The following is a 144179-nucleotide window of genomic DNA, read 5'->3' on the forward strand; positions in this document are numbered from 1 at the left end:
CACAGACCCCTGACCCTCTTGGAAGCCCAGAGGTGAGTGTGATCTACTTCAAACAGCGGCCTAACGCTGGGGCTTCTCTGTCCTCTATCCCACCAGAAACCAGTGGGTTCCAAGAACAGTTTTCTAGCCCAGCCTGAACCCTGCCAGTCCAGCGTCAGCAGAGCACCAGTCACAAAGTGAGCACCAGTAAATATTTGCTGCTGGAATCCCCACTCCTCACGCCACTGACGGCTGACAGCCTCCTAGATTCTTGCCCAGGCAGCTGCACCCTCTCCACCCTCCAAACCTTGGCAGAGGCCAGAGCTGCAGCCTCCCCTCCCTTCCTCATGTGGAGCAGCCGCCTCCGTTGGTGTCCTCGTTGTGGGTATACTACCCACAAGCACCTGTTGCCAATTTCTCCCCACCCGGGTCTCAGGGCCCCAGCCTCCTGGGATTCCCACCTTGCTGGCTGGCCCCCACGGTGGCTCCTTGGGAAGTAGAGCTTTCCATCAAGGGTGGAAAGCTGACAGGGGGACCTAACTGGGGGAGAACTTGGAAAAAGGGGCAACGGCATTGTCTGCCCAGGAAAAGAAAGCTGTCTGAAATACAGTTCACTGTGTCTGTCTCTGTGTACATACGTATGCGCATCGAAGTTTATGAGGCATCTTTGCATGAATGTGTGGATGTGTGCTCCCGTATTGGCCAAATGGATTTTTCCTACTGTCCTGTCGACTTTTGTCCATGTCAGCATGTCTCGGGGTTTGGGGTTTGGGAATCTGATCTGGGAAGGGGGGATGAGCAGCCCCGTGATCCCTCAACACCAGAGGCCCTCCCGTGGAGGCAGAGTGACGACGTAGTGTTGTTTAGGGCATTGCAACTTCATTTGAGAAGTGGAGCCAGGTGACCACAGAGGTCCCTTTAATTCCGATGCATCTGATTCCAGACCACTTTGCATAGCAACCCAGACATAATTAAGTGGTTGTTGATGAGTTTTGAAGGTTGTTGTTTGAGGCACATCTCCCAACCTTTCTGTGTCTCAGTTTCCTCACCTGTAAAATGATGGTAACGATAGTACCTATAAAGGGTTGCAGTGAGCGTGGACGGGATAGCACGTAGGAAGCTCTTCGTGGGTGACACGTGGTACGTGTTCAGTCAGTGCTGGCGGTCATGGTGAAGGTCAACCTTCTGGTTCTTGTTGGAGGACCCCATCCAGGACACTTCGGTCCTCAGATGGCCCATCTGGCTCTGTGGGGTCAGTTTCAACTGTCTCCCCAGCTCCCAGCCTTGCTCCTGACCTAAAACTCCCCTGATGGAGGGAAGCGCTCCCACCCTTGAAACTCCATCCCACAGTCGGTTCAGCTGGACACCAGGGCAACCGTGGCCAGACCCCACTCCCACCCTGATAGGTTTGGCCTCACCCAGGGTCCCACCCTGGAAGGGACAGACCTTCCAGTCCCAAACTCTGAGGCACCATTGTTTCCTGCCCGGCCAGGGACACTCTCCTTTATTCCCTAAACTACCTGGGGTCCAGGATATGTCCCCGTGCTCCAAGTCCAGGGAGGGTGAGGATTCTGGCTGGCAGTGGCTCAACCTCTGCTTTCCGGTTGTGCAAATGGCACTTATGCAAACAAAGGGCTCCCACTCCCTTTAAGCGGGCTTCCTTCCTGGAGAAAATGGCGAGGCAATTGTGCTGGTGGTGTGAGTCCCTTGCAAGGTGGGGACTGCCCCACCTTGCAGCTGTGCACCCTGGGGGGCCTGAAAATGAAAATCTGAGAACTTGGAAGGGATCATTAGCTCCAACCCCATCGTTTCAAAGATGGGAAAACCGAAGACGGGAGAGAGGAAGAAAGTTCCACTGTTAAAGAAGGATGGAGGATGTGCTCACCCCGACTCCACCCCAGGAAAAATTACTGCAGCGTGGTCTCAATTGTTCATCAGTTTTGCCTTTTTCTATGAGACTTCCTTTTTGAGAGGCCTGAGAATCTCCATGCAGTGCTCTTTCTGGAAAGGGCATGTTACTTAGAACATTTTACCTTTATTAGGAGGGAAAACTTGGCAGCCCTACGTTGCTGCATCTCTGCTCCCAGACCTGGGAAGATGGGAGCCCTGAGAGCCTTGTCCCTCTCTGGGGAGGGGTCCCTGGGGGAGAGGAGTGTAAGAGGGATGAATGGAGGAGAGAAATGATGGTCCTTTGGCTGCCTTTAAGAGGCCTCATAAGCCTGGAGCCTGGGAGAACCTGAAAGAGGTAAAACCTGAGATGCTGACTCAGTAAGAGGTAAAGGCCCATTTGCGTGACATTTCAAGGGTGATGTGGCTACGTGTGGCTTGATGTAGTAAGAACAGCACTTGTTTCTGACCTATGCCTCCTAGATCGCTCCTTCTGGTACCCCAAAGCTTGTTGAAGCACTTCCTGTTTGTCTAACACATAATAACCCTCTTACTGTGTCCCTCATGCTGAGCACCTGGAGTTCAAATACGGAGCCAGTTGAGGCCCTTGGAAGGTCAAGACCCTGGCTTGCAGGTAGGTGGATGTTTGAAAGGCATCACCCAAAGATGAGCTCATGAGTGCTCCCCCCCACACTAGACCCAAGTTGCTGTGCCTGCTTGCATGACCTATTTTCTAGCTACAAACAGCTAGCACTCCTTGTTCTAAACATCTGGCATTGCCTGCCTGCTTAGTTCCCTTGCCTCTGGCTTCAAACAGCTGTTGGGCTTACCCACTCTCCACCTCCTTCCACCTGGAAGGATCTGGAGGCACCAGATCCACAAGTTCTGATATCTTTAAAAGGATCAGCCTGGGCAACAAGGCTCATTTGGGAGCTGTGATATTCACGTTGACTTTAGTGAAAGTCCAACAGCCAATCCCCTTTTGGCCTCCAACTGGACACCATGAAGGCCTGTGTTCCCCTGATAGTGGCCGTGCTCTGCGGCCTGGCCTGGGCTGGTAAGTCACTACTGGTGGGGATGACAGGAGTCCTGCCAAGAGTTGGGGTACTTGGGAGAGTGTGAGGGTAGTGAGAAGAGAGAGAGCCAGCTCTGTCCTAAAGCCACGGACACCTTAGACCAAGCCTGGTCTGAGGCAGGAGTTGCCTCTGAAGTGGATTGGGTTGTGTGAAGGGAGCTGCAGAGCTGGTGGGCCGATGTCACGGAAGCTCCTTCTTGACGACTTGGAAGATGAGCCCCAAGCATCCCTTAGTCCAACCTGACTTTTGATCTCACCAAGGTTTTGTTTTCTGGGGCCACCATAGGGTAAAGCTGGGCTGTGGCCGACTGGCTTTGAGTGGCCTGGTCGCCCTTGGTCACTTCCTCTGCTACCTGGGGGTAGGTGAGTTGTCTGCGTGGGACCTTTCCCTGGGTAAAGGCTTAGGAGGAGGGCGGGGTCCGGGGAAACTGGAAGAGCCCCTGACCAGGAGGCAGGTCATGTGGTCAGAGGAATCAGTCTTGTCCCGTGTTAGAGGACCTACAGCAGAGAAGGGTCCTGGCCCCCAGGTACTGGCGATGCAGGGATGGGACCCGTGGCTAAGGATGGGAACACTTCCCTGTTCAGTAGCTGCAGAGCGGACGCTGATGTGTTCATTAGTGGTTACTGGGTGAGTAGGGAGAGTGCCAAGGGAGGGGGCTGGGCTGAGGGATGTGGGGGGATCCTCTGTCCAAGGAGAAAGGATCCCACTCAGGTTTTTCCTACATAGGACTGTCGTAAGGGTGAAATAAGACAAGGTACAAGAAGCCCCCTACGTGGAGTGAGATCTCAGTAAATTGGGTCTTTGATTATGATTATAAAGATAAATACATATAAAATCATTTATAATATTTATAAGTATATTTAGAACATATTAATTCTAGTAATATAACAAGTATTTATTTATATAAAATAATTTATATAAACATAAAATTTACTCTTGGAATCATTTCCAGTCAGGTTGTGGATAAGGACACCCCTAACAGGATTCCTAAATGGAAAACGTTTGGAGGGGAAAGCCATTCCCAGGCCTCCCACGCTGGATGGGATCGTGTACCCCCTCTCCAGCACACATGGCAGAGAGCTGGGCCCGGGGTGGTGCAGAGCTCTCGGTAGGGAGTGAGGGAGGGTGCGAGAGCCTCTAGCTTACTGTGAAGGAGTGGTGTGGGGTTGAGGCATTCCAGTCTCAGGAGAGGAGAGCAACTGGAGACATTTGATCCTTGGGGGCCATCCCTGAGGGCAGAGGCCAAGGTGGCTTCAGAAGGGCAGATGGAGCCCTTGCCCCTGGGGCTGGTGGTCTGATCCTGCTGTGGGACTGATGGGGAAGAGAGGGTCCAGTGGGTGATGCCTCCTTCTTTCCTAAAGTGGGAGGAAGAGGCTCGGTTCTTGTCTGTCCTATGCCAACATCTCAGAACTTAGATGCAAGAGTATGAATAGCATGGGAGCCAATCTTAGGTCCCTGGTTGTTTCAAGTGAATTGAAGCGGGAGTCTGGTCCTGGAAGTGTCTACTTGGTTGGCTAGGTGTCCACGGAAACAGCCTCTGAGACCCCCAGAGAAGCACAGATGTAGGAGTCCCCAACCATCAGAGGGGCTGAGGGCTGGCATATAGGGACACCCAGGTTTGGGACCAAGTTTCTTGGTGGGCAGTGTGGTTAGGGACTGGGTGTTGAGGCATACTGAAGTGTTGGAGTGAGCGGAGACATTTAGCATTTCGTGTAGGGATGGGGGCTGGTGACAAGCTCTTCCCGGGGAATGGAGAGCGTACCTCTGTCCAGGAGAAGAAAGGCCAAAATGGAGTAAGGCAGAAAGAGAGTCAGAGAGATGGGGTAGAGGATTACTGGAGCGGTGATTCAGGCGCCTGGCGAGTGAGCGAGGCGCACACAGAGTGTTTGTATGAACAGGAGGTACCGGGTGGGATCGCTGGAGTGAGTAGTCAGGGTGACACTCTGACACTCACCTGAGGGTCCCCAGAGCAGCCCGGGGAGGTACCTATGAGGAGAAGTCCCTCCCACTCCTAACCTCCCCCCTCAAGTCCCAAGGTCCTCTTGAAGCACATGGTGAGGTGTACAGGGAAGTGTGAAGGATCCCTGGCCTGGGGCTCCTACTGGGGACAAAGTTCTTGAACAGGGATGAAAAAGTCCACTCAGCCAGGGCCAGTGGGGCGGTGTCCTCTTGAGCTCTACAGAGCTGACTATTGACTTGCAGCCCTTCTCGATTAGTGCCAGCTGCTGGAATGGGGTGAATTCCTTCCTTGGACTCTGCTGATCTGGCCCATTAAAAGCATTGCCCTGATTTGTCTGAATTCTCTCCCTTTGGATTCTGGGTGTACTGCCAGGCTGACTGAGCAGGCAGCTGACACAGCCTTCCTCCTGGGCTGAAAACTTCGCCTTAAGGTCTTTGCATTTGGGTTGCACCAAGGGAGCATCATTTAAGATTCAGGGGGAGTTCCCCTAGGCTTGGAGGGACAAGTGGACTTGGGCCTGGTCTACTTTAGGGACAATCCACTGGATCTGCCTTTCTGGCCACGTTGGAAGCCCTTTACACAGTGTGAAGTTGCCTCAGGACCTGGGTTCATCGTGACGCCTCTTTGATGTAAAGAACACAGACTCACAGCGGAAATGTCAGCTAGAAACTGTCAGCAACATAAATGCGCTGACACCCCAGCCCGAGCAATGGCCCAGTTGAAACCCAGGGAGGGAGTCAGCTAGATTGAGTAGGTAGACAGGGAAGACTGCCCCAGCCAGTCTGGACACTTGCCACCTGGAAGATGGGCATGAAATACTGACTGTTTGTTTATCTAACATCTAAGTGGTGCTACTATGTGTCATGCGGTGTCCTAAGTGCTTTACAAAAATGAGCTCATTTAATTCTTATGAATAGACTATGAGATGGGCTCCATTATTATCACACTTTTACAGAGAAGGAAACTGAGGCAAAGAAGGTCAAATGACTTGCCCAAGATCACATAGCTAGAAAGCAGAAGAACCAGAATCCTGGCCTCGAGCAGTTTGGTGCCAGAGTCCGGGTTCTTTGTCTCTCTGCTATGCCACCCTCATTAGCACAGTATAAACCCTAATCCCAGAATGCAAACCAGTGACTAAACCCATATCTCTCTTCTCCACCTCCACCCCAATCCAGGCTAAATTTCGATGCTACACCTGTGTGGAATCACAACCAGGACCAAACCCCAAATCTAAGCTAAGGCAAAATTGGGATTATTTCTCCTCTCCTAGTCTTGACATGTTCCTCAACCCTGCAGTTTTAAACCTATTCCCTTTCCTTACCCGAACAGCAACACAAAATTGTTATTTTACCAATAATTAACTCAAGCCCAAATCCTAACTTTAGCTCTTAATCTAAACCTAACCCACCCCAACCTGGGCCCCAGTTAGGTTTCAGTTTCTTCATTCCTACAAATTCCAGTGTTAACTGTGACTCGGACTCTGATCTTGACATTCTCCATAACCCACAGCCTGACCCTAAACCCAGTACCCACTAAATCCAAACCTCAGGAACCTCAAATGGAAACAATGGCTCTGTTATCACCCTTAAAGCCCAGAGTGAAAGGAAAGAGCGCCCAGCCAGCTACCCCCTCCACTGTCTTTGCTGTGGCGGGCTTGTTTTTTTAGGAGTGCTTGGTGGGTTTGTACCATTTCTTTCAAAATTTCTTGTCTTATGCCCCTTGTGACCAAAAGCTGGCTTCTGCAAGCCATTTGGCTGGAGTAAGGGATGTGGTCTGTGGTTACATAACAGATCTTATTCCAAAGTCCAATTCTCACCCAAACCCACCTCATTCCCCACCCTGAGCTAAACTAATCCAAACTAGAAGAGACAGAAAGACGTGACACCGGCGGGGAAGAGGGTGCAGAGGAGACCAAACGAAGGGGAGGGAAGAACAGAGAAGCAGAAGACGTCAAAGGGACAGGATGAGAGGCAGAGGTCAGAGGGGAGAAGGCAGGTGGGATCACTGGAGCGAAGGTGACTCACCAGCCTCTATGTGACAGGTGAATGGTGGCCTCTGGGCCGTGCCCAGCCCACAGACCTCTTTCTTCGGTCTGTCTGAATTTTTTAAAGTTGGAAAAGTTCACATAGAAATGAAGCCTTCTTTTGAAAAACTGGAGGCTCTGGCAACACTGAGCCTGCATCTCAACATGGCAACAATTGGCTGGAGCTGCTAGTGGCTGCCAGTTTCAGGCAGGGCATTGTTCCCAAGTTTGTCACCGTCCCCACCTCTTTTTACTGCCTTCCTGCTTCTTGACTCATTTGTGTTACAGGTCTAGCCCCGATTGGCACCTGACTCTGTGATCCTGGTCTCTATTATTAGTCAGTGGGTGGCAGGTGGTGGGTGGTGGGGACGAGGCTTATGTTGTGTATGGGAGGCTGTGCGTGTACCTCTCCCCGGCAGCTAGCAATGACCTTCCCTGCAAGGTGGGGCTCCTGCCCCTGTCTGTGAACCCTTCTGCAGAGGGTGCCTTGATGAGGAGAGTAGGATCCCCATAGAGCTAAGTTCGTGACCTTTACTGCCCGTAGGCCAAAAGGAGTCATGCGCGTCTCGCTGTAATGAGAAATTTGACCGGGATGCTGCTTGCCAGTGTGACCGCCGGTGTCCCCGGCACGGGGATTGCTGTGAAGACTATGAGCGCCTGTGTACAGGTGAGGTTTCTTGTGGGATGAAGGGTCTAGGAGGCATGGCAGGCCAGGCCATGACCATATCTAGCCTGCCTGAAGGGCTGCTGGCTGGGGCATCTAGCAGTCCAGAGCAGGGTTCCAGACTGATGACTGGGGGCTCAAAGGGCCCAAACCAGAGCAGAGCGGGGGTCAGGGCTTTGGCCACCACTTGTCCTGGGTATTCTAGGATGTCTCCAACATAAAACCCCAACTTAAAATAAAGTAGATGTCGTTTACCTGGAATATCTGTCTGAACTACCAGGATTAATAATATCTGGAAAATTTAAGTAATTCCCAAAAAAAGCAAAAGAATGAAAATATCATTTTAGCATGTATTACATTACCAATTATCATTTTCAAAAGTAAAAAAGTGGTAGTGAACTTTCTTTCCCAACTTGCATGCCACCAGGAAGACCGCATGGCGTCAGTAACTGACAATTCATACCACTCTTCCTATCGCGAGTGGACTGAGTGGTTGCACATCTCTGACCTGTCATTCCCAGGCCAGAGGTTAAATGGGACATGCATCGCCCTCAAAAGCCAGTTGTTCTTCTGCTACCCCAACTACACAGTTTAAAATTTGAAAAACTCACTTTGAATAATTCCCTTGTTTGGATGCTTCCAATATTTTAGACTCCCAGATAAATGGTCTTCTGCTTTGTGACATGAAGCCTTGCTAAGTTCACCGTCAAACCCTGTGTCCCATGGTAGGTAATGGCCAGCAAGACCACTGCGTGTGGTTGTGCAGGTTGTGCACTGCACAAGGGCCCCTGGTTGAGAAGGTGAGTTGGACCAAAGTTGAATTTGTATCCTTCTCGCTAAGCCATGTGTCTTGGTGAAGAGCTGTGTCTGCTGAGAAAGGCGTACCTTTTCCTAATTTGCGCAAGAGTGGTTTCTGCTGGCCCAGCGATGTGCCCCCAGAGCTACTTCCACCCAAGAGAATGCTGAGTCAATTTACACAAAAAAACACCACACATACTAGCAGCTCTGCTCATCAGACCCAGGCAGGGAAACCCAGGCCCAGAGCTCACTCAGTGCCAGAATCAGAGCCAACCCCCCTTCTTTTTTTTTTTTAATTATTTTTTATTGGAGTATAGTTGATTTACAATGTTGTGTTGGTTTCTGCTGTACAGTAAAGTGAATCAGTTATACATATACATACATCCACTCTTTTTTAGATTCTATTCCCCTATAGGTCATTACAGAGTATTGAGTAGAGTTCCCTGTGCTATACAGGAGGTTCTTATTATTGATAGTTATCTATTTTATATATAGTGGTTGTATATGTCAATCCCAATCTCCCAATTTATCCCTTCTCCCCTTCCCCCTTGGTAACCATAAGTTTCTTTTCTACGAGCCGACCCCTTTCTGCTGCCCTGTGCCCCATGTAGCAGACACAGGGAGGCCTGTGCACCTTGGACAATCAGGCTGGCATTTCAAGATAGAGACGATACTCAGCCTAGCAGCCATTTCATCACTGTCTCTGATGTGCGACTCAGAATCCTTTTCCCACAGAAAAAATATTATCAATGGTGGTTGAGACTCTAGGTCAGCTCACAAAGGTCTATTTAGCATAAACGGTGGCTGAGTTAAGAACCCTGTGGATTGTCAGCACTTAAAACACAGCCTGAAAAAACAAACAAACAAACAAAAAACAGCCTGGCAGAAAGCAAGTGATCAGGAGAAGTTTTTTGACTGAATGAATAACCTGCCCCAAGGTTCTGATGGTAAGAACAAGATACTATCTGACGAGCGCGCTGACAGATTCTGAAGCACTTTGTAATAGTGTTGGGTTTTGGGGGGAGTGGTGTAGGGGTAGAATTTATTCCCCTCCGTGATGAGAGAGAAGCTCAGAGTCCCCAGCAGCATTCATTCCCTCGTCTTCCTCCCCAGGCCCGCTCCACCCTGCTCTGCCCAGAGCCACGGTTGCAGTTACTCAGCTTGCAGGCAAGGGAATGGGCCAGCAATAGGCATGTGCTTTTCTGAATGCGCCTAATTCCCAAATGCAGCCTTTGTGGCCATTGCCAAGTGTAATTGCGAAGGAAGAAGGGCATCTGGTATCTCAGGAAACAGTTCTTATTCCATGAGGCCTGGGAGGAGTTCACCCTTGACTCTGGGAGTTATTACAGGTAAGCAATGTTTCCTAAGTGAGGGTCTTGTCATTTGGAGAGTTCAAGCCTATCCACCTATCAATTTACATTAAATAAAAGTCATCCCAACCTCAGAGTTTTCAGCCCAGAAGAGACCACCTCCTGCCCACCACCTCGCCTTTCTACAGACGAGCACACTGGGTACCAGAAGGGTGAATGGTGAGGAGGGTTGTCGCCTGGGGATGTTCCTTCACTTCTGTGAACAGTTTTCAATCCCCCTGTCTTACATTTTCAGATTTTCTGCTCCTTCACCTGGTACTTGTTCAAAGTACCCTCGCCCCTGTTTTGTATTTTCTTCCACTGCACATGCTTGTTCCCGAAGCTGGGAGGACTGAGAATCAGTGATAAAGAGGAGGGGCCCCTCGGGGATGTTTGGTGACTTTACTTCTCTGACCTACAGCTGATGAGGACCTCAAGGAGCCAGAGCCATTCCTGGAGCTGGAAGAAGAGATGGAGGGGGCCCCGGCTAGCGGTGAGTCTGCCTCCCCAGAGGGGGGCCTTCGGGGTAAAGATGAGGGACGTGAGAGGATGACGAGGAGGGGGCAGCCACAGGCCCAGGCCAAAGCCAGATGGGACCCCAAATCCAGCACCTAGAGGTGGTGAGAGCAGCTCGCTGGACTCTTGGGGTCTGGGAGGGAGGAAGCCCCAGGGCCTCAGTGACCTGGGGGGTAGGCAGGAAAGAGTCCGAGGCCTGCTGAGAGGGACAGGGAAGGGGAAGAGATTTTATTTTTAGAGAGGGAAGATTATAAAAACAACAGGCCAGAAAGTAGAGTTTGGCACCAGAAAGGACTTCCTGACTGTGAAGGGTGTGCACCAATTAGGCTTGTTTGTTTTCCTTCCCTGGAGTTCTTTAATAGGAAGCATCAGGAAAGCAAGGCTGGGGGGGGCGGGGGTGGGTGGGGTTCATGCAGTGGGCACGGCCTGGCCGCTGCGGGGAGCGACCCCTAGAGGTCAGCCCAGGACACACCTCCCCTCTGTCCTCTCAGACTTGTACTTGGCACCCAACTCCTGCCGGGGCCGCTGCCTGGAAGCCTTTGACAAGCACCACCTATGCCACTGCAACGCCCGCTGCCCAAAGTTCAGAAACTGCTGCGAGGATTTCGAGAGCCTGTGTGGCCATGGTCAGTCTCCTGCTCCCTTTAGCATAGCCCCAGAGGCAGAGGAACTCTCTAGAGCAATAGCTCTCCCAGTGTGGTCCCTGGACCAGTACCATGAGCATCATCTGGGAATTTATTAGAGATGGAAACTCTAGGGCTCACCCCGGACCCATTGAATCAGAAACTCTGGAGGAGGGGCCCACCAATCTGTTTCCACAAGCCCTCCAGACAATTCTGATGCGTGCCAAAGTATGAGAAATTTCCTAGGGGCAGGGGGCAGTGTGGATATTTCATGGACATTCTGTGGGCAAGGCCGTGTGCTGAACTTAAGGATCCTTTAGGCCGCTAGCCCCCTGCCCTACAATCACTAGGGCGCCTGATTGCAGCCCCTCTCCCCCGCTGCTGGCTTCTGGAAGGTGCCCAGGAGGGGGGATGCACACAGACAGCTGCTTGCCCCCTGGCCTCCCTCAGGCTCTGAAATACCCCTCCCCCAATTCCTCCCAGAGGGCTTCTCCCACATCAGCGATGCCATAACCAAGGGGGAACCGCAGAGCATCTCTGAGAAGATCTATAGGGCAGATACCAACAAAGCCCAGAAGGAAGACATTGTTCTCAATAGCCAAAAGTGCATCTCGCCCTCGGAGGCCAGAGACCAAGTAGACCGCTGCCCAGAGCCGTGAGTTCCCTTCAAGCCTCTTCCTGCAGTCTCTCCCCCAGCCTTGCTCGCTTTGGTGCCTCAGCTCTTTTCTCCTCAAGGCAGGCAGGACCAAAGGGAGAGGGAAAAAATGGGTCTCCAGAGACAGATAAAGCCATTTGAGGACCTGTGGGGATCCATTTGGGAGGGTTTCTGGGATTGGCTGGGCTGAGAATAGAACTGACCTTCCAAGAGATGAAGTGGAAGAAAAGAGGGACCTCATGCACTGTCCCCAAGAGTGTGTGAAGTCCCCACTCTGCCTCTGAACCCAACCCTCTCATGCCTGCCCCTACACCTGGAAGTTCTGGAGGGGTTTCTGCTCTGCGTGCAGGCCTCTCACTGGGCCTCCCTCTACCTGCCCCAGGCTCTTCACGTATGTCAATGAGAAGCTCTTCTCCAAGCCGACCTACGCCGCCTTCATCAACCTCCTCGACAACTACCAGCGGGCCGCGGGCCGCGGGGAGCACTTCACAGCCCAGCAGCTGGCTGAGCAGGACACCTTCCTCAGCGAGGTTATGAAGACGGCCGTCATGAAGGAACTCTACGGCTTCCTCCACCAGCAGAGTGAGTGAGGCCGTGAGGCCTCCCCCAGGCCCCGAGAGAGAGGGAGGCCCTGCTGAGGTCGCGGTGTGCCCACAGCGGGCCAGGCACCCCTGGGGGCTCCACGGCGGGCAGGTTAAGAGAGCAGGTGGGGACTAGGTGGAGGCCAGTGTACCTCTGGGAGGGGACAGACAGGGGCCTAGAAGAGACCACAGACCCACGCAGGAGCTGAAAAATCCTCTGTCCGGCTTCAAAGTCAACCCATCTTTTGACCTAATCTTAGCAGCCTGGTTTGCCCCCCACTTGCTGCTTCAGCCTCAGGGTTCTCCGCAGGCCGTGAGTCCCCCAGCTCCCCGTCAGCCCCCAGGGTATTCCTCTGCCACCTGAGCTGATCCCGGACTCAGCACCACTTTGCAGGCACGTAGGGTCCCTGCCCCTGCTCCCTCACTGGGCACTACGTCCAGGAAGGAGGCCGGCCCATTCCACATTTTTGCTGGGGACACAGCAACAGAAAATCAACAAAGGTTCAGAGGGGGACGTTATACTGGGAAGGGTTCTGGTTGGAGAGACTCCAGATACAGATACATGTGAATCAGACCAAAAAAGGTTTGGGCCGCAGGACTTCTTGGCACGCGGTGTGTTTGTTAGTGTCCTCCAGATTCCTTTCCTGAACTCCGGGCAGCTGGGCCTTGCCTGGGGGTGGCTCCGTCCTGGTCATCCCTTGCTGGCCGTGGGATCGCCTCCGCTCGGAGCCGTTGCATTCCATCCTCCGGTGGCCCCATTAAGAGTTAGTAACACTGTTTTTAGGTAAAGCCGGTGACACACAAGCAAGCCCTGTGAAGAGGGCGCGATCCTGCACTGCCCCCTGGTGTTCTCCTTGTAGTAAACACAGGAGAGGATCTTGGAGGTCAAGACTGAGCCCTAGTCCAGGCTGTTCCACGACCCACCCGGTCTTCGCCTCTCTCCCTGTCCAAATCCCACTTATCCTTAAAGTTCTAGCTCACATTCCACCTCATTTATGAAGCTGCAGCTCACGGCTGGCTTTCAGAGTCTCTTCAGAGGTCAAGGGTTTGGAGTGTGTCCTAAAATAGCCTTGGGCCAGAGGGACTTGGTTTCACTTGCTAATGACGCAAGTGATCCTGGGCCGTTTGACCCTCAGGCCCCAACTGAGCCTTGTCTGTGCAATGCGGTCTTGGGGGATTCATGCATATAAAACACTCAGTGGAAAGCCTGGCACCCGGTAAGCTATAGCCATTCAGATTGTGAAGGCGTTCTCTGTTATATCGTGTGTTCTTAGTCTTGTTTTCCAACTGTGTGGTTTTAAAAAAATGTTTATTTGTTGTATTTTATTTTTATTTTCGGCTGCGTGGGGTCTTAGTTGTGGCACGTGGGCTCTTCGTTGAGGTGCGCGGGCTTCTCTCTAGTTGTGGTGTGTGGGCTCAGTCGTTGCGGTGCGTGGGCTCTCTAGTTGTGGCACGCAGGCTCAGTAGTTGCCCCTCGGCATGTGGGATCTTAGTTCCCTGACCGGGGATCGAACCCCCATCCCCTGCACTGGAAGACGGATTCTTAACCACTGGACCACCCAACTGTGTTCTAAGTCCTTGAAAGGAGGGAATATGCCTGGTATCTCTTTAGTGTCCTCTACACACAATTCTGGGCAGTGAACCGTTGACAGTTGATAGCTCCCTAATTCAGATCCCCAGCCCTGACATTTCCCTGCCTGTCTAACTGGCATCTACTCAGAACTTAGTGTAAAGAGAACTCACGGTTCCCACCTCTTCCTCCAGACCTGCTCCTTCCTCATCTTCCCCATCTCATAAATGACCCCATACTTTATCCAGTTGCTCAGGCCCAAAGCCCAGGGGTTATATTTGATTCTTCTCTTTACCTCCCCACTCCCCACCTCCATTTCCTCCACCAGGAACGCCTGGTAACAACCTGACATGAAGAATCAACGTGAGGATTGAAAGCACTCAAACAGTGCCAGGTACACAGAACAAACTCAGTGAATCTAAACTATTTTTCTTATTATTAAGGTTTGACTGAGCTCCAACCTTCTTTGCACGGGCTGGCAGCTGCCTGCCTCTCAGACCTCCTCTCCTACCACTCTCCCCTCCTGCTGGCTCTGCTCTAGCTACATGGGCCCTCAGCTCTCTAAAACGCCAAGGTGTCCTGGAGCCTTTGCACTTGCTGTTCCTTCTACGTGGAAGGCTCTTTCCCCCAGGTCTTTGCATGGCTGACTCCTTACCCTTCAGGTCTCTGATCAGTGCTACCTTCTCAGAGAGGCCTTTCTAGAAAAGCTCCCACCCGAACCCCACCTCCAGGCATCATGGGATAATCTGCTTTATTTTCTTCATAGCACTTATCTGAAATCATACCGTTTATTGTTTGTTTATTATCTGTCTCCTCCACTGGAATATAAACTATAAAGACAGGAATCTTGTCCTTGTGATTCCCTGATGAATCCTCAGCCTTTAGATCTGGGCCTGGCACAAAACAGGCACCCCATAGAATCTATGGCATAGATAACTGCTGAGCGAACAACTGACTATGTAGGCTGAACCCACCCGTCTCTTGTCACGCTGGAGCAGGTGGCCCTTCCTTGCTTTCCAGGAAGGCCCTGCCTTCCCCTCTCCTCAGTCCTCTGCGTTCCTCTCCCCAGACCGCTACAGCGCAGAACAGGAGTTCGTCAACGACTTGAAAAACATGTGGTTTGGGCTGTATTCAAGAGGCAAAGAAGAGGGGCACTCAGGTGGCTTTGAACATGTCTTCTCAGGTGGGATTACTCTGCTTGGGAAGAAAGAGTTGGAGGGATGAAGAGAGATGCTTCCCTCAGGCACAGGGCAGCATCAGCACCGATGAATCAGTAGTCGAGCCAGCTTGCAGGGCAGGGCACGTCTGCTCCCTGGCCAAGAGGGAGGGGACTGAGAGGCCATGTTTGAGGGCCAGTTTCTTCTGGAGTATCAGAGGGAGAAAGAAGCCCGGACACCGGGGCTCCCAAGGTGCACACATAAGAAGAGAGACGTGTTTGAGGCCCTGGCTGTCTACCTCTCAATGGTCCTCTGCTTCCAGGGCTTGGTCAGCTGTTTCCTAAGGAGGCCCCATTGCCCCAGCGTAAGGCTCCCACCAAGTCTGGTTTGCTCCTAGGGAAATGGCTAGAGGAGTATCTCAGAATGGCCCAGGGTCAGTGGGGAGAAGGAACTCTCCCAAGGGCTTCAGCTGAAATGGGAGGTGTGTGTGTGTGTGTGTGTGTGTGTGTGTGTGTGTGTGTGTGTGTGTGTAGCGTTCTGAGGTGAGAGTTAGGGGCGTGAAGGACTCCGGGAAGTTGGGGTGGACATTCTAGGAATAAGAGACTGGAGAAGGGGTACAGCCTTGGCACGGGAGTGGGGAAAGAGGTCGGAGGGGAGGCCCAGATCACCCACCTTATCTGTTTATTACAGGTGAAGTCAAAAAAGGCAAGGTCACTGGCTTCCATAACTGGATCCACTTCTACATGCAGGAGAAGAAGGGCCTGGTTGACTATTACAGTCACATCTGTGACGGGCCTGTGAGTACTGAGTGCTGACCCCATGGGCTGGAAAAGCGCCGTCAGTACCCAGACGTCCTGTCCTCATTCTGAATTCCAAACAGGCAGACTTGTCTCTCACCCTGACCCTCTTGGCAGCCTAACGGGGATCGTGAATAGGACTTCCCTATTTGCTGGAAAGAGGGTTTAGCCAGCCAGGACGCTTCCAAAGTGTCAGCTGAAGTTTCAGTCTGGCTAGTCTGAGTTAAATTTCTTATAGTTTTATAAAAAAAAGAACCCTTTGCTGGCCTGAGCCTGGAAATAATTTGGGGGCAAAAAGCTGTCCTTCTCCTCCGCACATGAGGGCCACAGTTACGTCCCTGCTCCCCTGGCACCGGGCACATGGATGCTGACTGTGGGCCTTTCTGGGAGATGCGAGCTGGCGGCTCCAGGGAGAGGGTGTGCACAGGACTCAGATACCCTAGCAGGGCAGACTGCATCTTCTGTCGATTTAAAGAATCCAGTCTCCCCAGGAAGCTCACACAGACCCCCACGGGCCCTCGACAAATCCTAGCCAACCCTCTGTGCGACTCTGCACTGTGGTACTCACCAGACCCCTTTACCGCCCTTCTCTCCGCAGGGGGATTCTTACCCCAGGGTGCTGGCCTTGCAGTTCAGCTGGGATGGCTGCTACAAGGAAATGGGTTCAACTTTCATAGGCAGCAGCCCCGAGTTTGAATTTGCCCTTTACTCCCTGTGCTTCATCGCCAGGCCAGGCAAAGTGTAAGTCCTGGTGGCTCAGGAGGGCTTGGACAAATCACTGTTCTGGGCCTCGGTTTTCTGTCTTGGAACGTGAAGCTGTTGATCAGATCAGTCGTGTAGCTGCCAACCTTCATCCCAGCAGCAGAACCACATCCCCTCCCTCCTCCAAGTGCAATCGTATGCAGGAGCTTAATATACAAAACAGTTAGAAATGGAGTTGCCCTGGGGCTGCAAGCCTCTCTTTTTGGCCCCTGAGGCTGTTTGGGGGAACGCTGGAGCCCCAGAGAGTACAGTTAGAAACCACTGGCCCTCATCTTCTCTAACATTTGAGGACTCTGGGCCCAACCACTTCTGAAACCCTAAGCGGACATTTCATTTCTGGGGGTTGCAGCTCTAGAGTTGGATTTGAGAATATTCCTGTAGGACAGATGAGAAGCAGTATTCTCTATGAAGACGGAAAAGAAGACAGAGTTTGAGAGGGCCCTCTGCACGTGGGGAGCCAGAGGCAGAGGCTGAAGCAAGCTGTGGCAGCTCCCTTAGAGGCTAAGACAGGGTGGAGCCCTTCCGCGCGGCTGAACTTCATCCTTCCAGCCTGGGGACGGACGTGGAGTGAAGCAGGTCCCTATGATTTGCTGATCTTTCGCCACAGGTGCCAGTTAAGCCTGGGTGGACATCCCTTGGCCATCCAGACCTATGCCTGGGACAAGTCAACCTACGGAAATGGCAAGAAGTACATCACCACAGCCTACGTGGTGTCTCCTACCCAATAGAGCTTCGGGCTAGAAAGGGGCATGAGGGCAGTAAGAGCTCTTGTCGGACTGAGACGCTATTTGCTCTGCGCTGGAGGGGCAGGGAATGGAGGAGACGGCGAGGGACTCCCCAATCCAGAAATGCCCATATGAAAAAGAGAGAAAAGATACAAATTAGAGAAACAGTCACACCTTTGTCCTCCAACATTTTGGAAACAGAAGGTGGGGACCCTCAATAGCTCTTTGCCCTGCTGGGTGGTGGAACCCTGAATAAGTCCTTGAGGTCTCCAGGCCTCATGTTTCCTTTTAATGCAAAGGGAAGGGGTTTGCCCCATTTCCTCTTTTGGGGGTTGGTGAGAAGGCAAACCTGATGACATTCTTACTGTGAAGATGTTTTCAATTGTTCTTAGGAAGAGTGGCCGAGAGAAATTCAAGGTTACCCTAATGGCTGTTATGGTACACAGCTCTGCAAACTGTAATCACCCCCATACTGGGGCCTCAAATAAATCAGGCTATGGAGATCAAGGGTGGGTATTTGGTCTTTTCTAGGGTGAGATCCTCTCAGAACAGGGTCCGCGAGAGGGTAACGGCTGATGCAGTGAGTAGGCTGGAGAGGCAGTGGACTCCTCCAGGCCTGATTTTTTGTAGTCAGCTAGGTAACTGCAACAAGAAGCTTCCTAACTGTGGACACTTCGTGCAGTTACAGAGCTGTATTTTGATTCCAAATAGTTTGTAAAAGAGTTCCCCTCACAGGCGGGAGATTTTGCATGAGAAGAATAAAGGAACCTAGAGCTTGGTGTCACTAACATAATTATTTTAAGTCTAATTCAGCAGCCATAATGTGCATAAGCTCTTAGAATGGAAGACAGGGAGACTGGGGTTCCCTATTTCACTCAGTTATGCATTTCTCCCCTAATCACATTGGGAACCAGATGCTGTCCCACAGGGCAAGGCTTGAACGATGCTGTAGAGTCTTGAGTCTCAAGTCATTTCAGAAAACTTGAAATGTGTCTCTTCTTTGCACATGGCCCCCCCTCAACTGTCTGTCTCCCAGCCTTTTCTGTGGAGCAGGGTTGGGAGTGATGCTTCTGGCTTTAGTGGCTCTTTGGGATGACCTGGAGGATGTGGTATCTCGGTAAAGTTCCTGACTCACCTAAGTCTCTCTAGCTAAGACGGGTGGAGAATTCACCTGGTGGACTTGTAATGTGAAGGGCGGAAGGAGAGCCCTTCCCGCTTCTGGTTCCACATATAAGGAGCCTGGAAGTCACCATTCCATCCTAACAACAAGTAAAAACTGAACAGAGTGAAAAACCAACGATTCTTCTTGGATCTGTAAGACAGGGGAGAACACAGGCAAACTGCTCCCCTCGGACTGGAAAGACAGGTGAATGTAGGAAGACACAGAAACCGGGGCTGTGGTTCAAAAACCTGAACTGTAATCGATAACTGCTGGAGGTTCAGTGCAGTTGGCTCTGAGCGTTAAAGACGCCAGGGGACCCAGTCACAGGGCGCCTGCGCAATGCTGTGAAATGTACCTCCAGGAGCTCCCGTAATAAACGTGTGAGAAAAATCCCCTCAGCCTTCCCGCACAGGTGTGAGAAAAGAAACCATTTTGAAATACTCCAGAGCATTCTGTCCTTCTTAACAAAGTCTGCCCTGAGGGGAAGCTAGTACGCCAGAGCCTAAGCTGCCAGGGTATTGTCAGAGCCTAACTGACAGGAAGCGAGAGGCCCAACTCTAGCCTTCCAAGTGGGAGAAGAGAAATTACCCAACTCCAGCCCCCTTCCGTCCATCCTCTCCGCACAAGCGGGGAGAAACACTTGTGTACAGCGGCATAGGCTGACTGAAGGACAGACCTACAGAGGACTACAGAATGCCTTTCCTCCCCTCACACTTCACCACCACATTACTAAAGGCCTATTTACAGCACTTTCTTTAACTGGTACGTTGTGTCTGGCTATCAAGAAAAAACTGTTGGGCTTCCCTGGTGGCGCAGTGGTTGAGAGTCCGCCTGCCGATGCAGGGGACACGGGTTCGTGCCCCGGTCCGGGAAGATCCCACATGCTGCGGAGCGGCTGGGCCCGTGAGCCATGGCCGTTGAGCCTGCGCGTCCGGAGCCTGTGCTCCGCAACGGGAGAGGCCACAACAGTGAGAGGCCCGCGTACCGCAAAAAAAAAAAAAAAAGAAAAAGAAAAAACTGTTACCCAAAAACGGGGCTCCCCTTTTGGTGGGTGTCGAGCCAAAAGACAACCAGGCCAAAGATAGGGAGGAAGAAGGATTTCTCACTTGCAGCCGCAGTAAGGAGAACACTGGGGATCTTTCCCAAAGCAGTGTCACCCCAAACAGCAAAACTGGGGAAGTGTTAAATTAAGGGCCCATGCATGTTCATGGAGGGGCTCGGGCTGTCTGACAGAGTCCAAGCTTTAGTTGAGGGTCAGAAAAGGTCAACGACATCACCCCTCAGTTTCCAGCTGATGTGGTGGTTGCGCTCTTCAGGCTAATCTTTCTATTTTTTGTGTGCATTACGCGGGCCTCTCACTGCTGTGGCCTCTCCCGTTGCGGAGCACAGGCTCCGGACGCGCAGGCTCAGCGGTCATGGCTCACGGCCCAGCCGCTCCGCGGCATGTGGGATCTTCCCGGACCGGGGCACGAACCCGCGTCCCCTGCATCGGCAGGCGGACTCTCAACCACTGCGCCACCAGGGAAGCCCCCAGGCTAATCTTTACTACTGAAACAGAACGGGGAGTTTTTACCACTGATCTTTGCTATCTTTTTTTTTTTTCTGATCTTTGCTATTGTTACTTCTCTTGCCTGGTAACAGTCCTTTGTTTCTGCATTCTTTTGTTCCCTTAAGATCATTAAATACTCAGACCTGTTCAAGGGCAAGCACTGTGGCCAGGCTTAGATTACAGAATGACTTAGGCCCCAAATGGCTTCTCTTCTGTCAAGAAAGCCATGCCTGGTTCTCTTTCTCTGGGGACTCCCTACCCTATCTGCTTGCATAACGAAAGGCAAAAAACACAATTTGAAGAGATAGAGCAAATAATCAGAACCAGACACAGGCAAGAATGTTGTAATTATCATACCAGGGATTTAAAACAACTATGATTCATATGCTAAGGGCTTTAAGGGATAAAGTAGATAGCATGCAAGAATAGATGGGCAATATAAGCAAAGAGATGGACGTTCTAAGAAACAATTACGGGCTGCACCCCGCAGGCCTGCAAGCCCCGTACTTGCCCAGCCTGCAGGCTGAGGAAAGAGCCCAGGATCGAGGACAGAGACATCAATGGCTTAGTGGATAGGGGGGTCTTACATGCCTGAAGCAAGGTCCTGGAGCAACACCCTGCTCTGTGCAGCAGGTGGCAGGCAGCAGTATTCACTACCATGGGGGTGGGTGGGTAGAGGAGAGCGAGGTTACCTGCGATAGAGGGAATTGACCTCAGCACGCCCCTCACTGCCCCTCTATGGTGGCAACACTAGTATGATGGTGAAACTATCATAGTGGAGACATTGTGATCTAAAGGTCAGAACAATCACTTGCTGGAACCTGGGGCAAGTAGCAGACATTTACTGATTAGGCTCTATGATTAAGAGGGAAGGTCAGTCATGTGAGTAGGGTGTAGGTAAGGCAGGGACTGGTTGAACAGGGATGTACAGAGAGCAAGAGAACAGCCATCTTGGGTGGCCTGATCATACAACAATCAAAAAGAAATGCTAGAGATAATAAACACTGTAATAGAAATGAAGAATACCTTTGATGGGCTTATTAGTAGACTGGACTGCTGAGGAAAGAATCTCTGTACCTGAGGATAGTTCGATAGAATCCTGAAAAACCAAAAGGCAAAGAGAACAAAGACTAAGAAAAACAGAACATTCCAAGTACTGTGGGACAACAACAAAAAGTGTAACATATACATAATGGGAATACCGGGAGAAGAAGGAGCAAAAGGAACAGAAGAGATATATATTTTTTATTTTTATTTTTTTAGAAGGACATTTATTTATTTATTTATGGCTGCATTGGATCTTCGTTGCTGCGCGTGGGCTTTTTCTAGCTGCGGCGAGCGGGGGCTACTCTTTGTTGTGGTGCACCGGCTTCTTACCGTGGTGGCTTCTCTTGTTATGGAGCACGGGCTTTAGGCACGTGGGCTTCAGCACTTGCAGCACATGGGCTCAGTAGTTGTGGCACGTGGGCCCTAGAGCACAGGGGCTTCTGCAGTTGCAGTGCGTGGGCTCAGTAGTTGTGGCTCACAGGCTCTAGAGTGCAGGCTCAGCAGTTGTGGCACACAGGCTTAGTTGCTCCGTGACCTGTGGGATCTTCCCAGACCAGGGATCAAACCTGTGTCCCCTGCATTGGCAGGTGGATTCTTAACCACTGTGTCACCAGGGAAGTCCCTGGTAATGCTTTTTTAGGTACAACATCAAAGGCAAAATCTGTGAAAGAAAAAATTGATAACCTATACTTCATTAACACTAAAAACTTCTGCTAGAATAAAAACCATATGATCATCTCAGTAGATGCAGAAAAAGCTTTTGATAAAATTCAATATCCATTTATGATCAAAACTCTCCAGAAAGTGGGCATAGAGGGAACGTATCTCAACATAATAAAGGCCATCTATGACAAACCCACAGCTAACATTATACTCAGTGGTGAAAAACTAAAAGCATTCCCTCTAAGATCAGGAAAAAGTCAAGGATGCCCACTTTCGCCACTTTTATTTAACATAGTTTTGGAAGCCCTAGCCACAGCAGTCAGAGAAGAAAAATAAATAAAAGGAATGCAAATTGGAAAGGAAGAAGTAAATCTGTCACTGTTTGCAGATGACATGATACTATATTTAGAAAATCCTAAAGATGTCACCCGAAAACTACTAGAGCTCATCAATGAATTTGGTAAAGTTGCAGGTTATAAAATTATAACACAGAAATCTCTTGCATTTCTATACACTAACACAACTATCAGAAAGAGAAATTAAGGAAACAACTCCATTTACAATCACATCAAAAAGAATAAAATACCTAGGAATAAACCAACCTAAGGAGGCAAAAGACTTGTACGCTGAAAACTACAGGACGCTGATGTAAGAAACTGAAGATGACACAAACAGATGGAAAGATATGCCGTGTTCTTGGATTGGAAGAATCACTGCTGTGAAAATGGCCATACTACCCAAGGCAATCTACAGATACAGTGAAATCCCTATCAAATTATCAACGGCGATTTTCACAGAACTGGAACAAACAATTTTAAAATCTGAATGGAAACACAGAAGATCCCAAATAGCCAAAACAATCTGGAGAAAGAAGAATTGAGCTAGAGGAAACATGCTTCCTGACTTCATACTATACTACAAGGTATAGTAATCAAAACAGTATGGTACTCAGGACTTCCCTGGCAGTCCAGAGGTTAAGACTCCGTGCTTCCATTGCAAGGGGCCTGGGTTTGATCCCTGGTCAGGAAACTAAGATCCTGCATGCTGTGTGGTGCAGCCAAAAAAAAAAACACACAAAATAACCCAGTATGGTACTGGTACAAAAACAGACACATAGATCAATGGCAAAGGACAGAAAGCCCAGAAATAAATGCATGCACTTATGGTCAATTAATCTATGCCAAAGGAGGCAAGAATATACAGTGGAGAAAGGACAGTCTCTTCGATAAGTGGTGCTGGGAAAACTGGACAGCTACGTGTAAAAGAATGAAATTAGAACATCCTCTAACACCACATACAAAAATAAACTCAAAATGGATTAAAGACCTAAATGTAAGACCAGATACTATAAAACTCCTAGAGGGGGCTTCCCTGGTGGCGCAGTGGTTGGGAGTCCGCCTGCCGATGCAGGGGACACGGGTTCGTGCCCCGGTCCGGGAGGATTCCACATGCCGTGGAGCGGCTAGGCCCGTGAGCCATGGCCGCTGAGCCTGCGTGTCCGGAGCCTGTGCTCTGCAACGGGAGAGCCCACAGCAGTGAGAGGCCCGTGTACCGCAAAACAAAACAAAAAAACCCCCAAAAAATTCCTAGAGGAAAACATAGGCAGAACACTCTTTGACATGAGAGGCCCGCGTACCGCAAAACAAAACAAAAACACCCCAAAAAAACTCCTAGAGGAAAACATAGGCAGAACACTCTTTGACATAAATTGCAGGAATAGTTTTTTGAATCCGTCTCCTAGAGTAATGGAAACAAAAGCAAAAATAAACAAATGGGACCTAATTAAACTTAAAAGCTTTTGCACAGCAAAGGAAACCATAATCAAAACAAAAAGACAACACACAGAATGGGAGAAATATTTGCAAATGATGCAACCAACGAGGGATTAATTTCCAAAATATACAAACAGCTTATACAGCTCAATATAAAACAAACAAACAACAGAATCAGAAAATGTGTAGAAGACCTAAACAGACAGTAGGGAACCCTCCTACACTGTTGGTGGGAATGCAAATTGGTGTAGCCACTATGGAAAACAGTACAGAGGTTCCTTAAATAACTAAAAACAGAGTTACCATATGATCCAGCAATCCTACTCCTGGGCATATATCCGGAAAAGACAAAGACTCTAATTTGAAAAGATGCACCCCAGTGTTCACAGCAGCTCTATTTACAATAGCCAAGCCATGGAAGCAACCTAAATGTGCATCAACAGATGAATGGGTAAAGAAGATGTGATACACACACACACACAATGGAATATCACTTAGCCATAAAAAGGAACGAAATAATGTCATTTGCAACATGGATGGACCTAGAGATTATCATACTAAGTGAAGTAAGTCAGACAGAGAAAGACAAATATCATATGATACCACTTAAATGTGAAATCTAAAAAAATGATACAAATGAACGTACTTACAAAACAGAAATAGACTCACAGACATAGAAAACAACTTATGGTTACCAAAGGGCGAAGAGTGGGGAGGGATAAATTAGGAGTTTGGGTTTAACAGATACGAACCACTATATATAAAACAGATAAACAAGAACCTATTGTATAGCACAGGGAACTACTGGGTTGGCCAGAGTCTGTTTGATTTTTTTCTGTACGATGGCTCTAGTCGTGCTTGTCTTTAACTTCATTCGAAACAATTTTGTTAGATTGTATTGTGACAGCATATCAGCATGCATTAAAAAAAAACTTATCAAAATTGGTGAATTTTTGTGTAGCCATTTAAATACTGAAGTTGGAAGAAAAACAGCAACATTTTCAGCATATTACGCTTTATTATTTCAAGAAAGGTAAAAACGCAACTGAAATGCAAAAAAGATTTGTGCAGTATATGGAGAAGGTGCTGTGACTGATTGAATGTGTTGAAAGTGGTTTGCAAAGTTTCATGCTGGAGATTTCTCGCTGTATGGTGCTCCACTGTCGGGTAGACCAGTTGACGTTGATAGCGATCAAATTGAGACATTAATTGAGAACAATCAATGTGGCTATACCACATGGGAGATACTCGACATACTCAAAATACCCAAATCAAGCGTTGAAAATCATTTGCACCAGCTTGGTTATGTGAATCGCTTTGATGTTTGGGTTCCACGTAAGTTAAGCGAAAAAAATCTTCTTGACCGTATTTCCGCATGCGATTCTCTACTTAAACATAACGAAAACGTTCCAGTTTTAAAACAAATTGTGATGGGTGATGAAAAGTGGATACTGTACAATAATGTGTAACGGAAGAGATCGTGGGGCAAGTGAAATGAACCATCACCAACCACACCAAAGGCCAATCTTCATCCAAAGAAGGTGATGCTGTGTATATGGTGGAATTGGAAGGGAGTCCTCTATTATGAGCTCCTTCCAGAAAAACCAAACCATTAATTCCAACAAGTACTGCTCCCAATTATATATATAACTGAATCAGTTTGCCGTACACCTGAAACATTGTAAATTAACTATACTTCAAGTAAAAAAAAACATTCTGCTCTGGGAAAGACAATATCAAGGGAATTAGCAGACAAGCCACAAATGGGGAGAAAATATTTGCAAAAATATTTGATAAAGACCGTTATCCAAAATATAAAAAGGATGCTTGAAACTACAAAAAGTAAACAACCAATTAAAGAATGGGACCTTAACAGACATCAACCATCAATAGACCAAAGAAGATGTACAGATGGCAAATAAGCATATGAAAAGATGCTCCACCTCATATGTCATCAGGGAAGTGCAAATTAAAACAAGACACCATTACACACTTGTTAGAATGGCCAAAATCTGGAACACTGACAACACCAAATGCTGGTAAGGATATGGAGCAATAGAATCTCTCAGACATCGAGGGTGGAAAAGCAAACCGGTATAGCCACTCTGGAAGACAGTTTGATTTTGTAACAAAACTAAGCATATTCTTACCGTATAATCCAGCAATTGCACTCCTTCATAATTACACTCCTTCATAATTACACCCCCAAAGGAACTGTAAACTTCTGTCCACACAAAACTCTACAAATGGATGTTTTTAGCAGTTTCATTCATCATGGCTCAAACTTGGAAGCAACCAAGGTGTCCTTCGGCAGGTGCATGGATAAACTGTGGTACATCGAACAATGGAATATAATTCACAGCTAAAAAGAAATGGGCTATCAAGCCATGTAAAGACATGGAGGAATCTGAAGCTCATACTACGAAGTGAAAAAAGCCAAACTGAGAAGGCTCCATACTGTATAATTTCAACTATTTGACATTGCGGAAAGGGCAAATCTATGGAGACAGTAAAAATAATCAATGGCTGCTGGGGGTGAGCGTGGAGGGGGAGAGATGAATATGCAGAGCACAGAGGATTTTTAGGGCAGTGGAAATACTCTGTACGGTATTATAATGATAGATATATAGCCATTAGTCATTTGTCCAAACCCACTGTACAACACCAAGAGTGAACCCTTAGTTAAATTATGGATTCTGGGTGACTATGATGTGTCAATGTAGGTTCATACCTGGTAAAAAATGTACCACTCTGGCAAGTGATGTTGATAAAGGGGGAAGGCTATGTATATCTTGGGGTAGGGGGGTGTATGGGAAATCTCTGTACCCTTATCTTAATTTTATTGTAAACCCAAACTGCTCTCAGAAAATAAAGTCTTTAAAAAAAAAAAAAAGAACGGAAGGAGCATTGCACATAGACTCTGAGGGGATACATGGAGACTGGTGGTCCCTAGCCTTGGTAACCAGCCCCCTTGACCACGTACACAGGGAACATAAGGACACCTCTGGATGCAGTTTCTGTGGTTACAGAGGTTGACCAACCTGAGGCAGGAGGAGTGCCAGAGAGATACAAGGAGACTTCTCACCTGTAAACAGATTATTTAGGCCACAGATGCTAGGAAAATGACAGGTACGGAGTAGTGCCTCAGGTAAGTTACAGAGTGCAGATTTAAGAAATAGGGCCACTCTTACCCTTCCTCAAGGGAGGTCACAGTCAAATGAGCCAGACAGGGGGTAGTAGAACAGGCAGTCACAGGTGCCAGCTCTGAAGACAGACTGCCCAGGTACCTCACCAGGCTCTGTCATTTGCTGGCTGTACGGGCAAATTTCGTAATTATTCAGGTCAGCGTCCTTATCAGTAAAATGGGGATAATATTACCATTGCTGTGAGATGAGGAATGTAAAATAACATGCTTATTTCTTATTACAATTTTTACTTGTCTTCCTTATTATACAGATTTCATTTTGCATTAGGAGAGGCAGTTTACCTTCCCTGCTATCAACCTCAACCTTTATCTCCTGGTGCCCAGTACTTGTGCTTCTTAGAGACGTCTTCAGAGGTCTTCCAGATAGTCAAGTGGGAGACAGGGAGAGATGTAGGAGAGAGTTATTAAATCCCCGGGTCTGGACCTTAGCTTTACAGGAGGGAGAGACAGGAAATAACATTTGTTGAGCTCCTACAATGTCCCAAGCTGTGCTAAGTAGGCCATCTACATACGTTTTCTTACTCCAGTAGGTATTTTTATCTTCTCCATTTTAATTTTAATTTACATTAAGCCTCAGTGTACAGATTACATTCAGATTACATTTTCAGTAAGTGGAAGAATCAGCATTGCAGAATTCAACCTTCTTCCTCAGGTTATAGTGAGCCTGGATTTCTAGCAGTATCAACCCATTCATTCACTATTCTTTTGACAAACAATTAAGGCCTTGATAGAGGTTACTGGTTGCCCCTCAGTATCTGCTCCCTTCCTCTCCTTCCTTATTTACTGAATTCTTGTTTTTAGATGAGCACATGACTGCCAATAATAAAAAACCCTCAACCTCCTTTGCAGAGGGAAGGCTGACATTACAGGCATAGTTTTTTGTAGGACAGTGGGAGCCTCAGTTAGGTGATGGTGGCCATCAAGACCATCTGACTAACTCCTCTCACTTTGATTTTGTACTCACCAAGCAACAACTGATTATTATGTGAAAAGAGAGAGAGAGAGAGAGAGAGAGAGAGAGAGAAAGATGTGAGAGGGTCTATGAGGTTTTACTAGAACAGCCAGCTGGCCCCCTTCTCTCTCATCTCAGTTGACTCTGCCAGAATTAATTTTTAAAGATAGAGTTGCTTTGGGACTTCCCTGGTGGTCCAGTGGTTAAGACTCTGCACTTCCACTGCAGGGGGCACAGGTTCCACCCCCAGTCGGGGAACTAAGATCCAGCAGGCCCTGCGGTGTGGTAAAAAACAAACAAACAAACAAAAAAACCCCATAAAAACCCCAACAGAGTTGCTTTTGTTAAGAACATCTATAAATCAATATCTGTTTTAAAATTATTTATTATTAGATTAATTTTAAAACACACACAAAAAAACCCTTAAAAGTCAGTTTTCTGTCCGCCAACACAAAAAACAAAAGAATCATTCCCTTAGTAAATATTTTGGTGACAGTTAATGATTTGACTACTGTGAGTTTAAAATACAAAGATGCCAAATAATTATACAGTGGGAAAGATGTGCTGATGACTTTGTAAGGAAGGTCCCCAGGGTGGTTTTTCACTGATCCTTACCTGGATTAGTGGGTCCCAGCCTCAACTGCATGGCTATATCTTGTGCTTTTAAAAAAATCAGGATGCCCAGGCTGTGCTAATTAAATCACAATCTCTGGGGAGAGGTCCTAGAAATCAGTATTTCTTTTCCCCACACTCCCAAGGTGATTCCAAAGTTCAGCCAAGCTTGAGAGCCACTAATCTGAATTTTTGGTCTAATGTTTAAGATCATAGAGCTATTTCAAATGGAAAGGTTTGTTTGTTTCTGTTTGTTTTTGTGGGCTTTTAAAATTACTTTTGTTTTACAGTTTTAGAGTTGCTATGAAAAATGAGAGAAAGTTCACTCATACAGGAAGCAGAAGCACAAAATATTAAAAGCTTCATATTCTTTTTTCTTTGTGGCCAGGGAAATCTAAAGACAGACCTTAATACCGACACGCATCCAAGAAAGACTCAGAGATAGATACATTTAGAAAAGGAAAGAGTTTACTTGCAAAGGTGCAAGGTAGGCAGACTGAGAAACTGGTTTGCCGAATACAAGAACTTAAAGAAAAAAAAAACTACTACAAAAATTGCTAGTTACTAGTTTACATAGCCTGTTTATGGTAGACAAACAGTAACTTTCTCACATGATTATCATACAAAGGTTGTTAAATACCATTACACACAGCAAGGCAAATATTAAAACTAAGGGGAGGGCTTCCCTGGTGGCGCAGTGGTTGAGAGTCCGCCTGCCGATGCAGGGGACACGGGTTCGTGCCCCGGTCTGGGAAGATCCCCCATGCCGCGGAGCGGCTGGGCCCGTGAGCCATGGCCGCTGAGCTGCGCCTGCGCTCCGCAACGGGAGAGGCCGCAGCAGTGAGAGGCCTGCGTACCGCAAAAAAAAAAAAAAAAAAAAAAAACTGAGGGGAATCCAAGGAATTATTCAAGGCGTTATTATTTGGGGAATCAGAACAAGTCAGGATGATCCTGCAGTTTTTGGATTACCTAGTGCGAAGTTTGGTCATATCGGAAGCAGGCAAAGCAGCAGATTTTGCTTTAACACACCTGTCAACGCTCTAAGCTGGTTCTACCCCGAAGAGGGAACAGTGTATCTGACCTTCTGCGCAAGCTCCGACACGGCTCCAGGGGGCGGGGCGAGAGCACGCAGGGACTTGTGGGAAAGCCCAGGAAGGCGGGGCCCGGCGTGAGTCACTGCGGGGCGGCAGTGGGGACGGTAACAGCACGTTAAGGTGAGCCGGCTTTGCGGTTATCACCGGCTGCAGCAGCGAGGAGGCTTTTGGGGTCGCCCTGCGGGAGGAGGGGTGCAGCCGTGGGTCCCGGGTGAGGCCGAGAGGGCAAGGGCGGGCGGCAGGGCCCGGCGTTGGGGCGGCGCGTTGGTGTCTAGGGTAGAGGCGCACCAGGGAGCTCGTTCCGGGAGGGGCTCGCCCCGAGCAGCCCGGGCCTGGACGGACAGCCTTGCTGTCGGTCTCTCCACCCCGGCTGCCCGGATTATTGAGCGATTTGCGGTGGTCAGGACCGCAGATCCACCCTCCCCAGGGGACCTCGGTGGGGCCTGCCCCCTTCTGGCGTGGGTGTGCAATGCTCGCCCGGATATTGGGTATGAAAGTGATACCCCAGGCGCTGGAAGTTACTGGTTGCCTGCCTGGACGTAGGTTCCGTGGGAGCAGAGGTGATAGGTGAAATGGAAGAGGTTTCTTTCCCCGCCCTCCCCCCCCCCCCCCCCCCCCCACGTATCTCAGTGGCTTGCTGCGATTTTATTCACATTTTTTTTTTTTTTTTTTTGCAATACGCGGGCCTCTCACTATTGTGGCCTCTCCCGTTGCGGAGCACAGGCTCCGGACGCGCAGGCCCAGCGGCCATGGCTCACGGGACCAGCCGCTCCGCGGCATGTGGGATCTTCCCGGACCGGGGCACGAACCCGCGTCCCCTGCATCGGCGGGTGGACCCTCAACCACTGCGCCACCAAGGAAGCCCTTATTCACATTTTTGAGTCCTTCGGCAAAACATTGTACTAGCTTTGTTTTTTAATGAGATATACGTATGTGATCAAACATGGGCACTGCCTGAAAGAAGCTTAAGTTTAGTTTACTTTCTGACGCAAAGCTGGGGGGTCAGAAGACCTATATGCGGTTGCAAACATCTGTTCCTCCTCCTAAACGAATCCCTTTTCTAATCTCTTCTGTCTCTCCCATCCTAACCAACCCTCACCCCCCTGTCTACCCGATACACACTTAAGCTTTGAATTCCCTCCCACCTTTTTGGGGACCTTGCCGCATCACGCATCCCCTTTCCTATATTTTCTTTTACCTTGTTCCTCAATTCCCCCCCATACTCGTGGGCAATTTTAGGTTATGAAAGGCAAGATTATGCTAATCCCCATATAATCTCATTTACTCAGCTCATTTCATTTCTGTCCTTAAAAAAAATCCCATTAAAACTAAATAACCTTTATATGACTAAATATAATGCACTTTATTTCCTCCATGTGACTTCTGTGGCCTTTGACACTGCTAACTTTCCGTCTTTTTGAACTAAAACTTCTCTTCTGTGACAGTACTCCAGGTTTTCCTCCCAGCTCTCTAGATGCCACTGCCTGATTTTTACTGTGTTGGCATTTCTTCCTTGGTTTGTTCCCTAGATATGTGTTCTTCAGGCTTCCCCCAGCGCCCCCCCCCATTGTCACAGTAATTAAACATATCCAGATCTCATGATTGTAGTTTCTACCTTTATGCTAGTGACACCCAAATTTATATTTCTAGCCCTCTGTAAGTACATACTGGCTATGTCCTGATGTCCCGTAAGAACTCGGTTACCTTATCCCAAACTGAAAAACATCTGTCTTTACACATGTTCTGCAATCCTGAAACCTCTTTTCCTTTTAAAATTGTGATTCCTGACTCAAAGTGGTACCACTAATCTTACCAGGCTCCCAAACCAGAAATCTAAGACTTTGAGTCCTTCTCTGCTCACCAACTCCTCAATCTAATGAGTCATCATGTCCCTTTTATTTTACCACCTTAATGTTTCCCATAGCTTTCAGACTGTAGGTCAGATCTCATGGCCTGGCATTTCCTGATCTGTCCCATATTTGCCTTCTCTTCCGTTATTCTCCCTCCCAGTCCCTCATTCTCCTGGCCCACTCCTCCACATTAATCACTTGGCTGACCCCTTTTGAAACATGGCTAAATTTCAGCACCTCTGGGGACTCTTTCCTTGAACCTGCCACCCTACTGTCTGATTTATACCTGTCCTTTGTGGTCAGCCCCATAGCATCTGCATGTACCGCTAGCACAGTGGTTCTCAACCAGGGGATATTTGAAAATGTCCGGAGACATTTTTGGTTGTTACAGTCCAGAGGGAAGGGAGTAATACTGGCAACTAGTTAGTAGAGGCCGGGGATGCTGCCAACCATCCTACAATGCACAGGACAGCCAACCCACAACAAAGAATTATCTGGCCCAAAATGTCAGTAGTCCCAAGGTTGAGAAACCCTGCCTAGCATAATATTTCGTTACTCAGTACTTCGATTATTTTCTTTTCTCCTCCACTAGAGAAGGGACCTTGTCTTATTTTTGCATCCCTAAATCTTGATACAGGGCCTTTCACATAGCCAAAGTTCAATAAATGTTGAAAAAAAAAAAAGAGTAAAGGAGGTAATTAGGCTAAACTTATAAACTCTAGAGATGAGCAGCCAATCTGCTCCCATAGGCTGCTTGCTAATTTTCAGTGATTTCCTCCCTGTTGCCTTTCATGCACATTGCATGGATGCCCAACCTATCTGTTTATTTTGCATTTGTTTATTCAGGAAACATTGATTGACTCATTTTAAGCATAATATACTGATATTTTCTTTCTTCTGCATCACTTTAGGTTCCTTTCCTTATATGTATCTTGGCCATTTATGAAGAGGTAAAAAATCATTAAATAGCTGGGTTTCAAAAGAAATAAACCAAATAATTCTATTTAATTCTTATCAGAGGTTGGTTGATAGAAACTGTGCAGGCCACAATGACTTCAGCAAGTAAAGCAATTGAATTACAACTACAAGTGAAACAAAATGCAGAAGAGTTACAAGACTTTATGAGGGATTTAGAAAACTGGGAAAAAGATATTAAACAAAAGGATATGGAACTTAGAAGACAGAGTGGTGTTCCTGAAGAGGTAAGTTGCTTAACTAAATTCCTACTTTAGCATCCAGCAAAACTATCTTAAAGTAAAGCACCACCTTTAAAATGTTTTGTGGAAATACTGATTGAAGTGATTTGCTTTCTGCCAACATTTTGAAAAATTCTGCTTTTTAGAGTCTTTGTAATAATTGTATTAACTATATTAAGACATTTTAAGGCTTAGTGAATAGTTCCTGAAAGGAAGACCATGTGATAATTTTAAGGTAAATGAACAGAATCATAAAATATGTGGGTTTGTATATAATTCTGTATATCATATATAATTATATATTTAGTGATATATTAACATACAGTATTGCCGTAAAAACTTAGGTAGTACCTAGGCTCAACCAAATGGTTTTCTTTTCTTTCTATATTAACATACAGTATTGCTGTAAAAACTTAGGTAGTACCTAGGCTCAACCAAATGGTTTTCTTAAGACAGTGCATTCAAATACAGATAGCGTTTTCATACTGTTTGTAATGACGTGGAGCCAGTTCAGTGTGCCATTGTACTGCTGCTAAATCATTGTACCAAGGCTGAAGATCAGGCAGTTTTTGAATTTAGGATTGCAAATCCTAAAATGCAAAGTGTATAATTAAAATTTCTAGGTAATGTCAATACTTTTCTTATGACTGAACAATGTTCAATATTTGTCAAAGGATGAATTAAACTTTTCAGGCATAAGTTATCATTATAAATGAGTGAGTTGTTATTTCTAACCACTTGAAAATTAAAGTAAAAATTACTTTTACTTGAAAATATACTTTAGTGAGAATTTTAAACATCGCTAGTTATACAGAAAAGAAAAGAGCAGTCTTAAAACGTTGTGTTGTTTTCCCTTCCTAGAATTTACCTCCTATTCGAAATGGGAATCTTAGGAAAAAGAAGAAAGGCAAAGTTAAAGAGTCATCTAAAAAAACCAAAGATGAAAACATAAAAAACAGGATAAAATCTTATGATTATGAGGCATGGGCAAAACTTGATGTGGTAAGTTAATCTGGTTATATTCTTCTTAGTATTTGAGTAAAATTTTCTTGGAGTTAGTTAAGCGTCATGGATTAAATGAAAAATAATGTAGAGTTCTTAGGACCTGTGTCTTTCTCTTATAGACTATTTTGTGTGGAATAAAAACTTAAATACCTAGCTGTTCCGTTAACTAGATTATTTTTTCTCTTACAGTCCTCTTTCAGTGAATAGTGGCTAAAACAGCTGGATTCTTTTCTTTTTTCCTATTTTTTCTTTTTTTCTCCTTTTGCACAAATAGTACATAAGAGATCCAGTGTACTCTTCACCCAATCTCCCCTAATGGTTACATCTTATTTATAGTACAGTATCAAAACCAGGAAATTGATATCGGTGCAATGTATGTATAGTTCTTTGCCATTTTATGACCTGTAGATTTGGGTAACCACCATTGCAATTAAGGTACGGAAATATTGCATCACCACAAAGACCTCTCCACCTATAGTTGCGCCTACCTCCTTCCTCTTCATCATCTCTAACCCTTAAACAGCCAGAATTCTAAGATAGTAATAATATGAGAAAAGAAGCCTTTGGGTTTAGTCTTAGGGCTAGGGCTGCGTGACAATAGAATTAGGGCTATCTTGATTTCAGGAAGGGCCCTTCTAGGCTGGTGTGGTGCATGCCTCCCATCTCCCACACATGAGACACAGTGTAGCTGGAGAATTAATTACTCTGCCACATAACCCTCTACGCAGTATTCCAGGCAGCCACTGTCAGGCCAACCTGTGAACGGGAACCTGTTGGCCAGCCTTATTCCAGACTCTGACCCACCCTAAGGGTTGATTTTGTTAGGTTGATTTGGAATACACACTCGCTTTTAGTCTTTTTTAAAAGTGTTCATTATGTAATATTTGATTCATACAAAATAGTTTGTAGAGATACGTGTTCTAAAGCATGATAATAAAATGAATACATAAACCCACCACCTAACATAAAGAGAATTTTTTCAATCCCATTGAAGCTGCCAGTGTGCTCCTTCCCTGTCCCATCTTCTTTTCTCCTCTCTACCTTCAGAGGTAACTACTATTCTGATTTTTGTGTGTATTATTTTCTTTGCACTGTTTTGCTTAACATTTTTATTGAGGTATAACATTCATACAGTAAAGTCCCAAAATCTTAAATGTACAACTTCCTGAATTTTCACTCATGTACAAAACTGAGAAACTACCATGCAGATCAAGATATAGAACATTTCTCGTATCCCAGAAACCTCCCTTTTCCGTTGATTACCTCCCAGAGGTGGCCACTGTTGTGATCTCTAATATTGTAGATAGGTTTTGCCAGTTTTGGAATTTCTTACAGTTGCATCGTACAGTATGCACGGTTCTCTGTTTGGCTTCTTTTGCTATTATTGTCTGAGATTGATCTGTAGTGTCAGTAGCAGTAGTTTGTTCTTTTTCATTGCTGATCAGAATTCTATTGTGTGGATATATCACAATTTGTGTATCCATTCTCCTATTGATATACACTGAGTTGTTTTCAGCTTGGGGCCGTTATGAATAAACCTGCTATGAACATTCTTGTACATGTCTTTTGATGGATATAGCACCTGGGATGGTATTTGCTTGGTCATAGTTTGTATATGCATTTAGCATTAGAAGATACTGCCAAATGGTTTTTCAAATTAGTTTTATTTCTCTTTTTATAAAACATTTATTTTAATTAATTTTTAAATTGAAGTATAGTTGATTTACAGTTTAGTTTCAGGTGTACAGCAAAGTGATTCAGTTTTATATGTATATATACACACACACTTATCTGTACTTATTCAGATTCTTTTCCATTACAGGTTATTACAAGATATTGAATATAGTTCCCTGTGCTATATAGTCGGTCCTTATTGTTTATGTTTTATATATAGTAGTGTATATCTGTTAAACCCAAACTCCTAATTTATCCCTCCCCCACTTCCCCCTTTGGTAACCATAAACTGTTTTCTATGTCTGAGAGTCTGTTTCTGTTTTGTAAGTGAGTTCGTTTGTATCACTTTTTTCTTTTTTTTAATTTTTATTTTATATTGGAGCATAGTCGATTAACAATGTTGTGTTAGTTTCAGGTGTACAGCAAAGTGATTCAGTTATACATATACATGTATCTATTCTTTTTCAAACTCTTTTCCCGTTTAGGTTATTACAGAATATTGAGCAGAGTTCTCTGTGCTGTACAGTAGGTCCTTGTTGGTTATCTATTTTAAATACAGTAGTGTGTATATGTCAATCCCAAACTCCCAATCTATCCCTGCCCCCCGACCCTTCCCCCCAGTAACCGTAAGTTTGTTCTCTAAGTCTGTGACTCTGTTTCTGTTTTATAAATAAATTCATTTGTATCTTTTTTTTTATTTTTTAGATTCTGCATATAAGCAATATCATATGATATTTGTCTCTCTCTGTCTGACTTACTTCACTTAGTATGATAATCTCCATATCCATCCATGTTGCTGCAAATGGCATTATTTTATTCTTTTTTGTGGCTGAGTAATATTCCATTGTATATATGTACCACATTTTCTTTATCCCTTCCTCTGTCGATGGACATTTAGGTTGCTTCCATATCTTGGCTATTGTAAATAGTGCTGCTAGGAGCATTGGGCTGCATGTATCTTTTCAAATTAGAGTTTTTGTCTTTTCCAGTTACATGCCCAGGAGTGGGATTGCTGGATCATATGGTAGCTCTATTTTTAGTTTTGTAAGGAACCTCTATACTGTTCTCCATAGTGGCTGAACCAATTTACATTCCCACCAGCAGAGTGGGAGGGTTCCTTTTTCTCCACGCCCTCTCCAGCATTTATTATTTGTAGACTTTTTGATGATGGCTGCTCTGACTGGTGTGAAGTGATACCTCATTGTAGTTTTGATTTGCATTTCTCTGATAATTAGTGATGTTGAGCATCTTTTCATGTGCCTATTGTCCATCTGTATGTCTTCTTTGGAGAAATGTCTATTTAGGTCTTCTGCCCTGGTTTTATTTTTCTTAATGAAACCAAGGCTAATTGAGTCCAGAGAGAGCACACATTATTATTTAAATAGTATGTCATCTGCTTTAGTAATGTCTCGATGCAAGAGAAGTATGATTTTGGGTCTTGAATTTATTACTGTTGGAAGTGATACTTTCTGAACATGATTTATTCTCTGCTAAGTATTATTTAGTCTGCTTTAATTTTTTGTAACTTTACCCCCTTCTATGTAGCCTTTTCCTTTTCATAAATTGGAATCTTCTTATAATGCCCTTTCCTAAAAGGCATCATGTCAGATGATTTCTTAGAGAGTTGCTTTCTACAGTCATTTATTCATTCAACAGATATTGATTGAACTCCTGGTTTGTGTGGCCAGTGCAGTCATGATTGTTCCATTCTAGTTCAGATCTGAGCAGCGGCTTTGGTGTTCTGCTGCTGTTAGTTTTCTACACATGTCTGTGTAACAGGGTTGGACAGTCTTGGCTTTAATCTTGGTAGGCTGATGGAATTTCTAGAATCTTCATGCTGATACACATAGCTAAATTTCAGTCCATCTTTGAATGTTCATTCAATGAAACTAAGTATAGGTCTTATTTTGTTTTTTAATTTATCAACAACTTTTTCCTACATAAATTATTTAAAATAGTATATTGTTAAATACAGAAAGGATTTTGTTTATATAATAAGTTTTTGTTTACATGAGTTTTCTTTTTAATAAATTTTTAAATTTTATTTTACTTATTTTTGGCTGCATTGGGTCTTCGTTGTTGCATGTGGGCTTTCTCTAGTTGCATCAAGAGGGTGTGCTACTCTTTGTTGCGTGTGCGGGCTTCTCATTGCGGTGGCTTCTGTTGTGCCGAGCATGGGCTCTAGAGCGCAGGCCCAGTAGTTGTGGCTCACGGGCTTAGTCGCTCTGCAGCACGTGGGATCTTTCCAGACCAGGGCTTGAACCCGTGTCCTCTGCATTGGCAGGCAGGGTCTTAACCACTGCGCCACCAGGGAAGCCCGTTTACATGAGTTTTAATGAACTCTTTTATGGTTACTGGTTTAAAATCTCTTACTAGGGAGTTCCCTGGTGGCCTAGTGATTACGATTCTGGGCTTTCACTGCCGTGGCCTGGGTTCAGTCCCTGGCTGGGGAACTGAGATCCCGTGAGCCAAGTGGTGTGGGAAAAAAAAGAAAAATCTCTTACTAAAAATCATTCTTTTATTATATGTGCTAAAAAAAGTGATTAAAAAAATACTGATGGGGTCCATGAAATGATTCATTACCGTGAAAGGAATGTGTGAGTCAGAAGAGATTGGGAACTGCTGGACTAGCATGTTATGTATTTTCTTTGGTAGAGTCAGCTATATTTTGGAATACACTGAGAAACAGTATACTATAGTCATTGAGAACCCTCTGGAGGAGGCAGACTGCCTGGGTTCAGATCCTCATTTGGCCACTTACTAGCTGAGTGACCCTGAGTGAGTTAACTAACTTCTATTTGTCATTTCCTTCAAGTGAAACACATGGGTAATTATGTCTACCTCATAGGTTGCTGTGAGAATCAGGAGTTAATTGTGCTCTACAAGCAGTTTTTCTTTTAAAAATAAGAGAAAAAAAAGGTTTTTAGATAAAACCTTTCTCTGCTGTTGGATGCAATTATATAGATTTGGGGTTATTTGCAAACTTCTCTTATGTAAAGGAATAATACTTCACTGCTAATAGTTTGTGATTTAGGGGTGATTTTTAGACTCTATTGACTTAGCTCACTTTATGAATTCAAAGTCAGATTCTCTAAGTGGTTTGGATCTTGGTTTTCTAAGCAAGAATACCCTTTTGTCTGGGTTTAGTCTTAAGAATGAGAGGTTACTTGAGTTGCTTTTGTAGGCCTTTAGGTCCTTAGATTGTAACAACTTAATGTTTTGTTGAATGTTCTTTTGGGGGGGGCGGAGTTTATCTTCTGTTTTTAATGGTCATGTAATTATGAACACTGTTTCCCTACTTTTGATTTCAGGACAGTATCCTTGATGAGCTTGACAAAGAAGAGAGTACCCATGATTCTTTGTCTCAAGAATCGGAGTCAGAAGAAGATGGGATTCATGTAGATTCACAAAAGGCTCTTGCTCTAAAAGAAAAGGTACTCTTTAGGTTAGCCGTTCGTTCCTTCAAGTAAGCAGGATATGTAGAAAATCATGTCCATCCCAAGATTTCTACAGCATAATTTAGGGGGTGTTCAAACTTTAAGCTGTTATTGGCTCTATCGCTATCGGGAGGCAGTATAGCGTAGTGGTTAGGAGTATGTGCTCTAAAACCAGATTATCTAGGTTCACATCCTGTGTCAAGTTCTTTAAATTGCCTGTGTGTACTCAGTTTTCTCAGCTGTAAAATAAGATTAATATTATTACTAAACCTCAGTGGGTGGTTGTGTTATTAAATGAATTATTATATGTAAAGTGCTTGGAGCATACAGAGAGTTATTCCAGGGCTTTAAGTAGTAGACTGAAGTACTAATCAAATCAGCGCGTGATTCTTGACACGGACATTATATCCCACTCCTCCATATCACAGACCATCTTTGGTTGCTTTTTGGAACGTTCAGCATCTCCCTGAGGAATGCCTCATTATTGTAAAACTGGCTATATTGCTTTTCAAAGAGGTGGCACTCTTTCAGATTAAAATTTATCTTTATGCCTTTCTTTTGTTACATTTCTGTGGGTTCTTATTGTCAACAAAAAGTATATAATGCTAGGTATTTTACTCATTTTTCTGCCAGGGCTCTTGGATTGTGACCAAACTATGACTATGTAGTGAATTTTAGCGCTTGTAAAAAGACCACTTTGCTTAATTCCCTTGCCTTTCTTGTGAGCCTTGATCACATGGCTAATGAGATAGGAAGAGATGGATAATAATGAAAGAAAATGGCTCTGGAATTCTGTGCCAGTATATATCTGACTTGTATGCTTTTTCAGGGTAATAAATACTTCAAACAAGGAAAATATGATGAAGCGATTGAATGCTACACCAAAGGCATGGGTGCTGACCCATATAATCCTGTGTTACCAACAAACAGAGCATCAGCATACTTCAGACTGAAAAAGTAAGGAATTTCCATAATGTGTGTGAATATTTTATGTGTATATGGAGACTTTAAAAAAAAAACCTTTCGTGATAAAATGTGTGGGAATGCTTGAAAAAGTTTTACATTTCTTTTCAACTATAAATTTTTATAACTCACTCCCTTTTATTTGGTTCTTTTACTTAAGCCGTTTTAAACATTCAGGTGCTCAAACCCTGCTCCTGTAGCTCACTTTACTGAGGTGTTCCTCCTCTAAATGTTGAGTAATGATGCTCTTTACCTAATTCACAGACGCAAAAAAAGTTAGCTGGGTAAAAATTTTTTATAAATTAATTTTGCTTCATTATTTTGAAAAATTATTTATCCACTATTTAACACAGAGAACTTTTATTATGGTAAACTTAAAATATGTTTCAACATTTGTTTAAGTCATACCCTTTAAATAAATACTTAATGTTGAAGAACATAAATGTGTATGGTCTTAATCCCAGGCAGGGAACTGACCTATCATAAGAAATTTTAAAAAGACAAATACCATCAAGGAGGACATTCTTACTGTTTTAATTATTTGGAAATATGAACTATATTGGTGTCTGAGTTTTTACTGTTTTAAATAGAATATTTTTAGATCTTTGAAACTCGTGCTATTCATATCCTGACAAATTAGGGGAATATTTACATTTTATAATATTTGATATCTACACTATGTAAGTGATGAAGAAAAATTTTAAGTAAACCTGCATGAGCCTGCCACCCAGCTTAAGAACCAGAACATTACTTTTGAAGCTACCTTTGATATTCTTTTCCATATCCTGACCCTTGTCCCTCCCAGTAAACCACTATCTTGAGTTGTATATCATTCTTTTGATTAAAAAAAAAAGTTCATTTTATATGTATGTATCTTTAAATAATATATTGTATAACATTGCTTATTTTTGAGCTTTAAAAGTATTTCAGGGGCTTCCCTGGTGGCGCAGTGGTTGAGAGTCCGCCTGCCGATGCAGGGGACACGGGTTCGTGCCCCGGTCCGGGAGGATCCCACATGCCGCGGAGCGGCTGGGCCCGTGAGCCATGGCCGCTGAGCCTGCGCGTCCGGAGCCTGTGCTCCGCAACGGGAGAGGCCACAACAGTGAGAGGCCCGCGTACCGCAAAAAAAAAAAAAAAAAAAAAAAAAAAAGTATTTCATACTGGATGTAGTCTTCTGTGGCTTGTCTATTTCTTTGAATAGTATCTTTCTAAGATTTGTTTGTATTTTGCATATAGCTGTAGATCTCTCATTTTCACTGTTATATGCAGTTCCTTTTTAGTAATATACCATTATGTATCCATTCTCCGGTTGCTGGATTGTTGGTTTCTTCCTTTCTTCCTCTCTTTCCTTTTCTTCTCCCTGCTTTCTTTCCCTGCCTTCCACCCTCCTTCCCTTTCTTATTTAACAACAGTGATACTGTGAACACTCTTGTACCTGTTTCTTGGTGCTGGGTCATAGGATGTTCACAGGTTCAACTTTAAATGGTGGTAACCAGTTGCTACAAGGGGAGTTGTAACATTCCTGTTAGCAGTGTATAAGAGTGAATGTTCCGTATCTTTACCAACACGGGTATAATTGGGCTTCTGAATTGTTTTCAGTGTAGGGAGTGTAAAATGGTAATTCATTGTGGCCTTAACTTGCATTTCCCCAATTTCTAATGAGGTTGAGCATCTTCTTATATGTTTATTCACCACTTATTTATTTTTTTTCTGTGAAATGTCTGTTTTATCTTTTGACCATTTTTCTGTTAGGCTGTTTTGCTGTTGATTTTTAAGAGTTCTTTACTCTAGACACTAATTCTTTAGTGTTTATTTATAATAATTATCTTGTCTCAATTTGTAGTTGGTCTTCCTTTTTTTTATGGAGTCTTGGTGAGCAGAAAATTTTAATTTAATATAATTTTTTATTTTTATTATTATTATTATTATTTATTTATTTATTTTTTTTTTTTTTGCAGTACACGGGCCTCTCACTGCTGTGGCCTCTCCCAGTGCGGAGCACAGGCCCCGCGGCATGTGGGATCTTCCCAGACCGGGGCACGAACCAGTGTCCCCTGCATCGGCAGGCGGACTCTCAACCACTGCGCCACCTAATTTTATTTTTTAAAAATATATTATTATTATTATTTTTTCAACCCTACCATGTGGCATGTGGGATCTTAGTTCCCCAACCAGGGATTGAACCTGTGCCCCCTGCATTGGGAGCTCAGAGTCTCAACCACGGACTGCCAGGGAAGTCCCAGAAAATTTTAATTTTAATGTGTTTCTTTTATTGATTTTTGTAAAATGTTGGCACTTTGAAAAATATGATTTGTTAAAGTAGCTGAGTTCGTAACAGTCTCTTATATTTACTCCTAAAAGTTTTACTTTTCACGCTTAAGTCTTTTTATATATGCTGAAGGTAGAATTCCAATTTCATATCTTTTCACATGAATATCCCAGTTGTTTCAGACCTATTTGTTGAATATCATGCTTTCCCCATGAATCTGCAATTCCACTGTTGTCATATGTCAAGTTTGCACGGATCTCTTTTTCATCTCTCTATTCTTTACATTGATCTGTTGCCCGTTACTATAACCATTCCACACTGTCTTTAATTATTGTAGCATTATAATTATAATGTCTTGGTATTTGGTATAGGGCATTCTCCTACCTTATTATTCTTTAGGAATGTTGGGTATTTTTGAACTTTTACTTATCAGTATAAATTTTAGAATCATCTTGTCAAATTCCTTGAAAACTTTTGATTACAATTGCATTGGATTTGTAGGTCAGTTTGGAGAGAATTATATTGTTGTGTTTTTGTGTCTTATTATAGATGAATGTGAAATTGCTCTACTTCTTTGATGTCTTTGAAGACAGTCTTGTAATTTTCTGCATATGGATCTTGTACATCTTTTGTTAGATTTATCAGTTTTTTGTTGCTGATCTCTAGTAGGGTAGCCACCTTGCTAAACTTTCATTATTTCTAACAATGTCTCCAGATTGTTTTTGAGTTTTCTTGGTAGACCATCATATCATCTAAGAATGTCAGTTTTGTTCCTTCCTTTACAGTTCTTTTGGCTGTTTTTTTCTTTCTTACGGAACTACATTGGCCAGGACCTCTAGCACAGTACTGAGAAAAAGCAGTGATAGTGGGCATTTTTGTTCTTTGCTTTAAAGGGAGTAGTACTCAAGTCTCACCATCAGGAATTATTGATTTTAGTGGGCTTCACTAAAAGGAGATGGGAAACATGCCTTCAATTGGGAAGTAAATTCCCTTTTCAGAGATTTCAGAAACAAATTTTTTGAAGTTTTGGTGTAACAGATGATTTTTTTTTTTTTTTTAAATTGTAGATTTGCTGTTGCTGAGTCTGATTGTAATTTAGCAATTGCCTTGAATAGAAGTTATACAAAGGCTTATGCAAGACGAGGTGCTGCTCGATTTGCTTTGCAAAAATTAGAGGATGCCAAAAAAGGTATTAATATTTTCCAAGTCATCCTTATCTAAAAAATTATTTAAATTTTTAATTTAACTGATGCTATACGAAGAATAATAGAGAATGACAGTTACTACCTTCAGAGATCTGTCTATTATTGAATAAAACTCATTTTTGTAATTTAAAGTGTGTCTTGATATTTTGGGAAAAGAGCATGTTATTTGCCACCAATTAGACTTTGGTTCAAATTCTCATTTGACCATGAGCTGTGTGACCAGGAGAAGGTTATGTATCTTCTCTGGTTTTCAATTTCTCATCTGTGAAATAGGGATTAAAACATCTAGTTGGCTATTATGAGGCTAGAGGTAATGCATGTAAAGCCTTAACACATTTTTATTTATTTGTAAATTCTAAGCCTTCCATTATTCCATAAAATAGGTTTGCATAGTACAGATCACAAAATCTGAATGACGCTGATGTCTGAAAGATTGTGCTCCTTCTTGGTTTTATGAAGTATAACTTATGATAGCAAGTATTCTCCCCGGGGCTGGTAGAAGAAGGTGATCTGTCACAAGGATTCTGTCAGGGTTTTGTCTGTCCTGGGGGAATGGAGGAAGTCCAGTGGCATAATGTTAGTGTTTCTTAGTTCCTCTTAATTTTGCTACAGGATAGTTACCTATTTGTCACATGTAAGCAAATGATTGTTGTTCTATACCGGTTTTTTAATCTCATATGTCTTTCAAATATTCTTTATCTTCTGTTTTACTCAGATTATGAAAAAGTATTAGAACTGGAACCCAATAACTTTGAAGCTACAAATGAACTCAGGAAAATTAATCAGGTACACTGGCTGTTTAAATTAAGTACATTACTTATTACTTTTATTTGATAAAGTAAAGGTTTTTGCATAGACTTTGTACTATGTAACACAGACATTTTTCTACTTTTAATTCTTTGTACTATAGAGTTTTTTACTAAACAAATTTGTAAGCTAGAGGTGGTATAATGGTATTTAAAGATTCTTAATTAGTTATTATCTTAAAAAGTTGTCTGAGATATTTAGAACTACTGCTGCTTCACTTTTTCCTAGATGTCAGAATCATTTTTTTTTATCTCACTGATTTTTCTTATTTGGCTTGTGCTTTGATTTTTGTACTTTTGCATATTTCTTTGATTTTGTATAGTTTTAAAGTTGCTCCATCTTTATGGTCTATATAGCAAAAATAATACTAATTTTTTAACAGTAAGAAAATAGGTACTTAAATGTAAAATTTGCTGTCAAATGATACTGAACAGTTACATATTCCTTTTACTTTGCTGTTGAATCAGTTATAATTATTTTGCCATCTGTTGAAACTTTGATAAAAAAGTGACAATGATTGGGGAAAGTCTGCCTTTAAATATTGCCATTACTTATTGCACATAAAATCTGTTGGTAGATATATCAACTTGATTATAATTGTGAACTGTATTGTATATTTTCGTGTTTTGTCCTAGGTCAAATAATGACTATGAATATTAAATTTGAGAAATTTGGTGATGTGGTCTCAATTACCTTCTTTGTTTTTGAAAATCGTTCCTAGAACAGTGTAGAAATTCGATAAATATTTGTTGAATAAATGAACAACTGTCTTTAGTGAATATTACTTATTTTAATTGGAATAAGATGCACATTAAATTTCTTTGCTTTTTATTTTAGTAAGTAGAAAGATTTTGAATTGGCCTAAATATTATTTTAATTATTTGAAATGTGGCAGGAATTCTAATATATTTGAATAATTTATTGTTTTAAAGTCAGATATGTATGCGTCTTCCATTACTTGTTTTATTTTAGCTGACTGCTGTGTCTCCTAGGCTTTAACTTCCAAAGAAAACTCATATCCAGAGGAAGCTGATACAATGATTAAGTCAGCTGAAGGAGAGAAAAAACAAGCTGAAGAGCAACAGAATAAACAGCAGGCCATTTCAGAGAAAGATCGGGTAATCCAGGATTCCAACAAATATATGTTTCTCTGAGCTTACTCTTAGCTTTTTGTGTATCAGTTAAGTTTCTGTCTTTCCTAATATTATATTAAAATTCTTCTTCAGTAGAAACTGAAACTTAAATATACTAAAACTTCTGGGGCCTACTAATTAAAACTTTGAGTAATTGATGACTTAATACATAATATTAAAAAAGTATTTAAGTTTAGGAAACAAATTACTTTTGAGCATTTTAACATATATTTACATATTGTGGTTATAAGTTTAACATACAAATAAATTACAATTCATTCTTACTTATTTTTCATTAACTCCCACTGAACTATTTCTGATAAAAATTTCTTTAGAAATCCTGAGTTGAGATTTAATTTAACATATTATAGCCTTTCATGGACCCAGAACAAATACTTATGGAATGATTATTGATTGTGATATATCTGATTCTGATTAGAAATAAATGTTAGTGAACTCTAGTATACACATTCCAGTACAGTTTAATTTATCCTATGTTTAGACACATTGATGTTACTGAAGAGTGAGCTGTACAGTCTGATACTCTGTTCTTTCACAAAAATTATTTGAGTTTTGAAATTCTTCTGTAGAGATTCTATTTTTTTTGGCTGTGCCTTGTGGCTTGTGGGATCTTAGTTCCCTGACCAGGGTTTGAACCAAGGCCCTCAGCAGTGAGAGTGTGGAGTCCTAACCACTGGACCGCCAGGGAATTCCCTGTACAGATTGTAATATTACTAAAGAGTATAATGTTCGGGCCTATATTTATTTATAAAATCCTATTTACTTATTTATTTTTTGGCTATGTTGGTCTTCGTTGCTGCGCGCGGGCTTTCTCTAGTTGCCGTGAGCGGCAGCTACTCTGCGTTGCGGTGCCCAGGCTTCTCATTGTGGTGGCTTCTCTTGTTGCAGAGCACGGGCTCTAGGCACACGGGCTTCAGTAGTTCTGGCGCACGGGCTTCAGTAGTTGTGGCTCACGGGCTCTAGAGTGCAGGCTCAGTAGTTGTGGCACCTGGGCTTAGTTGCTCCACGGCATGTGGGATCTTCCCAGACTAGGGCTTGAACCCATGTCCCCTGCATCGGCAGGTGGATTCTTAACCACTGTGCCACCAGGGAAGCCCCTGGGCCTATATTTATTTTTTATTTATTTTTTAATTTTTTTTGCGGTACGCGGGCCTCTCACTGTTGTGGCCTCTCTCGTTGCGGAGCACAGGCTCCGGACGTGCAGGCTCAGCGGCCATGGCTCACGGGCCCAGCCGCTCCACGGCATGTGGGATCTTCCCAGACCGGGGCACGAACCCGTGTCCCCTGCATTGGCAAGCGGACTCTCAACCACTGCGCCACCAGGGAAGCCCCTGGGCCTATATTTATTAAAATGTGTTTTTAATTTAAGCTTTGTCCAATCTTAATTAATAAAATAATGGTTAATGCCGCAAGGTAATATAGTAGCATACTTTTTTTTTAGTACTCAAAAGAGATTAACACCATTATAAAAGCAATCCAAACTAACAGATTCTAAAACATGTATCATGGATTTTTAGCAATTAAAATATAGTTTAATTATTGATATAATAATGATGGGTATACTTGCAGTGTTGCTAAAGATTTGAATTCAACTAACCTTTTTTTTTTGCATTTTCTTTTTTATTCTTCTCCATACTTCTTCCAAAACGACAGGGGAATGCATTTTTCAAAGAGGGGAAATATGAAAGAGCAATCGAATGCTATACTCGAGGGATAGCAGCAGATGGCGCTAATGCCCTTCTTCCAGCTAACAGAGCAATGGCCTATCTGAAGATTCAGAAGTAAGTATTGGTTACTTTTAATTCTTTACAAGATGAAAAATGAAATTTACCATAAATTGGCATATTAGCTAAATAATAAATTTAAATTTAATTCATTTACTTCTAAGCATTAAAGTTAGAGAGAGAGAGTGTGTATGTGTGTCATAGTACATATTCAGTAAAAGCTCTAAAATATTTTTCCTGTTTTAATGCTCTGGCATTACACAATTTAACACTTCTTTAATTTCTTTATGTTATTCTGAATTAGTGATTTGAAAGTTATTTTTAACCTCAGAACCCTTTGGGCAGAATCTTATCTGGAAGTGTATACATATATAACAAAAGGGAATTGCTGTCATTGAAACTGCTGATTGATTACATATACAACTAAAACTTGGTCCTGTGATACTAACCACATATTTCTGGATGCACTCAAGGGCTCCATGTTGGACAGTCAGCAGGATAATATCTGATGACAGAAACTATGTCTTTGAATCTGTTGTAATAATACTTTACACACTAGTTACAGAATTAAAAATTCCTATAAATATCATAAGTAAGGATTCTAAACTATTTTGGTGCCGTAGACCACTTTGGCTGCATGTTGCACCTTTCTCAAGATAATATTTTTAACTGCATAATGATACATTTAGGATTACAAAGGAAATCAACGATGTTGAAATAGAGTTTTAAAAATATTAAAATTTGTGATACATTGGTATACATACTTTTAAAAATTAACAGTACAAAATGAGAAACTATGTTTAAAATACAGGCAAGTTAAAAATAAATAAAAATACAGGCAAGTTAAAGTTAAAAAATTTTTTAAAGACATATTATTGTGAAAGTTTGAATAAAGCCACTAGAATTTGGGGGTTCTTTGACACATCTTCCACATATTGATCAACCAGTATATCTAGGTAATGCCCAGAAAGCAGCACAGATGATTACATTATACCAGTGTGATAACATATGGCTTCATGCTTTGGCATCCGAGTGACTGCTACGGACAGAGTTGCCTGGTAGCTGGCCAGCTGTGTCATAGGAGCATTTATAAACAGGGGTACTATGATCACATGCAAACAAACAGCAGGTTAAACTACCACTGTATTCCTGAAGTAGTTGTGGTATCTTAAAGATGTCTGTAACAAATGTAATGTGATATGAAAATAACTGATTTTTATTGGTGACAAAGTCATAGGTACTGTTTTTACTACTGTGGTTTGTTATCTACACTTGTAATTGAAAGGAAAGCTGCATTTCATTTAAAAGTTAATGAAAATAAGGGTACAGTATTTTTCCCATCCAAGTTTTCAGATCTCTCACAGGATCTCAGGATAGGAACCTCTATCTTATAAGAAAATTTTGATTGTATATTTAATCTCATTGAAATAAATAGACACATTAGAAGTGTATTATTTTGATTAGTCAGAGTAAAGATCATTGCATATCTTACTAACTTAGGAAAATTTTGAATTTTGCTATTCCAGAATTGCACATGATTTAAAAATTGTAAGGCCTACATTTTTAGGTTTGACTAGTGCCAAGAATAATACCTTCTAATAGGTGATTATATTTACATTTATGAGAGTTCTAATTTATTGTGTTTTATTGCTTTAGTTGATAACCACATAAGTATATTATGACAAGTTAAAAGTATTTTTTTAATTTGAAAGAACTATTATGTGACTTTTTTAACACCTTTAGTGGAGTATAATTGCTTTACAATGGTGCATTAGTTTCTGCCTTATAACAAAATGAATCAGCTATACATATACATATGTCCCCATATCTCCTCCCTCTTGAGTCTCCCTCCCATCCTCCCTATCCCACCCCTGTAGGTGGTCACAAAGCACTGAGCTGATCACCCTGTGCTATGCAGCTGCTTCCCACTAGCTATCTGTTTTACATTTGGTAGTGTATATATGTCCATGCCACTCTCACTTCATCCCAGCTTACCTTTCCCCCTCCCAGTGTCCTCAAGTCCATTGTCTACATCTGCGTCTTTATTCCTGTCCTAACCCTATGTTCTTCATAACCATTTTGTTTTTTTTAGATTCCATGTATATGTATTAGCATACGATATGTGTTTTTCTCTTTCTGACTTACTTCACTCCGTATGACAGACTCTAGGTCCATTCACCTGACTACAAATAACTCAATTTCGTTTCTTTTTATGGCTGAGTAGTACTCCATTGTATATATGTGCCACATCTTCTTTATCCATTCATCTGTCGATGGACACTTAGGTTGCTTCCATGTCCTGGCTATTGTAAATAGAGCTGCAGTGAACATTTTGGTACATGACTTTTTGAATTACGGTTTTCTCAGGGTATATGCCCAGTAGTGGGATTGCTGGGTCATATGGTAGTTCTATTTTTAGTTTTTTAAGGAACCTCCATACTGTTCTCCATAGTGGCTGTATCAATTTACATTCCCACCAACAGTGCAAGAGGGTTCCCTTTTCTCCACACGCTCTCCAGCATGCATTGTTTGTAGATTTTTTTGATGATGGCCATTCTGACTGGTGTGAGGTGATACCTCATTGTAGTTTTGATTTACATTTCTCTAACGATTAGTGACGTTGAGCATCCTTTCATGTGTTTGTTGGCAATCTGTATATTTTTGGAGAAATGTCTATTTAGGTCTTCTGCCCATTTGCGGATTGGGTTGTTTGTTTTTTTGATATTGAGCTGTATGAGCTGCTTGTATATTTTGGAAATTAATCCTTTGTCAGTTGCTTCATTTGCAAATATTTTCTCCCATTCTGAGGGTTGTCTTTTGGTCTTGTTTATGGTTTCCTTTGCTGTGCAAAAGCTTTGAAGTTTCATTAGGTCCCATTTGTTTATTTTTGTTTTTATTTCCATTTCTCTAGGAGGTGGGTCAAAAAGGATCTTGCTGTGATTTATGTCATAGGGTGTTCTGCCGATGTTTTCCTCTAAGAGTTTTATAGTGTCTGGCCTTACATTTAGGTCTTTAATCCATTTTGAGTTTATTTTTGTGTATGGTGTTAGGGAGTGTTCTGATTTCATTCTTTTACATGTATCTGTCCAGTTTTCCCAGCACCACTTATTGAAGAGGCTGTCTTTTCTCCATTGTATATCCTTGCCCCCTTTATCAAAAATAAGGTGACCATATGTGTGTGGGTTTATCTCTGGGCTTTCTATCCTGTTCCATTGATCTATATTTCAGTTTTTGTGGTCAGTACCATACTGTCTTGGTACTGTAGCTTTGTAGTATAGTCTGAAGTCAGGGAGCCTGATTCCTCCAGCTCTGTTTTTCTTTCTCAAGATTGGTTATTCGGGGTCTTTTGTGTTTGCATACAAATTGTGAAATTTTCTGTTCTAGTTCTGTGAAAAATGCTATTGGTAGTTTGATAGGGATTGCATTGAATCTGTAGATTGCTTTGGGTAGTATAGTCATTTTCACAGTGTTGATTATTCCAATCCAGGAACATGGTATATCTCTCCATCTGTTTGTATCTTTATTTTCTTTCATCAGTGTCTTATAGTTTTCTGCATACAGGTCTTTTGTCTCTGTAGGTAGGTGTATTCCTAGGTATTTTATTCTTTTGTGGCAGTGGTCAATGGGAGTGTTTCCTTAATTTCTCTTTCTGACTTTTCATCATTAGTTTATAGGAATGCAAGAGATTTCTGTGCATTAATTTTGTATCCTGCTACTTTACCAAATTCATTGATTAGCTCTCGTAGTTTTCTGGTAGCATCTTTAGGATTCTCTATGTATAGTATCATGTCATCTGCAGACAGTGACAGCTTTACTTCTTCTTTTCTGATTTGGATTCCTTTTATTTCTTTTTTCTCTGACTGCTGTGGCTAAAACTTCCACAACTATGTTGAATAATAGTGGTGAGAACGGGCATCCTTGCCTTGTTACTGATCTTAGTGGAAATGGTTTCAGTTTTTCACCATTGAGAACAATGTTGGCTGTCGGTTTGTCATATATGGCCTTTATTATGTTGAGATAAGTTCCCTCTATGCCTACTTTCTGGAGGGTTTTTATCATAAGTGGGTGTTGAATTGTGTTGAAAGCTTTTTCTGCATCTAATGAGATGATCTTATGGTTTTTATTCTTCAGTTTGTTAATATGGTTTATCACATTGATTGATTTGCATACATTGAAGAATCCTTGCATTCCTAGGATAAACCCCACTTGATCATGGTGTATGATCCTTTTAATGTGCTGTTGGATTCCGTTTGCTAGTATTCTGTTGAGGATTTTTGCATCTATGTTCATCATTGCTGTTGGCCTGTAGTTTTCTTCTTTGAGACATCTTTGTCTGGTTTTGTCTGGAAGTGTTTGAGAAGGATAGGTGTTAGCTCTTCTCTAAATGTTTGATAGAATTTGCCTGTGAAGTCATCTGCCTGGGGTTTTATTTGCTGGAAGATTTTAAATCACAGTCTCAATTTCAGTGCTTGTTTTTGGTCTGTTTATATATTCTATTTCTTCCTGGTTCAGTCTTGGAAGGTTGTGCCTTTCTAAGAATTTGTTCATTTCTTCCAGGTTGTCCATTTTATTCGCATATAGTTGCTTGTAGTAGTCTCTCATGATCCTTTGTATTTCTGCAGTGTCAGTTGTTACTTCTCCTTTTTCATTTCTAATTCTGTCGATTTGAGTCTTCTCCCTTTTTTTCTTGATGAATCTGGCTAATGGGTTATCAATTTTATTTATCTTCTCAAAGAACCAGGTTTTAGTTTTATTGATCTTTGCTATTGTTTCCTTCATTTCTGTTTCACTTATTTCTGATCTGATCTTTATGATTTCTTCCCTCTTGTTAACTTTGGTGTTTTTTTGTTCTTTTTTCTTTAATTGCTTTAGGTGTAAAATTAGGTTGTTGATTTGAGATGTTTCTTGTTTCTTTAGGTAGGATTGTATTGCTATAAACTTCCCTCTTAGAACTGCTTTTGCTGCATCCCATTGGTTTTGGGTCGTCATGTTTTCATTGTCAATTGTTGCTAGGTATTTTTTGATTTCCTCTTTGATTTCTTCAGTGATCTCTTGCTTATTAAGTAGCGCATTGTTTAGCCTCCATGAGCTTGTATTTTTTACAGATTTTTTTCCTGTCATTGATATCTAGTCTCATAGCATTGTGGTTGGAAAACAGACTTGATGCAATTTCAATTTTCTTAAATTTATCAAGAGTTGATTTGTGGGCTTCTCTGGTGGCGCAGGGGTTGAGAGTCTGCCTGCTGATGTAGGGGACACGGGTTCGTGCCCCGGTCAGGGAAGATCCCACATGCCGCGGAGCGGGCTCGCTGAGCCTATGCTCTGCAATGGGAGAGGCCACAACAGTGAGAGGCCCACGTACTGCAAAAAAAAAAAAAAAAAGAGTTGATTTGTGACCCAGGATATGATCTGTCCTGGAGAATGTCCCATGAGCACTTGAGAAGAAAGTGTATTCTGTTGTTTTTGGATGAAATGTCCTATAAATATCAATTAAGCCCATCTTGTTTATTGTATCATTTAAAGCTTGTGTTTCCTTGTTTATTTTCATTTTGGATGATCTGTCCATTGGGGAAAGTGGGTGTTAAAGTTCCCTACTATGAATGTGTTACTGTCGATTTCCCCCTTTATGGCTGTTAGCATTTGCCTTATGTATTGAGGTGCTCCTATGTTGGGTGCATAAATACTTACAATTGTTATATCTTCTTCTTGGATTGAGCCCTTGATCATTATGTAGTGTCCTTCTTTGTCTCTTGTAATAGTCTTTATTTTAAAGTTTATTTTGTCTGATATGAGAATTGCTACTCCAGCTTTCTTTTGATTTCCATTTGCATGGAATATCTTTTTTCCTTCCCCTCACTTTCACTCTGTATGTGTCCCTAGTTCTGAAGTGGGTCTCTTGCAAACAGTATATATATGGGTCTTGTTTTTGTATCCATTTAGACAGTCTGTGTCTTTTGGTTGGAGCATTTAATTCATTTACATTCAAGGTGGTTATCGATATGTATGTCCCTATTACCATTTTCTTAATTGTTTTGGTTTTGTTATTGTAGGTCTTTTCTTTCTCTTGTGTTTCTTGCCTAGAGAAGTTCCTTCAGCCTTTGTTGTAAAGCTGGTTTGGTGGTGCTGAATTCTCTTAGGTTTTGCTTGTCTGTAAAGCTTTTGATTTCTCCATCGAATCTGAATGAGATCCTTGCTGGGTAGAGTAATCTTGGTTGTAGGTTTTTCCCTTTTATCACTTTAAATATGTCCTGCCACTCCATTCTGGCCTGCAGAGTTTCTGCTGAAAGATCAGCTGTTAACCTTATGGGGATTCTCTTATATGTTATTTGTTGTGTTTCCCTTGCTGCTTTTAATATTTTTTCTTTGTATTTAAGTTTTGATACTGTGATTAATATGTGTCTTGGCGTGTTTCTCCTTGGATTTATCCTGTATGGGACTCACTGAGCTTCGTGGCGTTGATTGACTATTTTCTTTCCCATATTAGAGAAGTTTTCAACTATAATCTCTTCAAATATTTTCTCAGTCCCTTTCTTTTTCTCTTCTTCTTCTGGGACCCCTATAATTTGAATGTTGGTGCATTTAATGTTGTTCCAGAGGTCTCTGAGACTGTCATCCATTCTTTTCATTCTTTTTTCTTTATTCTGCTCTGCAGTAGTTTTTTCCACTATTTTATCTTCCAGGTCACTTATCTGTTCTTCTGCGTCAGTTTTTCTGCTATTGATTCCTTTTAGAGAATTTTTAATTTCATTTATTGTGTTGTTCATCATTGTTTGTTTACTCTTTATTTCTTCTAGGTCCTTGTTAAACGTTTCTTGTATTTTCTCCATTCTATTTCCAAGATTTTGGATCATCTTTACTATCATTACTCTGAATTCTTTTTCAGGTAGACTGCCTATTTCCTCTTCATTTGTTAGGTCTGGTGGGTTTTTATCTTGCTCCTTCATCTGCTGTGTGTTTTTCTGTCTTCTCATTTTGCTTAACTTACTGTGTTTGGGATCTCCTTTTTGCAGACTGCAGGTTTGTAGTTCCTGTTGTTTTTGGTGTCTTCCCGAAGTGGCTAACGTTGTTTCAGTGGCTTGTGTAGGCTTCCTGGTGGAGGGGACTAGTGCCTGTGTTCTGGTGGATGAGGCTGGATCTTGTCTTTCTCATGGGCAGGTCCGTGTCCGGTGGTGTGTTTTGGGGTGTTTGTGACCTTATTATGATTTTAGGCAGCCTCTCTGCTAATGGGTGGGGTTGTGTTCCTATCTTGCTAGTTGTTTGGCATAGAGTGTCCAGCACTGTAGCTTGCTGGCCGTTGAGTGGAGCTGGGTCTTAACGTTGAGATGGAGATCCCTGGGAGAGCTTTCGCCGTTTGATATTACGTGGATCTGAGAGGTCTCTGGTGGACCAATGTCCTGAACTTGGCTCTCCCACCTCAGAGGCACAGGCCTGACACCTGGCTGGAGCAGCAAGACCCTGTTAGGCACATGGCTCAGAAGAAAAGGGAGAAAAAAAGAGAGAGGAAAAAAAAGAAATAAAATAAAGTTATTAAAATAAAAAAATTAAAAAGTAATAAGAAAAGAAAAAGAAGAGAGCAACCAAACCAAAAAACAAATCCACCAATGATAACAAATACTAAAAACTATACAAAAAAACCCCCCAAATTAACGGACAGACAGAACCCTAGGACAAATGGTAAAAGCAAAGCTGTGCAGACAAAATCACACACAGAAGCATACTCATACACACTCACAAAAAGAGAAAAAGGAAAAAAATATATCGTTGCTCCCAAAGTGTACCTCCTGAATTTGGGATGATTCGTTGTCTCTTCAGGTATTCCACAGATGCAGGGTACATCAAGTTGATTGTGGAGATTTAATCCGCTGCTCCTGAGGCTGCTGGGAGAGATTTCCCTTTCTCTTCTTTGTTTGCACAGCAACCGGTGTTCAGCTTTGGATTTGGCCCCGCCTCTGTGTGTAGGTCACCTGAGGACATCTGTTCTTAGCTTAGACAGGATGGGGTTAAAGGAGCAGCTGATTAGGGGACTCTGGCTCACTCAGGCCGGGGGGAGGGAGGGGTATGGATGCGGGATGAGCCTGCGGCGGCAGAGGCCTGCGTGACGTTGCAACAGCCTGAGGTGCGCCGTGTGCGTTCTCCTGGGAAAGTTGTCCCTGGATCACGGGACCCTGGCAGTGGTGGCTGCACAGGTTCCTGGGAGGGGCGGTGTGGATAGTGACCTGTGCTTGCACACAGGCTTCTTGGTGGCTGCAGTAGCAGCCTCAGCATCCCATGCCCGTCTCTGGGGTCCACGCTGATAGCCATGGCTCGTGCCTGTCTCTGGAGCTCGTTTAGGCAGTGCTCTGAATCCCCTCTCCTCGCGCATCCTGAAAGCATAGTCTCTTGCCTCTTAGGCAGGTCCAGACTTTTTCCCGGATTCCCTCCCGTCTAGCTGTGGCACACTGACCCCTCAGGCTGTGTTCACGCCGCCAGCCCCAGTCCTCGCCCTGCGCTCCGACCGAAGCCTGAGCCTCAGCTCCCAGCCTCGCCCGCCCCGGCAGGTGAGCAGACAAGCCTCTCGGGCTGGTGAGTGCTGGTCGGCACCGATCCTCTGTGCGGGAATCTCTTTGCTTTGCCCTCCGCACCCCTGTGGCTGCGCTCTCCTCCGTGGCTCCGATGCTTCCCCCCGCCATGCCCCATCTCCACCAGTGAAAGGGCTTCCTAGTGTGTGGAAACTTTTCCTCCTTCATAGCTCCCTCCCAGAGGTGCAGGTCCCGTCCCTATTCTTTTGTCTCTGTTTTTTCTTTCACCCTACCCAGGTACGTGGGGAGTTTCTTGCCTTTTGGGTGGTCTGAGGTCTTCTGCCAGCATTCAGTAGGTGTTCTGTAGGGGTTGTTCCACATGTAGATGTATTTCTGATGTATTTGTGGGGAGGAAGGTGATCTCCACGTCTTACTCTTCCGCCATCTTGAAGGTCTCCCTATGTGACTCTTATTTGTATCTTTTTCTAGTGTGTCTTTTAGATTCAGTTAATATCAGAAGTTTTCTCTGCTACATAGTGACTGCTGTCAGATATTACAGACTAGATGAGGAACAAGGAAAAGAGCAACTCTTTCAAACAGGAGTTTGACCTGAACCGAGATCTAAAGGGATAGTATGATTAGTGAGGTGAAAAAACAGGTCGAGTGTCCTCGTGCAGGTTCACAGGCACAGGAGTGGGAAATTCCATGGTACCTCTGGAAGGGACAAGAGGTCCATATGATGGCTGGTATGCAGGGGCAGTGGCAGAGATAAGGCTGGAGCGTCATGCAAGCCCCCGACTTCGTGCTCTGCAGACTTTATTGTAAAAAATGTGGGGACCATGCAGTATCTTGAATGGGAGAATGATATAATCAGTCAAGTAGAAAATATACTGGTTGGGGCGTGGACACGAACACACACAAACATGTTCTTTCTCTTGCTGAAAAGTGAATTAAAGAATTCAGAGGTGTTTAATCTTTTTCACCCTAGGTATTGTTTTGAAGGTAGAATGGCATTCACTTAGGCCTTGGGAAGAATGTGATCACAGAAGATTCTTTTTTAAAAAAATATTTGTTATTATGAAACTTTTCGTAATAAACTCTATGTACCAAGTCATCTAGTGTTCACTAGCCATACCTTTTTTGTCATATCTGTTTCAGCTGTTTTCCCCCCGAATTATTGTAAAGCAAATCAGAGACATTATGAGATTTCATCCCTAAAGGATGTTTCATACATAACCACAATACCATTATTATGCCCAATAAATTCACAATAATTCATTAATGTCATTTTAATATATATGAGGGTCTCAAGTTTTTTCTATTGTTTGGTTTTTTTTTTAGCTTTTCTTAGCTTTTTGTTGTCATAAAGCAGTATTCAGACTGAATTAATTGCTGGTTGCATGACTGAGTAGAATTTATGAAAAGTAGTAGATGGTGTGCTTTCACGTATATAATGGACCCTGAGTTCTGGTGTGCTGTTTTCCTTAGGTGATGTGTACTGTGGGTAAATATTAATGAAGTTTGGAGATTTAATGCCAGTTATAATTTTTATTATAGTACCTGTACATACTGAGAGTTGGAGGGGAGGTACACTGCTAGCAGTGGTGTTCTTTTGTCTGCTCTACTCATATTTTATCATCATTAATTTCATCCTTCCAGCAGACTCATTCCTGACTTTCCCTTAATCTGATACCTTCTCTCTCCTCACCAGATGATTCCAAAATTTGGTGAGAATAAAAAATTTAAAAATTAGTCTTTTCCCTCAAACACAGATTTGGGAGCTGGTAATTGAAATTATGTGTATATTTTTGTATTAGAAACTCAGTTTATATGAAGTTTGCTGTAAGCTACATTTTTCCACTTGGTCGTTTTATCATGTTTAATAGGTATGAAGAGGCTGAAAAAGACTGCACACAAGCTATTTTATTAGATGGCTCATATTCTAAAGCCTTTGCCAGAAGGGGAACTGCAAGAACATTTTTGGGAAAGCTTAATGAGGCCAAACAAGGTAAGACTATTTTTATAACACCCGGCCCTCACTCTTCCTGTTGACTCTCCTGTTGTAGAAGCAGAGATTTGCATAGCCTTCCCATGTTTCAAGGATACAGAACCTAGAAAAGTACATTTTCTTTCACAGTTTAGATCATGAATACGTTTGTAGATTTGAAGGAATTCAGCTTCCATAGTGGACCTGGTTATCTTTTAATAGCATACAGTACAATCTGACCAAAATTAATGAAAAATTCGAATTATAGGTGAGAAGGAAAAAAGCAAGAAAAAGGCAAGAATGAAAAGGGAGTCAGCAACCAGGAGGTAGAGGATAATATGAGACTGTAGTGATGCCCCTGCTTTTTTTCTTGATACTAGTTATTCTTATTTTTTCATGATCTTTTATGTATTTATTCTGTTAGTTATTTTGAAGAACCAACTTACTTCTCTTGTCTGTTTTCTGTTTTACATATTTCTGCTTTTTATTTCCTTCCTTCATCTGTCTTTTGGCTTAATTTGCTGGTTTTCTAACTTCTTGATACATCAATACTTACATAATTGGTTTTCAGCCTTTGTGTTTTGAATGTTCATTTAAATCTGGCAGTTTAAGTCTGGCTTCAGCTGTAGCCCATGCATTTTTTTATTATGGTAAAATAGACATAACATAAAATTGGCTGTTTTCACCATTTTTAAGTGTACGGTTCGGTGGCGTTGAGTACACTCACGTTGTTGTTCAGCCATCAGCATTACACATCGCCAGAACTTTTCCATCATTCCATTCTGAGCATTCTACCCTTCTGACAATAACTCTCCATTCCCCCTTCCTCCAGCCCCTGGTAATCAACATTCTACTTTCTGTCTCTGAATTTGACTATTCTAGTACCTCATGTGAATAGAATCATACAGCAGTTGTCCTTTCGTGTCTGGCTTGTTTCCCTTAGCACGTCTCTAAGGCTCATCCATGTTGTAGCATATATCAGACTTTGATTCCTTTTTAAGGCTTAATAATATTCCATTATCTGGGATTCTCTTAGATTCTGTCTTATGTTTGGTGACTACCCTGTCGTTTGTTAACAGTGTGAGTTTTGGTAAGTTAGATGACCTCTAGATCAAGGCCTCAGTTGTTTCACTGTAAAGTGGAGTTGTAGTCATGGTTACATGAGGATTCATATAAAGCAACTAGAATAGCAGTTGGTAAATGTTAGTTCTTATTACTGCTCACCAGTTTCCTAGCATCCTGAGTAAAACTTCTTGAGATAAATATGGGGTTACTAACTAAATAGATAATTTCTCGAACTCCATAAAGTATTTTCACTAATTTATTATATTTCTTAAAAATTCATTTTAGATTTTGAAACTGTTTTACTTCTGGAACCTGGAAATAAGCAGGCAGTGACTGAACTTTCCAAAATTAAAAAGGTATGCATTCTTTCCACCAAAATATGGTCTTATTTTCTGAAGCATAAACACGTTTATTTGTTGCGTGATTAACTTGAGCATATTTTGATAGTCATGATTACAAATTTATTTTCAAGGAATTAATTGAGAAAGGACACTGGGATGATGTCTTTCTTGATTCTACTCAAAGGCAAAACGTGATAAAACCCATTGATAATCCACCTCATCTTGGATCAACTGTAAGTAAAGCCCTTTAATTTTTTCCCTTGCTATTTAAATATCAGCGTTCTATTAATAAGAGCTGAAAACAAATGTTGAGTTAGTAGACTCTGAAAAGAAATGTTGAAATCTCTTCCAAGAGCCATTTTTAGAATCTTTAAAAAATACTTCTTAGGAATATTGGCATAATCAAATTGGGGAAAATTGAGCTGTTTAAAGTCCTGGGGTAACTTTTTAAAGCGACTTTTAATTTAACACTAAATATTTCTACATATTTTCTGGCTGTAAAGGAATTTGGAGCTGTTTTACATTTGGTAATTAAATATTTCTAATACTATTATTTGAGGTTGGGATTTTATTACAGTAGTCTTGCATCTTCTGTGGGGTTTGATCTAAAGTTAGCACTTTGGCAAAAATCTAGTACAGGCATACCTTGTTCTATTGCACTTTGCAGATACTGCGTTTTTTACAGATTGAAGGTTCGTGGCAACCCTGTGCTGAGCAAGTCTATCAGCGCCATTTTTCCAATAGCATTTTCTTACTTCATGTCTTTGTGTCACATTTTGGTAATTTTTGCAATATTTCAAACTTTTTCATTACTATCATATTTGTTATGGTGATCTGTGATCAGTGATCTTTGTTACTATTGCAAAAAGACTTGCTGAAGGCTCAGATGATGGTTAGTATTTTTTTGCAATAAAGTATTTTTTATTAAGGTATGTATGTTTTTTTAAGACATAATGCTATTACACACTTAAAACAGTACAGTATAGTGTAAACATAACTTTTATATGCATTGAGAAACCAAAAGATTTATGTGACTTGGTTTTTTGCAATATTCACTTTATTGTGGTGGTCTGTGACTGAACCTGCAATATCTCCAAGGTATTGCCTGTACAGGCAGAGTTATTCTTCTTTTTTTTTTTTTTTTTTTTTTTTTTTGCGGTTCGCAGGCCTCTCACTGCTGTGGTCTCTCCAGACGCACAGGCTCAGTGGCCATGGCTCACGGGCCCAGCCGCTCCGCGGCATGTGGGATCTTCCCGGACCAGGGCACAAACCCACGTCCCCTGCATTAGCAGGCCGACTCTCAATCACTGCGCCACCAGGGAAGCCCCAGAGTTATTCTTAAGAATATACACTGCACATTGTTTTTGGTATGCAATACTGTTTTTCATTAAATCCAACAAAGCCAGTTTTTTCCTGCAATATTGGAACAGAAAGAGTAGCTGGTAAAATTCAGTGGTTTGTTTTGTTTATATATATATATATATCTATATAGTGTGTGACTCTATGGTAATTTCTAACATTTACATGGTATTATATATAGAAATTATGAAAGATAAAATGCATATAGAAAAGTATACAGAACAAATTAAGATTTAAAAAATAAATTGAACATCTGTGAAACCACCAACCAGGTCAAAAAATTGAAAGGTATCAGCGCCTCCAAAAATCTCCCTGTGTGCCCCTCACTGATCATGATCTCCCTACACCCTAGAAGTAACTGTTATGCATGGATGATGCTTTGAGAGAGATAATAACTTTACAAGAAAGTCGGAGCAGATATTTTTATCCTCCTTTTACAAAGGAAGAAGGTGAGGCAAAGAAAGTTCTGTGTTTTGCCAAGCTCATAGTTCAAGTTAGTAAGAGATAGAGGAATTCTTTGTTTAATATTTTTCTTGGGTTCTTATTTTGACTTTATTCTTGAATTTTCTGAGATAATAATTGTTTCATGTGCCAGGCATAAATCTTAGTTGCTTTCATACATTTTCATATATCATGTTCATTTTTATACATCATATTCACTTGCTATTATTCTATACTTAACAATAAAGGTGATTAAATGTTTAATCCCATGTGATTTAAACTTTTATCTCTTTGTAAAACTTTGTCACAGAAGTTAATTCAAAAGTTAAAAACAAAGCCTTTGTCAGACTTTTGCTGTCCATAATTATAAAGACATTACCATGTGGTAAATCAGATATCTGTGTATGGAAGAATGTCCCATGGCCAGTATACCCTAAACAGCTTTTATAAATCTGTTGGGTTCTCTTCTCCCTCAGTTTAAAAATCAGTTTATGTTAATAGCTGTGAAAATGCAACATAAATTTGAATCTTTTGCGGCTGGATCTCAAAACAGAACACCTTCATGAATTGAGAGATCTGGGGTAAACCATTTTGTAACTGATCCAACAGAAACAAAATCAGTATCCTAGTGGGAAGGGGAAAAAAATTGCTATTTATTTTTGTAATAGGTCTCCATTTAAAAAGTGGACATTATTTTAAAAATAGTGGGTGCAGTTTGGTATGATGCTTTTGAGTTGATTTGAGCCCCATTTCATAAGCTTTAAAATTTTAGGCGAGTGTGAACCCTGTGTGATTCTTACTTTTTCTCCTTAAGTTGAGAATAACTCACAGGTTATTTGAGATCAAAGGAAATAATGTCCAATAATGCTAAGGCAGTTTCACATAAAACAAATGTTAATTTCCTTTTCAGTCATATATGTGTGAGGCCACCTGGACACTGAGGAAAGTGGTAAGGAAAGAAAGGAAGGCCCAGGAGGTGGAGAAAAAAGAGTCCTGGGGTTACTTTATTCAAGCGAGAGGCTCGGTTGGGGTGTCCTGTGCTTGAGGGTTTGCAGCGGGGAGTACTGTTAATATATCTTCTATAGAGAGACTGTAGGAGAGCAGTAATGTAGGTCAGCTGGGCCTGGGGTTCCTAGGTAGGATGGTAGTAAATGAGAGTTTGTCCTGATCTCTTGGTCTCCACTAAAATATTTTATTTTTTTCGTTTTCCTGTTTCTCCATATCAGAAATTCACCTTTCTGCTTGGTCTCCTTTGTCTCTTTCTCCTTTTCTGTTTATTCTTTTTTTTAAAAAATAATTTTATTTATTTATTTTTGGCTGTGCTGGGTCTTTGTTGCTGCACGCAGGCTTTCTCTAGTTGCGGCAAGTGGGGGCTACTCTTCGTTGCGGTGCGCGGGCGCCTCATTGCTGTGGCTTCTCTTGTTGTGGAGCACCGGCTCTAGGTGCGTGGGTTTCGGTAGTTGCCGCTCGTGGGCTCATTAGTTGTGGCTCACGGGCTCTAGAGTGCAGGCTCAGTAGTTGTGGCGCATGGGCTTAGTTGCTCCGCGGCATGTGGAATCTTCCCGGACCAGGGCTCAAACCCATGTCCCCCGCATTGGCAGGTGGATTCTTAACCACTGTGCCACCAGGGAAGCCCTCTGTTTATTCTTATTTCTCTTTTCTTTTTCTTGAAATGGTATAATATAGAGTTAAATAAAATGTATGCTTCTAAATCTTAATTTAAAAAGAGATGAATTGATCCTTTCATGTTTTCTTACATCTTTCAACTGTAGTGGTATCTTTTGTGTTTCACTCCTGTTACCAGCATACTGTCATCCCCTCATCCCTCCCAGCCATCAGTAGCATTTAGCAGCTCTCAGTAGCCACTGGTCTACCCTGAAAGAGATCATCTGTTAGGAAATTCATTAACTAGGATCATGTTTACACCTCTGTTGTCAATGAAAGGATTTGGTTTTAAATGGAACTGCATTGATACAATTCAGTAGTTATAGTCTATTTTTTATAGTCTGTTCTTTAACACTATTTTTTAACACTAACACATATCCATTCTTGGTCAATATCTTGATAGAAAACTATTGGTGTTGATAGTTATCAGCAAAGCAAAGGCCTTAGATTAACACGATTATCCTTAAAGATAGAACCGCTAACGGGATTCTGTTAACAGACTTTAATAGCTTTTTTATTTATGTACATTCATCTAGTAACACTCAGTTGTTACCATTAGGTCTTTTCTTAGTTATGCTAATGGAATGCCTGGTTTTAACACTGAGTTTAGTATATATGTCAAAAGTTTTTATATTTACAGCTTTCTGATTTAAAATTCAACTGTACAGTTGGAATGAAAACTTAGAGTATACTGAAGAACGTCTTTTATTAAAAAGCAAAGAGTATTATGTGTAAACTTAGGAAGAAATTGAAAATATTTGCCACCTGTTATGATTGAAATAAATAGTGAATGCTATTTATTTTAATAAATTAAAAACCATTATTGTGGTCAGGTACTTACCAACTTTGTGTAAATTATTTGGCAAATCTTTAATTCTAGGCTGGTTTTATCCAGCAGTTAGAGGATGCAGTTAGGTTTTTGTTTTTTAAAAATATTCATTTACTTATTTGGCTGCATCAGATCTTAGTTGCAGGATCTTCGTTGTGGCATGCAGGATCTTTTCTTTCACACAGAATGCAGGTTATTGCCTGGCCTTGTTCTACTTGCCTTCAGCCCACAATACTGATGTCACTTGGTCATATTTTTTTTCTTGGCTTTGTTGCCTCTAGGATAAACTTCGAACTCCTTGATACAGCACACAAGTCCCTTTATAAGCTGCCTTTAAGCAGCCTTTCAGGCTCTGTCTCCACCTCTCCTCCCCTTGCACCAGCTCTACTGGACTTCTTACCTTTCCACTGACCATGCCATACTCTTCAACACTGCCATTCCTGGGTACTTTTTCTGTGAAGCCCCCCGATGTCAATTTTTATCTTCCTTCCTCTGTTCTTTTAGCACTTTGTACCTGTACCTTTTATAATGCATATTCCATTGCCTTGTAATTATTTATATATGCATCTTCTTTCCCCCATTTAGACCTACATATGGTAGTAGTCCGGCAGTATGACTCCAAATTGAATTTACTTACAACTGGGATATTGGCTGTAAAAACACTGTAACCTTTTAATCTGTGTCCCTAAAATAGGAAACCTTTGTATGTTGATGCAAATAATTGATTTTAATTGTTTTAGAAACCACTCAAGAAGCTTATCATTGAAGAAACTGGTAATTTGATACAGACTGTTGATGTGCCAGATAGCACCACTACTGCTGCTGCTCCAGAGCGTAATCCTATTAATCCAGCAAAGGTAACAGCTACCGCTGGCACAAGTAAGAAGAACTCAAGCCAAGATGACCTTTTGCCCACAAGTGATATCCCCAAAGCAAAAGTATTGAAAATAGAAGAAATCAGTGATACTTCAGCTCTGCAGTGAGTAGAAATACTTTTATCTGATAGTCATCTAGAATGGCAGTAATCCCACTAGAAAATAGATATTGCTCATGAGACTTCTGGTTTGTACTCATCCACATAGTTTTTTGAACTATCCAACTTTACATTGTAGTTTTTCTTTTAACTGTAAGAGAGGTTTTGCTGAAGGAATGATCACTATTCCTTTACCACACTGAGGACTTTAGAAATAAGAGAAAGTATCTTTTTAAAAAAATATATTTTAATTTTATTGGAGTATAGTTGATTTACAATGTTGTGTTAGTTTCAGGTATATAGCAAAGTGATTCAGTTACACATATACATATATTCATTCTTTTTTAGATTCTTTCTCAATATAGATTATCACAGAATATTGAGTAGAGTTCCCTGTGCTATACAGTAGGTCCTTGTTGCTTATTTATCTTATATATAGTAGTTTTTGTATGTTCATCTCAAGCTCCTGATTTATCCCTCCCCTCCACATTTCCCCTCTGGTAACGATAAGTTTGTTTTCAATATCTGTAAGTCTGTTTCTGTTTTATAAATAAGTTCATTTATATCTTTTTTAAAAAAATTAGATTCCACGTATGAGTGATATCATATGATATTTGTCTTTGACTTAATTCACTTAGTATGATAATCTCTAGGTCCATCCATGTTGCTGTAAATGGCATTGTTTCATTCTTTTTTATGGCTGAGTAATATTCCATTATGTGTATGTACCACATCTTACTTATCCATTCCTCTTTCGATGGAAATTTAGGTTGCTTCCATGTCTTGGCTGTTGTAAATAGTGCTGCAGTGAACATTGGGGTGCATGTATCCTTTCAGATTATCGTTTTCTCCAGATATATGCCCAGGAATGGGATTGCTGGATCATATGGTAGTTCTGTTTTAAGTTTTTTAAGGAACCTCCATACTGTTCTCCATAGCAGTTGTACCAATTTACATTCCCATCACCAGTGTAGGAGGGTTCCCTTTTCTCCACACCCTCTCCAGTATTTATTGTTTGTAGATTTTTTGTTGATGGCCATTCTGACTGGTGTGAGGTGATATCTCACTGTAGTTTTGATTTGCATTTCTCTGATAATTAGTGATGTTGACCATCTTTTCATGTGCATTTTGGCCATCTGTATGTCATCTTTGGAGAAATGTCTGTTTAGATCTTCTGCCCATTTTTTGATTGGGTTGTTTGTTTTTTAGACATAGAGCTGCATGAGCTGTTTGTATATTTTAGAGATTAATCCCTTGTCATTTGCTTCGGTTGCAAATATTTTCTCCCATTCTGTGGTTTCTTTTCGTTTTGTTGATGGTTTCCTTTGCTGTGCAGAAACTTTTAAGTTTAATTAGGTCCCATTTGTTTATTTTTGTTTTTATTTTCATTATACTAGGAGGTGGATCAGAAAAGATATTACTGCAGTTTATGTCAAAGAGTGTTCTGCCTGTGTTTTCCTCTAAGAGTTTTATAGTATACAGGCTTACATTTAGTTCTTTGATCCATTTTGAGTTTATTTTTGTGTATGGTATTAGAGAATGTTCTAATTTTATTCTCCTACATGTAGCTGTCCAGTTTTCCCAGTACCATTTATTGAAGAGACTGTCTTTTCTCCATTGTATAGCCTTGCCTCCTTTGTCGTAGATAGTTGACCATAGGTGTGTGAATTTATTTCTGGGCTTTCTAGCCTATTTTATTGATCTGTATTTCTGTTTTTGTGCCAGTACTGTACTGTTTTGATTACTCTAGCTTTGTAGTATAGTCTGAAGTCAGGGAGTCTGATTCCTCCAGCTCTGTTTCTCTTTCTCAAGATTGCTTTGGCTATTCAGGGTCTTTTGTGTTTCCATATAAATTAAAAATTTTTTGCTCTAGTTCTGTGAAAAATGCCATTGGTAATTTGATAGGGATTGCATTGAATCTGTAGATTGCCTTGGGTAGTATAGTCATTTTGACAGTATTGATTTTTCCAATCCAAGAACATGGTATATCCTTCCATCTGTGTCATCTCTGATTTCTTTCATCAGCATCTTATAGTTTTCACAGTAGAGGTCTTTTGTCTCCTTAGGTAGGTTTATTCCTAGGTATTTTATTCTTTTTGATGCAGTGGTAAATGGGAGTGTTTCCTTAATTTCACTGTCAGATCTTTCGTTGTTAGTATATAGGAATGCAGGAGATTTCTGTGTATTAATTTTGTATCCTGCAACTTTACTGAATTAATTGATGAGCTCTAGTAGATTTCTGACAGCATTTTTAGGATTTTCTATGTATAGTATCATGTCATCTGCAAACAGTGATGAAAGTATATTGAACAAATTGATTTTGTGCATTTTCTTTTCTAGAAGTTCAGTAAATATGTTTCACTTTGTCATTCAGGATTTTTAATTTTTTATAGGGAAGCTTCATAAACAATGTAGAATTTAAGCATTATCATTATTCTAGCCATTAATATTTAAGATATTCATGGGCTCTTTAAATTTTGTTTGGAATTTTTCAAAAAGTCATGCATTTTCTTAATGGTGAGAATATAAAAGACATAGTTTAGTAGTTTACTTTGGGGTGTTGAAATTTTATTCATATATTTTTGCATTGCTACTCAACAGTCCTATTAAAAGGTTTTTTTTTAAACTTTGAACTTTAGTAGTTGTTTACAGTGACATAGATTGTGGGAAAACTTTAGGCAGTTTTTTTTTTTTAAAGGAGGAAGCATTTCTTCCTTCTTGGAATCTTTCTTGAAACTGTGGTAATTCACATAATTCAGAGTGAAATGTTGACTTGTGAGTATATGTGATATAATAATGCAGTGTATAGAAATGTTTTGTCAAAAGGTGGCCAGGCTATTAGCCCAGCTAATGAGAATAGTCATTACGTAACCAGCATCTGAAAATTTGCACAAGTATAATCTGTCTTGCCAAAAGTATACATATATTATCAGCTGAAAGAATTTACTACTGGCAGAATATAAATAGATAATACAGTATTAATAAAGTCAGAAATTTAAAAATCTCTGTTGATGTTTCCTTATATAAGCTTTGACTATTTGTGGTTCTTCTCTTTGTTTTTCTTTTTTATTATTATTATTTATTGATTTTTGGCTGCCTTTGGTCTTAATTGCTGCTTGCGGGCTTTCTCTACTCTTTGTTGCAGTGCACAGGCTTCTCATTGAGGTGGCTTCTCTTGTTACAGAGCACGGGCTCTAGGCACGTGGGCTCCAGTAGTTGTGGCATGTGGGCTCAGTATTTGTGGCTCACGGGCTCTAGAGCACAGGCTCAGTAGTTGTGGCGCACGGGCTTAGTTGCTCCGCGGCATGTAGGATCTTCCCAGGCCAGGGATCAAACCTGTGTCCCCTGCATTGGCAGGCAGATTCTTAACTACTGCGCCACCAGAGAAGCCCTGTGGTTCTTTTCTAATTGTTTGATGCTTCTGAAATATTTCAGACCTGAAGTCAATTTGAAAAAGGATGTATGTCAGACTTTCAGTGAGAAGATTTCTATAGAGGTAGAAAAAACACCTGCTCAGTTTATCAGGACTGCTCTTCCTCCAGTTCCTACAAACTCATTTCAGCTTGAATCTGATTTCAGACAACTGAAAAATTCTCCAGATATGTTGTATCAATATTTGAAGGTAAGAGGGAGGAAGCTGGTAGTTCTCCTGTAAGTTAGAGGTCAAAGAACTTCTTTGGTCACTATATAATAATAGTACTATATTTGCTTATAATATGATTGTAGAAAATGCTCTTATCCCTTGCCTGATACGTATATCAGCCTGGTCAGACCATTTTAAATATTTGCAACCAGTGAACCTCTGAAAAAGGTTCTGTGTTAAATTTTGTTTTCTAAAATAACTTAATCTAATTTCATACATCATGACTTAAACTTAATTCTTCATCCTTCAAGATGAGGAAAGAAGCTAAAATACATTGAGTGCCTTCTGTGTGCCAAGCAATGCTTGCAATAGTTAGGCTGTCAGTTTCCTGAAAATGAGCTTTTATTTGCTCAAGAAAAAGAATTAACTCATATGAAATTTACCAAATAATGGATTTTTAGCATTGTCTTTTTCAAGTAGTTCTATTTTTTAAACTCTCTAATTCTTTTTATTGGTCCTTGAGAGCTCTCTTTCATTTCCTGTTTCTGTTGGGTAGTACACATCTCCCCATGAGATTTTTCTCTGTCTTGAACAGAGTGATTATTTTATAGTGCCTCTAACTTTCATTCTTCTATCATAGTTACATTTCAGTGTGACTCCATTATTATTCATTGAATACTAATGCATAATAGTTATTTTTTACTATGTTGAACTAAGCAATTATTATATAAATAATTTGTGATTGGGAATGTTGCCATAATTGAATTTTCTAACACCTTATATTTTTCCCAAGCAAATTGAACCATCCTTGTACCCCAAGCTGTTTCAGAAAAATCTAGATCCAGATGTATTCAACCATATCATTAAAATTCTGCATGACTTTTACATTGAGTAAGTAAGTTTAGTTATGCTTTCATGTTGTAATGCTCAGCTGTTTCTAGTGATTTGGGAAATTCGTTCTTTTTCATGTCCTATTACCTTTCGTATAGCAAAATTAGCTCTCTTGTAAATTTAGCTGTTGCATAAGTTGTAAAGAGATGACAAGTACAAACAATGAAAAAGGAAGTGATTAGGAGGAAAAATGACTTAAAACTTTTTTAGAATATGGAAGTGGCAAATATTATAGCAGATTAATAACATCTGTGCTGTGCCACACATTTAAGAATATTACAATTTTTTCAGTTGACTTGATAAAATTCTTCATTCGGGCACTTAAAATATAGACAGTATGCAGGGGAAAATGATACATGAAGACCTTATTTATATATATTAGAAATATTATTTTAGTAAGCAGACTGAATGAGCTGCTTTTAATTGATCGTTTGTTTTTTTATTTGGATTATTTCAGGAAAGAAAAGCCATCACTCATCTTTGAAATCTTACAAAGACTTTCTGAGCTAAGAAGGTTTGATATGGCAGTGATGTTTATGTCAGAACCTGAGAAGAAAAGTGAGTTCTGTGAAGAAAGCTTTTTCATATCTCTTTATTCTTGTGTGTTCCTTTATTCAGCAAATGATAGCAAATATTTATTGAATGTACAATTAAATTAATTACAATTAAGCTAATTAAATTGAATTACTATTAGATTTAAGTAAAGTTAAATTTTTTGATCCTGACAACAACTTTGTGAGGTGTAGGTATGATTATCATTTTGGTTTTACAAAGGAGGAAACTGAAGCATACACAGGTAAGGAACTTGACCAAGGTTCCATAGCTAGGAAGCCAGACCCAGGAGTTAAACCGAGGTGTTCTGGGCTCTTCTACTTGAAAACGCAGTGATAGCATAATGGTTGAGCTCCTGGCATGATGGAACTCGTGCAGGGTTCCTGCCACAGGAGCTTGCAACCGGGCGTGGGTGCATCGGAGGTCTCACCCATTTTTTTGAGCTAATTTCCTTGAGTTTCTTTGATTTAAGCTGAATTCTCAAGAAAGTGCAGGAGTCAGATGAAGGAGGTGGGAATGTGCAGAGGTTTTGAGGCAGAAGAGAGCAAATTGAGCTCAGAAAATTAAAAGGAGTGCAGTGTGGCTGGATTGTAGAGTTAGAGGGTAGAAAGAGGCAGGTGATGAGCCTGAAGAGTTAGATCCCTTGTTTATTTCTACATCTCAGTCTTTGGCATAAAATGTCAGTTTTGGGGAACCCTAATTTAAGTAAAATCAAACTATGGAGAAACTTCAATTACAATTGACCCTTGAGCAACATGGGAGTTAGGGGCGCCAACCCTCCACACAGTTGAAAATCCACGTACAGTTTTATAGTCGGTCCACAGGATGTGAGGTTCCTCATTCACAGATTCAGCCAACCGTGGATCATGTAGTACTGTAGTGTTTACTATTGAAAAATATCTGCCTTTGAGTGGATCTGTGCAGTTGAAACCTGTGTTTTTCAAGGGTCAGTTGTACTTGGAGTTTTAAGGCTATACTGTAGTTTTAGGAAAAAGAGAAAAATCATTAGAATGCAGGAGTACCAGTTTTTTAGTTTTAAAAATAGCAAAAACTATGATTTTCAGATACTTTGTGGACTAAACATACTTTGGGCTCCTTTTCTGTTTCTTCTTTATGTATGTAGCAGCGACATTGAATCTGAATCACTAAGAAAAATACTCTGTATGTTGAACTTAGGGAAGTGGACATGTAATTTAGAGAGATTCCTAATAGGGGTAAACCAAAAGAAGTTTCTGCTTAATCTTTAATCAGAAACAGTCCCTGAAAGTATTATCTGCATTCAGTTGAATGCAGACCTCATTTTTTATCACTTTTTTTAGTCATTCTGCCCCACCTCACTGACTTTGTGTCTTTTTAATATACCAAATTACCAAACTTCTTATAGCCTCAGGGTCTTTGTGTTTGACTTACCCCTCAGCCTAGACTATCCTCCCCTGCCTCTTCCTCACTTCATGCAGTTTCCACCTAATAGTCACCTCCTCAGAGACACCTTTCCTCACAGGCCTACTCACAATACTGCCTGCCTCCCTTTCCTTATCACCCTCTGTCGTCTTACCTCGCTTTATTTTTCTTCATAATACAGAACGAGCTGACAGTATTTTAAGTATTTGTTTATTATTTCTCTCTCCCTAATAGAATGGAAGCTCCATGACAGCAGGAACTTGGTCTACCTTGTTCTCTAGGCCTCAGCGTGTAGAACGGTGCTTAGTACATAATAACCTCTTAGTATAAGTGCATGAGTGAATGGATTTCTTGCCACTATGATGGGATAACTTGAAGTGTGCTCAAAGAATGTGAGTTGGTCCTTCAGACTGGCCTACCAACAGTGCTGTCTTGGTGGGGTCACCACTGTCCACTAAGTTAAACATGGGAAACACTTACAGTGGTTCCTGGCATGTAACTTAATATTCAATAAATAGTAGCTGTTGTTGTCTTTTATTATTGTCATTATTATTAAAAACTGTTAGCTAGTTTTAATGTTGAGGAATGTGTGAACTATAATAGCGTTTTCCATAGTGTTGAGTGTAGACCAGCCATTTCAGTGGTGTGAAAGATATTAAATGACTCATAAGCAAATCTTTTTTTAACTTTTAATTGTTATTATAAAAATGTACAGCTTGCCCATCAAACATGACTTTTGTGAATGTTATTGCTAATTTTTCATTTATAGTAGTGATATAAATTTTTCTTTTAAAATAAAATGATTTAAGTTTTGAAAGAGTTAATTGGAATATTAAATAAGTAAAAGTATACTTGTTACACAGGTCAAAAATCTTTAGGGTAGTACAGAATGAATTATGTTTCATCTGCAAAGTTAATGTCATTGAGGATGTAGGGGAAATTTTTTACTGCCAAAGCAAAATATTCTGCTAAGAAACATCATTGGACTGCTGTATAGTTTTCTGTTCTCAGGTTGGCTTTTTAAATATCTGAATTAGAATTTATAAGTAATCCTAATGATTGCTTTATAATGTAAAAAATATTTAACAGATTTGATTACTCCCTTTAATTTTTGCTTTACTTTTTAAAAATGGAGATTAAAATGAATTTGTTTTTCTTTTCCAGTTGCACGTGTATTATTCAATCACATAGACAAATCAGGATTGAATGCTAATTCTGTTGAAGAACTCAAGAAAAGATACGGTGGTTGATTTCCATTTTTACTGAAATTATTGCCTTTGGATTTCATATGTAAATTTTTTTCTACTGAAAATAAAATGTTTTGCTTTTTAAGAAAATGATATACAGGAAAAGTACCGTTTCTGGATGTAAGCTAATTAAATATAAAGTGAATTGTGATTTAACTAGTGAGAAATATACTTAAGTGAACTATTTATAAGTTTTTTTCTGAAAATAAAAATATAAATAATGAGGTATACGTGTAAAGATCGGTGTTTTACGTCATTTTATTTTATTATTTTTATTAACAAATTTTTACCTTTGGCTGCGTTGGGTCTTTGTAGCTGTGTTTGGGCTTTCTCTAGTTGTGGTGAGCGGGGGCTACTCTTTGTTGCGGTGCACGGGCTTCTCGTTACGGTGGCTTCTCTTGTTGCAGAGCATGGGCTCTAGGTGCACAGGCTTCAGTAGTTGGGGCATGCAGGCTCAGTAGTTGTGGCTCACGGGCTCTAGAGCGTGGGCTCAGTAGTTGTGGCGCACGGGCTTAGTCGCTCCGTGTGGCATGTGGGATCTTCCCGGGCCAGGGCTCGAACCCGTGTACCCTGCATTGGCAGGCGGATTCTTAACCCCTGTGCCGCCAGGGAAGTCCTATAAGTCATTTTAAATGTTAAGTTTAGATACATTCTTCAGTGCCCCATAAGTGTTACATTTTTAAAAATATTTTCATGAGTTTTTGTAACCACATGACAAGGTTGCTTCCTTAGCATATGAATAAAGTTGTATAGAGGGAGTTAAGTAGATATCAGATTGTTTCATTATAAAATGTTTTCGTACCATTGTGCCAGTTCACGATCATAAAATTGCTTAGTTGCAGGATGTGTATTTTTAGTATTTACGTTGAAAGGAGACTTTCAGTTAGACTTTTTAAATAGGTTACTTGGAGAGTCACAGCATACTTAAATTTCAATGCTACAGCTTTTTTTCCTCAAGATATCCATGTCCATGTTATATGTCAACTGAATGCAGATAATCTAAAGCAAGGTGTAGAAGTTTAAAAACTAGGAATGTTCAAGGTAGTAATTAGTGTATAGCTTGTGTGTACGTGGTTCATGTGAGCGTGGTATCTGTGAGCTTCTGAAATCCAGGCTAGTGTTCTACTTGTCCTTGTTCTGCACGGTCCCTGGCCCAGTCCTTTACACATAGTTAGGTGCCCGCTTGGTAAATTTAATTAAATATAAAATTTAATTGAATTGATGGTAGGAATCAGTTTTAGTAAATGTTCAAAGTAGCAACTTAGCAAATTTTGGGCATCCTGTAAATATTGCTAAAATCAATTTAATTTTAGAGGCCGTCATGTTAAAAAAATACTAGGTCACCATCCTATAGCTGTTAGCATCAATAAGACAGTCAAATTTAAGACTTTATTTTTGTCGCAGCATACATATTATTATGCCTACAATTACTTGAGGAATAATCAATCTGTTTAAAAAGATAATTTCCCCAGCTCATGGTATATGATCTTATTAAGATCATAATTTGTATAGCTCAGTGTTTTACAACATGCTTGGAGTTTATTAATGTTATATGTTGCTAAATGTATAGTCTTATGATATATAAACAGGCAATGAAATTTAGTCATAAAGTATAGCTTATACATAATAATAATGCATTCTGAACGACTTGAGTTTTTCTTAAGTCATTAATAAGAAGGTGACAGGCAGGAGGATGCTTGTGGGGGCTTGGCTGTGGGGAGGTGGCTGAGAGGCTGGGAGCCAGGGCATGAAGGGCCTTCCATGCTGTGACAGAGAAGCTGGTTTTCTGAAAGTGATGGGGAACCGCTCAAGGTTTTAAGGAAGAGAGTGACATGTGGTTTGAGTCTTAAGATCATTCTGGTAGCAGTGATGAGCGGTGGATTGGTGATGGTGTGGCTAGAAACAGGGAGACCAATTGAAGAATACAAGAATGCAGGAGATAAATAACATTTGAACTAATAATAATGGGTAACATGAAGTACTGCCTATTTGCCTGACATTAGGGGCTTTATGTCTTTTTTCATTTAAATCCTCAACAGACCTAGGAGGTAGGTTCTGTTATCTCCACTTTACAGATAAGGAAATTGAGGCATATATAGGTTATGTAACTTGCCTATGGTCACCTGGTAACAGGTAGTCTGTATCCAAAGGCTACTTGCCCAACCACCGTTCTAACTATGCTGACTGGTGCAAAGGGATGGAAGACAGGTTGAGTTTAAGATATCTTAAGGAGGGAGAATCCACAGGGCGTGGTGGTTTTCATTCACGTCTATTCAAACATTTCTTGAGTGTCTGTAATGTGCTGGTAGGTGACTAAGCACTGGGGAAAACACAGGCCCAGTTTCTGCCCTCCAGTAGCTCGCAGTGTAGCTGGGGAGTCAGATAAACCAGCAGTTGCAGTACAGTGTCATGAGTGCCTTGATAGCTTGGAGAGGGCACTGGGGGAGCACAGAGGGTGCAGCTCTGAGTCAGACTGGGTGGCACAGGGAAGGAGGAGGCAGTGTTTGATATGAGACTTGAGATATGAGAGCGATGGTCCAGGTGCACGATGGGAGGGAAAGGGTCCTGGCAGAGGGATCAGCATAGGTGGAGGTCATGTAACATGTCATGAGCCCCTTGACTTGCCCTGGGGGTTGTAGGCAATTCCATGCACTATCAAGGCTGTTGTATGGGATAGAGTTTGAATTTGATTGGCTACAGTCTCCTTTCATTTGTTTTATTGTTTTTTTTTTTATTTTATTTTTTTATTTATCTTTGGCTGTGTTGGGTCTTCGTTGCTGTGCACGGGCTTTCTCTAGTTGCGGCGAGTGGGGGCTACTCTTCGTTGCGGTGCGCAGGCTTCTCATTGTAATGGCTTCTCTTGTTGCGGAGCACGGGCTATAGGTGCGTGGGCTTCAGTAGTTGTGGCACGCGGGCTCAGTAGTTGTGGCTCGTGGGCTCTAGAGCGCAGGCTCAGTAGTTGTGGGTCACAGGCTTAATTGCTCCACGGCATGTGGGATCTTCCTGGACCAGGGATTGAACCCGTGTCCCCTCCATTGGCAGGCGGATTCCTAACCACTGTGCCACCAGGGAAGTCCCTCCTTTCATTTGTTTTTATTTGTTAATTTTTCATGTGCGCGCCTCCTGACTCCATACTAGATTTTAAGCTCCTTGATGGTCGTGACACTGTCATGTGTGTTCTTAGTGCTAACATTGGCCTTGTCCATGACAGAGGCTCCGTTAGCGTTTATTGATGGATCAGTTGTACCACCTTTCTTCTTAGATTAGGTTAGAGTTAGTGCATTTCTTCTCTCACTGTGGTTATTTAATGTAGGACCCTCATTAATCCTGGCTCTAGGAAAACAGTTTCTCCTTAGTGAGATTCAGTGATGTTGAAACCAACTCACAAAGAAGCTATCAATTTAGTTTACCACATACCAAATCCTTCCTTTTTTGGGGGCTGCTACTGATTGGCTTTGATTGCAGACATTTTGCTACAGCTAATCTTCACAGATGTGGTTAAAGAAACCTTGTTTTCATGCTTTTAAAAATCTGAAAAGGTAGAAAGTAGACTTTCAGGCACATTTGCTTTTGAAAAAGAGGTGAGAGATTCACCTGTCTTCATGAAGTGAGTTATAAAGCAGGTGGCATTACAAAATAAAGCAGAATGTCTAATTCACTGGAGAATGACGCTATTCACAACTTTTTCACAGAAATCACTTGGAAAATAGAAGAAAAATGAAACTATACATCGTACGGGTTATCCCCATATCAGTAGGATTAAAATCAATAATAATTTGGGGCAACAAAAGGACTTGATTAAAAATCCTTTTTAACATGATTGTTTTATTGAGCTTGTATAGGTATAAAAACTCAACTATTTCTCCTTGAAGCATGAGGATGGATAGCTTCACTTTAACTCAGCCCTAACACCAGCTCATCTAGCCGTAGGACATTTAACAAGATAAGAGATGTCTTTTACTTCTATACAGCAGTCCACGTGGCCTTCTAATCCCAACCTGGCAGTGGTGAGGAGGCAGAATTCCTTACATCTGAAAAGGGCTGCTCCTACTTGAGAACCTCAGTATGTGGAAACCTTCATTAACTGATGCTTACTGTGGAGTTTAAAAGTAAGCAAAAAAGGCCTCTGGGTGATTTACTTCATAAATGTTCATCTGCTGTGTAGGCCCCACTAGATGCAACTCTTGTGGCGACTGTGGTTACTAGTGCAGAGGGCCTACGGAGGGCTTGGTGTCTCAGCTCTCCTAGGCTCTTCCTGTCCCAGGATCCAGGGCCCTGGGCAGCTTATCTAAGAAGACAGCACTCCTTCACTTTGTGTTGACTTCTCTGATGGCAACCAGCCAAGCACATGGGAGATGGGAGATAGTAGATTCCCGCGTAGCTTATGGAATCAGTATGGTGCTTTGGCAGTGACTGGTGCTGTGTCGACAGCTGCAAAGCCAGCAGGACTGAGGGTGATGAAAGGCTCAGTGGAGGTACGGTTCTGGAGCTGGAGATGTGGGGAACAGACAGGGAAGGTTGCGGGGAGAAGGTGGGGTCTGAGCGGGCCTCAGAGGACAGGTGGGATCTGGTTAGGTGGGGGAGGGGTGACGACATTCTAACTGTCCTGAGTTGCAGAAGGGTAGTGAAGTGGAAATTGCTGTGACAGCAGTTCCCTAACAGCACAGCAAAACCCAGTGCTGTTCACGCAGGAGAGGTCGCAGGGAGAAGAGCAGTAGTGGACTTGTCATTTGGTGTGTTTCCTGGAGGATCTTACATTTTACATAATGACCCTGCAGCATTTAAACTTCACGTTTTGAAATAATCAGCTTGAGGGGTCAGAGAATAAAAGGGAACAGGCCGTCACGTAGCTGACTTGGGTAAAACTCACTTTAGGCCTCATTAGAATCCTTCTTTTGTTTATTATCTCTGGGGAATAGTGTAAATGAGGAAGATACGCCTGAGTTCCAGTGGTCTGGCTTAATCTACTTAAACTAATCTGCTTGCTTTACTGACCGACATTTAAAACCATCAAATTGAACATATTGATGATGACCCTGAGGCTGACGATGGGGGCAAATGTAGTTTCATGAAACCAAGGACATCCCTTGGGTGGTGTGGGGCCGATGAAATCAGGATAAAATATGCAACTTAATAAAGGTTGAGTATAGAAATAAGAAATATTGAAAAGTGTGTGAAAATGTCGTCAGTAATAAGAGATTCTCAGCTGCTAATACGCTACTGAAATACATCAAATGCTCTTCCAAGCCCTGTCCGATTGTCCTCCACTGATGAGCTTCCTGAGTTGCTTCCGGTCTGGGGTGGAGGCCTATTGTATTTGCATAGAGCAGAGCACAGCTGGGCGCAGGATAAACGCTCACTGAATGGAAGGGAGTGGAGCTGGAGACAGTTGTTGCTGTGTATTGTCCACAAACACCAGGCAAAAGTGACGCTGAATTAATTCAGTTTTACAAAAGGAGGGTTAAAAAAAAAACAGCCATTCTATAGCCAGAGTGGTGAAAACACACAAGGGTAGGTGACTCAATCGTTCCATTAATCATGTAGCAGAATGGAATTTGCAGCACCGTGTAGAATACGTCTGGAATTTTGTCCCGAAGAATCAGGACTATAGAGAACATACAGTTTTTATCACAGCAGTGTGCTCTGTGCTGTATAGTTTTCTTGACACTTAGTTGGTCCTCTTTGACCTTTGAAACTTGAGAGATTTAGGGCAGCACTTAGGTTAAATTATTTGCTCAAAGTCATGTGAATAGTGATGTAACTCAGAACTCTGTGCTGGTTCCAGAAACCCCTATCAGGTGTCCTCACGTGGAATCCAGTAATGATACGGACTTTACTGAGTCAAGTTTTACACCACAAACCATTGAGTGTGGACTCAATGGGAACTAGAACTAGTCTGCGTATCAGTGGGATATAAACATGCAATGTGTTTTCAAGAGGTGGTTTCCATAGCACATTACTTGGCTCATCATAGGAAGTTAATAAATATTTGCTGAATAAATGAATGAATGGATTCAAGTACTATAGAATGGGCTGAAGAATCCAGATGAAGAGCCTTTTAAGTTTGGCTCAAAGCACTTGCCTGAACGTCAAAGACCTTTTCATCGTCAATGGGGATTATTTCAGTTCTCTTTTACAGGACTGTGTTCAGAGAGCTCCTACCCGCAAACATTTTTTGAATACTAAATTAGTGTGGGAAGGGAATAGGAATTTTGTGGAACTCTCTTATTGGTCCTAACAGTTCAAACAGACTAGTGATACTGTTAGCTACCATTTGTATGCACTCTGTTGTGTGCTGGGCACTGTACCGGGGCTTTGCATATATCATCTCACTTAATGCTCACGATATGCTCAGAGAGATAGGCTGTCCTGTGAAGCTGGGAGTCCAACAGAGGTCAGACTGACTTAGACACTCTTACTTCTACGCTGCAGTCACAGCTGAACAATCTTCGTGATAACACAAGAGCAGGACCGGGGGAGAGGCAGGCTGGCAGCTGGGATTTCTTTACTACTGCCACTCCCTGGATCGTCAGAAAATAGCATGTACGTGGCCGAAAGCATAGGAGTCAAAATGAAAGTGAATTTATTGTTTATTGAGGTAACATTGGTTTATATATAACATTTTGTAAGTTTCATGTGTATAACATGTTTCTACTTCCATATACACTATAGTGTGTGCTCACCACCAAAATTCCATCTGTCACCATTCGGTTGACCCCTTTTACGCATTTTTCACACCCCAAAGCCAGTGCCCCATACTGACCATGTCAGAAGCCCCACCTTCCTACACCAAGCAGAGTCCCCTTTTCCAGTTTCGCAAGGTCTTTCTAGGGACCCGTAGGATGTGGAAGGGTATTCTTCCTTCAGTACTTTAGTGCATGGGACCTGTATCTAAAATAAATATCAGACCGGGCTTTGAAGAGGAAGAGACGTCCCAAAAATGCAGTCAGAACGCAGTGTGCAGGAATGTCTGTCTTTCCCTGGGCCAGAGAGAGGGAAGTTACATGTTTGTGTGTGTATGCACGCCCGCGTGTGCGGTGGGAAATGGCTGTGTCTGTATATGATAGTCGTGTGTTTTCACTACCAGCATACAGGGATACCTGTTTCTCTTCTATTTTCCCTGCCTCTCAGTTTCTACCATCAATAAATTGTTTTGCTATTTACTTTATAGAGTCCATTTACGTAATAAAATATAGTGATTTTGCTTTTTAGTCTCACTGGAATCATGGAATATGTATGTTCTGTGACATCAGAGCAAAAATTCATCAAGGCAGATCCTGAATTTTGGGAAAGGAGTGCATTTGCAGTGGCAAAAGGCCAAGTTGAGACCAAGAAATTGTCACTGTTTTGTGGTCATTGGCTTGATATCCCAAAGATTATATCATGTTCCATCCTCTCTTTCCTACTCTTTGTATGAAGCCTTTTGTGAGTGCTAAACATCCTGGAATTCTCTGTGATTAGTTACTTGCTCATTGGTCAGGTGGTAGTTTACTAGGATGGCAAGAGGACCAAAGGAAAGCACTCATGTATTTATTAGCCAGCAATAGATAGAGACCACTGATGTGCCAATCTGTTTCTCTAGCTACTGATCTTGTTTTAGCACCAGGAGACTACAATTCAAGACCCAAGCAGTGTTATCCAGAGAGTCTGGCAAGGGTGGAAGCTCTGCTTGGTTGTAGACTTGATCGTGTTCTCGGCTCTAGCCCTGGATTAGACAGTCACTGAGCAGTGCCAGAGGGCCCCTTGCCAGATACATCTCCCCACTGGCTTGCTGCAGTGCCTGGAAAACCTATTCTACACCTCTTGGAAACACAAACAGTTTTACTCGGCCCAGGCCTTATAATAGTTTGAATTTGAGTGAATCGGCCCATTAGCAGAGATAATTTTATCTGATAAAACCCACACCATCCTCATGCTTTGGAGATGAGGATTCTGCAAAACTCCAAAGGCAGGCCTTGGGACATCAAAGCCAAGGTGGAGTTTAGGGTAATCCGGAAGTGAAAAGGGTGATCTAACTGGGGAAATGGAGAAGCGTAAGGTAGGGAGCCTGCCGCCTCCCACAGGTTCAGAGCTTTGCCTGAGTGGGGCCTGGAGAAGCCGAGGTCCCGGGCTCACAACTTGACTTTGAGTATCCCTGAGTCTCCAGGGTGAGCGTTCTCCTGAGTCAGTTTAGTGCTACGCACTCCTAACTTACAGCTCTAGTTATTGTTACCTCAGTAACAGCTGGGCTGAGGTTAGTAGAGGGTGAGGATGCTGTAAGATGGCCCCCATCTGCCTTCAGTTCTACTGCAGACCAAACAGTAAGGCCATGTGAAGCCCCCAAGATGCAGAATCCAGAGAGGGTACCAGACTTAAATAGACTTAGGTATCATCACTAGGGCTCCAGCTCTAGGGGATCATTCATCATTTTGATGCCCCCAAACAACCTGAGCTGCCTCCTTGTGTCACTGGAAGACACCAGGCTTTAATGGGTCCCAGCGACAACCCAGCCCAGGGAGTGCTTACCCACGCACAAGTCCATCCTGACTGTTCCTTGTCAGCTCTTTTCTGGATGGCTGCTGTAGGCTTCCCTCACAGCCTCCAGGCTTCGCTCCTCCCCAGGCCGGTTTAATCCCATGTGTGGGTACAGGCCTCTCCGTTAGCTTCCCAAACTCAGCTGATACCGGAAGGCAGAGTTTAACAAAACGTTACCGAATACTTGAGGATGCCATTAGAGCATTAGGGGACAGAAAAGAGAACAGGCATCCCTGCTCCCGGAGCCCACTGCTTCTTTGCACTGGTGCCCCTTCTCCACTACGAGCTGCCTAAGTCAGGTGAAACAAGCCCAGTTCCAAACCTCACAGTTTATGAGCAAACCTCATAGTCTCTGCAGAGTTTCACTACTCTCTGTGAAGATGGGCCTTACATTTGAAGGCTCAGCGTCTCAGCCTGCAACCTCTGCACTTGGCACTTGTGTTATTCCTGCTTTCAGGACTTCCCTTGACCAAACCCCGAATTGTGTTTCCCAGAACAATGGGAGAATCTTCCCAAAGGAAAAAGAAAAGCCGGGAAACACACAAGAATGCAGAAATGCTTGTGAGTCCCCAAATGTTGGCTTCATTTTGATTTTGATTTTGTCTGTTACATTGGGTACCTGGGATTGGACTTTGCCCTTTTGACTCACCCTATCACCTTCTTTCCCATCCAAGAAAGCCTGATTTGGATAATCAGAGTCAGTCAAAATGTGGATTTCTAGTCTGTGGTAAAAACTCCAGCCTGCAGTCTGAAATGCTGCAGTCAGGTTGCACTGCCTATTTGCCATCTCATTTTTCATTTCATTTAATTGTCATTGCTTTTGATAGAGCAAACCAGAACAAAGTTTTCTCTAATATCGACCACATGAGAGCTTTGAGTCCAGGCTGGGTGGACATTCAGAGAAAGAGAAAATCATGTAAGGGAATGCGGCTCCTTAGATGAACTTGGAAGACAGTTTTAACAGGTCACCTTAACTAGCTGTAAATGACCTGAATTCTGGACTAAGATTTTCACTACCATAGTGATCAATATTGATTTTAATCATATTATCCTTAACATTTGTTAGAAGGAAAGCAAAGAGTCTCATTTTCACCTATAATTACTTTTCATAGATGTGCTTTTTACTCGGAGCTGTATTCATGTCATTTTTCAAGGGCTGCATTATTAGCTTTGATCCAGGAGATGGCAGTGTGCTTTTCATTTGGGGACTTGGACGTGAACTCTTACACCTTCTCCCATAAGCTGTCATGTATAATAGGACTGGTGCATTGTGAAATCCATGATGTAATATGTTCATTGGTCCACCACATTAAAACATTAATAAAAAATTAAATTGGAATATAGGAATGGGGTCATATTATAAATTCATAAAATTAATCTACTTATTTTTAGCAATCAAATAGTGAACACTTAATACTGGATATACCCACTGGATATTCAGTGGGTAAATAGAAATATAAAAAGCCATTATTACTTTAAAAAGCTTAAAACCTGAATGTGGACTCACAAGGCTAATAAAAATGAAACAGAAGACAGTTATATGTTAAATGAATTAGGAGTTAAGAGATTTCCATGGTCTAACATCACCAAGAGGACTTTTCAGAGGGAGTGGTAATTAAAAGAATGAGTAGGGACTTCTGGATAAAGAGGGTGGATTAAGCACCATCACTTTCCCCCCTCTCCTCAGATCCTACTAAAATAATAGTAAAGGATTACAAATAGGTAAATCACAAACAGCAAAAAGAAAGGCAACAGGGCATTAGGAAATAAGATATCAACAAATTTTGGAAAGATGAAGGTGGAAAGACTTATAAAAAGGATTTCCATGAAGGAACATAAGGAAAGTTTTTATCAAGTTGAAGAAAGTGCGTTTGATTTCTATTTTTCTCAAAGTTTTTTTTTTTTTTTTCAAATCAAAAATGGGTGTTAAATTTTTTTTCAAGTGCTTTTTTGGCACTACTGATCATGTGATTTTTTTTTTTCCATTAGCCTTTTAATATGGTGGAGCATATTGGTTGATTTTCAAATATTGAACTAGCCTTGCATCCCTGGGATAAATCCCTTTGGGTCATGGTATATAATTCTCTTTATATAATTCTGAGTTCTATTTGCTATTATTTTGTTAAGAATTTTTTTTTTACATCTATATTCATGAGGGATATTGGCCTGTGTTGTTCTTTCTCTCCCTTTCTTCCTTTCTCCTTTCCTTTCCTTTCATTTCCTTTCCTTTCCTCTTTCTTCCTTCTTTCCCTTTCTTCCTTTCTTCCTTTTCTTTCTTCCTTCCTTCCTTGCCTCCTTGCTTGTCTGGTTTTGGTACCAAGGTAATACTAACTTCACAAAATGAATTGGAAAATGTTCTTTCCTCTTTTATTTTCTACAAAAGATGGTGTACAAGTGGTGCTAATTCTTCTTCAAATGTTGGATCAAATTCTCTAGTGAAACTATCTAGGCCTGGAGATTTATTTTTTGGGAGTTTAAAATTACAAATTAAATTTCCTTAATATTATAGGGCTATTCAAATAATCTATTTAATATTGAGTGATATATGCTAATTTGTGGTTTTTGAGGTATCGATTGATCTCTTCATTGTTAATTTGTATGTATAAAGTTGTTTGTAGTATTCCCTTATTATCCTTATTATTTTAAAATTTGTTGAGGTTTGTTTTATAACCCAGGATATGGTAAATGATTTGTGGGAACTTGAGATAAAACTATGGATTCTGCTGTTGTTAAGTGTATATTTTATAAATTCCTACCTGTTGGTTGATGGTATTGAGTTTTTCCATGTCTTTGCTGGTTTTTTGCCTAGATATTTTATCAATTTTTGAGAGGAGTTTTGAAGTCTCTATAATTGGGAATCTGTCAATTTCTCATTTCAGTTCTATCAGTTTTTGCTTCATATATTTTGTAGCTCTGCTCTTGGTACATGTACGTTTAGGATTGCTGTGTCTTCTTGGTGGTTTGATTACTTTGTCATTATGTAATGTCTCTTCTTGTTTCTAATAATTTTCTTTGTTCTAAAATTTACTTTGCTTGATATTAATATAGCCATTCCTGCACTCCTTTGATTTATGTTAGCATAATATGCCTTTTTCCATCCTTTCAACCTTCTTATATCATTATACTTGAAGTGAGTTTCTTGTAGACAGCATATAGTTAGGTCATGGTTTATAATCCAACCAGCTAATCTCTTTTTAATTCATATATTTAGACCATTTATATTTAATGTAATTATCAATATGTTAGGACATAAGTGGCATTTTATTTTTTTGTTTTCTGTTTGTTCTATTTTTTTTCATTTCTTTTTTGCCCCTTGCCTTCCTGTATGCTTCTGGAATCTATTTTAAAATTCCATTTTGATTTATCTTTTTAAAAAGTATATCTTTTAATATAGCTCTTTTATTGGTTCTCTAAATATTACATTATATATATGTATATATACGTATATATGTATATATACACATATATATGTGTGTGTGTGTAAATAAAACATTGCAGTCTACTGGTGGTGTCATTTTACCAGTTCAAGTGAAGTATAGAAACCTTACCTCTCTTCATATCCCTTTACCCTTCCCTATTTATAATATAACAATCTTAAATATTTCCTCTACATACATTTAGAACCATACCAGACAATGCTATAAATTCTGCTTCAACCTTCAAACATAATTTAGAAAACTCAAGTGGAGGAAAGCCTGTTATATTTACTTAGTTCCTTAATATTCCGAGGTTCCTCCTTGTATAGAGAAATTTCTTTAGCTATTCTTTTTGGGTAGGTTTCCTGGTAAGACTTTAGCTTTCCTTTATCTTAGAAATTTTTTATATCCATGTCATTGCTGAAGGATATTTTCACTGGATGTAGGATTCTTGGTTGACACTTCTTTTCTTTTGGCACTGAAAAATATAATACCACTCCTTTAGCCTCCATGATTTATGACGAGAAATCTGCTGTCATTGTTATTTTCCTATATGTGAGTTGTCATTTTTCTCTGGCTGCTTTCAAGATTTTTTCTTTGTTTTTAGTTTTCAGAAGTTTAATTATGATGTGTCTTGGTATGGATTTCTTCAGGTTTATCCTGTTTGGCATTTGCTTAGCTTCTTGAATCTGTAGGTCTTTTTCTCCTGGGAAATTTGGGAAGTTTTCAGCTATTATTTCCTTTTTTTTTTTTTTTTTTTTTTTTTTTTTGTGGTACGCGGGCCTCTCACTGTTGTGGCCTCTCCCATTGCGGAGCACAGGCTCTGGACGCGCAGGCTCAGTGGCCATGGCTCACGGGCCCAGCCACTCCGTGGCATGTGGGATCTTCCTGGACCGGGGCACGAACCCGCGTCCCCCGCATCGGCAGGCAGACTCTCAACCACTGCGCCACCAGGGAAGCCCTTCAGCCATTATTTCTTAGAGTCCTTTTTCAGTCCTGCCATTTTTCTCCTTGCCTTGAGACTCAAATTACATAAATGTTAGATCTTTTTTTAAAAAAATAATCCCACAGATCTTTGAGACTATTTTTGTCTCTCTTCTCCATTTTTCAGGTTAATTTCTAATGTATTGTCTTTCAGTTCACTGTTTCTCTCCTGTTTTCTCCTTTTGCTGTTAAGCGCATCCACTGAGATTTTTATTTCAGTCAATTGTATTTTTCAGTTCCAAAATTTCCATTTGGTTTTTCTTTATATCTTTTATTTCCTATTTTTATTTGTTTGAAGCATATTTGTAGTTGCTTGTTGAAGCATTTTTATTGTGGCTGCTTTAAAATCAGGTCATATTAATAACTCTGAAATCTCTGTGTGGGCATCTATTGTCTTTTTCATTCAGTTTGAATACTTTCTATTTCTTTGTATAATGAATTATTTTATTGAAACCTGGACATTTTCATATTACATATGAGGTTCTGGACCTTATTTAATCCTTATTTTAAAAACTGATTTAATCTGACACTTCTCTGGCAGCAGGGGTGGGGTGGGGTAGGAGAGTGGGGAGGAACACCGCCACCCTGTTACTGTCAGATGGAGGTAGAAATCTGTGTTCTCCATTCAGCCTCCTAAGTGGTGGGGGTGAGAGTGAGGATTCCTCCTTACTGGTGTGTGGAGATGGGAGTGTTGTTTCCCACTGCGGTCTCCACTGACACTGTGGTAAGGGCAGTCTTTTTATTGCTGAGTGGTGTTGAAAGTCCTGATTCTCCATCAGGCCTCCTCCTCTTCTGACCCCATCCCAGTGGGGAGGGAGAATGGGTACCTCATTATTGCTGGGTGGGGGTAGAAGTCCATTTGCCCCCTGTGGTCTCCATGAATACCATGAGGGTTGGGGTGTTTGTTACTGGCCAGTGGGGGTAAAATTCCTGGCTTCCTACTTGGCCTTTTCTTATACCAGCCCCTTGGGTATCAGAGCTCCTCATTAGAGCCTTACAAGGGTGGGAGATTAGGCTTCCTACTTGGTTTTGATGGTGTGGATGAGAGTGGGGCCACAGATTTTTCTGCAGTGTTTGCCTGGAGTAGAATAGGTATTATCTAAAAGTTTCTGTCTTGGGACTTCCCTGGTGGCCCAGTGGGTAAGACTCCGTGCTCCCGATACAGGGGGCCCGGGGTTCAATCCCTGGTCAGGGAACTAGATCCCGCATGCATGCCGCAACTAAGAGTCCACATGCCACAACTAAAAGATCCCACCTACCTCAGTGAAGACTAAGACCTGGTGCAGCCAAAATAAATAAATAAATATTTTTAAAAAATTAAAAGTTTCTGTCTTGCTTGGCTGTTCCTTTCCTAGTCTTTTGGTTAGAGAGAGCACGCTTTTGGGGAAATTTTTTTGGTCTGTGCACCCTGGTGTTTCTGGATTGCTATCCTCATTAGCCCCGCATTTGGGATATACGAGGCAAATGGAAAGCCCAGGGTATTCACCACTGTGTTCTTTGGGTCCCAGAGTCCCTAGCTGATCTGCCTCCTCTCTACTTTTTAGAGTCTTCTTATATTTGATTTATAAATAATGTCCAGGATTTTTAATTGTACTTAGCAGGAGAAATAGGGGAAAGTACACCTACTGCTAGTTGTTTGAAAATATTTTCTGTACTTTCAAACTTAATCTCACCCAGAAGCAAGTCAAAATCTCCACATCAAGCTTGGTTCCTTACTTTCCTTCATTTTCCACAGTCGGTCCTCTTGGCTCTATCTCTGAAACGTATTCAGATCCTCTCCTCTCCATCTTCGCTTCTGTCAGCCAAGGTCCAGTCATCATCTCCTTCCTAGATTACTACAGTCAGGAGCAAGCACTTGTTAGAGTGAACTTTTAAAAATATAAATCACTTCACGTCACTACCCTGATTAAGAAACTCTTAAAACCAGTTGGTTTTTCATTGTACCTTGAATAAAATATGAATTCCTTATCCTAGTCTATTAAGTCCCCAAATAATCTACCCCATACCTACCTCTCCAACCTCATCTCCTCCACTCCTCTCTTAAGTAAAAATGCTCTCATCATACTTACCTCATTTTCCTCTCATATAGACTTCTAACTTGTACCTGCCTCAGGGTATGAACTTGCCATTGGAGTGCTCTTTTTCCAAATCTTCACAGGTTTTTTTGGTCACGTGGATTCCCACTTAAACGTCGCCTCTGAGAAGCCTCTCCCACCACCTCCCTTGCCCAAGTAACTTTCTGTATCAACACCCTGTTGAATTTTCTGCAAAGCATTTTATCACTAGCAATTTTTGTTATATTTATTTGTGTACTAGCCATCAGCTGTCTTCTCCCTCTGAGATATAAACTCTGTGACATCAGGGTCATTGCTTATCGTGTCTACTGAGATTCGCTGGGGACATAGTATCTAAATAATTTTTATTGAATGGATGAATTTAATCAATTCCTAGTAAGCTAATGACGTACAAGGGTTTATGTTGGGTGCAAGGTAATATTTTACATCTGACATATCATTGAACCTGAATGTTGATGTTTTGTTGTAGACATCTTTGTCACCTATAAAGGAGGAGATGGAAGCTTGAAGAGATCCAGTCCTTCCCCCAAAGTTAATGAGTTTGATTCCACCAACATTTACAGGGGGCACACTTTCATGCCAGGCACAGTGCATGATACCAGGGATACAAATGTGAATAAAGCAGGGCTCTTGCCATCTAATTGCGCACAGTCTGGTGTGGAGACAGAGCACGGACCACTAACTGTACTGTAACGTGCTGGGTGAATAGACTGTGGTCAGCCTTATGCCAAAAGTAGGAACAAAACATTAGGAGATAAAGAATTGTGTGACTAATTTTGCTGGATGGTTGGATGAAGATTTTGAAAAGCTTTACAGAATAGATGGCATTTGAGCTAGGCCTGCAAAGATGAACGGGCTTTTGCCAGGTGCAGAAAGGGTGATAAGAGCTTTCCAGACAGAGAGAAGAGGAGATGTGAAGGCAGAGGGGCTTGAAAGAGGACACATCCTGGCTAGTTAGCTGTTTGAGAGCAGGCTGGACTTTCACAGCACTTATGAAAGCATTAAAGTGAATCAGGCTGCACGACTGAATGAATAGACTTTCATTCTTTTCTGAGTTAATGAAGTTTTGATCTACCTCCAAGGGTCAGTAAAAGTTTGCTTTGTCTAAAATTGTATTTCCAAAGCTTTATGTAGTTTTTCTTCCGTCAGCCTCTTCTATCTGAGTGAACTATGGTAGCACCATGAAGAAGGGGAGCTAGGGCATGGTAAACTCACCAACAGCCCTGGTTTGCCTGTTCTGCAGGCTTGGTATAGGGTGATGTGCTGTAGTTAGGAGAAGGCTCTCTTACCTTCTGCCCACATGACCACGTAGCATGGAATCTCAGAACTAGAAATTCTTTGCCATGGATTCAGCTTTGGTGGCTGGAACACAAATATCCCTGGGAAGAGAAACACATAAAACTGTTAACGGGTATTAGCACCTTCATGAGAATGAATGTGTGAGCATCTTCCTCTGTGCTAGCCAGTGTCCTTAGGGAACCAAGGGAATGCGCGTTTGGTTGTAGGGGAAGGACGAGAAGGTTGAGTACTGAATTGTGCCAGATATGGAGCCTGGCGCTTTTTGCATTTTAATTTTCTCAGCACTGTTCTCTTAATTTTGGAGACTGGCCCAGTGAGGCACGTAGAGGTTAGGTAGCTTGCCTGAGGCCACACTGCTAGCGGTAGTAAAGCTGGAATTCAAAACCAGTTCTGCTTCTAAAGCTGTGCCGCCTCTCTGCATCTGCCTCTCTCAGTATCGCGTGACGTCACGTGGGGGTGGGGCAGTGGTGAGCACGGTAGGAAAAAATGATAAAGATGTAGAATGCGGAGGTCAAAGTTCACTCCGGTCACAGGCACACTATGGGCTGAACCTGAGAAGAGTACTGCCTCTCTAGGCCAGGTGTTGTCTCTTTGACCATATCTATGTGCTATCTGTCTACAGCACTTGGAAGTGTAGAAGCATTGTCTGGATAGGCTGATAAAATTCTCAGCCAAATAAGAATATGCCAAACGACTATTTAAAGGGGCCTGCATGCTTGCTTTACAGTGAGTCCGTGGCTTGGAGATAATCAGAAAACCGTTTTCATCAGATGGCATATCACAGACGAGAAAAGCAGTGTGAAGGAAGAGAGTCGGGCAAACGGTGTCAGCTACAGACTGGCTGAAGCCCTTCGTCCCCCATCCTTGGGAAGGCTGGTGTGATTCTTCACCAAGTTCCCTTCCTGCTTATGCTCAGGGCGCCTTGGAAGCAGCAAGCATGGCTCTGCAGAATCTGTCACCCCAGAACGAGAACTGCACTCCACAGGGAAATGGCGTCCTCCCATACGTTACACGTTTTGTCCTCCGGAGATGGAAGAGGATGGTGCGTGTAGCCAAACAAGGAAGCTGTTACGCAGATCGTGAATAGGGGAACCGCACACACGCACCCAGCAATGACACATTCATCTCCTACGCCTTATACAGGTGTTCCACAAAAGGCAAAAAGCCTTTGATTTGTGGTTCTCCATTTCTGCTGTGTCTCTGGAGTTTCTAGCCACCAGTCAGGCTCGCAGGGGAGAGCAGAGGTGGGAGGAAGAACACTCTGTATCCTGGGTCGATACAGGATCCACCATTCTGTACCTCCTTCCTTAGAGCCGGAAGCTGGGTATTGTTCTTTCAGTGACTATTACATGTACCTTGAACACATCGCTAAGTGCTGTAGAATTGGTGGTAAAGGAGAAGTTGGCTGTGTATTACATGGTAAATAGAACCTCACTTCCATAAAGACACAGACCTACTAGAGAATGGACTTGAGGACACGGGGAGGGGGAAGGGTAAGCTGGGACGAGGTGAGAGAGTGGCATGGACATATATACAGTACCAAACATAAAATAGATAGCTAGTGGGAAGCAGCCGCATAGCACAGGGAGATCAGCTCGGTGCTTTGTGACCACCTAGAGGGGTGGGATAGGGAGGGTGGAAGGGAGGGAGACGCAAGAGGGAAGAGATATGGGAACATATGTATATGTATAACTGATTCACTTTGTTATAAAGCAGAAACTGACACACCATTGTAAAGTAATTATACTCCAATAAAGATGTTAAAAAACAAAACAAAACCAAAAAACCTCACTTCCAGCATCAGGTAGAATCTCCTTGTTCCCTTCCCCTTAGCCACATGAGCTTCCTTTCTATTTCTTGAACACACCTTAAGCCGTTGCCTGGCCTTCTCTTCCCTCCTCATCCTGCAGGTCCCAGCCCAAAGGTTACCTCTTCATTGAGGTCTTCCCCACACAGACTGAAGTCACTCTTTCCCTCCCGGCCACACAACTGCTTTAGTCATTCTCTAGCATATTCGCTTCATCTATTGCAACCTTAGCCTTTATCAGTTTTTGGATTATCTTTTTCATTTATCAGTTACTGTTTCTTGTCTGTTTTCTAACCTCTAGAATGTTAGTTTCTTGCAAATGGGACCCTTGCCTGTTTTATTCCTAGCATATAGCTTAGAATAATCTATAGTAGTTCAATAAATATTTGTGGATGAATGAACAACACTGTTGCTGCTTTTGGGCTTAGACTCAAGATTCAGACAGCCAGGAGTTTGAATTCTGGCTCTGGCGCTCATGACCCAGAGTTTCAGAACTTCAGATTTTTCATCTTTCAAAAGGAGTTAATAATAGCACTTACTTCAGAGTTGAAGTGAGGATTAAGTGAGATAATTTGTCTGAAGTGCTTGGCATTGGTTTTGCAACATAGTCAGGGACAATAAAGGTGTTTTCTTATTATGGGGAGCAAACCTGTAAATGTAAAGAATGCGGTAAAATGTAATAAATGGGGTGAGAGGGGAGGTGAAGGGTAGGTTGCCTCAATGACATTAAGGTGAGACCTGTTTCAGACAGATTTCACTGAGGAGCCGTATCCATCTAGTTACACCCATGACCGAGATCAGCAAACCCCTCTGAAGGAGAGACGTTAGTGACGAGAGTCCTCACTGGCACCACAGTACCAGAAGGATCATACCTGAGCTCTCGTCCACTTACCTACAGCCCGAGAATCAGGCTCTTTGTTACAGGGGAGGCAGCAGCCCCAAAGCAGTGAGCACACTTTGATTAGGGATGCTGATGAATGACTTTGATAATGTGATGTCGTTGAGATGGCTTTCTCTCATTTGGAGCCTGGGTCACGTATTGGAAGAAGCATACTAACCCTTTATCTGCTGTCGGTTCAGATCTCAGGCTTCCTTCTGCATGCTCTATCTAAATTAGATCTCCAGTCCACTGGGGAGCCCTCTGGCTTTTACCTATTTTTGGAACAGTAGTCAAGACTTGGATCTCCCTTAAAGGAGGCCCCAGGCTCCTGCTGTGGCCGGGGCTCCCCCAGGCTCCGCCTGCTCGGCACATTCAGCCAGACCAAGGTGCCTCTGAGAGTTTGTTTCTTTTTTTTCTGCCGCCGGGTAATTGTTCAGCAAGTGCCACCAGTGGTGTCTCAAAGCCAAGCCCTTGTCCATCAGCATTTCCAGGACCTCCCCCACAGGCTCTGAAGCCAGAGGTCCAAGGACAGCAGAGGAGGTCCTGCCTTTCATGCTTGTGTGACTCTTTTTTGGATGAGTAAATAGACTCCCACAAAGAACGACACGTAACAGCAAGCTAGAGGTGTAGTAATGGCTATGGAAGCTCAGATTTATGTGCTGGATTGAGAATGTTGTCAAAGGTCAGCTGTGAACAGTCCTGGACCCTGTTGCTATTTTCAGTAACACATGGGTAGAGCTGGGGTGGGGGGTAACTGATGGTGCTTTTTGACTGGCTATAGTTACTAGTTAATGAAAGTTGCCAATGTATTTTACAATTTCTGGGTTCACTGGGCTGCTCACATCATACCTTTAGTTTGACTTTTCTTTTTGCTGGAGAACACCCTTTAGTAGTTTCTATATAGAGAGCGTGTGGGTGGTGAAAAAAATCTTTTCGTTTTCGTATATTTAAAATGTGTTTATTTTACCCTTTAATGATCATTTAGCAGGATACATAGTTTTTGTTACACTTTCTTTTAGTACTTTGGAGACACTGTTCTGTTGTCTTCTGGCATCCATTGCTGCCACGGAAAAGACTGAGCATGGATTATATTCTGGAGACAAAGGAGAGCCTTTAGAGGGATTTGAGTTCAGATGTAATTTGATGAGTCGGCTTTTAGAAAATTGGTCTGGGTGCAAATATGCGAGATTATATTAATTTTAATTGCAGAGTTGTAGACAGCAGTGTATTGAGTGAAAAATGTTACATAAACATTTTATTTACAAAAGCATAACTCTTACATTATGTTGTGGCAGAAGACTATTTTAAGATACCAACAGAGTTTTCTTTTCTCCCTGAATTTCCTTCTGTCTCTTTTGCATGTAAGCAATTAGTTGGTCCTGTGCTCCTTGTCAGAGGGAAGCGGATGGGGTAGAGGTATATAAGTGTGGGAATCCTTTTTTTTAGTTTATAAAGCAATTTACTTTTACATATATATGTATATTTGTTAAGGTCATAATCATTATTTATGAGAGTTTGAATATTGGCCTTTACTATGTTATATAAAGTAATGTGTAGTGAAGTATGGATAAGAACACTTGCTTTTCGTGTTCAAGTTTGGTTTTCTTGGAATGTTACAAGATTATATTGTGAAATGTAATTTGGGTAATAATAGGCAAAAACCTGCTTAGTTGTGGGCTACATAGAGCCAGAAAAAAGTAAAAACAATAAAGCTTCATGGTTAAAATGAGGATTCTGGCTTCAAAATCCAGGGGTGGGAATTTTCTTGACTTTTTTTTTTCAAAAGACTAAACTCCGAGGAACAGGGAAGCGATTCTGAAGAATAGATAGAAGTTCCCGGTCAGACACTGAAGGGAGGTGTGATCTCTCAAGGACTAGAAAAGAAAAATCTCCATCTTGTCCCCAGGGTGGGCAGAGGGGGGTGAGAGGTGGTGAGAGCAGGGAGAACCTGCACCCTGCTCCCAATCAGAGCCCACAGTCAGGGCCTGCAGAGGCAGCCAGGCTCCCGGGCTCGGCACAAGGAGGATGTGGCCTCCGGCAGCTCCCCAAAGGCCTGGGACTTCGTGTCCCTGCAGCATCAGCGCTTGGGATTTCAGCAGCGCCTAATGTGAGCAGACAGCAGGGTCACGAGAGGGAACACTGACCCCACAGCAACCTGACGCTGGCTCGCATTCCAGGATTGTGGCTGAGTAGGAAGCCTACACTTCCCTGTGTGTCTCCTTTGCTCTCACGCTATGACCTCAGTCACAACACTGCTGACACCAGGTATGGGTTTGTTTTTTCCCATACCACGCAATTCTCTGATACCAGCCGGGTGACCTACAAGTTAACTGACACCATCTATGCGGAGATAGCGTCAGATCCTGCAGGTTAAGGTTTCAGTCCCACGAGACTGCCTTCCATCCACTTCGGCTGCCCATCACAAGTGGGTGGTCCCCAGGTTATCCGCAACTTCCATCCAACTTGGCTACAGATCAGGGGTTCCCATGATCTCCTCCCCCTTGGATTTGAATGTTTGCTAGAGTGGCTCGTAGAACTCCGGGAAACACTTACTTTAGGATAAGATAAAGGATACAGATGAACAGCCAGATGAAGAGATCCAAAGGGTGAGGTCTGGGAGGGTCCGGGAGCACAGGAACTTCCTTCCCTGTGGAGTTGGAGTTGGGGTGCGTCACCCCTCCAGTACGTGGTATGGATGTGTTCACCAGTCTGGAAGCTCTCTGAACACCATGCTTTGGGACACAGGTGTGGTCAATTCTTAACTCCATGTCCAGCCCCTCTCTCCTCTCTGGAGAATGAAGGGGCGGGGCTGAAAATTCCAAGCTTCTAATGGTGGCTCGGTCTTTCCGGTGACCAGCCCCCATCCAGGAGCCCACCCAGAGTTGCCTCGTTAGAACAAAAGACGCTACTATCACTTAGGAAATTCCAAGGGATTTAGACACTCCGTGTCAGAGACCAGAGTCAAAGGCCAACTATGAGAGCAAAAGATGCTCCTAGGCTTTTATCGCTCAGGAAATTACAAGGGTTTTAGGAGCTGTGTGCCAGGAACTGGGACAGAGACCAATGTTTATTTTTTGATCACTTCACTATGGCGGCACATCCCAGGGAGAGGGTTGAGAAGTAGTGCTTCCACTGTTCTGGGAGGAGGGGGATTTAAAATAGAAACTAAGTTGAGTTATAAAAAGAAAGGTATAATTTTTGACCCCAGGGTATATGGCTTGAGATTCATAGTGGCTACAAGGTTAATTTAGCTATAGTGACAAATATTAGTTTACTTGACTATGAGTATCTGCTAGAGGCAGCTTTTTTTTTATCATTACACAGGCGTCTCACTGCTGTGGCCTCTCCCGTTGTGGAGCACAGGCTCCGGACGCGCAGGCTCAGCGGCCATGGCTCACGGGCCCCGCCGCTCCGCGGCATGTGGGATCTTCGCGGACCGGGGCACGAACCCGTGTCCCCTGCATCGGCAGGCGGACTCTCAACCACTGCGCCACCAGGGAAGCCCTTTTTGTGAGCATTTTTGAAGAGTAAAGAATTTTCCTGAATCTCGGCCCATTCTATAAACTCAGAAGAAATTAACGGCTGATGCCTACATTTTACCCCAGGCAAAAACATCCTTCATATACAAACTATGGATTCACTGCAGCCCTAGATGTATTACTAGCCCGAGGGTAAAACTCTTCCTGTTTGAAAGAAACAGACCCTATCTGGGTCACAGCATTAGTGAAGGGTGAGCTGGCCTCGCCCAATTTCTTCAGATCCCCGAACAGAGGGAGAAAAAAAAGAATTAATCAAACAGAGCTTGTCAGGTGAGTTTCGGGAGGGGCTCTGTTATCTTTTAGTATAGGAAAACATCAAGATGTAACTACACAGAAAGGTAGAAATAAAAGCTAGATTTTAGTGACAGCAGCATCGGTTTTAAACAAGTTTTTGAGCTTGTTTAAGAAATATGAATATTCGTTTCGCTGTATCTCGTGTACTGTCGGCGATGACTTTTCAGGGACCTCAGAGATTTAACGGAAAAGTGAAGTGATAAGCACATGATTAAGCCGTCAGACCCTGCAGCCATCAGCTAAATGGAAAACCCAGCTTTCCCCTCAGCCCCGTCTCTATGGCCCCTGAGCCCACCTCGACTTGAGGTACAGATTTCTTTACAATGCTCTTTCTCTCTTTCCTCTCTTTCAGTCTTTCTCTCTGGTGTCTTCTTTACTGAGTTTTTCTATCCTGAAGCTCTCCCAGTCCAATCTCTATGGTGCTCCCTTGCAACGTCATTTTTAACATTCGGTAGGTTTAATTGCTGGAATAATTATGCCCTTCCCTTAACGGATGTGCTGGGGTGTGGAGTGGAATGAACAAGTGAATATCTGTTTATGGCACTTGAAGAGTGTTAAACAGATTTACATCAAGCAAAAGCCGCATAGTCTGAACTGACATGTAAGATGCGCCTGGGGAGTGACTGATTTTTGCTTTTTAATTTTTTTCATTTGAAGTACCTGTCGTTTCTTTTCATTTCGTATTTCTTCAGAGGCAATCAAGACACGTTAGTGAATATAAAATGCACAAGTCAAACATTTCTTTAAAAAGCAACTGCTTTGAAACAAGGCAGCCTGTAGAAGTCGGATATATTTTCTAACCTTATGAGAAACACTTGCTATTGTGAAAGCCGTATTATGTAAGCCCATGTGCATATGCAATGGTAAATAATTCCTTGATGCCATCGGTTGGTTATGAAATAGTCTTACAGGTTGAAAAATAAATTATACCTTCTGTTAAAAGTATATATTTCTCTCCTTTCTCACTTATGGTTCCTGTAGCTCAAAATCCATGATGGTCTGTGAAGTCTCCTGCATATGTTAGTTTGGTTTTTCCGGTGAACCTCTGTTAGATTACCTTGTGATTCTTAAGCCTCTTTCAGTTCGTTCTTGTCTCATTTTCTCTTTCTCTCTCCCAGAAAAATCATTTGGAAAATTGATCGCTAGTCAACATGTGTTGACTGTTTCCCATTATAGGCTCTTTGTGGTTTGGAATGTGGGGAGATATGAATTAAGCAGTGGGAGAGGCAGCCTGTGGAATGGACCAGGCTGACCTGGTTGAGCACGTTGTTGTAACCAGATCCATCATCTTACCACCCTCTCTCTCCGCTTCCCCCCGTCTGCCTGCCTCCTCCCACTGTCCCCAGTACTTCAGACAAAGGCAGTAGAAAGGGCATGAGCATTGGCATCAGACAGACCTGTCTTTGAATCCTGCCAACTCCTAAGCTGTGTGACTGGTCAGGCACTTGGTCCTGTAGGTCAGGGTTTTGTTAGCTGGAACATGAGCTGGGTTACCATATGCCCCGCCTTGCCTGGCCAATCTTGGCTTATGCTTTGTGTCCTGGAATCCTTATTAATAACATCTCCTGGACTTTCCTGGTGGCGCAGTGGTTAAGAATCCGCCTGCCAATGCAGGAGACACAGGTTCGATCTGGTCCGGGAAGATCCCACATGCCGCAGAGGAATTAAGCCAGTGTGCCACAACTACTGAGCCCGCGAGCCGTAACTACTGAAGCCCACCTGCCCTAGAGCCCGAGCTCTGCAACAAGAGAAGCCACTGCAATGAGTAGCCCGAGCACCTCAACGAAGAGTAGCCCCCGCTCACCACAGCTAGAGAAAGCCTGTGTGTAGCAATGAAGACCCAACGCAGCCAAAAAATAAATTTTTTTTTAAAAAAAGTCTCCTTTCACTGCCTCAAGTGCCCTGAGTAGATTATATGGTGACCCTAAAAATGAGGATAACTGTTCTCTTCTGTTTTTGTGGTGAGGATGGCATTACAACCGTCTACTGTAGTGTCTGGCACATAGATCCTCGAGATGGTACCTTTCATTATTAGTAGTAATTATTTGAAAGGCTGCTCCATCTGATCTAAGTGGTTTACTTCATGTGGTGAGTCTGGACACGAGCCTAGAACTGAACATTTCATTTTCGTTTTCTACTATAGACTTCATTTAGGTTTTATGCTTTGTTTTAGAAATAGAATTAACTCCCACCTAGGTTTTCTAGGCTCTCAATTAAATGTAGGGCTCACCAAATAAATTTACCAATGTCAGAAGCAGTAATGATGACTTTAGGTTGGAAAAGAGAAGAGAAGTTAGGCACAATTTATTTCATTTTTAACAGGAAAACAGTGCTGTTTAAAACAAAAAATAAAGCATTCCAGGGAAGGGGAGAATTAATCATAGGCACAGATTGCTTTCTCAAAAGTACTTCTCTTGAATGAGCTCTTTGGGTAGAGGTTGAGAGTTGAATAGCCTGGTAACAAAATTCAGAGGGCAGAAGTCCTTGGAAAGATGGGTGGGGTGTCTCGGTAGGGGTCCAAGTGATGCACAACGTAAAAACCATATATACGAGAAGTTCTCTATTGGAAATGGCAGAGGGATTTATGGGGAAAAGATTGTTAGGAAGAAAACCAAGGGTTGGCCCTGTGTGTGTCTTTTCTGGAGTCACGAACCAGCTGCCAGACATATTAACTGCACACACTGTTATGTTCCAGACCCTGAACGAGGCCGTGGTAAGGTGGGGATGTGACACACGGTCCCTGCCTTGAGGAGCACAGACTACAGAGAAGGAGAGATGCATGAACAGCAGCAGTCCTCTGTACTGTGGTAAAGATGTGCTTGGTGGCTAGACTGGTTAACTGCTGCAACAAACAGCCCCAAAGCCCTCAGCGACTCACCACACAGACATTGTTTCCCTCTTCTGTTAGAGTAATGAGGTGTTGGGAAGGCAGTCCTCACACGGCTCCAGTGATCTCCATGGCCTTCGAGCTCTCTTCCAGATCCTCTGCATCCAGTCCTCAGATGGAGGAAAGAGGACACTGAAGTGTTGCACAGGAAGACTTTCTGGGCCAGGTTTGGAAGTGGTGCACACAGCCATTTGTCATCGCTTAGTCACATTGGCCCATGTAATGCCGTGGCCAGGCAGCCACTTTCTGGCAACAATTCTACACTATGGAAAAGGAACTTTAGTCTTTGATGAACAGCCCACTGTTTCTGGGACTTATGCACGGAGACGGAGTGTAGTGGGAGCTTAGAAGCAAGAGAAACCCAAGTGTGTGCAGGGGGTCAGGGGGAGGGAAGGGAAATGATAGCAAAAACCTCTCAGGAGATTAACATTTAAACAGTTTTGGAAGAGAAATAGGATTTAGGTCATAAAGAATAGTGGGGGAAGGACAGTTTAAATAGAAGAAACAGCATGTGCAAAAGCACTGGGGCACCCGTTCATTCATTCATCTAACGAATCTTTATGAAAGCGCCTTTGAGGTGCAGGAATCATTCCAAATGCTGGGATGGCGCTATGTAAAAGACAGACAAGTTTCCCACTCTCATGACCCTATATTCTAGCGAAGGGAGACAAACCATAAATAAACAAGCCAGTAAGTACACAACTCAGAACATCAAAGAGCGTGTTGTGTGGGGGAACCGCATTTCTTCAAGTCGGGTTGGGGCAAATGGCACATGGTGAAGGTGGAGGTGAAGGCAGAGAGAAGTGATGAGACTAGAGAAGACAGACAAAGCAGCCAGGAAAGGGCCTTTCATGCATTAAGGGGCATCAGGCAGAGGAGACAGGCTCACCTTTGACTCGTGGCAAGGTCTGGGGCGGGCTTGTGGCTGCAGGGAGGCCAATTACAAGGCTGTTGGAATAAATGCGGTATGAAATAACGACGCGTTGGTGGAAACGAGAGCTACGAAGGCGGTACAGTATGTAGCAGGGGTCCCCAACTCCCGGGCCACAGACTGCTATCGGTCCGTGGGCTATGAGGAACCCCACCGCACAGCAGGAGGTGAGTGGCGGGCAAGTGAGCGAAGCTTCATCTGCGTTTACAGCCGCTCCCCATTGCTCACGTTACCGCCTGAGCTCCGCCTCCTGTCAGCATTATGGTGCGTTGTAGAGGTATTTCATTATATATTGCAATGCAATAATAATAGAAATAAAGAGCTCAGTAAATGTAATGCGCTTGAATCATCCCCAAACCATCGCCCCCTCCCACCCAGTCCGTGGAAAAAGTGTCTTCCACGAAGCCGGCCCCTCGTGCCAAAAAGGTCGGGGGCTGAAGGTATATAGAGTAGGCAGTGGCGTCACAAGGACTAAAGAAACAGAGAGTCCAAGAATGACCCCTTGTCCCCTCCTCCCAGGTTTCAGGCAGAAAACAGGCTGCATGTGTTTCATTGACTTCAGTCCAGTCATTCTAGTTTGTGAACACTTTTTTTCATATTTATTTATTTATTTTTTGGTTAGTTTCTGCTTTATAACAAAGTGAATCAGTTATGCATATGCATATGTTCCCATATCTCTTCCCTCTTGCGTCTCCCTCCCTCCCACCCTCCCTATCCCACCCCTCTAGGCGGTCACAAAGCACCGAGCTGATCTCCCTGTGCTATGCGGCTGCTCCCACTAGCTATCTATTTTATGTTTGGTAGTGTATATATGTCCATGCCACTCTATCACTTTGTCACAGCTTACCCTTCCCCTCCCCATATCCTCAAGTCCATTCTCTAGCAGGTCTGTGTCTTTATTCCTGTCTTACCCCTAGGTTCTTCATGACATTTTTTTTCCTTAGATTCCATATATATGTGTTAGCATACGGTATTTGTCTTTCTCTTTCTGACTTACTTCACTCTGTATGACAGACTCTAGGTCCATCCACCTCACTACAAATAACTCAATTTCATTTCTTTTTATGGCTGAGTAATATTCCATTGTATATATGTGCCACATCTTCTTTATCCATTCATCTGATGATGGACACTTAGGTTGTTTCCATCTCCTGGCTATTGCAAAGAGAGCTGCAATGAACATTTTGGTACATGACTCTTTTTGAATTATGGTTTTCTCAGGGTATATGCCCAGTAGTGGGATTGCTGGGTTGGTCATACGGTAGCTCTATTTGTAGTTTTTTAAGGAACGTCCATACTGTTCTCCATAGTGGCTGTACCAATTCACATTCCCACCAGCAGTGCAAGAGTGTTCCCTTTTCTCCACACCCTCTCCAGCATTTATTGTTTCTAGATTTTTTGATGATGGCCATTCTGACCGGTATAAGATGATATCTCATTGTAGTTTTGATTTGCATTTCTCTAATGATTAATGATGTTGAGCATTCTTTCATGTGTTTGTTGGCAGTCTGTATATCTTCTTTGGAGAAATATCTATTTAGGTCTTCTGCCCATTTGCAGATTGGGTTGTTTGTTTTTTAGATATTGAGCTGCATGAGCTGCTTGTAAGTTTTGGAGACTAATCCTTTGTCAGTGCTTCATTTGCAAATATTTTCTCCCATTCTGAGGGTTGTCTTTTGGTCTTGTTTATGGTTTCCTTTGCTGTGCAAAAGCTTTGAAGTTTCATTAGGTCCCATTTGTTTATTTTTGTTTTTATTTCCATTTCTCTAGGAGGTGGGTCAAAAAGGATCTTGCTGTGATTTATGTCAGTGGGGTTTATTCCAGGAATGCAAGGATTCTTCAATATATGCAAATCAATCAATGTGATACACCATATTAACAAATTGAAGGAGAAAAACCATATGGTCATCTCAATAGATGCAGAGAAAGCTTTCAACAAAATTCAACACCCATTTATGATAAAAACCCTGCAGAAAGTAGGCATAGAGGGAACTTTCCTCAACATAATAAAGGCCATATATGACAAACCCACAGCCAACATCATCCTCAATGGTGAAAAGCTGAAAGCATTTCCACTAAGATCAGGAACAAGACAAGGTTGCCCACTCTCACCACTCCTATTCAACATAGTTTTGGAAGTTTTAGCCACAGCAGTCAGAGAAGAAAAGGAAATGAAAGGAATCCAAATCAGAAAAGAAGTAAAGCTGTCACTGTTTGCCGATGACATGATACTATACATAGAGAATCCTAAAGATGCTACCAGAAAACTACTAGAGCTGATCAATGAATTTGGTAAAGTAGCAGGATACAAAATTAATGCACAGAAATCTCTGGCATTCCTATTCACTAATGATGAAAAATCTGAAAGTGAAATCAAGAAAACACTCCCATTGACCATTGCAACAAAAAGAATAAAATATCTAGGAATAAACCTACCTACGGAGACAAAAGACCTGTATGCAGAAAATTATAAGACATTGATGAAAGAAATTAAAGATGATAGAAATAGATGGAGAGATATACCATGTTCTTGGATTGGAAGAATCAACATTGTGAAAATGACTCTACTACCCAAAGCAATCTACAGATTCAATGCAATCCCTATCAAGCTACCACTGGCATTTTTCACAGAACTAGAACAAAAAATTTCGCAATTTGTATGGAAACACAAAAGACCCCGAATAGCCAAAGCAATCTTGAGAACGAAAAATGGAGCTGGAGAAATCAGGCTCCCTGACTTCAGACTATACTACAAAGCTACAGTAATCAAGACAGTATGGTACTGGCACAAAAACAGAAATATAGATCAATGGAACAGGATAGAAAGCCCAGAGATAAACCCACGCACATATGGTCACCTTATCTTTGATAAAGGAGGCAGGAACGTACAGTGGAGAAAGGACAGCCTCTTCAATAAATGGTGCTGGGAAAACTGGACAGCTACATGTAAAAGTATGAGGTTAGAACACTCCCTAACACCATACACAAAAATAAGCTCAAAATGGATTAAAGACCTAAATGTAAGGCCAGAAACTATCAAACTCTTAGAGGAAAACATAGGCAGAACACTCTATGACATAAATCACAGCAAGATCCTTTTTGACCCACTTCCTAGTGAACACTTTTTAAAAATATATTTGTACAATGTCACAGAAAAGTTGAAAAATTTGACTCTGTTCTTTTATTAGACAGTGGTGGCTACAAATTATTCACTTAACACTATTTGTTTTATACATGTTGGCTTAACTGTTTCCATTTCTGGTCCAGGTATTACCTATTGTGAGGAGTATGTCTCCAGGGAAGGATAGGCTTAATGGCATTGTTGTGAGATGGGGTGTCCACAGGATCTGTTCCCAGTAGGGTGGGCCTCCCACTGGGGGGCATCATTGGACTGTGTCTGCCCAGCATGACAGTTGAAAGGGGGAAAACACATTTGAATATATGCTGATGTAAATATAAACAGTCCACTAGATTATAGAATTCTGTAGTCACGTGTTGTATATGAGGGTTTTTGGAGCTTGGTAGAGGTCAGCTGTGCACTATGCAGGCTGGTCCATGGGGATCCAAACAGTGAAGAGAAATCACTGAGAAAAGACTGGCTTGTGTGAGTTCCTTATAATAGAAACCTCCCACTTCGCACAGCCTGACAGATACTTACTACACTCCTCTAATATGTCACTGTGTTAGGTGGCTGGGAAGGCAGTAGATTAAGTTTCAGCAGAGCAAACTTTGGAATCAGACTTGGGTTTAAGGCAGCGGGTTGCGGGAAAAAGCCTGAACAGGCTCCCAAGAGCCGATAGTGAAATATGCAGGAATTTTGCAAGGTGCATGGTAAACCATTGGTAGCTTGAAATCAGCCACGGAATATTTACACTGTGGAAATTGACAAGTGCTACAAATCAGGCCTTTATTTATTTGTTCATTTATTTTTGCCCAGTGAGCTGGTTTACCAGCATGCCACTGGAAGTCAGCAGCTACTTACTAGCTATGTGACTTCCGGTGAAAAATGTAACATTTTCTAGCTTCATTTCCTCATCTGTAAAATGGTGATTCAGTTCAATGCTGTTCACCCCATAGCCTTATCTAGAGAGTTAAATGAAATAATGGATGGAGAGCTCTTTGTATGAGCCAATTCCATATTAAGAGCTCAAACCATGGTTACTATTATTGTTGTTGTTGGATGCTGTTAGATAACAGTATCTACATATACTGAGGATACAGACTGATTTGTTTGCACAGTAGGTGTTATTATCTCCATATTAAAGGTCAGGAAACTGAGGTTCAATGAAGTCAAGTTACTTGCTTGAGATTATAAACCTAGTAACTGGTGGAAGTAAAAGCTGCTGGATAGTAAAAGCTGCCCATGTACTTTGCAGAAAGTACAGACTCCATCCTGCATCTGTGCTGGTTGCCGGTGGCCTTTAAGGTTGCCTGACCAGGTTACTGGCCCAGAACGGCACAGGGGAGCACCTGGCAGCCTTCTGTGGGCTCACCCGTCTCTGAGACAGGCTGGAACCACAACACCTGCTGCTTTCTTTCCACGTTATCACATTTCACTTTCTTTCATCCCTCATATGAGACGACCCGACATTCTTCGTGACCAAGCTGGAATTCTAGCTAGCATTTTTGATTTGGAACTAAAATTTTAAAAAATAGCAATGGATAGTTTGGAACTGATTCACTATTCTATTAGAAGTGAACAGATATATTTTGGGGAATAGGAAAGAAAAGAATATTGAGGTGATAAATGCAATTATTATTACACAGAACAGCTTTCCTGAAGACCAGCTCAGCAATCTTTGTATGTTTGTTTTTTTGTGGTTTTTTTTGCGGTACGCGGGCCTCTCACTGTCGTGGCCTCTCCGGTTGCGGAGCACAGGCTCTGGACGCGCAGGCTCAGCGGCCATGGCTCACGGGCCCAGCTGCTCCGCGGCATGTGGGATTCTCCCAGACCGGGGCACGAACCCGTGTCCCCTGCATTGGCAGGCGGACTCTCAACCACTGCGCCTCCAGGGAAGCCCCTTTATATGTTTTTAAATTAACTTACAAAGGATGTGACTAAACATATCTACTTTGTGTCTGTGGCTCCTGGGGTTTTTAGCATACACTTTTATAGTAACTCTTTGTAATAGAAACACGGCTGTCTTCTGAGACAGATTTAAAATATTTCTCAGAATAAATATGACCATCAACTGGGAAGGAGACTGTTAAACGGTGAGTTTAGTTTCCTAAGGTGCATCATTAGTCGCAACTGTTTTATGTGTAAGAACTTCTCCCTTAGGGAGAAAAATGGAACCCCAGTAGTCAAGGCAGAACACTATGCCTATAACCTTCTGGATTCAAATGATGGGGCTCTAACCTGAATGTAATGAAAATTTCAAAGATGAAGTGCAACTCCCTAGAGCATAGAGGGAGGAAGGAGAGGCATCAGAGAGGATCCCAGGACAAGTCTACTCACTCCAGATATCCTGGAAACGAGACAGATGTGCTGCTGAGGCAGGGGTGCAGAGACCTTCCCTCTGGGCGGCCCCAGATATCCCTGTGGAAGGAGCTGGACTCCTACCCCTACGCCCTGGCGAAGGGAAGGGACCAGGAACTCTGGAGACTGACTTGTTTTCTCAGTGAAGCTGAGCGATGCTAGGCAGAGATCAGAAGCCAGAAATAAATGGTCCTTTAAAGTTCAAGGTGTCCAGGAAAGAAAGATCATTTCCCTTCTGCTGTGTGTGCTTATAGAGAAGTGTTATGTTAGATTTCTGTATAAGTTTAAGGTGTACAGCATTAATGACTTGACTTACATACGTCTTGCGATGATTACCACAGTAAATTTAGTGAACATCCGTCACCTCACCTCATAGATACAAAAGAAAAGGAAAAAATACTTTTTCCTTGTGATGAGAACTCAGGGTTTACTCTCTTAATAACTTTCATATATAACGTACAGCAGTGTTGATTATATTAATCGTGTTGCACATTGCATCCCTAGTACTTATTTATCGTATACATTTTGCATATTCATTGATTCAAACTCACACTTCTTGAGCATCTACCGTGTGCCAGAAGCCAGGCTTGATTCTAAGGATCTAAAGCTGAATTAGGCATAATGTTTTATGTTCCAAACTCAAAACCCCAGTGGGAACAGTCATTTAGACAAGTAAATTTAATACGGCGAGATAAGTGCTAATAGATGTATGTACAAAACGCCAGGAGGCACCATGCTAAGACCAGCTCAATGAAGCTGGGGAAGGTTTGTTTCATCGTGGAGGTGATATTTAAATAGATCAAACTTATCTTCCCTTGTCTGTCTCAACTCCAGTGGAAACCAGTAAACATAAACAGTATTGACTAGTTCAGTGCTTCTTCTTAGCTATGCAAACCACAGAGGACAACAGAGCAGTTTCCAAACCTGGCACCCTGTAGGTGCCTGTGGGGCTTAACAGAATTTCTGTGACCTTGAAACATATGAAAAAATACTCAACCACACTCACACACACAGAAACGCAAATTGCTTGTCACATTGACGAAAATTCAGGACCCATTCTGTTTGTGAGGCTGTAGGGGAAACAGGTCCTTTTGTGTATTGGTGGTGGGAATGTAAACTGGCACCATGCAGGGGAATGTGGCAATACATTATAGGCTAATAAATTAAAGAAGCATTTATTCTTTGACCCAGCAATTCCGCTCCTAGAAATGTATTTTAAGCATAGACCTGCATAAGTGCAAAATTACACATACACAGAAGTTATTCTTGGTGGTTTTCTTTCTTTCCCCTCCCTCCCTCCCTCCGTTCCCTTGTAATTGTTAAGTACCTATGGGAAGGAACTTTGAAACTATGTAAATACCGTTTCTCAACAAACTTTTGATTAACTAATTAATATCGTGATTCCCTATTTTATTCATGGATTATAATTTGTCCTATCATTTCTTACTTTGAGACCCAAATTGTCCCAGATTGGACTAGTAGGAGCTTCTTTGTCCTTTTTAGATGGTGTCATTATTCTTGGCGTTCTTGCTTGTTTTCTGGCAAAAGATGTTCTAATGTTGGACTTTCCCTGACCCAGCCCTGGAACTGGTCACTTCTCCAAGGATCCCTGGTTCCTTTTCGTGGTGAATGGTGTTTAGAAACTAAGATTTATGTGCTAGCTGTGCCCATCCCGGTTGGGGTGTCACTGCTCTCAGGCTCTCTCAGTAGACAGATGGATATATATGTGTGTTTGTGTATGTATGTTTACATCTGTATTTATTTCTATGTCTATGTATATATTTCAAAAGAGTTCACCTTGATATCTCCAATTCCTATCTAATGTCACAGGATTCATTCTAGTTTTCTACTTATTATTTGTAACTCCCTTCTCTGACACTGAGAAACTTGGCTCCCATTTTCCTTAATATAGTCACGCTCAATCCACCTGGTGTAACCCACTTCCCATCACTGCCTCTGCCCCTATGCAGATGCTCTCCTCACTCCACCTGTGCTCTGATACTTGCATCAGTTGGAACCACTGCCCAGAGCCCTTAACACCTTGCTAGGGCTCCAGCACCCTGCACCAGGTAGCCCTCCCAGGTGAACCCCTCCTCACCCTGCTTGGGCTCTGATGACCCATGCCCAGCCCCTGCCACCTGTGGATGCCCTCCTTACCCAGCTTGGGCTCTGGCCCCCTGTTTTGGGCCATCACAGCAATGCCTACCTTCCTCCATAGCCACTTGCTTTACTCTGACCTGCTAAGAGTTTTAGGACTGAAGAGTTCAGGAAGGCAACGTTGGGAGGAGGAAGCAGAGGAAGAAAAACAGTGGAAGCATTTAAATAATTTTTTTTAAATTACAAGATGGAGGAGAAAGGGATGGAATCAAGACTCATGTACATTTTTATTTAATTCTGATTTTTTGACCAAGTGACTCTTTTAATATTCAAAAAGAGAATTCTTAAATTTGAAAATAAATAAATGTAATTATATATCAAATAGGTAACAAACATACCAAGAAAATCAAATTATTTTAAATGCCTTAGAAGACAATATTTTAAAATTTATTTTATTGAAGTATAGTTGATTTACAATGTTGTGTTAATTTCTACTGTACAGCTAAGTGATTCAGTCATATATATATATATATATATATATATATATATATATATGCATTCTTTTTCATATTCTTTTCCATTATGGTTTATCACAGGATATTGAATATAGTTCCCTGTGCCATTCAGTAGGATCTTGTTTATCCATCCTATATTTAATAGTTTGCGTCTGCTAACCCCAAACTCCCAATCCAACCCTCCCTCACTCTTTCTGCCCCTTGGCGACCACAAGTCTGTTCTCTATGTCTGTGAGTCTGTTTTTGTTTCGTAGACAAGTTCATTTGTGTCGTATTTTAGATTTCACATATAAGAGAGATCATATATTTGTCTTTCTCTTTCTGACTTACTTCACTTAGGATGATAATCTTTAGTTTCATCCATGTTGCTGCAAATGGCATTATTTCATTCTTTTTTTATGGCTGAGTAATATTCCACTGTATATATGTATAACATCTTCTTTTTCTATTCATCTGTTGTTGGACATTTAGGTCATTTCCATCTCTTGGCTATTGTAAATAGTGCTGCAATAAACACTGGAGTGCATGTATCTTCAAATTATAGTTTTCTCCAGATATATGCCAAGGAGTGGAACTGCAGGCTCATATATAATAGGCAACTCTATTTTTAGTTTTTGAGGAACCTCCATTCTGTTCTCCATAGTGGTTGCACCAATTCACATTCCCACCAGCAGTGTAGGAGGGTTCCCTTCTCTCCACACCCTCTCCAGCATTTGTTGTTTATGGACTTTTTAATGATGGCCATTCTGACTGGTGTGAGGTGGTATCTCATTGTAGTTTTAACTTGCATTTCTCTAACAATTAGCGATGTTGAATATCTTACATGTGCCTACTGGCCATCTGTATGTCTTCTTTGGAGAAATGTCTATTTAAGTCTAGAAGACAATGTTTTAACCTGCTTAGTGGGATATATTCTCAGAACAAAAAATCTCAAATTTAATTCAGGATTTTAAAACAAGTTATAATATTATTTTAATTAAAAAAATCATACCAGTTAGCTGATTTATTTATTTATTTTAATAAATCTATTCATTTAATTTATTTATTTTTGGCTGCGTTGGGTCTTCATTGCTGCATGTGGGTTTTCTCTAGTTGTGGTGAGCGGGGCTACTCTTCGTTACTGTGTGTGGGTTTCTCATTGCCGTGGCTTCTCTTGCTGCAGAGCACGGGCTCTAGGCACGTGGGCTTCAGCAGTTGTGGCACACAGTCTCAAGAGTTGTGGCTTGTGGGCTCTAGAGTGCAGGCTCAACAGTCGTGGCGCACGGGCTTAGTTGCTCTGCGGCATGTGGGGTCTTCCCGGACCAGGGCTCGAACCCATGTCCCCTGCATTGGCAGGCAGATTCTTAATCACTGTGCCACCAGTGAAGTCCCTGATATTTTAATTTTGAAACTAATATATATTGCAAGGTAAAGCAAATAAGTGATATGTTAATGTTAGCAAGTAAATTTTTAGTATAAGAGAAAAGCAGTGTTAAGTTAAAAATCAAAAAAGTTAAAGACCTCTGTATTGTTAAATTTGAATTGCAAATTTCAATATGAACATATGATTTAAAAATATATACATGTATATTTCCCCCTACCTCTATCCATTGGAAGGACCTAGAAGCATTAACAACTCAGTAACAGTGAGTATCCCTAACACCCAGATTTTGATCTCTAACCATAATTCCCACTGAAAGGAATCAGGGTTCTTTTAGAGAAATGGCTGATTTTGGGTCAGGGTACAAGGTGAGACTGGGCTACATTTCTGTGCCAATAATTGGTTCTCATTGGCCAGAGATGGGACAATTTGAGCTTCAGAAAGAAAGACTGTAATGGGATAAAACACTGAATAGATACAAATCTGTAAGTCTATAAACTCATACTCAGAAAAGACAAAGACAAAACAAAACAAACGAAATACCATTTGTCACCTATCCCTTACTCTGAAAAGTGATAATTTAAATAAATAATTATTTACCTTGCCTTTCCAGAAGGAGCAGTTGTTGAGATACATCTCCCTTTCTCTCTTTCACTCTTTCTTTCTCTCTCCTATTATCAGCTAATAGATGTTGGATGAACGTTAGATTGCAACCCCTAATGTAGTAATCGATTGCGGCAAAAATCGTCAGCAGATGAGAAAGCCATTATATATATAGTGATGGAGAACTGGATGCGCCAGTGCTGCTGAAGTATTACTCCACAGATTATCTGTTGATTCAAAAAGAAAAATGGAACTTTACGATGGAGGCATGAAAGTTGTCTCTGGCTTACTGATAATGGGTCAATTAGATATGACGTACTTCGCAATGTGTTGCAATATGATACAGCATCAATAATGATATCTTGCCTAAAATGTTTAACCAGAATGTAATCCAGCCTCTATCTCTGAACTCCAGTTTACACGAAATGCCTGGGTGACTGGAATAAGTTAAATGACACTGCAAATTTAACAGTTGGACAATGTCAGAAAGTAGGCCATTCTGAGGAACAGCTGGCCTGGCCAAAGAAATGGGAGGGGGGCATTTTTCTGGGTTACAAGTGACTTAACAGATATAACAACCAAATATAATGTGGGTTAGATCCTGGTAGGACTAAACTAGGAGCAACATATATTTTTGGAGCAATTGACAAAATTTGAATATGGATCAGGTATTAGAGGATGATAAAGAATTTTAATTAATTTTGTTAGCTGTATAATGATACTGACTTTAAGAAGGAAAATGTTCTTATTTTCATGGTGTCAATATAATTTATTGAAAACACTTTAACAAAAAGATTGATGAGGCAAACGTGGTAAAAATGTTAACAATTATTAGTCTAGGAAATGGGTATGTAGGTGGTAAGTATACCATTCTCTTCTTTATGCTTGAATATATTTATAATAAAAAAGTTAAAAATCATTCTGATGCCTAGGTCCCAATCCAGACTTACTGAATGAACATAAGCCCTAGTTGGTATCTGCATTTTTTTCAAGTAGCCTATCTCAGTGAAGGGATGGAGGAATGAATGCCTTCTTCCTATGTATAATCTTTTTTTAAACAAACATTTATCAGGTCCTTACTGTGAGCCAAGCACTCTTCTAGATGCTGAAGATTCAGCGGTGAACAAAACAGATACAGGGCATCTTAAACCCATGGAGCTTGGCATCCTGCCTTGTCCATAGGTAGGCATCTTTAAAGCAAACAAGCAAACTTAAAAAAAATCATTGGCTATAACACAAACACAGAAAACCACATGAAACGGATGCACAGTTTAATGAATCGTTAGGTAGCACACCTTGCCTCCCACAGGCGTTAGGAGTCTTCCATTCCCCCCGCACCCCAGTCACGACCGCCCAGTGAGAAAGCCTCTTACCCCCACAGAGTATGTTTTAGGATGCTATTAAGAATCAAAGACAAAGTTCAGAACGCTGCCCTTAAAATTCTTCTGAGTATGTCTCTACCCCTGCCCCCAAAGTGAGATTTTACATTTTTCCTTTGGTTCAAAAGGTTTTTCATCTCAGTTGTACAGAACAGTACAACTCAGTTATGCATTATTAGACATGCAATTTTCACTTTATAATATCAAGGAAATGGAGCAGCCCTGGGGCAGACTCATTCCTGATTCACAGCTAATTCTGAGAACATAATGTCATAAAGGATCTTCAGAGGCAAACACATAATACTATCATGGTGGGATGAAGAAATTAAAACGTTATTTAAAATAACCTCAGAGCCGGCTTCAAATGAGTGAAGGTAAGGTCTCCAGAGACTGTCTGCAGAGTCATTATGCTTGTAGTGATGTTAAAAGGTGGCCGGAGGCACTGTTTGTTACCTGGGGTGGTCGAATCAAAATGAGAAATAAACTTTTCTCCTTTTTTCCCCCCCGCTGAACACTCAGAGAACTTTAATCTTCTCCCCGTTTTATACGATTTTGTTTTCTCTCTCTTTTTTTTTTTTTTTGTGGTACGCGGGCCTCTCACCGCTGTGGCCTCTCCCATTAAGGAGCACAGGCTCCGGACGCGCAGGCTCAGCGGCCATGGCTCATGGGCCAAGCCGCTCTGCCGCATGTGGGATCTTCTTGGACCGGGGCACGAACCCGTGTCCCCTGCATCGGCAGGCGGACTCTCAACCACTGCGCCACCAGGGAAACCCTGTTCTCTCTTTTAATTTAGGTCTTCCAGACCCAGAGCTGAAAGAGTGTAAAAATGGACGATGTGTTCCCTGCCTGTTCTCAGAATGCCCAAATCTTGGTACCAACACAGGGGCTGAAAAGTAAAGATACACGCGTTTCGTTTGGAAGTCTCAAAGCTCTAATACTAGGCGATTTTTAATGCACAGCCATGTGCCGTCTTCACCAGGCTGTTATGTGCATTGAGTAAAATAATAAGCATGCACGGCAGCTCGGGATACACACCAGGAGTGCAGGAAGGGTTGGGAAAGCAGCTGAGTTGGGGGGCAAGCGTTCCAGACCGGGTAGGAATTGGGCTCCCCTTCCTGCAACTCTATCTCCTCTCTGGATGGCCTTGGGCCCATCTCCACGTGGTGAAGCCTCCGTCTCTCCACAGGTCAATGCGGGGGAGATACCACTTTCTCCCAGGGATGCTGAGGATTAACGGTGATTCTTACCATTGCCCTAGTGCTCGCTGGGGGCTGCTCTGTTTTGACATCTGTCAACTCATGTGTTCCTCTCAACGTACTGCCCTGCTCATGTTATTCATGAGCAACTAGAAAATGTAGGAGACATACGTTGTTCTTTTTTTTTTTAAAGGGGCACTTTGCCATTTCCCCTCATCCCCACCCCACCCCATCCTCAGACAAGAGGCATATTGATTGCATACTGGGTCCTCCTTTGATAGTCGGAAACCTCTTTCAAGTCACTTGATCTCTCTAAACCTTAATTTCCTCACATATAAAATGGGGATTAAAATAGTATCTTTCTATTGGGTTGTAGTGAGGATTAAATGAGATAAGGCATTTTTGTTTTTACTGGTGATGACGTCTGGGTTGTTATGGAAGGTCTCATCTGAGGCTCTGCTGCCCACGGGGTGGCCTTTGCTGTGCTGAGAGTTCCCCCACCTCATCCCTCCAGGTGTGAGCGAAGTAGAGAGAGTTTTCTGCAGCTGGGGCTAGAGGATGACAGATGTGGCTTTTGGCCTGTGATGGAAACTCCTGCTACAGCCCAGGCTCCCCTCAGCAAGACCTGGGAAATAGCAGAGGGATGGGGAAAGCACAATTGTATTACTTTTCACTATCTATCATCACTTCCTTTCTCTAGTTCATAAATTTCTCCCAGCTATTGCCTCTCAGCGGCTTCCTGGGGGTTTAGAACTTGACACTTCAACTTTTAATGAGGAATGATAGCCACATTTGGCTTTCATTGTTTTTCTCTTGTGCAAAACCTTATATCTGTTTGCTTTCTGGAAGAACAATAGAAGTGTATCCTGTTGTCCATCTTGGGCAGGACATTAAATAAAAACAGTCCGACTGAAACTGAATGTCAGAAAAAGTGTTCAGCTTTGGCTGTGGGGTTTCGGACGTGACCTTCCTGGTCCCTGAGGGCTAGGAAGAACTGTGACTCCTCACAGCAGGAGTCCAGGCTGTTTCTTTATGGAAGTCTCATAAAGGGCCTCGATAAAAGAAATTTTCACATGTTGAGGTACGGGGAAGTCATTCTGGCTTATACGTGAGTTAACTTGAATCTGATGCTAACCAGAACAGTGTGTTTATGGCCTATCAAACATACATTGTACATCTGCTTTAATTATTAAGGAAAAGGGCACATTGACCAGAAGTAAAGAACGTCCATGTTAAAAATAAAGACATCCATTTGCAGCAACATGGATGGACCTAGAGATTATCACGCTGAGTGAAGTATGCCAGACAGAGAAAGACAAATATCGTATGATATCGCCTATATGTGAAATCTAAAAGATAAAATGAATGATATAAATGAATTTATATATGACACAGAAATAGACATAAACATAGAAAACATAGACATAGAAAACAAACTTGTGGTTACCAATGGGGAAGGAGGGGGAGGGATAAATTAGGAGCTAGGGACTAACATACACACACTGCTACGTATAAAATAGATAACCGATTTTATACAGTAGCAAGGACCTACTGTATAGCATAGGGAACTATACTCAATGTTTTGTGATAACCTATAAGGGAAAAGAATCTGAAAAAGAATATGTATGTGTGTGTATATATATAAAAATGAATCACTTTGCTGTACACAGGAAACTAACACAACATTGTGAATCAACTATATTTCAATTTAAAAAATAAAAAATAAGAAAATAAAATTAAAATAAAGACTAAGTTCCTCCCTTCCTGGGATGCAATGCTGGTACTCCTTCGATGATAGGACTCCCTTCCCAGATGCCAAGGCCATATTGACTCACTGTGTACGTGCTGACCTGTTTTTTTGAAACTTTGAAGGAATGTATCCCTGACTTGTTTGATGTTCTTTGTTCTGACAAGATATAAAACTGCTGAAAACCATGCTTCTCTGGAGCAGTTCCTCAGCGTTATCTGAGAGGCTGTCTTCTGGGCTATAGTCCTCAGTTTGATTCAAATAAAACCCTTTTCTATTCCCATTATAGAGTACTTATTGATTATTTTCACTGACAGCCTATTGCATCAAAAAGCCATTTGGGAGCTTCCCTGGTGGTGCAGTGGTTGAGAGTCCGCCTGCCGATGCAGGGGACACGGGTTCGTACCCTGGTCCAGGAAGATCCCACATGCCACGGAGCGGCTGGACCCGTGAGCCATGGCCGCTGAGCCTGTGCGTCCGGAGCCTGTGCTCCGTAACGGGAGAGGCCACAACAGTGAGAGCCTGCGTACCGCAAAAAAAAAGAAAAAAAAGCCATTTGGCTCTGTTCACAGGTTGAATGCTACCTTCATTTTGCTTCTCTTCTGGGTCCTCATTTGAATGTAGGGTATGTGCCCAAGGACTAGAGGGACTCAGGCTGCTCTGAGACCCTCATCTCCCCTGAATGTCTTCTTTGCCCACTTACCTAAATTTCTGTCACCAGCCATGACCCCTAGAAGGCTACTGATGTAATGTTACATGGGAGGTGTTCTGTTCCAGGGTCTCAGTTTCCTTCCTTGGAGAGCATCGTGGGCACTGGCTGCCAGGTTCCTCTGACTCCTCCCTCCAGGGTCCCAGGCTCTACCCCTGTGGCCTTAGCACTCTCCTTTGACAACTTACCCCCAATTCTCCTCTCCCCCCGCAGCTGTATTTCATCCACAGGCCATTTACTGTTGAGTCTGCCAACTTTATATTCCCCTGGGAAAAGTACATATACTTCTCTCTTTGTAAAATACATTTTATAGATTAATTTCTTCCTCTTTCTTTGTAAAATTCCTTGGCACGTGAAATGTGTTGAAAAGTACAAGGCTTTTGATCTCCCTTCTGTCTCAAGGAATTAAGATTCCCACAAGACTGCAGATATTTTCCCCAAGCACTCTATGCTTTGGCAAAAACAAGTGGACAAACAAAACAAAAAAAGCACCCTTCTCAGTTAGCTGTGTGATGTATTAGCAATTCTCACTGAAAATGAGACACAAAAATTTCTTCCCCTTTCTTACAAATATGATTTTAAAATCACTTTGAAACTGTTCTTCTCTTTCTTCAGGTGAGATTAGAGTAAGTGTCTTACAATCTATTTGTACATTTCTGATTACTTGTACCTCAGGTGTTTATGTATATGCCCATATGACCCAATATGTGTATAACTAACATGTTTAATTGGGCCCTTGTTCATTCATCCACTCAATCACTCTCATTCTTTCATTCAATAAATAATTTTGAATGCCTCCTTTATATTAGACTTTGTGCAAAGTCTACTAAGGGGATACTATGGAATATACACAACCACAGGCTAAAATACTACATTTTTTTTAGCCATCTGAGTATCTGAGTACCACAGGTTGAGTTGTCTAGAAGTAGACTCTGGAGTTTGGAGTATATAGAGATTTTAAGGGATGGATTCCCCTTCCCGGCTGAGGTCCAGTGGTATCTGTACTTTTCTGAGCTTCAGGAGACTGAGTTCTACTATTAGCTCTGTCCCTAACAAGCTGCGTGATCTAGAACAGGTTGCTTCACCTCTCTGGATTCAGTTTTCCAATGTCAAAACCTAGGAAAGAGAAGTTCTACCCGCCATTTCATCAGAAGGGCATAGTAATAATGATGTTACTGCTTACTGCTGTGTGAATACTTCATTACTTGCAGAAATAGAAAATCTGTCTTCATGACATCGATATGCAGTAGGCTGCAAAGGAGATGTAATTCCAATTTTACAAATAAGAAAATAGTTTTAGAGAGCTTCTTAAGAAGCTTACTTAGGTGGTCAATTTTGCCTCAGTGAAATCATCAGACCAGGAATGTAAAATAGCTTTTAAATTCACTCAGGTATCCAATGGTTTTGGAAATAGAATCTTTACTTGGAAGGAAGGAGACTAATATTTATTTTTTTAATTTTTAAAAATTTTTATTTTATTCTTTTCTTGAGACTAATATTTATTGAGTACTTACTCTGAAGCAGCAGTGGTAGGTCATTTTACCCGTATAGTTTCATTATGTGTGACCACGTTTCTGTGTTGCTATGTATTATCCCATTTTACAGATGAGAGAACTGAGGTTCAGTTACATGGCTTGCCCTAGCGAGAAGTGGAGATGGATTTAACCTTTGTCTTCTCTGACTCCAAAGCACAGAACTGCCAGGGAGCATGGAGTACAACCCTCAATTAGACTTTTCCAGTGGGGCCATCAAAGCGGGCTTCTCTGAAACAAGGGTAGTCTTGACTGGGGTGTCTGTGCTGTCCCAGCCCGATTGTCCCAGTATCCACAAACCTTCTTTCATGAACTGCATATACTGTCTTTATGGAGATTCATGGAAAGCTGTGCTATCGTTACGGTTGATGTTTCAGTGTATCTCTTCTTCAGGCCATATTTCTTCACATGGTAGTCACGTCATTTGAGCAAAGGTATTTAAGCACGCTTATTTATTAATTATGCTCCTTCAGACTGATAAACACAATCTGTTAGACAGGCTTGATCTAAAATTTATTTATTATTGAAATAGAACTGAAATTTCCTGGTTTCCTGGGTTTGCATGAAGTCTCGTGGTGTTGATATATTATCCACTTTAATATTTAAATGTTTAGTTAGGTTCAAAATAAATCATTTTGTCACCCTTCCTAATTCTTACTTTGTCACAAAGTTGGTTTGGCTTACTGGCTGCTTAGATTTCCCTCCACAGCAAATCCTTTTGTAACTCCCTATTTCTTCCCCCAGAGTTAGAAATACGCACGCCGCAAGAGGCTGTGGGGAAAAGCAGTCTGCAGTTCTTGGTAACTTTGGGCAAACCACGAACAGCATCAGAGAACTGAGAAAAGTTCAATCTCATGGGCAGTAAGCATAGTTGTTTATTACTGAATCAGCATTGGGCATAATAGTCCAATAGATTTTTTTTAATACTCACTGAATTCTTTTTCATCAAAATCTTGAACTGTTTGATTCACTAAGGAAATATCATATTTAGGAAGTTATGGCTGAATCAGGTTTTCAAATGGACACTTACCTGAAGTTTATTTCCTCTTTAGAAATTTTGAGCTTAGGAAGAAGTTGAGAGGAAATTTGGTTCCATCCTCTTGATAGAGGTCAAAGATGAAGTAACTTGCCTAAGAGAACACAGCTGGCTGGGGCAGAGGAGGAACAAGACAAGGTCTCTTGACTTTTCTTTTTTTTTTTTTTGTATGGGAGTATAGTTCGTTCACAAGGTTGTGTTAGTCTCTACTGTACAGTGAAGTACAGTAGAGTTCCCTCTCTTGACCTTCTGACAGGGCTATTGTTCTTGCTCCAAATGCTGCAAGCTCCCCTGTATAAGAAACAGGATAGGGCTTCCCTGGTGGCACAGTGGTTAAGAATCCATCTGCCAATGCAGGGGACACGGGTTCGAGCCCTGGTCTGGGAAGATCCCACATGCCACGGAGCAACTGAGCCCATGAGCCACAACTGTTGAGCCTGCGCTCTAGAGCCCACAAGCCACAACTATTGAGCCTGTGAGCCACAACTACTGAAGCCTGCGTGCCTAGAGCCCGTGCTCCACAACAAGAGAAGCCACTGCAATGAGAAGCCCGCGCACCACAATGAAAAGTAGCCCCCGCTCCCCGTGACTAGAGAAAGCCCGCGTGCATCAACGAAGACCCAACGCAGCCATAAATAAACAAACAAATAAATAAATAAATCTATTTAAAAAATCATTAAAAAAAAAAACAGGATATTCATATGTTGGTTAACAGAAAGTTACCACTCACTGTGGTGACCTACACATGGGTGACTGATTATGTATTTTTATAATGCTACATACCTACTTATAAAAAATTCAGGCAATATGAATGTGTATAAAAGGATATAAATGTGAAAACCTGCTACTTCCTGGCCTCCTTCAACCTTACTCCCCAGAGTTCACCACCAGTAGCCTGGTCTGTAGCCATCTGGATTTTTCTAGCCATATTTAAAGCCCCTTTCTCTCCCAGAACACACACAGTTTACTTTTAAAAATTAAAATTAAATTGTTTATATATACATAATCTTCTGTAATTTGCTTTTTCAACAAAAAACAGATTGTGGGCTTCTTTCCATGTCATTATACATAGCTGTACCTCCTTCCTTGTGTGGTGCTCCAGTGGATAGAACAGAATACATTTAACCAGTTTTCTACTGATAGGAAACTTTGCCAGTTTTTAAGAATTACAAATCATGACCATGGAATATTACATTAGTGGGTCACAGCACCAACCAGTCTGCCTCTCCCCTCCCCTTGCAGTTGTAGGAGTTCCTTCTCTGCATGTCTGATCGTCATTCAATCTTTGGTCTAATAGTTCCAGGGGCCATTACAGTCAGTACCAGCGTCTGCCTGTCACAGTGCAATGTGCAACTCTAAAATCCCACTGAACATAATTTGTGCTCCTGTAGTGATTCAGAGTTTTGAAGTGCTGCAGTCTCATTATTAAATGGCCATTATTCTGTAGAAATCAGGCAGTGCTGGTTATTAGAGGCTTGGACCGAGAGAACATTAACATCAGTCACCAGCATCCGTACACCTGAAAAACACTGCTGCTATTTCACTGTTTCTTTTTCTTTCTTTCTTTCTTTCTTTCTTTCCCTTTCTTTCTTTCTTTCTTTCTTTCTTTCTTTCTTTCTTTCTTTCTTTCTTTCTCTCTCTTTCTCTCTCTTTCCCTCCCTCCCTCCCTCTTTCCCATTCTTTCTTTTTTTCTTTCTTTTTAAATATGAGAATAAAGGACCTTAGTATCTGAGATTAACAAACTTGAAAAATCCTGCATATCATCCCTTATGTCATTCATAATTCAACAGCCATTTCCTGAGTGCCTGCTCCATGCAGGTTCTGATCAGACACCAGGCTTCCATGCATATCACACATGGTTATACCCCAGGTGCTCACAGTACAGACACTGACACTTGAAAAGACAGTGTGTTCTTTGGTAGGTACTGGCTGCTTTGCTAATATTAAAAAAAAAAAAAGAAAGGAAAAAACATAAAGCAAAGATGAAGATGGGGAAAGAGGAGAAGTGGGCGGCAGAGGAGAGAATGCCCTTCTGCACCTTGTGTTAAAAATGATCCAAGAAGAAAATTTAGGGGATGCAAACAAATTGTATTTAACACTTTATGAAGCAGGTAGTCTCTGTTCTCAAGGGTCCAGAGAACTAGAAAATGGGGTGGAAGTCGGGAAACTTTTATAGGATAAAGAATAAGTAACAAGGAAGAGAAGAGGAGAAAATGAATAAGGAACAAGGAAATAAATATAGAGCCCAGAGCTGGCTTGGCGTGTGGGTATTGGCTGACTGGACAGACTGCATTTCTAGTCAAGTAGAGCCTTTATGGGGACATGACAGTTGGCTGAGCTGTGTTTGGTGATGTAGCATCTGGGCAGGAGCTGTTCCATCCTGGGCCCAGAAAGGTATTTCAACACCTGTATACCCAGAGCAGTGGCTTCACATTTTAGTGGGGATCAGAAACCCTGGGGTGCTTGTATTCAAGCCCTGGCACCTTCTGCCTAAATTATTAGGAAAGAAGGAAGAAAGGATGGATGTGAGGGAGGAAGGAGGGAAGGAGGAAAGAAAAAGAGAGAGAGAGGAAAGAAGGAAGAAAGAAAGAAAATAGGACTTGAACAATCAGTCCTAGCAATTCCCTTTTGTCCCCTGTTTCCGCCGCCCCCCAAGCCCCCCACTTTCACTCTCTGGCTCTAACTCTCAAAAGCTTCACAGCTGGGCCCTGAGCGCTCCTCCCCCTCCCCCTCCCCAGTGGCTTCCAGGAGCAACGAGGGGCCACATCTGCCGAAATGTAGTCTCTCTGCTACTCCTAGCCTGCTTTGCTTACTGGACTTCGCGTGTAACATTTCATTTTATCAAGAGTCCCACTGCCCAAGAGCAAAGCAATGCAAACCGAGTCTAACAGCTATTGGCCTGGAGGATGGAGTCGGGCCCCTAGCCTGGCTTCTGAGACGGGTCTCTCTGTCCTCTACTCAAAATCTCCTTCCCCATTCCCTCCAGCTGCTCCTCAGAGGCATCCTCCTCTCTTTGGATCTTCTCTGGGTCTTCACCAAACACGTGCCACCATCCCGCTTTTCCCTGTGACAAGGGCATCTGGTCCCTGAGCCCTCAGCTCAAGTGCCCACCCTGATTCCACCTCCACCCACGCTGGGACCTGCCTCCTGAGAATGGAGCGGTTCCTTCCCGTGGGTGTTGAAACAAAAACAAAACCAGGCCGTGTGGCCTGAGGACGAGGGGCTTGGACTCGGAATTCAGAGCACCTGGGGTGAGCAAACTCTGGGGCTTTGTGGGCCTTTGTTTCCTCACCTGTAACTATTCCCATTTTGCAGCGTTACCGTGAGGATTGAATGAGATAGTTTGTCGAGCGTTTAGAACAGCACTTTGTGCTTAGTAAGCACATAAATGTTGGTTGGTATGTGCTTATTTCCTTTATTAGTATGATTAGGATCCCATCTCCTGTCATCCCTTTTTCTTTCCGAGAGCTCTCCATTTATTTATTTATTTATTTATTTATTTATTTATTTATTTATTTATTTATTTTTGGCTGTGTCGGGTCTTCATTGCTGCGTGCGGGCTTTCTCTAGTGGTGAGCAGGGGCTACTCTTCATTGCGGTGCACGGGCTTCTCATTGCGGTGGCTTCTCTTGTTGCGGATCATGGGCTCTAGGCGCGTAGGCTTCAGTAGTTGCGGCTCGCAGGCTCTAGAGCGCAGGCTCAGTAGTTGTGGCGCACGGGCTTAGTTGCTCCGCGGCACGTGGGATCTTCCCGGACCAGGGGTCAAACCCGTGTCCCCTGCATCGGCAGCCAGATTCTTAACCACTGCGCCACCAGGGAAGTCCCTCCTCTCATCTCTTTAAGGACACCCATCCAGCAATCCTTCCCCACATCCTGCCTCACCGATCTGACTCTATATGATCACTTCCATAGGCAAATAGGTTGTTGTTACTCCCACCTTAAAAAACAAACGGAAACAAATTAAAAGGCGCCACCGCACACTTCCCATTTGTAGCAAAGCTCCCTGGGGGTGTTCTCTCTACTCCCGTCTAGATTCTCCTCCCTTACTTCTTTCCTGAGCTCACTTGAATCAGGCTTTTGCTTCCCCTGCTTCACGGAACCAGCTCTTGCCGCCAAGACCGCATTGTCAGTGCAGCGGCCACTGGGAAGTGTCACCCGGCTGTGACACAGCTCTCCCCTCTGTGAACCACTTTTTGGCTAGGATTCTGGGCACCACACTCTCCTGATTTTGCTTTTTCCTCAGTTCAGTCTCCCTTGCTGGATCCTCCTTAGTTTTCTGGACTCCTAGACACTGGGATGCCCTGGGACTCAGCCTTTGGCCCTCTTGCCTTTTCCACCTACACTGACTAGTGATCTCATTTGTCATTTGAGATCATCGACCTGCCCACACTCCTAAATTTACATCTCCAGCTTGGACTTTTCTCCTGAATTCCTGACTCAAATAATTATCTGCCCACCTGGCACCTCCCCTTGGATTCTAGCAGGCATCACAAACTTAGCATGTCCAGAACTGAACTCCTAATCCCGCCCCGACTCCCAGCCAGCGTTCCCCGCTGTCCTCCCTGTAGGGTAAGGACGACTCCATCCTTCCACGTCAGGCTGAAAACTTTGGGGTCATGCTTGACCATTCTTTCATCACAAACCTGGTTGCTTGTTCCTTAAAAAAATACGTGCAGAATCTGACCACTTCTCACCGCTACCACTGTTCTCATTCTGGCCCAGGTCACCATCGTCTCTCCTACACACGCAGATTCCTGTAGTCTCCTAACTGGTGCTATGGCTCGGGATGTTCCACAGTTAAAGGAGAAAGGTTAAATCAGATAGCACCACTCCTCTGTTTTAATCCCTCCAGTAGCTTCCCATGTCATCCTGCGTAGAAGCTACAGTAGATAACAAAGGCCCTGCACAACAGGCCTCCCTCCCAGCCCACTCCCTTGTGGCCTCATGAGTTCTTCCTCAGTCACGTCAAGCACACTGCGACCTCAGGGCTCTGCACTGGCTGTGCCCTTCACCGGGAGTACCCTCTGCCCAAACATCACATTGCTCTTTCACATCTCCTTCAAGAAATTGCTCAGATGTGTGCTCCTCAGTGAGGTCTTGTTTAGCCACTTTATTTAAAATGACACCGCCTCCCTCAACTGGCACTCTCTTTCCCTGTTTTACATTCCCCTCCTCCATCATACTAACAGTACTTAGCACCATCTAACCGTACTTATTTACTGTATTTCTTGTCAGTGTCTGAATTTGTGTCCCTTTTGTTCACTCTGGCACCTAGAACACTGCCTGGCACACAGTGAGCACTGAATAAATATTTGTAGAATGACGAGTGAATAAATGAATGAGTGAGGAAATGGGTAAATCAGGCAGGTGATTTTGAGGGATGTGATCTTTTGATGACTTGGAGCCTCAGTTTGCTGGTTAAGAAGCTCCGTTGTATTTGTACACATGGAAAAAAAATCAGATTTGGAGGAAGGAGCTACAAGAACTAAACTCACAGGTGGCAAGTCTGTCCTAGACATGTGTTTGTAATGAACCGTACCTGGCCCAGATCCAGCTCCAGCCCCCGGAGGAAGGAGTGCCCTTTCTGGTGCTTCCATCTGTTTAGGAGCCCAAAGAGAGCAGGAGGCTTCTGGATGCATGAAGAACTAGAGCAAAGAGAGCTGCTTATTCTCAAAAGACGCTGATGATTCATCTATATCCATGGTTACCTTGGTCTAAAGAATAAGGAATTATCAGACGCTCTTTGCTTTGGATGATCCTGAAAAACGGCTACAACCTCTTACTTTCTGACTCTGGGTGTTCTGTGGAGGCCATTGCCTCTCCTTGCATTTGCTGTGAGAACTTCCTTCATTTCATCATTTCTCCCTTCAAATTACATGTCTTAAAGGTTACAGACTATCCCTCAATGGTTCTATTTCTGTTGGCTCTTGCCTAAGGGACCTATCTCTTAAAGCGGCGGTCCCCAACATTTTTGGCACCAGGGACCGGTTTCGTGGAAGCCAATTTTTCCACGGACGGTTCAGGCGGTAATGCGAGCGATGGGGAGCGATGGGGAGTGATGGGGAGCGATGGGGAGCGGCAGATGGAGCTTTGCTCGTGCGCCACCCCCCAACTCACCTCCTGCCGTGCAGCCCGGTTCCTAACAGGCCGAGGACTGGTAGCGGTCTGCGGCCCAGGGGTTGGGGACCCCTGTCTTAAAGTCCTAGGGAAATTGTTTCAAAGGTCATGGACACCCTAGCACCTTTCAGCTGAGATCTGGTACCATTCCTCATTGCTCAAATTCAATAAAATGGCAGAAGAATACCTTTTCCCATTGGAACTAGTCTAAAATTTTTCATACTGGTAAGCACTAATCCTTATTGACCTGAAAACTTTAACGAACTCCATAGATGTCTTAGTCCTTTCAGGCTGTTATAACAAAAGCCTATAGACTAGGTGGCTTGTAATCAACATCCATTTATTTTTATAGTTCTGGAGGCTGGAAAGTCCAAGAACAAGGTGCTGGCATGGTTGTGCTCTGGTGAGGGCCCTCTTCCGAGTTCATAGTCAGCTCTTTCTCCCTGTAACCTCATGTGCTGGAAAGGGTGAGGGATCTCTGTGAACCTCTTATATAAAAGCACTAATCACCTCCCAAACACCCCACCTCCTCATACCATCACATTTGGGGGTTAGGATTCAACATATGAATTTTGGGAGTGCACAAAAATTCAGACCAGAACAATAGACATCATCCCATCTGGTTAGACTCAGAGAATATAGGACCCCATTTTTTAAAATGACAACTATTTCATGGACCATAGGCCTTTCACCTCAATGTTACAGCTCTCTTCTCTCTATCCTGCAGTTCTGGGCCTCCGGCGCCAACATTTTATATGAGGAACAAATGAGCTTCATCTTGGCCTGTTCATTCATGGCCACTGTGCACCCTTCACTTCGCTTGAGTTTTTACTGACCTTTTCCTCAAAATGTGGCTCTATGACAGAAGCCAGCTTTGGGTCAGGCTGAATGAGTTCCATATGGATTCATAGTTTTTGATATCCACAGAAGTCATGACTGCTGTTTCAGTGAGGTAGCACCTCTATCATATCACATACTTATCATTTCTTATTTTGTGATAGGAATAATTAAAATCTAGTCACTCAGCAAGTTTGATATTTATATGACGGTGTTTTGTCTATAATCGCTATGCCGTGCCCTAGGTCTCTGGGACTTACTTATCTACTAGTTGCAAATTTGTACCGTTACACAGCATCTCTCCTACTCCCCCACCCTCCAGTCCCCGGTAACCACCATTCTACTCTCTGTTTTTATGAGTTCTGATTTTTTTAGATTCTGCATATAAGTGGTATTACGTGATATTTGTCTTCTCTGTCTGACTTATCTCACAGCATAACGTCTTCAAGCTCCACCCATGTTGTCACAGATGGCAGCATTTCCCTCTTTCTCATGGCTGAATCATATTATATATATATGTATTATATATTATACATTACATGTTCTTTACCATTCATCTATTGACGGACACATGTTGTTTCTGGCTTATCTTTTTTTTTTTTTTTTTTTTTTGTGGTACACGGGCCTCTCACTGTTGTCGCCTCTCCCGTTGCGGAGCACAGGCTCCGGACGTGCAGGCTCAGCGGCCATGGCTCACGGGTCCAGCCGCTCCGCAGCATGTGGGATCTTCCCAGACCAGGGCACGAACCCATGTCCCCTGCATCAGCAGGTGGACTCTCAACCACTGCGCCACCAGGGAAGCCCTGGCTTATCTTTTAATGATTCAGCTAACAATGTCCAGTGGCATAAAGTAGGACTGTGTTATGCAACCCTCTTTTGCATAAGTTAAGTATGAATGGTTTGAAGCTTACTTTGGTTAATTCAGTTGCCTGTCCATTGGCCATAGAAAATAGTTGAATGAGTTTCTCGCGCTACAATAACATCAATGTCACAACCTGAAAGTGGCCCCTGGGTGACATATCCTGTGATCAGACTGCTAACAGAAAGTCTAGTCTTAGATCAACTATTCTACAATTAAAATGATTATTTTGTGGGTGTTCTCCAAATGTAGTGATTCTAAGTTTAATACTTCCATTCAACCAGCTAATTTATTTGAATGTTCAGGCTGCTTCCTTTTAAAAATGTCTTGCTAATCCTGATGGCTTCATGTTTCCATTAGCTAATATCAAAGGCACAATAAAAACTCAAGGCAAGTCGCATCATTAACGAGAGTGGAGATAAATCCATATTTTAAGTAGTCTTTTTATTAATTTTAAATGTAGAGATTGACTTTTGGTCAGATATGATGAATCCCTGCTTTACCTCATAATGAAGCTCCTAAAAAGTTTGTTCTAAGAATCAGAGCAGTGCAGGCTCTGCCATTTTTTTTTCATATAAATTTATTTATTTACTTTTGGCTGCAGTGGGTCTTCGTTGCTGCACGCAGGCTTTCTCTAGTTGTGGCGAGCAGGGGCTACTCTTCATTGCGGTGTGCGGCTTTCTCACTGCAGTGGCTTCTCTTGTTGCGGAGCACGGGCTTCAGCAGTTGTGGCTCGCGGGCTCTAGAGCGCAGGCTCAGTAGCTGTGGCGCACGGGCTTAGTTGCTCCGCGGCATGTGGGATCTTCCCGGACCAGGGCTCGAACCCGTGTCCCCTGCATTGGCAGGTGGATTCTTAACCACTGGGCCGCCAGGGAAGTCCTGCCATTTTGTTTTTGTTGCTTGTGTTTATTACTGACATTTCTTGAATCCTCTCCATTTTATGAACGTTAGGTTAGTTGAAACTAGACGCTACATTCCATACAGCTGCTTAATTAGGCACATCTGAACTCCAACATGTGGCCATTTGGTGAAAGTGAACAAACATGTGTCAACTCTCTACCTAGGGAACCTCCACTTTTTCCCAAAGACACCCTGAGAACCACAGGGTGGGGGGACCCAGCAGTCAACATCTAGCAAGCTGACCAAGCAGGTGAGGTGTCTGTCTCAGTTGGAATCTTTAAGTGCTATTAAAGCTTGACTCCTTTCATATTGTTACATCTAAATATATTTCTAATATTTTCTGCCTTCATGCCAGTCTTACATGGCCTCTACAGTGCACAGACTCTGCAGAGAGATATCTGCTACTAACTCATCCTGGGAAGTTCACTGGCAATCAGTGCTCATAAATGGATGTTTGAGAGCTGCTTCCCAAACTCCAGGCATTTACATCAGAGCTTCACAAGTCTGTCGTACCTATACATCGTCTGTACTCTTAGTTAATTAACATTGATATCTGTATTAACCTACTTTGAAAACTTAAGTTTATTTATAAAGGAAACATGTGTCACCGGCATGAATGGAAAAGTGCCTATCGCTTGCCCTTCATCCTGTCTTATAAACCCTGGTTCTTTTCACCACAGCCTGCAAACAGCCCCTGCTGCTGGCCTTGGTGAGCTCTCCACACCCTGCAGCTGAGAGCCCAGAGTGTTCCTTGTTCCTCTCCCTGCAATACCCAGCATTCAGTGTGGTGAGGAGAGACCTGCACAGGAAGTGCATTGCACTGCCACCTGCTGAAGGGCTTCTCAGCAACTGGTCCACAGAGGGTGGGAAGGGTGGATGCATGCTGGCAGCCTTGTACCACCGCAGATCAACTTGGGTATAGTACTTGGGTACTATACTTGGGGAAACACATCTCTTTTTGCTTTACTTCTGGGAATTACAGAACCAGATATAAGACTCAAATATGGTCATGGCATTGTCCTTACGGCTTGCATATTTGGGGTGGTGTCTCTTACCACCTCTAACCCTGGGTCTTGATTTTCTACTATCAATTATATTTTTCTTAGTCCTGATTCTTTGTTCTTATTTATGGTATGCTGGTATTTTTACATATGCATTCTTGTAGCAAGCTACCTCAAACCTTGTGGAACAAGGACAGAAATACATAAACTATCTCACATGACACCCCCTGGCACAGTGTCATCACTGGTTTCACCTCTAGTGAGGGTATAAGTCTGTGTATCTTATGAATGACAGCACTCAGGACGTGTCAGTTGATGTCTTATTACATTATATCTGCTTTATGACACTTTATGATTTATAAAGTCCACACAGAGACCATCTCATTTAGTCCTCAAGACAACTGAGAAGGACAGGCCAAGAGAATCTAGGAGATGAGCCAGAGGGCCAGTTCCCAGCCTGGGTCTCAAGATGCCAAGGTCTTTCTCTCTCGCTCCCTCTCCCCCTCCCCCCTTACCTTCTTCGCTCTTTCTCTTACCTGTTCTCTTCCCTCCTCCCCACGCCTCCCCTCCTCTCTTCCTCTATCTCTCCCCTGCCCACCCCTTAGCCCCCTACCATGAGAACAATCCTGGGTGAGCCTACTGAAGGACGAGATTAACTGCATGAAGCTGAAGCCATCCTAGAAACACCAGCCCCCAAGTGATCTGCCACCTGACCCCAGAGGGATGAGCACGGCCCAGCTGAGCTCAGTGAAGTCTGTCCCAGATCAGCATCGATTTGCGAGAAATCATAAGTGGTTGCTGTTTTTAGCCACTAAGTTTTGGGGTGTGGTTTGTTGCCACATGGCAATTCGCTAACTGATATAGAGACCCATAGATTCAGGTTATATGACAGAGGTTGTTGGCGGCAAAGCTAGGAGTGGAATCAAGCTGCTTATTAGTCCCTGTCTAGGAATCGTCTACCATACCAGACTACCGAGTCCATCTACCTGCCTTCCCCTTGACGAGCTGATCCTCTGTCCTCTGAGAAGTAACCTCTGGTGCAACCTACCCCTTCAGGGAGTCAACAAAGGCCACATGGACGCATGGATGACATTCTTATACAAAGGAGATCCATTTAGATTTTGTAAAATGAGTTTCTATTTTAGAAGACATATGAAATAATCTTTGGTTGTTCTGTAACTATCCGGCATCTCCATCTGCCCGTTTCTTGACATAAAATTTTCATAAACCAAATCAAATTAGCTCTATTTGGTTTTTCATCTTAATATATGGCAGTACAATGAAACACTACACACTGTCATCCAGAGGTCATGAGATACATCAGAGTGATTTCCTGATGTCGTTTTGACTCAGGGAATGTTTTGAGGTAGATCCTCCTCCCACCCCACCTTGACTTGATGCTTCACTTCTGACTGTTGTACAAAATGTCAACCTACCGCTTATACTAGGCTTGATTTCTAAGGCCATGCTGATTCGCATGCTTTGTAAAATCTCATAGCAATATAGTAAGAAAGGTCACTTAACAATGAGAGAATTAATATGTTTCCTCCCCATGAATGAAGTTTGGTGTACAAAGAAGCAAAAATAGTGCCAGAAATAAGTTACCAGCTTATAAACATGTTTATTAAATGCATCACACTTGGAGCACCAGATGTGAGAAAGACAAAGACTAAATGTCAGCACCAGCATCGCTAAGTAAGTTATTTGACTTGTTGCTGGTAATGAGAGGCTGCACTTTGTGTGAGTTGCCATGAAATTGCATGTTTCCGCTGTTTTGTTCCTCAATGAACCATGATCAACTCTAGAAATTGTTTGGATAAATTTTCCCCTTGGTGTTGATAGAAAAGATCATTCTCTGTAAAAGAAAACCTTTAGAAGTCCCAATATTCTTTTCTGAATTCACAATTCTTATGTCTTAATTTTTGGTTGTTACACAGCAACAAATAAGTGAGATTGATTAATAAATGTATCAAATAGAATTTATGATTACCCCTGTCTCGCCTTTCCTCATACTTTGCAAAAAAAATATTTTTGATCTGAGTTATACTCAAGACTTAGAATGAGCAGAAAGAAGAAACTAGAAAGACGATTCTGTTTTGTTAGCATTTCCAAATCATATTTCTGCTGCAGAAATGGGCAAATCTCACAACAAAGCTGCTGATTTGATTAGGAAGACTACTAAGTACATACTGTAGTGACATCCTCATGCACAATCTCCTATTTATAGATCTGGCATTCTTCCCATTTCTTGTTTAGAAAAATATTTTCTGGCTTGGTTGAGAAGAATAAGTCATTAGAAGCTCCAGTAAACAATTCTGTGTGGGGTGTCCATTTGAGCAAGCAGCTGACCTTTGAAAATTGCCTTTATTGTTTGAGGCTCCCAATTTTGCAGTCAGGAGGTGGTATAAAATCAATTAAGTAAAAGGATCTCTCGGTAATCAGCTCTGAGAACTGTGGCCCGAGCTGCGATTATTTGCTGACTGTTGCAGCTTACTTCTTTATTCCTGTGTCACTTGTGCCCACGCGTTAGCCTTCACCTCCTGGCAGCAGTGTGGTCCTGCCCCGTTCCCCTCAGCTTCTTATCTTCAAGCTGGTTCAGCTCAGGCTGCCATCTCCCTGAGTCTTATCCTGTCTCCCACTCTCAGATGCCAGGAGAATGCCCTGCTGGGTTAAGAGGTTGTGGCTTTCAGGTCCTCCTCACAGGTAGGTAGGAAGCTGAAAGGAAGTACCACAAATTGATGTTGTTGCTATGGCAACCAGAGCTGCTGCTCTGAAAAGCTGTTTAAGAGGAAAGGCTCCTCTGGTCTTTTGATCTATCTTTCTGTATCTTCCCCTTCCTTCACCTCTTATTAGGTACCTCGAGCAACCATGTCTCCTAACATCCCTGTACATGTCCCCCTAAGGAAATCATTCACACTGAGGCTTAAACAACTGAAGAGCCTTCATCCTTTAGTAAGGCACAAGTTCTTAAACCAAAGCTCATATTATAACATCTAGCATTATAATTTTATGCATCATTTGGCTGGGTGGGGGAAGGATCTTAAAGTGTAGGGTAGAGTTCATTCATTCATTCATTCATTCATTATCAAGCACTTATTAAATACTCACCAATAAGTATTGAAAAATGCTAAACACTGGGGATTCAGAGATGAGTAAGACACAGCTTCTACCTCACAGTCTGGTGGAGGGGCAGATATGAAAATAAATATTCACAATAAGGTATTGCTGTTGTCTGATAAAAGTCTATCTGGTGTCTATAAGGCATGGAGGGGGCAAGTTGTTCTACTGGGAAGGGCTATGTGAGGGATTAGGAAAGACTCATGAAGGAGGTGAGTTGTGAGAGAGAGACAGGTGTGCAGTGAGCACACACATTATTTCAGAGGCCTCTTAAATGATCTCCTGAATTCATTGTCTTGGCTTGATTTATAGGCTAGTGGGTTGAGAGGCGCAGAGAGCCTTTGTGAAATTTAGCGTAAATATGATTCAAAGAAAGCCAGGGGTGTCTCCCTAGTGAGTGCTTAGAAGGTGGAGGTGGTAGTGATGGAAGCAGGGGTGGTGGAGGCTGGGAATGGGGGCAATCACTCAGGGACTCTCATTGGAGGAAAGCCCTGGCTAGAATATTCAACTGGACCTTGGGGAGGGGACAGTGGGGATAACTGGAGGCTGGCAGGGGAGGACTAGCTGGTATAAGGTAATAAAGCCCCTGGGGGTATGGGAGCCTGAAACTGGGTGGGGAGACTGATGGGAAAAGATCCACCTGACTATTAGTAAAAGCAGTAGTATAGTATCATGGTTAACAGCTCGGCTTTGGACTTCAACAGATCTGGATTTGTCTTGGCTCTGCTGCTACTAACTGGAGACTCTGGACAAGTAGCAATCTTTCTCAGTCTATTTCCTTAGCTGTAAAATGTGGAATATATACCTGTTATTGGCTGAATTGTGTCTTCCCCCAAAATTTATATGTTGAAGTCCTACCCCCTGGTACTGTATTTGGAAATAGGGTCTCCAGAATGTGACCATATTTAGAGATAGGGTCTTAAAAAGATGATTAAATTAAAATAAGGTTATTAGGATGAGCCCTAGTCCAATATGACTGGTGCCTTTAGAAGAGGAGGAAATTTGGACAGAGACACATACAGAGAGAAGATGACGCACAAACACAGGAAGAAGGCGGCCGTCTACAAGCCAAGGAGAGAGGCCTGGAACAGCTCCTTCCCTCATAGCCCTCAGAAGAAAGCAATCCTGCAGACATCTTGATCTTGGAATTCTAGCCTCCAGACCTGTGAGAAAATAAACCTCTGCTGTTTAAGCCACTGAATATGTGGTATTTTGTTATGGCAGACCTAGGAAACTAATCCATAGAGCTATTGTGAGGATTAAATAATTTATATAATACACGAAATCATGTGATAATATATGGTAGATATTATTATCAATAACAATAAAATTGGCTCTACTTTAAATGAAAAAATTCCAACTCACTTGCATTATTGGATTGTTCAGACTATCAATCAATTTTTCTGGTTAACTGAGCACCAGAACACACTTTGTTTCCATTCTGATGCTGAAGTCTTTTAAATATGCCTCATCCATCCTTGTGCTGATTAAAATTGAACCTCTTTTTTTTGATTTACAGGCCTGAGTGCCTCTCTCTAATTGCAAGAGATTGAAATTGAATGTGCACTGCTTCTAGAAAGAAGTTTTGTTTTGTTTTAATAAGTCAGTTGTTAATGTTTTCTAATGATTTACTTCTTTCTTTTTTTTCCACAGTGGAGTGCTGAAAACTCTGGTTAACTTTAAGGTTTCAGGCAACTGGACAAATCCAGGGTGTCAACATCCTTTACTTTCCATGAGCACATTCTGCAAAACATAGTCTTGCATAACTGCTCTATATTGTAAAGGCTCAAACTTGTTTCTGGAACTTTAATTATAATAAAAAATATGCAAATTACTATCATTGTCTGCATTTATTTTGGACCAGCTGCTTCCAAACAATTAACAAATAGATCATGTAAATGCACTTAGTTAAGAGAAATACCAGACTCCAAAGAGAAAACAGAAGAAACTGAATTCTATTTACAGTCTTTAAGATTATGCTTCTCAATCGTGTTTATGGGAGCTGGTACCAAACAGTAAATTGTACTTTATCATTGCCCTGATCTGACGTTTCTACTTATCTTCTAAGAGTGAAATTTATTTAGCTTCTTTCTCTTCCTTGGGGAGGAGGTTATAAGCCACAGAACAAATGACCTTTATTGGTTCTTATCTACCCAAGAGAATGCTGTGCCTGGAATTCCAAGTAAAGAAGAGTGAGGAAGAAAGACTATGGGAAGATGTCACTCAGAGTCTCAGGAGGAGGGAATAAAAGACCTTTAATGAATGTGATGGATTAAAATGTCACTCCTCCCATTAGAAGTTTGAGCCTAGCTGAACTTGTATCTGAGCTGTACTGGGCTGTCCTTTGCAACTACCCCTGGCAAATAGAATGTGAGAGAACAAACTGTGATTTCCAAACAAGTCCTCAAGACGACTTGCAACTGCTGCTCTCACTTTCTTGCATCACTGCTCTCAGACTGCCACGAAAAGAAGCTTGGTCTAGTCACCCAGAAGATGACAGACTACATGAAAAGGGTTCCAGCTGACTGCTAGCATCACCTGCCAGCCATTTGAGTGGGACCATCTTAGACTATCCAACTCCAGTCCCAGGCAAGACCAGCTGAGTCTAGCTCAAATTCCTGACCTACAGAATCAAGAGTCACTAAAAGGGATGTTGTTTTAAGTCACTAAGTTTTGGGTTGTTATACAGCAATAAATAGCTAATACAAAAGCGTATAGGACATAGAAAAAACATTTTACAAAATCCAACACTCTGCCATGATAAAAACATGCAACAAACTAGAAATAGAAAGGAGTCTTCTCAACCTGGTAATATCATCATACTTAATCATGAAAGACCAAATTCTTTCCCTCTGTCTTCCCAGAATCTTGATTTCAGCTCACAACATCTGCAATAACATAACAGGGAGAAGGGGGCGCATACTGGGCCCTGCGAAGTCCTGGTGCATTTCCCCCTTCAGCCAAGAGGAATTTGCATACAGGCAAAGCTTAATCTTGCTGTTTCTACAGCAAATTCTCCCAAGTAGACACTTCCCTGACAGCTCCTCTCTTTGGGGATATAAATGTTTGACTTAAACGCCATGAGGTTTTTGAGATTTATCTTGTTGAAAGTAGTAAGTTGCAGAAAGATGTGTATTGACAAATTGAAGCATAAAAACATGCAAGTGTTGGTATAAACTGTGTAGAGATTCATACACGGCCAGTGAAAACTCAAGCTATACGTAGGAATGGGAACACCAAACGGGATAGTAATTGCCTCTGGCAGGAAGTGGGGAAGAGGATTGGTAAGAGGAAACAGGGATTTCAATTGGGCATCGTTTGTGTATGGTTTATTTCTTAAACTGAGTGGTGGGTGCAAGGGTTTTTGATACTATTCTTCATACCTTTTTGTGTCTGAGGTATTTCAGAATGTAAAATAAAAATATACAATTAAGTTTGCAATCATTGATCTCTACTCTCTTTTGGAAGCCTTCTGTTTCCAAAAATAGTAGTTGGCTTTAGTGGTTAAGAGTCCAGTCTCTGGAGCCAGCTTCTTGGGTCCCCAACCCTACTTCACCACTCTTTGCTGTGTAGCATTGGGCAAGTTGTTTGAGCTTTCTGTGCTTGTATTTCCCCATTCATAAATGACTATTCCTACATCTTTAGGATATTAATAGGATTAAGTGAGTTATTACAAGTAAAGTGCTTACAACAGTGCCTGGCATATAATAAATGCTTAAAAGATGTCAGCAATCTTTTTCATTTACAAACCAACGGACATTGGTTTTTCCAGGGGCTTCTCATGACCAAATATAGGTGCTTCGAAAAATTTTCAGGGGAGTTATAAGCAAATGCTTTTTGGTATTGCCCACTGCACCCCTCTTTTTAGGAGGTGCAGAGTTCTTTGCTTCCAGAGATAAGTCAAGGTAAAGAGCTAGGAAAAAACATTTGTTTAACTTTGGTTTGCAAAAGTCTAAGCCCTAAGGACTACTGAAAGGACTTTGGACATAAAGCAAACATTTGGAGAAATATTAAGGGAGTGACAGGGCTTTCCCTTCTCCCTAATCCTAGAGAAAGGCCCCCAGGCTCATGAGAGAGAAAAGAGATATTAAGTGAGCTTCAGAGAGAAGGGCATGGGCTGCTGCTTCCAGGCAGCATCTAGCAGAGAAGGCAGGACAGAGAAGGATATGGAAATACAGAGGGCTGAGTTTCTGAAGTTGCCGTCTTGAAATGGAGTCATCGTAAGAACTCTGAGAGGGAACGCCTCAGAGAATGGTTAGGCAATAGGTTCACCAAGGCCTATAGAGTCCCCTTGTCCATGATTGGCCAGGAAGAAGCAGAAGGATGCCCTATAGCTGGGCACAGAAGTTCCAGGAGGTCAGCTGGGCCTGGAGAGACTGTGAAGGCAGGAATGGCAGTGGTGACCCATGAGGACAGATGACACTGAGGACTCATCAGCCCTCCCTCCCCAAGGCATACCTGTAATTTCCCTTTGCAATCTCCCTGAAAGTTTAACCTTGAGGAATGGGTCAGAGAGCTCTGACTTAACAGAGGTCAGACTGTCATCTTTCAGGAATGGAGCTCAAAATAGAACTTGTTACAGGAAAATAAGGAAGGTTATGTTTCTTGGACCCCTGTGTTGTTGGAGTATGATTCAGATACTATGGCAGGTAGATGCCCCCAAAGATTCCTGTCTCCTGATACTCATGCCCTTGTGCAATCCCCTCCTCTTGAGTGTGGGCTGCACCTAGGGACTCGCTTCTAATGCATCTGGCAAAAGTGATGGGGTGTCACTTCTGAGATTAATTTACTCAAGACTGCAACTTCTGTCTGGCTGGCAGTCTAGCTCATGTTAATAAAGCCAACTGTCATGCAGCGAACTGCCCTATGGAGAGACCCACATGGCAAAGAATTGGGGGCAGGCTCCAGCCGGTAGCCAGCAGCAAGGAAGTGAATTTTTCAGTCCAACAACCCATGGAGAAGTAAATCCTGCCAACAGCCACGTGAGTGAGCTGGGAAGCATCTCCTTCCCCAGTCAAACCTTGAGATGACTTAGCCCAGACAGACATCTTGATTGCAGGCTCATGAGAGTTGTTGAAACAAAGGGCCCAGCTAATTTGTGCCTAGACCCCTGACCCACAGAAGCTGTGGGATAATAAATATGGCTGTTTTGAGTCACTACATTTGGAGTGACTTGTCATGATTGAATAAATAACTAATACAGATACACTACATATGTAAAGACAGTCATTTTTTGAAGAGACGATACCACTTCTCTACAGAGAACATGGCAGGGAAACTCTAGAAAGCCCCATCTTTGGAGGTCAAGATCTTTGCTTTCCATGCCTTTGGGAAAATTAAAGGCCAATATCACTATTAAACATAGATGCAAAAATCCTCAACAATATATTAGCAAGTGGAATTCAATAATATATCCCTATCAAGGATCATACGTCATGATCAAGTGAGATTTCTCCCAGGGATGCAAAGGTGTTCAATATCCACAAATGAATCAATGTGATAAACCACATCAAAAAACTGAAGAATAAAAACTATATAATCATCTCAATAGATGCAGGAAAATCTTTGATAAAATTCAACATACATTTATGATAAAGAAAAACCTCTCAACAAAGTGGGTATAGAAGGAACATACTTCAACATAATAAAGTTCGTCTATGACAAGCTCACAGCTAACATCATACTCAATGATGAAAAGCCAAAAGCACTTCTTCTAAGATCAGGAACAAGACAAGGATGCCCACTCTTGACACTTTTATTCAACATAGTATTGGAAGTCCTAGCCACTGCAATCAGACAAGAAAAAGAAATCCAAATTGGAAAGGAAGAAGTAAAACTGTCACTATTTGCAGATGAAATGATATTATACATAGAAAATCCTAGAGATGCTACCAGAAAACTATTAGAGCTCATCAATGAATTTGGTAATGTTGCAGGATACACAATTAATACACAGAAATCTGTTGCATTTCTATACACTAACAGCAAACTACCAGAAAGAGAAATTAACTTGCTTACAAGAACATCAAAAAGAATAAAATACCTGAGAGTAAATCTAACTAAGAAGGTAAAAGACCTGTACTGGGAAAACTATAAGACACTGATGAAAGAAATTGAAGACAACACAAACAGATGGAAATCTATACCATGTTCATGTACTGAAAGAATTAATATTCTTAAAATGACCATACTACCCAAGGCAATCTACAGATTCAATTCAATCCCTATCAAAACACAATTGGTATTTTTCACAGAACTGGAACAAATAATTCTAAAACGTGTATGAAAACACAAAAGACCCCAAATAGCCAAAACAATCTTAAGAAGAAGAAAGCTGGAGGTATCACACACTCTGATTTCAAACTATACTACAAAACTACAGTAATCAAAGCAGTATGGTACTGGCACAAAAACAGACACATAAATCAATGGAACAGAATAGAGAGCCCAGAAATAAACACACACTTACATGGGCAATTAATCTATGACAAAGGAGGCAAGAATATACAATGGAGAAAAGACAGCATCTTCAAAAAATGGTGCTGGGAAAACTGTACAGCTACATGCAAAAGAATCAAACTGGACTATGCTCCCACTCCATGAACAAAAATAAATTCAAAATGGGCTAAAGACTTAAATGTACACCTGAAACCATAAAATTTCATAGAAGAAAACATAGACAGTAAGCGCTTTGACATCAGTCTTAGTAATATGGTTTTTGGATCTGTCACCTCAGAAACCAAAACAAAAATAAATAAACAGGACCTAATCAAACTAAAACCCTTTTGCACAATGAAGGAAACTATCAACAAAACAAAATGGCCACTTACTGAGTGGGAGAAGATATTTGCAAATGATATATTCCATAAGGGGTTAATATTCAAAATACACAAAGAAGTCATACAACTCAACACGAAAAAGCAAGCAAGCAAACAAACAACACAGTTAAAAAATGGGCAGAGGATCTAAACTACACAATTTTCTAAAGAAGACATACAGATGGCCAACAGACTCATGAAAAGATGCTCAACATCACTAATCATCAGGGAAAAGCAAATCAAAACCATAATGAGATATCACCTCACACTAGTCAGAATGGCTATTATAAAAAAGATGACAAATAACAAGTGTCGGTGAGCATGTGGAGAAAAGAGAACCCTTGTGCACTGGTGGTGGGAATGTAAATTGGTGCAGCCACTATGGAAAGCAGTATGGAGGTTCCTCAAAAAATTAAAAATAGAGCTGTTATATGATCCAGCAATTCTACTCCTGGGTATTTATCTGAAGAAAATGAAAACTCTAATTAGAAAAGATATATGCACCCCTATGTTCATAGCAGCATTATTTACAATAGCCAAGATATGAAAGTAACAAGTGCATATCAATAAATGAATGGATAAAGGAGATGTAGTAATAGACACAATGGCATGTTATTCAGCCATAAAAGAGAATGAAATCTTGTCATTTATGACAATGTAGATGGACCTAGAGGGTATTATGCTAAGTAAAGTAAGTCAGACAGAGAAAGACAAATGTTGTATGATTTCACTTATATGTGGAATCTGAAAAAAAACAAAACAAATGAACAAACATAACAAAACAGAAATAGACTCATGGCTAAAGAGAAAAACAGGTGGGTACCAGAGGGGAGGAGGATGAGGGAGAAAAGAAATAGGTGAGGGAGATTAAGAGGTATGAACTTCTAGTTGAAAAATAAATGAGTCATGGGTATGAAATATACAGTGTGGGGAATATAGTCAATAACCATGTAATATCTTTGTATATATTTATCTTTGTATATATATATTTTTATTGTGGTGATCATTTTGAAATGTAGAGAAATATCGAATGACTATGTTGTGTAACAGGAAGTAATATAGTATATAAGTCAATTATGCTTCAAAAACAAACAGACTCATAGAAAAAGAGATCAGATTTGTGTTTACCAGAGGCAGGGGCTGGGAGGAGGGGGAATTGGGTGAATAAAGTAAAAAGTTACAAACCTCCACTTATAAGATAAATAAGTAGTAGGGATATAATGTACAACATGATAAATATAATTAACTGCTGTATGTCATGTATTAAAAGTTGTAAAGAGAGTAAATACTAAGAGTTCTCATCATAAGGAAAAATATTTTTTCTATTTCTTTAATTTTGTGTCTATATGAAATGATAGATGTTCTCTAAGCTTACTGTGATAATCATCTCGTTATGTATGTGAGTCAAATCATTATGCTGTACACCTTAAAGTCATACAGACCTGTGTGTCAATTATATCTCAATAAATCAGGAAAAAAAATAGCTACAATAAATAGTAACTTATTTTTATCAATTTTTTTGATCATGACTATTTCTTGAATCCCACTTCTTTCTTCTGGATTTTTTTTTCTTTTTGCTGAAGCAAATCCTTTAGCAGTTGTTTCAGAATGTAACTGTCAGAATGTAGAAACATTTTTTGTCTTTGTATATCTTAAAATGTCTTTAGCCCTCAATCTTGAATAGTTAGTTTTTGTGGGTATAGAATCTAGGTTAATAGTTATTTTCTCTCAACACTTTGAAAGTCTTACTCTCTAGTCTTCTGACATGTACTGTTGCTAATGAGAAATCTCCTGTTAGTCTCATTGGGTTGGTTTTGTTTTTGTTTTTGTTTTGTAGTTAATTTGGCTTTTCCCTCTGGCAGTTTTTAAAGTTTTCTTTTTACTCTTGACGTACTATAGTTTTACTGTAATGTACCGAGGTTTCAGGTTATTTTTATTTATGCTGCTCAGCACTCAGTGTGAACTTTCAGTGGGAGGATTCATATTTTTCCTTAGTTGTGGAGACTTCTTAGTCACTATCTCCTTGAATATTCCTCCTCTCTTTTTCAGTTTTCTGTTCCTCTGGAACTTCGGTTAGACATGAATATGAGGATCACACCTTTTAAATGTTCATTCTTATTTTTCCTCTTTATCAGTCAATGCCACATTCTGGAAATTTTTTCAGAATTTTCATTTGGTCTTTCCTTTTTTAAACACCCATCAGTTCTCATTTCATTTTACCCTTTTTTCTTCATGGAATATTGTTCTTTAAAAAATAAGTGCTATTTCTTGATTTCTTTTAGTATCCAAATATCCTTTTTTTTTTGTGGTATGCGGGCCTCTCACTGTTGTGGCCTCTCCCGTTGCAGAGCACAGGCTCCGGACGCGCAGGCTCAGCGGCTGTGACTCACGGGCCCAGCCGCTCCGCGGCATGTGGGATCCTCCCAGACCGGGGCACGAACCCGTGTCCCCTGCATCGGCAGGCGGACTCTCAGCCACTGCGCCACCAGGGAAGCCCAAATATCCTTATTTTTATACTGTTTTCATTTCATCAGAGGGAACTTATCTGCAGGTTGATTTGTTGGCAATCTTAACATTCATCCCTATTTGCTTCTTTTTTTAAATTAATTTTTATTGGAGTATGGTTGCTTTACACTGTTGTGTTAGCCTGCACTGCACAACAAAATGAATCAGCCATGCACATACAGATATTCCCTCCCTTTTAGACTTCCCTCCCCTTTAGGTTACCACAGTGCATTAGGTAGTCTATTTGCTTCGTTATTTGATTTGCTGCCTCCTCTTGTGTAGAAGTTATTTTTCCTGTCTTTCTCTGTGCTCACCATCCTTCTCTACTCCGCACATCTAGTGGTTTATTTTGTCAATTCAGGCCTCTCTTCCCATGGTGTCATTGACAGTATCGCAGGTCCATACAGTTCTTGGGGGAACAGTAGATCCAGCCACAGAGCAGAGCGAGGCTTGAGCCAGGTCCTGGCTGCTTTTGCTGTCTATCTCGGTGTGCAGTTATGTAACCTCTAGTCCCCAGGAAATTTCTGGTGTTAGCAGCTTTTATCCTCAGCCTTCTTTTAATGTTGGGATAGCCCTATCCCAACCCCTGAATTTTAAGAATCAAGTCTGGCCCCGGATCCCTATCATTTTCTTTTTTTTTTTAAGACTTTATCGAATTTGTTGCAATATTGTTTCTGTTTTATATTTTGTTTTTTTGGCTGTGAGGCATGTGAGATCTTAGCTCCCTGACCAGGGATCAAACCCTCACCCCCTGCATTGGGAGGTGAAGTCTTAAGCACTGGACTTCCACGAAGTCCGCGGGATCCATATTTTGCATAAGGCACTCTTAGTCTCTCTGATCCCATGGGACCTAAAATCTCTGGCTGTTCAGCTTACTCTGGGAACAGAGCTTGGCAGGCCTGTGATTTTATTCCTGTACACCACTTTGTGCCGTCAGAGATGTTTATCTCGTGCTTGAATTTGACAATGTCCTTCTAATGTTCTTTTTATATTTTCATGTCACTTCTAAATATTTGAAGAGAAAGGGGAGGGAGGCAAGGAAAACCTCAAAGCATGAACTTACAGTGCTCTTTTTACTATACACCCCAGTCAGGATTTGATGTACTAGGTATGAAGGCCAGTGAGCTACAACAGGCTGGACACCTAGATAAATTACCAATATACGTGACAACATCATCAATGATCAATTTTATGAGTCTGCTCTCTAATAAAAGAGTTCCATGGTCAAATACATTTGGGAGATGCTGCAATGTATACTCTGTTCATGGAAATTCAAAGTGACTATTAGCATATTGAAGGCTCTGAAAAGTCCTGTAGTAAATAAACGTCTTTGTCTTCATTTAATCTGGTACTTCCAAATTTTCTTAACCATGCAATAATTTTTTCCAGAAAACCCATGAATATTTCATGAACACTTTGGCATATATTGGCCCAGAAAACCTCTCTTTATGAACATATAACCATAATACTTTTGAAGCTAGTTTCTATAAGACATAGGAAGAAGTAGATACTATATGGGTTAGAATGAAATTTAAAGACTCAGAAGATTCTAGGCCAGTTCTATTCACTCTGAACAAATCCCCTAACAGTCTCTCAGAATTAGGACACGGTTTATTCTGGAACGTGTCTTTCTCTGTCAGAAACTTTTGGGTGGCATCTTTGCATGGCAAGTCTGTCCTGCTTCAACTGCTGTGTGCCTATGCTTTTCAGACAACTGACCTACTCTTCTGGTCTCCATTGATGCCTGCTTTTCACAACGAGCAGCTATGGGGGAAACAGTAATTTTTCTTCCAGCTCCCTGATGGGCTTCCAGACGAAAGTGAACTCTTCCACAAGATGGTGGCTGTTCAACGCCCTCCAGTTCTTAAACACCCATCTGTTATTTGTCCAGCTCCAGACTTGGTGCTATCCAAGCACAATGGGAACATGGGGTTTGCTTTATCGTTCTCTGCTGGTGGTCTGCCCCTTCCCTAGTTTCCGTTCCTAAACTGAAGGGTCTTTAAGAATCTTTTGGGAGCTAAGACAAAAATCACTTCCCTCAGCTCACCATTCTGTCAGAAATTGCTTTCTCTTTAATGTTTGTCTTTTCTACTGGACACTGTGCTCATAAGGATAGAGGTTGTCCCTCATTTCACTTTCTATTCTCCACAACAGGCACAGGTGGTGATCCATAGTAGCTGCATGATAAATAAATGTAACATGAATGAATGCTTTCCATAGGGATTAAAATGATTTTTGAATAATTTCAAACTTTAAAAAAATTACACGAACCAGACGCGGTGACAGTTACCGAAGATTTGAAATAGTACTTTCTTCCCCAAACAGTAAGACAACAGGGAGAGGTTCCTAACTTGGGTCCATTTCTCCTCAGTCCTTTCTCTTCCCTCCCCCTACTCCTACCTTTTTATTTTGAAAAAAATAGTGAACTGCAGAAAAGTTGAAAGAATAGTAGCGTGAACACCTAGAATACCTTCACCCAGATTCCCCAACAATTATTATTAATGCAAAATAATAATTTTGCATGATTATTAATGCAAAAAATTAACAATGATACATAATATTATTTGAGACACAGCCCATATATTTATTTATTTATTTATTTATTTTATTTTTGGCTGCGTTGGGTCTTCATTGCTGCCTGTGGGCTTTCTCTAGTTGCAGCAAGCAGGGGCTACTCTTTGTTGCGGTGCGTGGGCTCCTCATTGTGGTGGCTTCTCTTGCTGCGGAGCACGAGCTCTAGGCGTGTGGGCTTCAGTAGTTGTGGTGTGTGGGCTTCAGTGTTTGTGGCATGTGGGCTTCAGTAGTTGTGGCTCACGGGCTCTAGGGTGCAGGCTCAGTAGTTGTGGTGCACGGACTTAGTTGCTCCGTGGCACGTGGTATCTTCCTGGGCCAGGGCTCGAACCCGTGTCCCCTGCATTGGCAGGTGGATTCTTAACCACTGTGCCACCAGGGAAGCCCCACAATTACTTTTTAAAGCCAACTGTGTCTAAAAAAATCAGCTGATAGCCTTATGGGAGTTCCCTTGTATGTTATTTGTTGCTTTTCCCTTGCTGCTTTTAGTAGTCTCTCTGTCTTTAATTTTTGTCATTTTAATTCCAATATGTCTTGGCATGTGGTGAAATTTAAAAGAATGTTTAACTGTGGCCAGGGGGCCATTTGCTGACTTGTGCACATCTCTAGTTGAGGTTGCCTAGGTCTAGACTTTTAAGTAGGGCAGTTTTTATGTGACAGTGGAGGTTCAGTAACAGCTTAGAATAAATACACTGTCATCTCTGGTTTTGGACCTAAGGGGCTGTCTTCTTCTTTTTTCTGTTAATGTAGTAGGCTTTCAGCTATGGGGACAGCAGGAATAAGTTCAATGACTGCTTTGAGCTTCCTATGCCTCTGACTTTATAAAAAGGGTACACTGTTTCAGAGGCAGACCCCCAAAAGACCCAGGAACATCCTCTTCAGTTCTGGGCAATTCCCATCTCAGTTGTTTCTGTGGAAACTGCTGCCCAAATCATGGAAACCTCTGTCAACAGAGAGCATAAGGGGAAGCATTTTTGTAAAACATCTGTATAGCATCCACTTCAAGCAGCAATGGGGGTGGTGGGGAAAATTAATGGTTGTTTTGACAGCCTGAGTCTTTAAACTGAAGCACTAAAAAGTACTTTGCACATTGTTAAATACAACTTCTCTCCTTCCTCAAGGTTGAGATGTAACAATGGTTGATTACCATGTACAGGCTACTCTGTCTTGACTGTTTCTCAGTAGTTCACGTGGGAGGTTATTAATCACAAAAGTCATCTGAGACTTGGATAGAATGCTTTTGGTCTTCTTAATAGGTCTGACATTAAATTAGTGAAAATACATGCCTACTAAAATGTTGACAGCCTCATCACATGTTAGGGATATTTACTATCTCTGGGAATTTCAGGGACTAAACATATGAGCAATTTTGGGGATTACATCTTTACCTAGATGCCTTTTATATAGAGGGGTCAATTCTTGGTTCTCTGAGTGGTAAATGTGGAGAACCACCATGGTCTAGTGGAGAGAATTTGGAGTCTAGATTCTAGAGATTTGGACCACTTGGTTTAAGCCTTGCCTTGGGAATCAAAGTAAACTTGATTAAGCATGAAGAGTGAACTTGATAAAGGTCACTGTGGGATTCATGATAAACAATTTTAGGTGTCAGGCATTGACTCAAGTGTTTCAGCTATGCTCTATTATTTAATTCTCACACTGACTCTAGGAGGTGCTATTAATCTCAGAAAGTTTTGTTTAACCTCACATGGTTAGATCCACCTGGTATGTTCCCCTGTGCTGCATGTTTTTACATGGGACACTTTACGATTTGTAAATTCTAAAAATGCTGTGAAAACCTAAGAAATTACTCTTCTCTTAATTCAACCAAAATGGATCACACACAGTCCAAGCTGCTTCCTTGAGATTCACAGGTTTGGAGACTGTTAGGATTTCTGCAACAAGTGAGAGAAAACAGTCTTATGGCTATAAAATTAACAGTTTAGAAAATCAAGTCCCAAGTAAAATGAAAGGGAGTTTGTTTTAAGCTGAGTAAAACTTCAGTTTTCAAATGTCCAAACAGTTGATGATTATGGCAGACATTGTGGGCTGACTCAACTCCATTTCCAACCGTGTTTTCCTTGCCTGTTTCTGTCTTAGAGGCTGTAAAACCTAAAACCTTGTTTTGCAGCCTCCATTACAGCCAGGGGTGGCCATGGAACACAGTTCCAGCCTTCTGAGGAGCTAAGGAGTGTCACAAAAAAGAATTTGGCTAGCTTTTGTCCTTGGTTCCTGGGGGAGCCTTTAAATGCTTGGAATTTCCTGAGTGATGGACAGATCTTTGTTGTTCATGGTAGACCCCTTAAATCACACCTAAGTTTATGCTAATGAGGTGACTCATGGTGGGTCCCTAAGTAGTTTCAGGATGGGAGCTGACCATGCTAGAAAGACTAACCTTGTGATTGAAGGGTTGGAGATTTGAGCCACATGAAATCAGCCAGACCTCCTAGGAGACAAGGGGCATTGAAGTTCAGTTATGTGGCCAAATGATTCAATCAATCATGCTATTTAATAAAACTCCAATAAACATTCTGGTTTCCCAAAGTTTGGGTGAGGTTCTCTGGTTGGTGATACACACTGAAGTGCCAGGAGGATGAGGCATGCTGAGGACACAGAAGTTTTGCATTTGGGATCCTCTCAGACCTTGCCTTATGGGTCTCTTCTTTTGACTCGTTTTGATTTGTATTCTTTTGCTCTAATAGAACTATAATAAGTATAGTGCTTTCCTGAGTTCTATGAGTCATTCTAGCAAATTACAGAACCCAAGAAGATAGTGGGAACCTCTGAATTTGTATTCAGTTGTTCGGAAGTGCAGGTGGCCTGGGACCCCCTAAGCTTGTGGCTGTTGTCTGAAGTGAGGGTAGTCTAAGGAGGACGATGCCCTTAACCTATGAAATCTGATCTAACTCCAGGATTTAGCATCAGAATTGCACTGCAATTTAGCATCTTTTTCCAAACCAAAAGGCAAAAGCACATTAAGAGAAAAACCTCTGCCTTCACTCTTCACCCTTCACTCTTCTTCCTGCCTAGAATATGAACACTGTGCTTGGTGGTACAGCAGCTCTTTTGTCACCATGAAGACTAAAGCCACACAAAAAAGATGACAGAGCAAAAAATTAGAAGGAGCTTTGGTCCATGATGACACCACAGAACAGCTATCTGAACCCTGGAGTCCTCGTAATACGAGAAAAACAAATCTCTGTGTATATAAGCTTCTCTTGGTTTTCTGTTATTTGTGGCTAAATACATTTCTAACTGATACCCCCCACGTGCTGCATGCTGTGATAGCTCAGAAAGGGGGGCAAATTAGGCAAACTTTCATGGAGCACAAGTTGAATGTAAAGAAATATGTGTTTTTTCTTCTCTCTCTTTTTTGAAATGAGTGCTTGACATGTGTTTGGTATGACAACAGGCATTATGGGTTAAAAAAAATTAACCCATAAAAGATGGCCTTGGAATCTATTAAACTCTCCTCTATTCAAATGTAACTGTTGATTTCTGGATCTGTATATAGTTCTAGCAGAAACAGAAAAAAAAATTGATCTTTCAAAAGATGTCAGCTGTATGTGCCCCTTGTTCTCGGAAGAGAGTGATCTTTTGTTTGGGAAAACAAAACACTTTCAAGGACTTTTTGAAAATGCAGAGACAAGGTCCAGAGCCCAATCCACATGGAGAGGTTGGGATTAAGGCTGCTTTGCATGGTAAAATAAAAGGATGTCCTCAATGGGTGGAGAATGGTATGACCTTGGATTCCTTAAAAATCTTTGGAAATAGTGGGAGGTCACTGGGATTGGGGGGCTACAATCCTGGGGGATGAAGGTTTGGATCTTTCTATCTGGATGTCACAGGAAAGGGTTGAAACTGAGCAGGGCCCTGTGGGGCAC

At 41.9% G+C, this 144179-nt stretch overlaps 2 protein-coding genes across 3 annotated transcripts; both read left to right on the top strand.

Moving 5' to 3' along the window:
- Positions 1 to 2802: 2802 nt before the first annotated feature.
- On the top strand, positions 2803 to 18110 carry ENDOU (endonuclease, poly(U) specific). The gene is made up of 10 exons (XM_065887660.1): positions 2803 to 2923; positions 7470 to 7592; positions 10158 to 10229; positions 10744 to 10878; positions 11359 to 11530; positions 11913 to 12112; positions 14751 to 14864; positions 15529 to 15635; positions 16234 to 16376; positions 17005 to 18110. Exons 1-10 carry the CDS (start codon positions 2869 to 2871, stop codon positions 17123 to 17125), a joined length of 1242 nt encoding a protein of 413 aa, XP_065743732.1. The 5' UTR covers positions 2803 to 2868; the 3' UTR covers positions 17126 to 18110.
- Positions 18111 to 32053: 13943 nt separating this feature from the next.
- RPAP3 (RNA polymerase II associated protein 3) lies at positions 32054 to 71518 on the top strand. Of its 2 annotated transcripts, XM_065887325.1 has the most exons (16): positions 32054 to 32230; positions 33086 to 33226; positions 38215 to 38337; positions 39170 to 39297; positions 42640 to 42761; positions 43493 to 43563; positions 44577 to 44702; positions 46392 to 46519; positions 56847 to 56968; positions 58298 to 58368; positions 58485 to 58586; positions 63388 to 63626; positions 67056 to 67242; positions 67997 to 68094; positions 68552 to 68652; positions 71212 to 71518. In XM_065887325.1, exons 1-16 carry the CDS (start codon positions 32078 to 32080, stop codon positions 71295 to 71297), a joined length of 1998 nt encoding a protein of 665 aa, XP_065743397.1. In that variant the 5' UTR covers positions 32054 to 32077; the 3' UTR covers positions 71298 to 71518. The 2 variants fall into 2 exon arrangements, with proteins under 2 accessions (XP_065743397.1, XP_065743398.1); XM_065887326.1 differs by lacking the exon at positions 58485 to 58586 and having other exon boundaries at positions 32078 to 32230; positions 71212 to 71375.
- The last annotated feature ends 72661 nt before the right edge of the window (positions 71519 to 144179 follow it).

Source organism: Phocoena phocoena, chromosome 11 (assembly GCF_963924675.1).
Source record: "Phocoena phocoena chromosome 11, mPhoPho1.1, whole genome shotgun sequence".
Lineage (NCBI taxonomy): Eukaryota > Metazoa > Chordata > Mammalia > Artiodactyla > Phocoenidae > Phocoena > Phocoena phocoena.

Coding starts and splice junctions, on each gene's coding strand:
- ENDOU (XM_065887660.1), top strand. CDS start 2,869: ATGAAGGCCTGTGTTCCCCTGATAGTGGCCGTGCTCTGCGGCCTGGCC. Junction 10,230..10,743: donor GGAGGGGGCCCCGGCTAGCG/GTGAGTCTGCCT, acceptor CTGTCCTCTCAG/ACTTGTACTTGGCACCCAAC. Junction 16,377..17,004: donor ATCGCCAGGCCAGGCAAAGT/GTAAGTCCTGGT, acceptor CTTTCGCCACAG/GTGCCAGTTAAGCCTGGGTG.
- RPAP3 (XM_065887325.1), top strand. CDS start 32,078: ATGACTTCAGCAAGTAAAGCAATTGAATTACAACTACAAGTGAAACAA. Junction 38,338..39,169: donor CTCTTGCTCTAAAAGAAAAG/GTACTCTTTAGG, acceptor ATGCTTTTTCAG/GGTAATAAATACTTCAAACA. Junction 46,520..56,846: donor GCCTATCTGAAGATTCAGAA/GTAAGTATTGGT, acceptor CATGTTTAATAG/GTATGAAGAGGCTGAAAAAG.